This window comes from Hippopotamus amphibius, chromosome 9, assembly GCF_030028045.1.
Source record: "Hippopotamus amphibius kiboko isolate mHipAmp2 chromosome 9, mHipAmp2.hap2, whole genome shotgun sequence".
Classification (NCBI taxonomy): domain Eukaryota; kingdom Metazoa; phylum Chordata; class Mammalia; order Artiodactyla; family Hippopotamidae; genus Hippopotamus; species Hippopotamus amphibius.
Genome location: NC_080194.1, coordinates 26,150,261 through 26,261,964, shown reverse-complemented (window position 1 = coordinate 26,261,964; position 111,704 = coordinate 26,150,261). Strand labels below are relative to the sequence as shown.

Sequence of the window (111,704 nt, the reverse complement as noted above, 5' to 3'; positions counted from 1 at the left end):
CGCTCTCTCGTGACGACCTACCTTACAGCCACACGTCTGCTTCCTCCCTGGCAAGGAAGTTCCCCTTGTCTTTCCCCTATACAGGTCATTTTATCCCTCATCTCCCCGCTCTGGAGGGCCCCTCAGCCCCACTTTCCGAGCGGACGTGTGTGCCAGCTATCAGTGTATTTACTCTGAGCTCCACATCCACCCTTCTTTGCTCTGCTTGTGACACTGGACTGGACCCTGTGAACAGTTCTCCTGTGCCAGCTGGGACCGGTGCTAACCTCTGTCAGCTCAGGGCGCTGGAGGGACGTTGCAGGACACGAACCCTTCCTGGTGGCTGCTTTCCTGCCGCCCAGCTCCTGTGGCGCTCTCCTCCCGCACGGGACACCCAGGGACACGCGCCCCACGAAGGGAAATGAGCTTGTTCCTCATCATATGTGCAATACCTTGCAGCGTCCAGACAGTAACTGCTTTGCCGACAGATCATCACATTGAAAACCCTGACTTCAATGCACATCACTCTTCACTCCTGCACGTGCTCCTCTTCCTCTTTATAGTCAAACTTGTTGAACGTCTGCCCGTCTGCACTGTCTGACTCCTCAACTTCTGACTCACACGACAACCAGCCTGACCTCTGTCCCCACCACTCAGCAAAACAGCTCTGGTTGCCACTGGCGACCGTGTTGCCAAGACAGTTGACGTGTTTCTCTCCTCTATCAGGAGGCCTCGGAGCCACACTCAGCACAGTCGCCCTCTCCCTCCTTGCTGGAAGGTTCTCTCTTGGCTTCATGATAGCACACGCTCCTTTTGCTTCCCTTCAATTTTCCTGTCTCTCCTCAGCTGGGTCTTTTCATCTCCCCAAACTCTAAGTGTCCCTCAGACTTGGTTCTGGGCTCTCACTTTTTGTGTCTCTATCTTCTCCCCAACAAGTGTAGCATATAGTATCTACATGCTGATGGCTCTGAAACTTACGTCTCCCCCTCAGAACCTGGTTTCCCAGCTCCATGCTTGTATCTCTGATTGGCCTCCTGACACCTCTGACGGGAAGGCTTCCAGAAATCTCACACTCTGCGTGTCCCAAAGGGAACCCTCATCTCCCTCTGGAACTCTTCACCCCCAAGCCCCTCCAGGTCGGCAACTCACAGGGCTGTTCCCTCGGCCGCTCAACCCAGACACTGGGAATGTGCCTGATGCTTCCCTTCCCTTCACCCCCACGTCCAATCCACTAGCAAGTCCTGTGAGTCTACTTCCAAAATTCACCTCTCGTCCATCAGCTTGGTCTCACGTGCACCTCCACGCTCCTGGACACACCCCTTCTCACCTGGGATCCTGCCACAGCTGCCTAACTAGTCTCCCCATCGTCATGGCTTCGCCCTCTGCTTAAGTTGACTGTATAATTTATCCTCTAACCAAGTCTCTTTCCAGGATGACAAGGGGCATTAGTAATATTTATGCCAGGATGACAGGAATAAACTGGGGCTTTCATGCGCGATAGGCTCGTCTCTCTAGCATCCATAATCTGATCGTGTGTCCCTTCTGCTTAAAACCCTTTAGCAGATCTGGCCCCTGGTTACCTTCCAGCATCATCTCATGCCACAGCCTCCCAGCTCACTGCTCTCCAGCCACAAGGAGTCCCACCAAAGAGTCAAGCTCTAGTTTACCAGGGGGTCTACACATGATATTGTCTTTGCCTAGAACACACTTGCCATCCGCCCTTCGCATGGCTGCTTCCTTCTTTCCTGTGTCTCTTACTTGAAATTCCTCTTTGGAAAGGCCTTCTCTGACTCTTCTGAGTGGCCTGCCATGACTCCTTCTTTCTTTTTCTTTCTTTCTCTTTCTTTCTTTCTCTTTCTTTCTTTCTTTCTTTCTCTCTTTCTTAGAAATTATCAATATGCGGGACGATTTTATTCATTTCTCGGTTTACTTTTTCTGTTATTTGGGTGGGTTTTTGTTTTGATTGTTTTCTTGGTCTGTCCTCCACCCTAGATTATAACAATTTCTGTCTCATTTATCTAGCACTAAGCAAAGTATCTGGCGCATAATAGGACTTCAACAAACACTTATTGAACAAGGGAATGATTGGGAGAATTTATTTTTTAACTTACTAGTAAAAAAGGAAATTTTTCAAGGTAGGAGAAATGTATTACATTTCTTACAAAATGTATTTCCATTATACACATATACCACATTTTCTTTATCTATTTATCCCATTGATGGACATTTAAGTACTTCAATTGCTTCCACATCTTGGCTGTTGTAAATAATGCTGCAATTAACATAGGGGTGCACGTATCTTTTTTAAAATTTTTTAAGTTGAGGTATAGTTGGTATATAATATTATATAAGTTTAAGGTGTACAACACAGTGACTCACAATTTTAAAGGTTTTACTGCATTTATACTTATTATAAAAATATTAGCTATAAACCCTGTGCGTCCTTGTAGTTTATTTATTTTATACATGGTAGTTTATACTTCTCAACCCCTATCATGCTTCCCTCTCTCTACTGGTAACCACTAATGTGTTCCGTACATCTATGTTTCTTTTTTGTTATACTCAGGTTCGTTTTATTGTTTAGATTCCACATATAAGTATGTAAAAGTTCTCATCATAAGAAAAAAAAAATTTGTCACTGTGTATGGTAATGGATGTTAATTAGACTTATTGGGGTGATCATTTCACAATATATACAAGTATCAAATCATTATGTCGTATACCTGAAACTAACTTAACGTGTTAATTATATCTCAATTAAAATAATAATAATCGCCATCCCAATCAGCACCCAACAAGCACTGGAAGAGAGGAATCAGAGAGCCTGAGCTTGTGTTTGATTCAGTTGGAATCAAGTTCCCAGACATCCCTCTCAGAAAGTCCTTTCTCCAAAGAAAGTTTATGTAAGCCTAAATAAACCAAGAACAGAACAAGCTGTGAGACTGTCACCTGGGATCCTGCCAGAAATGCAAAATCTCAAGCTCTACCTCAGACCTACTATGGCAGCCAGGACCAGTTACATCGATTGCGGTACCAGTGCCAAATAAAAACGTGGGGACCTTGTTCAGGAATTATTAAAAATTCCAAGATGGTGAAAGCAGGGCATGAACTAAGCACTGGGCCATGCTAAGCATGGGGCTCTGCACGGCTGCACACGCCTCACATCAAAAAAGCTACACAGCCAGGGGATTAAAAACTCTGATACAAAGTCACTAAGCCCAGGCTTTGCCTATTAGTATCTGATAAAATCATGCTTTGATCACTAGAAGAATATATCAACTTGAATATTCAAATTGACTTGGCGTCATCCATCTGGAATAATGTATTATTACCTGGGCAAGATGGGAAAACCACAATCTGGGAAAACATTCTCTGTATTTAGGACACAGCGGTGCCAGTTAGTATTTTTCTGAACCCTCTGGGAGGAGATGCCAAGCAGGAATTTTCCAGGCCTCTTCTGTGGTTTGTATTTGATCCACTAGACCAGGGTTGACTGAAAACTACAGGCTGGTCATCTCTGCACAGCAGCGCTGTGTTGTAATTCTGTACTGTTACTCAGGAAGCGTCATGGTATACAGATTTCTTCTAAATGAAGGGGTGGGAAAAGCTGGGTGTTGCTCTGACCATACTCTGAAGTTACTGTTCCTGACATAAAGGATGATTTCAGCCCTTTCTTGTGCCACAAAATGGTTAAGATGGTAAATTTTATGGTATCTGTATTTTACAGTTTAAAAAAAAAAAAAAAAACCCAACTTGATATGTAGGACCTGAAAAAACAGAACCCTGGTAGAATTTCAGCAGGTGGGCCCTGGGGCAAAGGGCAGGTCAGGGTTGACTGAGCAGAGCCACAACTGGAAGGCAAGTGCAGAGCGTGTCCAAGAACAGAGAGGACAACAGGATGAGAGAGAAACTTGGGCTCTGAAACTGAGAACAAGAGTCCAGGAACAAGTCATAGAGGGCCTTGTCGACAAAAAGATTTTAATCAATAGTCAATCTAAGAAAGAAATAGAGAATTTTATTCAAGCCAACATGAAGATTATAACTCAGGAGAGAGTCTTTCGGAAAGCTCTGAGGGGAATTCCCTGTCGGTCCAGTGGTTCGGACACTGCCCTTTCACTTCCAAGGACACAGGTTCAAGCCCTGGTTGGGGAACTAAGATCCTGAAGCTGTCAGGTGCGGCCATAAATAAATAAATATTTTTTAAGAAAAGTTCCGAGGACTGTTCCACCTGCTAAAGGTCAAAGCAGTTATATAAGTTTTTGAGACAAAGGGTTATACATCAAAGTGACATATTGACAGTTTACATAGTCCAACAAGGCGAACAGTGCGTCCTTGTGACTCCTTATAGGATTATGGAAGGAGATGTTTAACTCCTAAGGAGTCACCTTGCTGGAACCAGGAGGAACTTTTTTTTTTTTGGTTTTTTCTTGTTGGCAAGTAGGCATTCCTATGTCTTTTAAAGGAATCTAGTTACTGTGTAACACAGATGCACAATGTATACACAAAAGGGGAGGGGATGGTGGCTCAAAAAACAGAGAAAATTTTATGTTAAATTTTTTTCTTGTCCTACCTTAAAATTTTGTTTCATCAGCTTTAAATGCCAAGCTCAAGGATTTGTGCTTTGTTTTTTGTTTTATAAATTTATTTTTATTTATTTTATTTATGGGCTGTGTTGAGTCTTCCTTGCTGTGCAAGGGCTTTCTCTAGTTGCCGCAAGTGGGGGCTACTCTTCACTGTGGTGCGCAGGTTTCTCATTGCAGTGGCTTCTCTTGGCACAGAGCATGGGCTCTAGATGCGCGGGCTTCAGTAGTTGTGGCACATGTGCTCAACACTTATGGCTCCTGGGCTCCAGAGCGCAGGCTCAGTAGTTGTGGCACACAGGCTTAGTTGCTCCACAGCATGTGGGATCTTCCCAGCCCAAGGCTCGAACCCGTGTCCCCTGCATTGGCAGGTGGATTCTTAACCACTGCGCCACCAGGGAAGTCCCCTGGGCTTTATTTTGAAAGCAGAGGGGAGCCACCAAAAGTTTCTGATTGGGAAGTGGCTTAAGGCTATGCCTCAGAGGACAAGGATTCTAACAATGTATCTTCAATTAACTTCCCATGAGACCCAGGGAATCACTCTTTCTCAGGGGCCTAGGTTTATGTGTAAACTAGGGTAATTCTGCATCTAAATTTAGGAGCAGCATGGGGGGTAGGAGACAAGTTCAAGGACGTTAAATTAATCCTTAGATCTATAAATTCCAGGTCTGGGGCAGGATCTCAGCAGCTACATTTTTAACAAGCTCCTGTGATGATCCTGAACCATGGCAATTTTGTGAATCACCTGACTAGGTGATAAAAGGTTGGTTCCACTGTGATGTGCTGAGACTCGGTGGTGGTGGTGGGGAAGGCAGTATTTAGAAGTGTTAATGAGAAAATCACAGGCCCAAAATGGTGCCACTTGTGCTAAAGGCCATGACACCAAGCCTGGACTTACGTGACTTAATTGCAGTTTCAACCCTCCCCAGAAATGTAATCTTAACCAGTGAAATTTTCTGGTCAACACCAAAGAGGTAATCTGCACATGGGCCCTCTCCATCCATCCCACTCCCCCAGAAGAGGTAATATGAAGGAGAAAAGTCTTGATGTTTTCCCCGAAAAAGATATCCTGACCTAAAAATAATCTTTTCTTCTCTTTTGTTAATAACTCCCTTGTCCCACCCTTCTTCCTATAAAAGCCCTCTGTTTCGTACACCCACTCAGAGCACTCTTCTAGTTGCTACATGGGATGCTGTTTGACTCATGAGTTGTTAAATAAAGCCAATTAGACCTTCAAATTTACTGCTGAATTTTGTTTTTTAACAGAAGTGAAGAAAGTTCCCTAAAGACTGATGTAATCATCTCAACAAGCAGTAATGAGAATGTGGCCTGCTGGCAACAGAAAATGGAAAAATAAATGACTAAAGGAAAACACCACCAATGTAGAATTGAGGGAATTTACCTAGTAATTGGAAGTGAGGGTTGAGGCAAGGATAACAAGGTTTTGAGCCTTGACCAGGGCAGCAACAAATTAAATACATGCAAGGAAATTATTTCAATTTTGGTCTTCTCACTCTTTCATTCACGAAAATCAATTACATGGGTCTGATCACACCTGGGTGAAACGATGATATTCCAAATCTTTCAAACAACAACTAATATTTATTACCCAGACACTGTGCCACAGGCATTATGCTCTGCATTTTAGTCTCATTTAATTGTCACTAAGAAGTAGCTCCGCTTCACATTCATCATCTCATTTAATCCTCAAACTATCCTAAGTGAGTGCATGAGTGCTATTATCCCCATTTTACAGATGAGGAAACTGAGGTTGTTTAGATAAGAGCAGACATTCAAAGCCAGAAAGTCTGCCTCAGAACTTGCCAACTAAAAATTCGCATTGCCATCTGCCTCTACAAGGATTAAATCATGAGCCATTGCAACCGCTGACCTTTCACACTCCCTGAAAGGAGCTCAGGGTGGAGATCAGGAATGAGGCCCTCTGCGCTCTGGGAAACATTGGCAGAACAGGTCTTCAGATAGATACTTTCAGGAGAAGATTTTATGAGCCCGATTCTTGCATCTCATGTCTAGAAAAGCACTAAAATCATCAAGGGTGACATCTGCTCCTCCGGACCAGCGGCAAGCCCCTGCCCAAACGTGTGCTTGACTGCACGTACCCTTCACTAAAGTCATTTGCAACACTGATCTTCCCCCTACCTCTTCGGAGCAGTTTCTCAGAGCTATCTGTAGTGCTGTCTCCCAGGCTATAATCCTCATTTCGCCCCAAATAAAACTTAACTCAAAATTCTCACACGGTGCATTTATTTTTTCGGTCGACAAACCCAAGCTCTCAGCCACTATGATATCCTGAAGCCCTGTTAAACACCAGTCAAGCCTGGATGCAAAAGTAAAAGTGAGGCAACCATGAACCAATCTGCCTATCATTTTTAGGTAAGTGAAAGATTACAAATTGTATTTGAAAACACTGCCTAATATCCAAGCATTGTTCAAATTTAAATGTTTACCTGAAAGGGATTTTTGTTTTCCTTAGAAAAGAAATTCAGATGATGTGGGTTTTGGGGGGGAGTTTTGTTTTATTTTATTTTAATGCTAGAAAATTCTTTGTACCCTTTTGGTAAATGAGGATTACTGTAACATGCCCTAGAAAGATCTGTTGGTAAATGACTGCACAATTGTGCAAGTTCAGGCTGCTTCCTCCTCCTACGGTTTCCTCCAGGCCCTCTTCTGGACAGTCACTGTGTAATAACAAAAGCTAACTGTGACGGGAGCTCACCCTTTACCTTAGTACAGACTCACAGTCAAGGTAATCCAATACAGCCACAATCCAGCTGAAGGTGTGATACTGTGATTTATAAGGAATTTATATTTGGTCTTCATCCCCTCTCCTGGCACAGAGTTCCTAAAAACATTAGAATTTCCAAAGTGATGAGGGAAGAAATGTGTCTTTTGTTATGCTAATGAGGTGAGTTTTAAACAGCACCTAAGGGTGGGGGCTGGCTGCCAATGGAGCCAACCATGTGATTAGAGGGTTGGAACTTTTAGTTCCACTGGCCAATGGCAATTAACTCCACCTCCAGCCCCACCTGCCCTCTCAATCCTGCCACTACTTTATCTAGAGCTTCCAGCTGGCAAACACGTGGAGATTTCTCTAGAGTGGCACTGGGAGAGGGCATGGAAGCTCCTTGCCCCTTCCCCATATCTTACCCTTCCATCCAGATGTTCCTGAGCCTTTTATAATAAACTGATAATCTAAGTAAGTAAAATGTTTCTCTGAGACCTGCGAGCCACTCTAGCAAATTAACTGAACCCAAGGAGTGGGTCACAGGAACCTCTGATTTACAGCCAGTTGGTCAGAAGTACAGGCATACCTTGGAGATACTGTGGGTTCAGTTCCCAGACCACAGCAATAAAGCAAGTCAGGTGAATTTTTTGGTTTCCTGGTGCATATAAAAGTTATGCTTACACTCTACTATAGTCTATTAAACGTGCAATAGCATTGTCTTAAAAAACAATGTCTATACCTTAATTTTAAAATGCTTTATTGCCAAAAGGATGCTAACCATCTTCTGAGCCTTCAGCATGTTGTAATCTTGTTGCCGGTGGAGGGTCTCGCCTCCATGTTGATGGTACCTCACTAATCAGGGTAGTTTGCTGAAGTTGGGGCAGCGGTGGCAATTTCCTAAATAAGACAAGAAGGTTTGTCACATCACTGACTCTTCCTTCTCTTCCTTTCACAAACGATTTCTCTGTAGCATGCAATGCTATTTGATGGCGTTTTACCCACAGAACTTTCTCAAAATTAGAGTCAATTTTCTCTCAACCCTGCCACTGCTTTATCAACTAAGCTTATGAAACATTTTAAATCATTTGTTGTCATTTCAACAATCTTCACAGCATCTTCACCAAGAGTAGATTCCACCTCAAGAAACCACTTTCCTTGCTCATCCATAAGAAGCAACCCCTCATCTGTTACAGTTCCACCATGAGATGGCAGCAATTCAGTCACATCATCAGACTCCACTTCTAATTCTAGTTCTCTTGCTATTTCCACCACGTGTGCAGTTCCTCCACTGAAGTCTTGAACCCCTCAGAGTCATCCATGAGAGTTAGAATCAAATTCTTCCGAACTTCTGTTAACATGTTGACCTCTTCCCATGAATCATGAATTTTCCTAATGGCGTCTAGAATGGTGAAACCTTTCCAGAAGATTTACAATTTACTTTGCCCAAATCATCAGAACCAGTATCTATGGCAGCTATAGTCTTACAAAATGTATTTCTTAAGAAATAAGACCTGAAAGTTGAAATTACTCCTTGAGCCCTGAGCTGCAGAGGAATGTTGTTGGCAGGCATGACAACATGAGTCTCCTTGCACGTCTCCATCACAGCTCTTGGGGAATCAGGTGCATTGTCAGTGAGCAGTGATATTTTGAAAGGAATCTTCTTTTCTGAGCAGTAGATCTCAACAGTGCGCTTAAAATATTCATTAAACCATGTTGTAAACACTTGTGCTGCCATCCAGGCTTTGTTGTTCCACTTATAAAACACAGGCAGAGTAGACTTAGCATAAGCCTTAAGGGCCCTGGGATTTTCACCATGCTAAATAAGCATTTGCCTCAACTTAGTCACTACCTGCATTCGCCCCTAACAGGAGCGCAAGCCTGTCCTTTGAAGCTTTGAAGCCAGGCATTGACTGCTCCTCTCTAGCTACGAAAAGTACTAGACGGCATCCTTTTCCAATATAAGGCTGTTTTGTCTAAACTGAGAATCTGTTGTTATCGCAGCCACCCTCACTAATGAACTTAGCTAGATCTTTTGGATAACTTGCTGCAACTTCTACATCAGCTCTTGCTGCTTCACTTTTACATTATGAAGACAGCTTCTTAAACCTCACCAACCAACCTCTGCTAGCTTCAAACTTTTCTTCTGCAGCTTCCTCACCTCTTTCAGCCTTCATGGAATTGAAGAGTTAGAGCCTTGCTCTGGATTAGGCTCTGGCTTGAGGGAATGTTATGGCTGGTTTGATCGTCTATCCAGACCAGTAAAACTTTCTCCATATTAGCAATAAGGCTGTTTCACTTTTTTCTCATTCTTGTATTCCTTGGAGTAGCACTTCTAATTTCCTTCACGTATTTTTCCTTTACATTCACAATTTGGCTATATGATGCAAGAGGCCTAGCTTTCAGCCTATCTCAGCTTTCAACATGCCTTCCTCACTTAGCTTAATCATTTCTAGCTTTTGATTTAAAGTGAAAGATATGTAACTCTTCCTTTCACTTAAACACTTGAGGCCATTATAGGATTACTAATTGGCCTAATTCCAATACTGTTGTGTGTCAGGGAATAGGGGGGCCTGAGGAGAGAGAGAGACATAGGGAATAGCCAGTTGGAGCAGTCAGAACATGTATTTCTTTTTTTTTTTAAATAAATTTATTTATTATTTATTGGCTGCATTGAGTCTTCGTTGCTGCACATGGGCTTTCTCTAGTTGCAGCGAGTGGGGACTACTCATCCCTACGATCCGTGGGTTTCTCATTACTATGGCTTCTCTTGTTGCGGAGCACGGGCTCTAGATGCACGAGCTTCAGCAGTTGTGGCACATGGGCTTAGTTGCTCCGTGGCATGAGGGATCTTCCCAGCCCAAGGATCAAACCCACGTCCCCTGCATTGGCAAGCAGATTCTTAACCACTGTGCTACCAGGGAAGCCCAGAATTTTCAACTGAGTTGAATTGTAGGACACCCAGCTGGTGTTGGAAAATTGCTCAGCATGGGGAAACACCATACCCACAACCTGCCACACACTGGTGACCAAAATTGTTAGGTTTTCCACACTTCCCAAAATTCTAAGAAGCTTTGTGAAGCCTCCCTTCTCTGACAATCTCTTCAACTAATCCGGTTATGTCACATTCAAATGTCATATGGAAATATGACAGCAATTTGTGCCTATAGTTCTCTGGCTGTGTTATAAATGAAAAAAAAAAAGAAAGAAAGAAATGAATCATTCAATGTACCCAACACTTGGCTTATTCCACACCACACCTTCCTGCAAATTGCTCACAATAAACCTCATATCTACACTCTACTTAAAATAAAAATTTTAATCAGATTTTACATTTACTATTAATAAATGCTGTGTAAGTATATAAGAGCCTGAAAACGGCAACCTAGTACTTGGCTTAAATAATACAAGCACTTGCTGCAGTCCTCATCAGTACTCAGCCTTCCTTTAATATGGCTTTTAAAAAACAAATTTTAAAAGTGCATGATTCCTTTGTTTAGGAAAGACTGGAGTAAAACATTTCCAGTAATGAATTAGTTGTATACAGGTTCAAATTAGAAAATGTCAAGCACTGGAAAAAATATATATTTTAAATTAGCTCAATTTAAATATGGGGCCATTTCATTTAAACATCTGATTTGAACCTTCAGTGTTTCACTTATTTTATGTATTAATTCCATTATACCAGGTCTTACTTTGGTAATTTCTGAACTGTCCCAGAGAAGACAAAAAAGGAATTCAATTTCTGTCAATTATATTTTATGTCTTCATGTGACCAGGATGAGAAATTCCTGCTCCCTACATGGCAGTCATGATAGGCAAAGAATTCCCCCAGTCCATCAGCAAGGAACAAATAATTCTGTTGTTCAGAACAAGGGCAGTACAGCTGCGGATATTCACATTCTGATTCCTTCCAGAGTACTTCATTTCAGCAAACAAGGACTGATTCCTTTCAGAATTCAACTCTGGTTGAAAAACACTGAGGTCAGATACAGCCACAAATGCAGAGGTTACAGACATGGACAAAGGTGCTCCCAGGAAGGTGGCAGGGATCTCGGGTGGGGCCTTTCCTTCAATGACAAATGCATTCAGAAGGTTCAGAAGCACGATTCAGTTTTTCTCAAAACGTCATGACACCCTGCCAAATCTTCTTCACCTAGGCCTGCTGAGACCAGAGAAACCGATCACATTTTTCAAGCATGCTTTGTATCAAGGCTCTGAAATCCCAAAGAAAAGAAACAAGCAAATTTAGTTGTCATTGTTCATCCTTCTCAGAAGTAAAGGATTCAAAAAGTTGACTGACTCTGTGCATCAAAAACACAATCAACAGAATGAAAAGGCATCCTATGAATATGGCATCCTGTCCTATACAGTAGGAGAGATATTTGCAAATCATATATCTGAGAGGTTAACATCGAGAATATATAAAGAACTCATATGACAAAAAACAAATAATGTAGTTTAAAAATGGGCAAAAGACTTGAACAGGTATTTCTCCAAAGATGACATTCAAATGGGCAACAAGCATATGAAAAGATGTTCAACATCACTAATCACTAGGGAAACGCAAATAAAACCCACAATGAGATAGCACCTCATGCCCATTAGGATAGCTACTACAAAACAAAACAAAACAAACCACAACAGCAAAAACAGGAAATAGCTAGTGTTGGTGGGGATGTGGATTAACTGGAACCCTTCTACACCATCAGTGGGAATGTAAAATGGTGCAGGCTCTATGGAAAATAGTACGGAGGTTCCTCAAAAAATTAAAAATAGAAGTACCATCTGATCCAGCAATCCCACACCTGGGTATACACCCAAAAGAACTGAAAGCAGGGTCTCAAAGAGATGTCTGTACACTCATGTGCACAGCAGCATTACTCACAATAGCCAAGAGGTGGAAGCAACCCAAGTGTCTATCGACAGATGAGTGAATAAACAAAATGTGGTTATATACATACAATGAAATATTATTCAGCCTTGGAAAGGACGGAAACGCTGACAAATGCTATAACATGGATGAACCTTAAGGACATTATGCTAAGTGAAAGAAGCCAGTCACAAGAAGACAAACACTGTATGATCCCATTTATATGAGGTACTTACAGTAGTCAAAACCAGAGACAGAAAGTAGAATGGTGGTTGCTAGGGGCTAGGTGGAGGGGGAAACGGGGAGTTGTTGATTAATGGGTACAGAGTTTCAGTTTTGTAAGATGAAGAAGTTCTGGAAATTGACTGCACAATGATATGAATATACTTAACACTACTGAACCAAGTACTTAAAAATGGTGGACAATAAATTCTATGTTATCTGTATTTTACCACAATTTAAAAAAACAAAAAAACATCTGACTGAGACGATTAGGTATGTGGTACCCAATAACATTTTAAAGAATTGATTACACATCAGATTTGGGTATTCACGTTAATCTAAACAGTGTCTTGATCATGACTGTGAATAAAATATTACTTTAGCCTCTCCCCTTAATCACCTTAGTCAACAGAGGAGTCTCTGTCCCCTCATCTGTTAGTGAGGGCTTGGGACTATGTGATCTTTACAGTCCTATCCACTTCTGAAAATCTGTGGGATTCTACATTCCCCAAGAGCCTATGAACAGGGCAATGACAAGGGCAGGACAGACAGACATTACCTCTGCCTTTTCTCGGCAATCCGCAGGATATCGCAGGTTCTGGTAAACCTCTCTGACAGCTCAAGAGTCAAACCACACTCCTGCAGCAGTGACCAGGCCCGGTCTGGGCCCATGGCCTTCGCTAACAGGAGTGCCACATTCTCCACATTGATAGGGGAAGGCCCATCGCTGAAGTTCCCATTTGGTGACTTCTGGGGGGCTGGCTTTGTGCTCTTGTTCTGTACCAGATGTAGGAGAAGCTTCCATTCCTCCACAGTCTCTGGGATCCAACCTACTCAAACACACAGAAACAATGCAGGCTCTGACCACTCTTAGCACCCTGCCTGCACACAGGAGAAACTATTCGTGAAAATGTTTCATAGCAAAACATAAAAATATGAAAGAACATAATTTCATCACCCCCCAACACAAAGTTGAATGTTCACTGAATAAACAGCTCATGATAAGGAGAAGCCAAAAATAAGCTTCAACATTCTTTCATTTGCTCACGCAGTAAGTACTTATCCAGGGCACACTCTATGCTAGGCCCTGAATATGAATGAGGAACAAAACAGACATGATGAGCCCTGTACTCCTGTGGAGCTCATAGTCTAGTAAAGGAGACAGAAGTTAGACAAACCCATAAATAAATCTATGCTTATAAACTGTGCTAAGTGCTTACTATAAAGGAAAAGATCAAAAAGCCACCACAGAGATTGGCAGGTTTAGGGGAGTTCTTTTTGAGGATCAGAGAAGGGCTCTATGAGAAGTGACATTGAAGCAGAGAAGTGAAAGATGAGACCAGTTTAGCGAGCATGTGCTTGCGGCCCATATGTGTGCAGGGAGGTGTCAGGAATGGAAGGTGGAAGGGCCTGCATTTCTGACAAAGGGAACATGGAAGAAGATGACTCAACACAGGAAGGAATTAGGTGAGTTCAAGGAACTCAAAAAGGCCTACAATGCACAAAGGTGGTGGTGAGGAGTGAGAATGAGATGATAGGGCCAGGCCATAACACGACAGCTCAAGAATCTGGGTTTTATTTTCAGTCCAATGTAAGGGGTTTCAAGGAGAGCCACATAATCCAATTTTTGTTTAAAAGAACCATTCTGAGAGTCAGCAACATGGTGGAGTGAAAAGCTACCTTTGTCTCCCCGCTTCAATCCACAACCAGTAAAACATCCACAACGCAACAAAGGTTCTTGTGCCCGACACACCAAGACACCAGAGAACTGGGGTTTGCAGTCCCAGCCCTCCAGCCCCAGAGAAACTGACAGTAGCAGGGGAAGCAGTGCACATGACCCCAGCCACCCATCCCCCCACGTGAAGTGGCAGACCCCATGAATCTTACAACACTGGACATGGCAGAGGCGCCTAAGCAATCCTGGCTATTCCCCCTGTGCCTTCCTCCCCAGTAGCAGTGGAACCTGCCACTCAAGGGATCCTGGACAGGAGGGAAGAACCCACCATCCTGGTACACCAGGCAGCAATGCTAGCAACACTGGCAGAAGTAAGGCAACCTGCAGGTACAAGAAGTGATAATGAAGGCATCAGGCCACACCACAGATGGAGGTGGTAGAGGTCACAAAGTGCAGACTCTCAAATATCCCCAGACACAGCTGAGGAAAGAGAAACCCAAAACTTGTGCTATAGCGCCACCTACTGGAAAACAAAAGAAAGGCCTCTAATTTCTAACCTGTACAGAATCAAGCAGAAAGGTGCCTGCTACTTTAAATGTGCCGGCAGAGGAACAGTTCCATCAAACATGCTGAAGAACCACAGTAACACTGTACCACAAAGGGAAAATGACAGTTCTCCATAAACCAAACTTAAAGTCACAGAATACTGTGATCTGATAGAGAATTCAAAACAGCTGTCATGAACAAAGTCAAGGAGCTACAGGAAAACTCAGAAACGCAGTTCAATGAACTCGGGAATAAAATTAATGAACAGAGGACTGCTTTACAAAAGAGATTAAAACTCTAAAAAAGAAAAATTCTAGAACTAAAGATTCAATAAATAAGATGAAGAACACATTAGAAAGCACTGAAAACAGCAGATCACATGGCAAAGAGAATTAGTGAGCTTGAAGATAGGACTCTAGAAATGATACAAGAAGAAAAAAGAAATAAGATATTTAATAAATGAAAAAATTCTACAAGAACTATCCAACTCCTTATGAAAGACAACATCAGGGTAATGGATATCCCAGAAGGAGGAGAAAGGGAGAGGGGATCAGAGAGTTTATTTAAAGAAATAATAGCTGAGAACCTCCCAAACCCAGAGAAGGAACTAGATATACAAGTCCATGAAGCTAAGAGGACACCTAATTACCTCAATACAAAAAGACCTTCTTCAAGATACATTATATTAAAACTGTTAAAAGTCAATAACAAAGAATTAAGGCAGCCAGGGAAAAAAAGAAGGGGAACCTACAAAGGAACCTCCATGAGGCTATTAACAGATTTTCTCAGCAGAAACTCTATAATCTGGAAGAAAGTGGAATGACATTCTCAACATACCGAAAGATTAAAAACCATCACCCAAGTGCTTGCCGCGCCGCTCCCCGCTCGCTGCCGCGCGCCTTGCTCCTCTCCGACATGGCAAAATTATCCAGCCCTACAGAGACTGAACGGTGCATCAAGTCTCTTATTGCTGTTTTCCAAAAGCATGCTGGAAGGGACGGTAACAACAGCAAACTCTCCAAGGCCGAGTTCCTAATCTTCATGAATACGGAGCTGGGTGCCTTCACAAAGAACCAGAAGGACCCTGGTGTCCTTGACCGCATGATGAAGAAACTGGACTTCAACTCTGATGGGCAGCTAGATTTCCAAGAATTTCTTAATCTTATTGGTGGTCTGGCCATAGCTTGCCATGAATCCTTTATGAAGTCTGCCTCTTCCCGGAAGTAGATCTGAGGAGCCTTTGGGCCTGGCCTCCAGCCCCACTCCCCTTCCTTCCAGCCTCCCAGTTATCATCTACTCCTCACAGCCCACACATAACCCTGAGCCCGGGCACCTGCCACCCTGTGCAGGCCACTCCTGTGGTAGTAATAAAACAGTATTGTTTTTTAAAGCAAAAAAAAAAAAAAAAAAAAAACCCATCACCCAAGAATACTCTATCCAGCGAAGTTATCATTCAGATATGAATGATAAAGACTTTCCCAGACAAAAAAAAGCTGAGGGAGTTCATTAACACTAGACCTGCATCACAAGAAATGTTGAAAGGAGCTCTTTTACCAGAAACAAACAAACAAAAGCAAAGTACACAAAACTTTGAGTAAGGTGATAAGCAGACAGAATCATAAAACTGCAACTCTTTATCAGAATAGATTTTTAAACACTTTAACTAGATCTTAAAGGTTAAAGGGCAAAGAGGAGTAGAGAAAGTAACTATAGCTACTTCAATTTGGTAACAAACACAACATAAAAAAGGATAGTCTGAAGCAAGAAAAACACAAAAGGGGGAGAGAAAAAGGATGGAACTCATATAAGTACATAAAGATGCTATCAGCAGAAAAAGGACTATTCTATCTATGACACGTTTTATACAAATCCTATGGTAACCACAAAAAATAAATCTAGAGCAATGACACTAAACACTAAAAAAGAGGAAACTGAGAAAAAGATCATAAAAAACCACCAAAGCAAAATGGCAGATAGAAATACAAGGAAAAAGAAATAATGAAGATATGGAGCAACCAGAAAACAAAAGATAAAACAGCAGTACCAAATCCTCATTTGTCAATCACCCTAAATGTAAATAGACTGAATTCACCAATCAAAAGACACAGAAAGGCTGGGTGGATTACAAAACAAGACCCAACTGTACGCTGCCTCCAGGAGACTCATCTCAGATTTTAAGACAAATACAGGCTCAAAGTGAAGAGATGGAAGATGATACTCCAAGCAAATCGCAGCCAAAAGAAAGTGGGTATATCAGACAAAAAAGACTTCAAGCCAAAAAAGATAACAAGAGACAAAAGTGGACAGTATATAATGATAAAATGGATAATTCATCAAGAAAACATAACACTATTAATATATATGCACCTAACACAGAGCACCAAAATATATAACAATTACTAACATTAAAGACTTAAAAGGAGAAACTGACAGTAACACAATAATAGCAGGGGACTTTAGCAGCCCACTGACATCAATGGATAGATAATCCAGACAGAAAGTCAACAAGGGAACAGCAGCCTTAAACGAAACATCAGACCAGTTGGATTTGATAAATTTGTACAGAACATTTCATTCAACTGCACCAGAATACACATTCTTCTCAAGGAGACAGGGAACTTTCTCAAGGATGAACCATATGTTGGGACAGAAAACAAATTTCAGTGAATTCAAGAAGACTGAAATCATATCAAGCATCTTTCCCAATTTCTATGAAACTAGAACTCAACTACAAGAAAGCTGGAAAAATTACAAATATGTGGAGACTGAACAACATGCTACTGAACAATTACTAAGTCAATGAAAAATTAAAGGAGATATCAAAAGTTACCCAAAGACAAATGAAAATATGACATACCAAAATCTATGGGATGCAGCAAAAGTGAAGTTTAAAAGGGAAGTTTAAGCAATACAAGCCTATCTCAAGAAACAAGAAAAATCTAAAATAAACAATCTAACCTTATACTTAAAGGAACTTAGAAAAAGAACAAATGAAGCCCCACATCAGCAGAACGTAGGAAATAATTAAGATCAGAGCAGAAATAAATGAAATAAAGACTAAAAAGACAATACAAAAGATCAATAAAACTAAGAGCTGGCTCTTGAAAAGATAAAACTGACCAATCTTTAGCTAGACTCATTAATCTTAGAGAAAGCTCTGATAAATAAAATCAGAAATGCAAGAAGATAAATAACAATGGATATCACAGAAATAGAAAGGCTCATAAAAGAATATTATGAACAGCTACATACCAACAAATTGGACAACCTAGAAGAAATGGACAAATTCTTAGAATCATACAACCTTCCAAGACTGAATCATGAAGAAATAAAAAATCTAAACAGACCAATCACTACTAAAGAGATTGAAATAATAATCAAAAACTCCCCAAAAACATGAGTCTAGGACCAGATGTCTTCATAGGTGAATTCTACCAAGCATTCAAAGATTTAATACCTATCCTTCTCAAACTCTTGAAGAGGAGGGAATGCTTTCTAACTCATTTTACAAAGCTGACATCACCTTGATACTGAAACTAGATAAAGACTCAAAAAAAGAAAAAATTACAGGTCAGTATCTCTGATGACCATAGATGCAAAAATTCTGAACAAAACATTAGCAAACCGAATACAACAATACATAAAAAACATCATACACCATGATCAAGTGGGATTTATTTCAGGGATGCAAGGATGGCTGTATCCACAAATCAATTCACATGATACACCACATTAAGAAAGTGAAGGATAAAAACCATATGTTCATCTCAACAGATGCAAAAAAAAAAAAAAAAGCATTTGACAAGATTCAACACCCATTTATGATAAAAAAAAAAACTTTCAATAAAGTGGGTACAGAAAGAACATACCTCAACATAATAAGGCCATATATGACAAACTCACAACTAATATCATTCTCAATATTGAAAAACTAAAAGCTAGCCCTCTAAAATCAGGAACAAGACAAGAATGCCCACTCTCACCACCCTTATTCAACACAGTACTGGAAGTCCCAGCCACAGCAATCAGGCAAGAAAAAGAAACAAAAGGCATCCAGGTTGGAAAGGAAAAAGTGAAACTGTCACCATTTGTGGACAACATGATTCATATATAGAAAACCCTAAAGACTCCACCAAAGAACTATTAGAAATAACAAACGAATACAGTTGCAGGGTACAAATCAACATTCAAAAATCTGTTGCTTTTCTATATACTAACAATGAGCTAGCAGAAAAAGAAATTAAGAAAACAATTCCATTTACAATCACAACAAAAAGAATAAAATACCCAGAAATAGATTTAACCAAGGAGGTGAAAGACCTGTACACTACTGAAAGAAACTGAAGAGGACACAAAAAAATGGAAAGATATTCCCTGCTCATGGACTGGAAGAATTAATATTGTTAAAAATGTCCATATTGCCAATGACCTATAGATTCAATGCAATCCTTATCAAAATCCCAAGAACATCTTTCACAGATATAAAACAAAACATTCTAAAATTTACATGGAACCACAAAAGAACCCAAATAGCCAAAACAATACTGAGTGAAAAGAACAAAGCTGGAGGTATCACATGCCATGATTTTAAACTATATTACAAAGCCATAGCAATCAAAACAGCATGACAGTGGCAGAAAAACAGATACACAGATCAATGGAACAGAATTGAGAGCCCAGAAATAAACCCATACATATATGAACAATTAATATACAACAAAAGAATAAGGAATATCCAATGGAGAAAGGATAGTCTCTTCAATAAATGGTGTGGGGGACACTGGACAGCCTCATGCAAAAAAATGAAAGTAGACCACACCTCACACCACACACAAAAATCAACTCACAGTGGATTAAAGACTTAAATGTAAGACCCAAAACTACAAATTCGTATTAGAAAATATAAGCATGACACTCTCCGACACCAGTGTTAGCAATATCTTTCTAGATAGGTCTCCTCAGGCAAGGGAAACAAAAGCAAAGATAAACAAATAGGACTACATCAAACTAAAAAGCTCTGCACAGCAAAGGAAAGCATCCACAAAATGAAAAGATGACCTATCAAATGGGAGAAGATATTTGTAAATAATATATCCAATAAGGGGTTAATAACCAAAAATACATAAACAACTGGATGAAAAAATGGGCAGAGGAGCTGAACATTTTCCCAAAGAGGACATACAGATGGCCAACAAGCACGTGAAAAGATGTTCCACATCACTAATTATTAGGAAAATGCAAATCAAAATCACATGAGCGAAGACAGCCAGGAGGTAGAGAAAAGATAGAGAGACGTGGAGTGCATCCCTCCCCACAGATGCATTGGGAATGCACGGAAGGACGCAGTCATTCCCACAGAGAACCAGCTGAACACCAGCAGACGGCCTCGGACACCAGAAAGGGCTGCGGGGAGCCCGACATAGCCGGTAGGGAGGCATCTATGACGGCTCAAAGAGGGTGAAGCGGCGGAGCTGTGGCAGACGGGAGGGAGTGAGAAACATACGGAGGGTCCGCAGCGCTGCTCAGCGTTCCCGGACCGAGACATCGATCCGCGGCTGAACGGAGGGTCCAGGAGCGGGAGCGTGGGAACCGGAGAGCTGGTTCAGGGTGAGAAATATTGTTGCCGGTAGGGTGACGGACCGAGAGGACAGGAGGGAGGAGGTCCGCGGAGAGGAGGGCCCGTCCCTGAGAGCTGCCTGGCCATGATGGCGGCTGGAGGCTGCAGGCTCACGGGCGGGGGGGAGGAGCCGCGCGCGTAGCCTCTCCCTCTCTTTCGGCGCCTCTGCAACAGGCAGTGGAGAGACGCCCGTGGGCCACCTAAGGCGCTCAGGGATAACAAGCACCCTCAGGCACTCAGGCCGGGCTAGATTAAAACCCCTTGAAACACAGGCAGCAGGGAGGCTGCCGAGAGAAAAAAAAAAAAAGAAAAAAACCCGAGAGAGGCCCAATTCTAAGACTTTCTGTTTACGCCTGAGCCACCAGCGCCCTCTACAATAGGCACCTCCAAGCCTGACGGAAACAACAGTGCGCCACTGCTCACTCACTCCAAGGAGAAGGAGCCACTATTGTACCCTCTCCCTCCCCACACACCGACGCTTACAGACGAACAATAAAGGAACCTCTGCTGGTCACAAAATAACGCAAAAAAACCCAAGGCAAGGAGAAGGACACTTACAGCTGAGACGCTAAGGAAACAGAAATAGTAGTATCAATACCTATTGAACTGGTCCATTCTGGGATCAGTTCTGGAATTTTTTTTTTCTTTTCTTTTTCTCTCTCTCTCTCTTTTTTTTCCTCTTTATTAAATACGATCTTAGCCCTAAGGGATCTACAAGTTTTATAACATAATTTTTTAATGATATTTTTTATTCTTTTTTTTTTTGCCTTTTTATATACTTCTATATCTAGCTAAGTTTTTGGTAGTACGGACAGTATATCTCATACTTTCCTTTCATACCTATCTTTTATACATTTCGATTCCTTTCTTCTTATTTGCATATTTCCAACCACATTACGCTCTTCTGTTCCCCTTTCTTCCAGCCATTTTAAGTTTATTTTATCTTAACATACTTATAAGCAACACTATTGGTCTGCTCAGAGTCCTTGCTCTATTCTCCAGATGACGCACTGCCTTGGTATTTAATATTAGGCTTTTGTCTTTATCTTAGTTCTTAGTACAGTTGTCTAATTACATTCTGAGAATCTCCATTCTCTCTGGTGGTACTCTGGCTCTTTTCTATATTTGATCCTAGCTTACAAAATCTCCCTGGATTGATGTTTGTATGTGTAAGGTGTTATTTGTTTGTTTGTTTGCTTTTGCTTTTGTCTCTGATTTGTTCTGTTTCAGTTGTCAATTTCTGTTGGGTTTCTCTCTGAATATCTGATAGCACACTGGGGTTCTGTCAGGTCTTTCTAGAGCCTTATGTCCTAATGGATTCAGTAATTGTGTGTCTTATACATGTATGTGTTTCCTAGACTTAATATTCGTTTAATCCAATACTTGGACATTAGTCTGAGGCTTGGACAGTCTTCTATAAACACCTCTATCGCCAGGACAAGCAACCCCAAAAGTTTGGACAACCATGAGGAAACAAAGAAACACCATGCAGGCAAAGGAGCAGGAAAAAAACCCACAAGACCAAATAAATGAGGAGGAAATAGGAAAAATGCTTGAAAAAGAATTTAGAGTAATGATAGTAAAAATGATACAAAATCTCGATAACAAAATAGAGAAAGTACAAGAAACAGTTCATAAGAACTCAGAAAAACAAACAGCAATGGATAACAAAATAACTGAAATTAAAAATACTCTAGATGCTATAACCAGCAGAATGACTGAGGCAGAAGAACGAATAAGTGAGTTGGAAGATAGAATGGGGGAAATAAACGCCACAGAGCAGGAAAAAGAGAAAAGAATAAAAAGATTAGAAGACAGTCTCAGAGACCTCAGTGATAACATTAAGCGTACCAACATTCGAATTATAGGCATCCCAGAAGAAGAAGAAAACAAGAAAGGGTCTGAGAAAATATTTGAAGAGGTTCTAGTGGAAAACTTCCCCAACATGGGAAAGGAAATAATTCACCAAGTCCAAGAAGCACAGAGAGTCCCATACAGAATAAACCCAAGGAGAAATACACCGAGACACATATTAATCAAACTAACGACAATTAAACACAAAGAAAAAATATTAAAAGCAGCAAGAGAAAAGCAACAAACAACATATAAGGGAAAATCCATAAGGATAACAGCTGACCTTTCTACAGAAGCTCTGCAGGCCAGAAGGGAATGGCAGGATATCCTGAAAGTCCTGAAAGAGAGAAACCTACAGCCAAGAATACCTCTACCAGCAAGAATCTCATTCAGATTTGAGGGAGAAATCAAAAGCTTTCCAGACAAGCAAAAGTGAAGAGAATTCAGCACCACCAAACCAGCCTTACAACAAGTGCTAAAGGAACTTCTCTAAGTGGGAAACACAAGAAAAGGAAAAGACCTACAAATACAAACCCAAAACAATTAAGAAAATGGTAATTGGAACACACATGTCAATAATCACCTTAAATGTAAATGGATTAAATGCTCCAAACAAAAGACACAGACTAGCTCAATGGATACAAAAACAAGACCCTTCTATATGCTGCCTACAAGAAACCCACTTCAGACCAAGGGATACATATAGACTGAAAGGAAAGGGATGGAAAAAGATATTCCATGCAGATGGAAGTCAAAAGAAAGCTGGAGTAGCAATCCTCATATCAGAGAAATTAGACTTGAAAGTAAAGACTATTACAAGAGACGAGGAAGGACACTCCATAATGATCAAGGGATCCATTCAAGAAGAACATATCACAATGGTAAATATCTATGCCCCCAATATAGGAGCACCTCAATACATAAGGCAAATGCTAACAGCTATAAAAGGGGACATCGACAGGAACACAATAATAGTGGGAGACTTCAACACCCCACTTACATCAATGGACAGATCATCCAAACAGAAAATAAATAAAGACACACAAGCTTTAAATGATACATTAGACCATCTCGACTTCATTGATATTTAGAGGACATTCCATCCAAAAACGACAGACTACACTTTCTTCTCAAGTGCACACGGAACATTTTCCAGGATGGATCACATCTTGGGTCACAAATCAAACCTCAGCAAATTCAAGAAAACTGAAATCATATCAAGCATCTTCTCAGACCACAACGCCATGAGACTAGATATCAATTACAGGAAAAATACTGCAAAAAATACAAACACCGGGAGGCTAAACAATTCACTCTTAAACAACCAAGGAATAACTAAAGAAATCAAAGAGGAAATCAAAAAATATCTAGAAACAAATGACAACGAAAACACAACAACCCAAAACCTATGGGATGCAGCAAAAGCAGTTCTAAGAGGGAAGTTTATAGCAATACAGTCCTACCTTAAGAAACAAGAAAATGATCGAATAAACAACCTAACCTTACACCTCAAACAACTAGAGAAAGAAGAACAAAGAAACCCCAAAGTGAGCAGAAGGAAAGAAATCATAAAGATCAGAGCAGAAATAAATGAAAAAGAAAGGAAAGAAACCATAAGAAAAATAAATAAAACTAAAAGCTGGTTCTTTGAGAAGATTAAAAAAATTGATAAACCATTAGCCAGACTCATCAAGAAAAAAAGGGAGAAGATGCAAATCAACAGAATTAGAAATGAAAAAGGAGAAGTAACAACGGACACCTCAGAAATACAAAACATCATGAGAGACTACTACAAGCAACTATATGCCAATCAACTGGATAACCTGGAAGAAATGGATACATTCTTAGAAAAATACAATCTTCCAAGACTGAACCAGGAAGAAATAGAAACCATGAACAGACCAATCACAAGTACAGAAATTGAGGGAGTGATTAAAAATCTCCCAACACACAAAAGCCCAGGACCAGATGGGTCCACGGGCGAATTCTATCAAACATTTAGAGAACAGTTAACACCTATCCTTCTCAAACTCTTCCAAAATATTGCAGAAGGCGGAGCACTCCCAAACTCATTCTACGAGGCCACCATCACCCTGATACCAAAACCAGGCAAAGATGTCACAAAAAAAGAAAACTACAGACCAATATCACTGATGAATATAGATGCAAAAATTCTCAACAAAATACTAGCTAAGAGACTGCAACAGCACATTAAAAAAATCATACACCATGATCAAGTGGGGTTTATCCCTGGGATGCAAGGATTCTTCAATATACGCAAATCAATCAATGTGATACATCATATCAACAAATTGAAGAATAAAAACCATATGATCATTTCAATAGATGCAGAAAAAGCTTTTGACAAAGTTCAACATCCATTTATGATAAAAGTTCTCCAGAAAATGGGCATAGAAGGAAATTACCTCAACATAATAAAAGCCATATATGAAAAACCAAAAGCCAACATCGTTCTCAATGGGGAAAAACTGGAAGAATTCCCTCTAAGAACAGGAACAAGACAAGGGTGTCCACTCTCACCACTATTATTCAACATAGTTTTGGAAGTTTTAGCCACAGCAATCAGAGAAGAAAAAGAAATAAAAGGAATCCAAATTGGAAAAGAAGAAGTAAAATTGTCACTCTTTGCAGATGACATGATATTATATATAGAAAACCCAAAAGACACTACCAGAAAACTGCTAGCACTAATTGATGAGTTTAGTAAAGTAGCAGGATACAAAATTAATGCACAGAAATCTCTTGCATTCCTATACACTAACAACGGAAGAGCAGAAAGAGAAATTAAGGAAACTCTCCCATTCACCATTGAATCAAAAAGAATAAAATACCTAGGAATAAACCTGCCTAAGGAGGCAAAAGATCTGTATGCAGAAAACTTTAAGACACTGATGAAAGAAATCAAAGACGACACAAACAGATGGAGAGACATTCCATGTTCCTGGATTGGAAGAATCAACATCGTGAAAATGTCTGTACTACCCAAAGCAATTTACAGATTCAATGCAATCCCGATCAAATTACCAATGGCATTTTTCACAGAACTAGAGCAAGAAATCTTACGATTTGTATGGAAACGCAAAAGACCCCGAATAGCCAAAGCAATCTTGAGAAGGAAAAATGGCGTTGGTGGAATCAGGCTTCCTGACTTCAAACTATACTACAAGACCATAGTGATCAAGACAGTATGGTACTGGCACAAGAATAGAAAGGAAGATCAATGGAATAGAATAGAGAACTCAGAAGTAAGCCCAAACACATATGGGCACCTTGTCTTTGACAAAGGTGGCAAGAATATACAATGGAAAAAAGACAGCCTCTTCCATAAGTGGTGCTGGGAGAACTGGACAGCAACATGCAAAAGAATGAAATTAGAACACTTCCTAACACCATACACAAACATAAACTCCAAATGGATTAAAGACCTACATGTAAGGCCAGACACTAGAAAACTCCTAGAGGAAAACATAGGCAGAACACTCTATGACATCCATCAAAGCAACATCCTTTTTGACCCACCTCCTAGAATCATGGAAATAAAATCAAGAATAAACGAATGGGACCTCATGAAACTTAAAAGCTTTTGCACAGCAAAAGAAACCATAAACAAGACTAAAAGGCAACCCTCAGAATGGGAAAAAATAATTGCCTATGAAACAACGGACAAAGGATTAACCTCCAAAATATACAAGCACCTCATGCAGCTTCATACCAAAAAAGCAAATAACCCAATCCACAAATGGGCAGAAGACCTAAATAGACATTTCTCCAAAGAAGACATACAGATGGCCAACAAACACATGAAAAGATGCTCAACATCACTCATCATCAGAGAAATGCAAGTCAAAGCCACAATGAGGTATCACCTCACACCCATCAGAATGGCCATCATCACAAAGTCTGGAAACCACAAATGTTGGAGAGGGTGTGGAGAAAAAGGAACTCTCCTGCACTGTTGGTGGGACTGTAAGTTGGTACAGCCACTATGGAAAACAATTTGGAGGTTCCTTAAAAAACTACAAATAGAACTACCATATGATCCAGTAATCCCACTCCTGGGCATATATCCAAAGAAAACCATAATCCCAAAAGAAACTTGTACCATAATGTTTATTGCAGCACTCTTTACAATAGCCAGGACATGGAAGCAACCTAAATGCCCATCAACAAATGAATGGATACAGAAGATGTGGCATATATATACAATGGAATATTACTCAGCTATAAAAAGGGATGAGATGGAGCTATATGTCATGAGGTGGATAGAACTACAATCTGTCATACAGAGTGAAGTAAGTCAGAAAGAGAAGGACAAATATTGTATGCTAACTCACATATGCGGAATCTAAAAATGGTACTGATGAACTCAGTGACAAGAACATGGATGCAGATACAGAGAATGGACTGGAGAACTCGAGGTATGGGAGGAGGCGGGGGGTGAAGGGGAAGCTGAGACGAAGCGAGAGAGTAGCACAGACATATATATATTACCAACTGTAAAACAGTCAGTGGGAAGTTGTTGTATAACAAAGGGAGTCCAACTCGAGGATGGAAGATGCCTTTGAGGACTGGGGCGGGGAGGGTGGGGGGGACTTGGCGGGGGGGAGTCAAGGAAGGGAGGGAAGATGGGAATATGTGTATAAAAACAGATGATTGAACCTGGTGTACCCCCCAAAAAAAATTTAAAAAATTAAAAAAAAAAAAAAAAAAACCACATGAGATATCACCTCTCACCTGTCAGAATGGCTATCATCAAAAAGTCTACAAATAACAAATGTTGGTAAGGATATGGAGAAAAGGGAACCCTGTACACTACTGTTGGGAATGTAAATTGGTACAGCCACAATGGAAAACACTATGGTGGTTCCCCAAAAAACTGAAAATAGAACTACCCTATATCCAGCAAACCCACTTCTGAGTATTTATCCAAAGAATATGAAAACACTACCTGGAAAAGACACATGCACCCCTATGTTCACTGAAGCATTATTTATAATAGCCAAGGTATGGAAGCAACCTGAACGTGCATCAATAGATGAATGGATAAAGAAGACGTGATACACACAGAGAGAGAGGGAGAGAGAGAGAGAGAGAGAGAGAGAGAGAGAGAGAGAGAGAATGGAATACTTCTCATCCATAAAAGAAATCTTGCCATTTGTGACAACATGGATGGACCTTGGGGATATTATGCCAAGTGAAATAAGTCAGACAGAGAAAGACAAACATCCTATGATTTCACTCATATGTGGAATACAAAAAACAAACAAAAACAAAATAAATGAACAAAACAAAAACAAACATGTAGATGCAAAGAACACAGTAGTGGTGACTAGAGGGGACAGAGCGGGGGCAGGGTGAAAAGGGTAAAGGGGAACAAACATGGTGATGGATGGAAACAAAATTTTTAGTGGTGAGTACACTGTAGGGTATACAAAAGTGGAAATATAATGTTGTACATATAAAACTTATATAATGTTATAAACCAATGTTACCTCAATTTAAAAAAAATCTTGGGACTTTCTAGGTGGCGCAGTCGGTAAGAATCCGCCTGCCAATGCAGGGGACATGGGTTTGATCTTGCCCAGGAAAACAGCACATGCTGCGGAGCAACTAAGCCCGTGTGCCACAGCTATTGAGCCTGTGCTCTGGAGCCCATGAGCCACAACTATTGAGCCTGTGCTCTACAGCCCGTAAACCACAATTATTGAGCCCATGTGCCGCAACTACTGAAGCCCACATGCCCAGAGCCCATGCTCTGCAACGAGAAGTCACCACAAGGAGAAGCCCACGCACCACAGCAAAGAGTAGCCCCTGCTCACCGCAACTAGAGAAAGCCCGTGTGCAGCAACGAAGACTCAACACAGCCAATTAAATAAACAAATAAATAAATAAATTTATTTTTAAAAAAAATCTTAAAAAAAAAACTATTCAGGCTGCTGTAAGGAAAATGGGTTAGAGGGAAGAAAGATGGCAGCAAAGTAGAAGAACGTGGAATGCATCCCTCTCCACAGATGCATCAGGAATACACCAAAAGACACAATAATTCCCACAGAGAACCAGCTGAACACCAGCAAATGACCTCGGACACCAGAAAGGACTGCAAAGATCCAGACATAACTGGGTAGGACAGAGGGAAAAAAAAAAGAAAAAGAAAGAGGAGGAGAAGAAAGGAAAGGGACATTTCCCACACCCTAGGGTGGGGGGATCTGAAACAGAGAGGAGATTGCTGAATTTGGGGAAATATCTCTTATCTGAAGGGGAAACGCCTTCTCCAACGGGGAATTTCCCTGGGTCAGAAGGGAGGCATTTGGGACTGTCCAAAGAGGGTGAAGTGGCTGAGCTGTGGCAGATGGGAAAGAGTGAGAAACACACGGAGGGTCCCCACGGCGGCTCAGCAGGCCCAGACTGAGACGTCAATTCACAGCTGAACAGGGGGTCTGGGAGCTGGAACGTGGGAACCAGAGAACTGGTTCAGGGTGAGAAACATTGTTGGCAGTGGGGAGATAGACTGAGAGGACAGGAGGGAAGAAATCCGCATCAGAGAGTGCCTACCATGGAAAGCTGTGGGGCCATGGTGGTGGCTGGATACTGCTGACTCACAAGCAGAGGGCAGGAGCCACGGATGTAGCCTCTTTCTCCCTCAGCACCTGCAACGGACAAAGGAAGGACCCTTGTGGGCCTAGCTAACACACTCAGGGATAACAAAGGCCCCCGGCGGGGGCTAGCCTAGAGTGCCTGCAGCCAAGAGCCAAAAGCCCACAGAGTGGCCCAGCTCTGAAGACATTCTGTTTACACCTGAGCTGCCAGCATCCCTCTGTAACAGACACCACCATGGTCAACTGAGCCACCAAGACCCAGGGAGGGTGCCCCTGCAGAGTCGTAGCAGCGGAGAGGAGCTGTGGGTGGAGTCGCGCTCTCGGCCTGAGCCGCCCAAGCCGCTGTGACCCAGGCCACTGCTCACTCACTCTCAGGGGAAGGAGCCACTATTGTACCCTCTCTCTCCCCACACACCAGCACTTGCAGACAAACAATAAAGGAAGCTCTGCTAGTTGCAGAATAATACAGAAAGCCCAAGGCAGGTAGAAGGACACTTACAGCTGAGACCCCAAGGAAACAGAAATATTATTATTAATTCTATTGCTCTGGTCCATTCTGGGGTCAGATCTAGTTTTGCTTTTTTGTTTTGTTTTGTTTTGATTAATTATGATCCAAAGTCCTAAGAGATCTACACGTTTTATAACATATTTTTTTATTCTATTTTTATTTTTAGCCTTTTTATATATTTCTATTTCTAGCTAAGTTTTTTGTAGTGCTGACTGTATCTCTCCTACCTTCTTTTCACCTCTATCTTTTATACGTTTCTATTTCTTTCTTTTTCTTTTCATATTTCCAGTCACACTTCGCTCTTCTGTTGCCCTGTCTTCTATCCTTTTTTAGTTTATTGTATCTTAATATACTTATAAGCAATATTATCAGTCAGCTCTGTTTCCTTGCTTTATTCTCCAGATGACACATTGCTTTGGTATTTATTATTAGTTTTTCATCTTTATCTTAGTTCTAAGTATAATTGTCTGATTGCATGCTGAGAATCTTCAGTCTGTCTGGTGATACTCCTGCTTTTTATTATATTTGATCCTAGCTTTCAATATCTTCCTGGATTTGTGTTTGTGTGTGTGTGGTGTTTTTCTTTGTTTGTTTTTGTTTTTGTTTTGTTCTGTTTTGGTTTTGAATTTCTGTTGGTTTTCTCTTTGATTGTCTGATAGCATACTGGTGTTCTTCTGTCAGGTCTTCCTAGTGCCTTATGTTCTATTGGATTCAGTATTTGTGTGTCTTATACATGTATGTGTTTCCCTGACTTAGAATTTGTTTGACTCAGAACTCTGTCATTAGTCTGGGGCTTGGACAGTCTTCTCTAAACCCTTTTATTGCTGGGACAAGCAACCTCTGAAGTTTGGACTACTATGAGAAAACAAAGAAACACCATGAAGGCAAAGGAGAAGGGAAAAAACCCACAGGACCAAATACATGAAGAGGAAATAGGAGAAGTGCCTGAAAAAGAATTCAGAGTAATGATAGTAAAGATGATACAAAATCTCAATAACAAAATACAGAAATACAAGAAACAGTTAATAAGGACTCAGAAGAACTAAAGAGCAAACAAACAGTAATGGACAACAAAATAACTGAAATTAAAAATACTCTAGATGGTATAAACAGCAGAATAACTGAGGTAGAAGAACGAATAAGTGAGTTGGAAGATAGAATGGGGGAAATAACTGCCACAGAGCAGGAAAGAGAAAAAAAGAATAAAAAGAATGGAAGACAGTCTCAGAGACCTTGGTGACAACATTAAGCACACCAACATTCGAATCATAGGCATCCCAGAAGAAGAAGAAAAAAAGAAAGGGTCTGAGAAAATATCTGAAGAGGTTATAGTGGAAATCTTCCCCAACATGCAATAGGAAATAATTAACAAGTCCAAGAAGCACAGAGAGTCCCATATAGAATAAACCCAAGAAGAAACACACCAAGGCACATATTAATCAAACGAACGAAAATTAAACACAAAGAAAAAATAATAAAAGCAGCAAGAGAAAAGCAACAAATAACATATAAAGGAAAACTCATAAGGATAACAGCTGATCTTTCTGCAGAAATTCTGCAGGCCAGAAGGGAACGGCAGGATACACTGAAAGTCTTGAAAGAGAAAAACCTACAGCCAAGAATACCTCTACCCAGCAAAAATCACATTCAGATTTGACAGAGAAATCAAAAGCTTTCCAGACAAGCAAAAGTTAAGAGAATTCAGCACCACCAAACTAGCCTTACAATTGCTAAAGGAACTTTTCTAAGTAGGAAACACAAGAGAAGGAAAAGACCTATAAAAACAAACCCAAAACGATTAAGAAAATGGTAATAGGAACACACATGTCAATAATCACCTTAAATGTAAATGGATTAAATGCTCCAACCAAAAGACACAGACTGGCTCAATGGATACAAAAACAAGACCCTTCTATGTGTTACCTACAAGAAACTCACTTCAGACCAAGGGATACATATAGACTGAAAGTAAAGGGATGGAAAAAGATATTCCATGCAAATGGAAGTCAAAAGAAAGCTGGAGTAGCAATACTCATATCAGACACATTAGACTCTAAAGACTTTTACAAGAGACAAGGAAGGACACTACATAATGATCAAGGGATCCATCCAAGAAGAACATATCACAATTGTAAATATCTATGCACCCAACATAAGAGCACCTCAATACATAAGGCAAATGCTAATAGCCATAAAAGGGGACATTGACAGTAACACAATAATAGTAGGAGACTTGAACACCCCACTTACATCAATGGACAGATCATCCAAACAGAAAATAAATAAGGATGCACAAGCTTTAAATGGCACATTAGACCATCTTGACTTAATTGATATTTATATGACATTCCATCCAAAAACGACAGACTACACTTTCTTCTCAAGTGCACACGGAACATTCTCCAGGATAGATAACATCTTGGGTCACAAATTAAGCCTTGGTAAATTCAAGAAAATTGAAATCATATCAAGCATCTTCTCTGACCACAACGCCATGAGACTAGATTTCAATTACAGGAAAAAAACTGTAAAAAATACAAACACATGGAGGCTAAACAATTCACTATTAAACAACCAAGAAATCACTAAAGAAATCAAAGAGGAAATAAAAAAAATATCTAGAAACAAAGGACAATGAAAACACAACAACCCAAAACCTATGGGACCCAACAAAAGCAGTTCTAAGAGGGAAGTTTATAGCAATACAGTCCTACCTCAAGAAACAAGAAAAATATCAAATAAACAACCTAACCTTACACCTAAAACAATTAGAGAAAGAAGAACAAAGAAACCCCAAAGTGAGCAGAAGGAAAGACATCATAAAGATCAGATCACAAATAAATGGAAAAGAAAGGAAAGAAACAGTAGCAAAGATTAGTGAAACTAAAAGCTGGTTCTCTGAGAAGATAAACAAAAATTGATAAACCATTAGCCAGACTCATCAGGAAAAAAAGGGAGAAGACGCAAATCAACAGAATTAGAAATGAAAAAGCAGAAGTAACAACGGACACCACAGAAATACAAAAGATCATGAGAGACTACAAGCAACTATATGCCAATAAATTGGATAACCTAGAAGAAATGGATAAATTCTTAGAAAAATACAATCTTCCAAGACTGAGCCAGGAAGAAAGAGAAAATATGAACAAACCAATCACAAGTACGGAAATTGAGGCTGTGATTAAAAATCTCCCAACAAACAAAAGCCCAGGGCCAGATGGCTTCACAGGCGAATTCTATCAAACATTTAGAGAAGACCTAACACCTATTCTTCTCAAACTCTTCCAAAATATAGCAGAAGGAGGATCACTCCCAAACTCATTCTACAAGGCCAACATCACCCTGATACCAAAACCAGGCAAAGATGTCACAAAAAAAGAAAATTACAGGCCAATATCACTGGTGAATACAGATGCAGAAGCCCTCAACAAAATACTAGCTAACAGAATCCAACAGCACATTAAAAAAATCATACACTATGATCAAGTGGGGTTTATCCCTGGGATGCAAGGATTCTTCAATATACACAAATCAACCAATGTGATAAACTCTCCAGAAAATGGGCATAGAAGGAAATCACCTCAATATAATAAAAGCCATATATGAGAAACCAAAAGCCAACATCGTTCTAAATGGGGAAAAACTGAAATAATTCCTGCTAAGAACAGGAACAAGACAAGGGTGTCCACTCTCACCATTATCAGTCAACATAGTTTTGGAAGTTTTAGCCACAGCAATCAGAGAAGAAAAAGAAATAAAAGGAATCCAAATTGGAAAAGACGTAAAATTGTCACTCTTTGCAGATGACATGATAGTATACATAGAAAACCCTAAAGACTCTACCAGAAAACTGCTAGCACTAATTGAAGAATTTAGTAAAGTAGCAGGATACAAAATTAATGCACAGAAATCTCTTGCATTCCTATACACTAACAATGAAAAAGCAGAAAGAGAAATTAAGGAAACTCTCCCTTTTACCATTGCATCAAAAAGAATAAAATACCTAGGAATAAACCTGCCTAAGGAGGCAAAAGATCTGTATGCAGAAAACTATAAGACACTGATGAAAGAAATCAAAGACGACACAAACAGATGGAGGGACATACCATGTTCCTGGACTGGAAGAATCAACATCATGAAAATGACTGTACTACCCAAAGCAATTTACAGATTCAATGCAATCCTGATCGAATTACCAACGGCATTTTTCAAAGAACTAGAACAAGAAATCTTATGATTTGTATGGAAACACAAAAGACCCCGAATAGCCAAAGCAATCTTGAGAAGGAAAGATGGAGTTGGTGGAATTAGCCCTCCTGACTTTAAACTATACTACAAGGCCACAGTGATCAAGACAGTATGGTGCTGGCACAAAAATAGAAAGGAAGATCAATGGAACAGAATAGAGAACTCAGAGGTAAGCCCAAACACATATGGGCACCTTATCTTTGACAAAGGAGGCACGAATATACACTGGAGAAAAGACAGCGTCTTCAATAAGTGGTGCTGGGAAAACTGGACAGCAACATGTAAAAGAATGAAATGAGAACACTTCCTAACACCATACACAAAAATAAACTCCAAATGGATTCAAGACCTAAATGTAAGGCCAGACCCTATAAAACTCCTCGAGGAAAACATAGGCAGAACACTCTATGACATACATCAAAGCAAGATCCTTTGTGACCCACCTCTTAGAATACTGGAAATAAAATCAAGAATAAACAAATGGGACCTCATGAAACTTAAAAGCTTTTGCACAGTGAAAGAAACCATAAACAAGACAAGAAGGCAACCATCAGAATGGGAGAAAATACTTGCCAATGAAGCAACAGACGAAAGATTAATCTCCAAAATATACAAGCAGCTCATGCAGCTTCATACCAAAAAAGCAAATAACCCAGTCCACAAATGGGCAGAAGACCTAAACCGACATTTCTCCAAAGAAGATACACAAATGGCCAACAAACACATGAAAAGATGCTCAACATCACTAATCATTATAGAAATGCAAGTCAAAGACACAATGAGGTATCACCTCACACCGGTCAGAATGGCCATCATCAAAACATCTAGAAACAACAAATGTTGGAGAGGCTGTGGAGAAAAGGGAACTCTCCTGCACTGTTGGTGGGAATGTAAGTTGGTACAGCCCCTATGGAAAACAGTTTGGAGGTTCCTTAAAAAACTACAAATAGAACTACCATATGATCCAGTAATCCACTACTGGGCATATACCCAGAGAAAACCATAATCCAAAAAGAAACATGTACCATAATGTTCATTGCAGCACTATTTACAATAGCCAGGACATTTGAAGCAACCTAAATGCCCATCAACAGACGAATGGATAAAGAAGACGTGGCACATAGATACAATGGAATATTACTCAGCCATAAAATGGAATGAAATGGAGCTACATGTAATGAGGTGGATAGACCTAGAGTCTGTCATAAAGAGTGAAGTAAGCCAGAGAGAGAAAAACAAATACTGTATGCTAACTCATATATATGGAATCAAAAAAAAATGGTACTGATGAACCCAGGGACAGGACAAGAATAAGGATACAGATGCAGAGAATGGACTGGAGGACATGGGGTTGGGGGGGCAGGGGGCGAAAGGGAAGCTGGGACGAAGTGAGAGTAGCATAGACATATATATACTACCAACTGTAAAATAGCCAGCCAGTGGGAAGTTGCTGTATAACAAAGGGAGATCAACTCAATGATGAGTGATGCCTTAGAGGGCCGGAACAGGGAGGGTGGGGGGGAGTCACGGGAGGGAGGGAATATGGGGATATGTGTATAAATACAGCTGATTGACTTTGATGTACCTCATAAGCTGGTACAAGAGTGTAAAGCGATTATATTCCAATAAAGAGCTTAAAAAAATAAAAAAGGAAAATGGGTTAAAGATGGACAAGAATGGAAACCAGATGGCCAATTATAAAGTTACTGCAATATCTCGGCAAGCAGCTGGGATCAGAATGATGGTGGTGGAGCAAAAAGAAAATAGATATGAGATATATATATTTGGCAGTAAAATCAACATAAGAATGTTGAAGTGATAAATATGAGTTAGGAGAAGACTCCCATTTAATACACCAAAGGTAAGAATAGCTACTATTATTATATTTACAAAATATTAAGAGTAGTTTTATCTAGGTGGGAAGAATTTTAGGTGATATTTTCTTCATTCTTAACAGATTTTCAATTTTTTTTCTATAGCAAACATCATGTTATAACTTTAAAAGCATAAACCATTTATATCCTAACTTTTCTGGTTATTTTCCAGAAGTGAAGGCATGTCTATAGTTCTAGTCCTACAAAACCATCTGACCCTCTTGTTTTATTTTTGAAACAAAGATGATTCAGTTATTATCGCTATAGTTGTGACATCTGAAGCTAACCCTTGCCAGTCATCTGGTTTCTTTGCTCGGTCTAACTTTCCTTCTTCTACACCAATAGGGCTGAAAAAGTTGTAGGTCACACTGCTAGATGAAGGATCCTGATGACATGCTGTTGGCATCTCTGCAATGAGATGAATAAAACACAACAAAACAGACCAAGACCACCTCTCTGAGTGCAGGATGAACTCTCATACTTCAGATATCAGTATGTCAAAGTCCTGGCCTCCTGAGTGCCATTTTATCTGTATTGAATTGATGAAAATTAAAAAAAAAAAAAAAAAAGAAAAAAAAGGACCTAAATACCTGTAAGGGCTTAGGAAAATCTGACTGCTATTCTACTTCAAGTTCATCTTAAGGCTCTCTAACTTTGGGCTGTGTAAAAAGGCAACATGGTGCAAAGGAAAAAAACCCAAGCACATGCTTTTAGACATGGTCAGACCTGGTCTGAATACCAGCTCCAGCATTTAACTAGCTATATGATTGTGGGGAAACTAACTGTCCTTTTTCTGGGCCTCAAACATAATTTCTGTAAAATAGAAACAATAGTAACTATCCCCCAGGTTTAATATCTCACTTAAATAGCATATGGAAAAGCATCTAGTATAATGCCTCACATGGTAGGGACTCATGAAACAGAAAAGTTGCCTGTAGTTTATTTCTAGTTATGATTTCATGGAATACCAAGCAGTACAGATTAACAAACAAACAAACAAAAAAACTCCAAAAATTTGACAGCTACCTAGAATAACATAAATGATCACTGAAGTATGTCTCAAATTCCTTTACTGAATAGTCTGTAGTGACTTCTAAAATACTATCACCGAGAGTAAATGACTGGATTTACATACCATTGTCCCCTTCCATCAGGCTCATATCATTTAGATACACAATGTTGGTGAAGGCCTCTCTTCTTCTCCCCAGCTCCAAACAGAGAATAAGATATCCAGGCCAGAAACTTTAAAGAGACCGAAGTTGGAGAAACAAACAAAAAGCAGTGAATTTATCTGGAGCTGTGCCGTCCAATTCTGTAAATATTAGGTACATGTGGCTATTTACATTTAAATTAAATGAAATTTAAAAGTTGGTTCTTCAGTTCACCAGTACATATTTCAAGCACTTAATGGCCACATGTGACTACCGGTTACCATATTGGACAGTGCGATAGAATATTTTCACTGCCTCAGAAAAATTCTATTAGCACTGATTTAGAGCATTTAAGAAAAAAAAAATTAAAGTTAGTGATAAATACTGACATTTAAGACCAAGGCCCAATTCTGAGATATTTAAGCTTATACACTCTTTAAACTTTAAGCTTCAATACAAAACTAGCTTATTTCTTCCTCAAATATGCAAATTTTGGAAGTTCTCCCTGACTCTTCCCCTTCATCTGCTATACCCAGTATTTACAGGTCTGCTGCATTTTCCTCTGAAATGTGCCATTGGATATGCCCCTTCTGCTGCCCTAGAATCAGTTCGGTCACACCTGAATTACTGTACCAGCTTCCTAGTTGGCCTTCCTTTCTTGTCACCAATGTTTCTCGTGTATGAAATCAGAAATGACCTCCAGAAACCTCCATTTTTATCATGCCATTTTTGTACTAAAACGGCTAAAAGGGTCTCTGCTGATAACTAAATTCTTCCAACCACCTTTCAAGGTCCTATATGATCTCATGACCCACCACCTGGCCAGTCACATTCCTCATTATCAATGAATAAATACGTATCAAGTGCCTACCATCTTATGAACTATGCATAGGAGGGAAAAGGAGGATATGTGTTCCTATCTCCAAAAGACTGTAATCCAGGTGAAGCCGTAAGATACATCTTCAGGCCATAAATAACTGACTAATATGTGGTACAGACAAAAAGCAACGTCAGTTTTTCATGGCCTTGCTCTTGCTGTTTCTTTCACCTGACCTGCCCTCCTCCTGGCTTCTTTTTAAATAGAAATCCTACCCAGCCCTAGGGCTTACCTCAAGTCTCACCTCCTCCCTGAGTCCTTCACCAGCGATTCTATTGAGCCCATTCTGATCTCTCCCTTCTTGGAAACGATATCAATTATAACTCCTATCACACAATTTGGTGGTAAATTAAATACACCTGAGAACTGGGGCTAACAACTAAGCAGAGGGAGAGAGGAATGGGCAAGGACCCGTCTCTTCCATAAAATAAAATATGCTCAAAATTTAAAACAAAAAAAAGATGTTTATTATCACTTAAAACAAGAACGCACTTTTATGTACCAAAAAAAAAAAAAATCCCAAATGACAAAGTGTATCCATTTAGACTCTTAACTACAAAGTTATTCACTAAAATGACTCTAAACCTCAGCTTCTAAGAAAATTCTCACTTACCCATGAGACCTACAGATGTCAGTCATTTTCTCTTTTGTCGTAAAATCCGCAGGAAGTTTAATTAGATGAAGGATTAGCTGATTGTAACCCCAGGAAAACAAGTGGGAATGAGGCCTGAGAAATTTTAAAAATATCAGTAAATTAGATAGGAAATAAACTCCACAAAAACTATTCATCAGCTAATAGGTAAGAGTAAAGTTTAATTATATTTTTTCCATTACCGTATTTTTCAAACATTTCCACTTGAAATGTTTGAAAAATTAAAATAGCTATTTTTCCTATGACAAATACCTGTTTATTTTTTTAAATTATATATTTTAGTAATCAAAAGCAAAAGAAAGAAGCTCATAATTCCATCACTCACAGATAGCCATTTTATATCCTTCCAGACCTTTTTTCTAGGCATGTAAGATTTCAGGAGCTTTTAAAAAGTTTCTCCTGAAGGAAAACACAGGAACATTTCTGATACATTACAAGCATCAGAGTGTATTTTTTATGAATTCTGTTTTTTAAAAATCCTAAATCGGTTTATGTCTAGAAATCCCTTGGCAAATTTCTAGGAACACACACACACACACACACAATTTTCTTTTAACACAGGTTTAACCATCAAGGGCTCTTAATGTTGGCCCATGGAAGAGTTTCAGTGGCTCAGTTTAGTTCTCCGCATCCATGTTCAAAATTTTGCAAAAATGTACATTTTTCTGAGAGGAATCACCAGGTTCCTAGAGGATCTGATTCAAAAAGTGTTCAGAACCACTAAGCAGTACACTCAATCTGATTACTACCATGACTTGGGTTAGTCTCTCAAGCTGTTCCTGAAGTAAGCCCAGAATGCTATATGTGAATATACTGTTTTCATTCCAAAGGAGCAGTAGAGCTTGGAAACAGGACTCCTTCTATACCTGGGGTCTCCTGCATCGTCCATAGTGCTGGTGTTTGGGGGAGCATTGTGGGACACTGCCAACAGCAGCCAATCCAATCTTAAAGACTCTGGTTGTAGGAGGGACTCCAGGAAGGATGGCCTAAGAGAAAGTTGGGGGGAAAAAAATCAACAATCTTCATGCTGAGAAAGGAAAGATAAAATATGCAGATATGAAGAAAATGTAATTAAGGGGTCAATATAGTGGATGAAATAACCTGACCTTTCTGCTATAAAACGTATAGAAATGCTGGTGGAAATCTAATAGCTTTTTTTTTTGAATTTTTATTAATTTTATTTATTTATTTGCTATGTTGGGTCTTCACTGCTGCGCAGGCTTTCTCTAGTTGTAGCGAGTAGGGGCCACTCTTTATTGCGGTGCACAGGCTTCTCATTGTGGTGGTCTCTCTTGTTGCAGAGCACAGGCTCTAGGTGTGTAGGCTTCAGTAGTTGTGGCACATGGGCGCAATAGTTGTGGCTTGCAGGCTCCAGAGCACAGGCTCAGTAGTTGTGGCACATGGACGCAATAGTTGTGGCTTGCAGGCTCCAGAGCGCAGGCTCAGTAGTTATGGTACATGGGCTTAGTTTGCTCCACGGCATATGGGATCTTCCCAGCCCAGGGATCAAACCTGCGTCCTCTGCATTGGCAGGCAGATTCCTAACCACTGCGCCACCTGGGAAGCCCAGAAATCTAATAGCCTTTTAAATGAACAGCTGAACCTCAAGATAATAAGGAAAATACCAAAGGGCCAAAAAATAAGGAGAAATAAATACCAGTATAGCAAATGCGAACCAATCAGAAGAAGTAACAGAGGGGGGAAGTTGCCATTCTCAACAACCAAGGGACATGTGTGTTTACTGCCATGTGGAGACAGGAAATGAGGCCTCAGCCCAAAGAGGCTAAGAGCTGGAAAGGAGATCCACCCACAAAAAGCTGGGATATCATCAACAAAAAAGGTGGCAGAAAATCCACTCACTGGCAGAGATAACAAGGAAGCTTAACTGTCTTAGCCTAGGCCCTGAAGCAGGAGTTTAATTTTACACTGTTGATCTGAGAATCTCTGAGAGGGAGAGAGGGAGGAAAAAGAACTGTGGTTATGTGCACATTTGTGCCGTGTGCTGTGAACTGTGAAAGAATGGTACATGACTGCCAAAATCCTCCTCTGCTGTTGCAGGTGCCTCAACCCTGTGGCAGTTAATAGCAAAGATGTTCCAACCGCTTATATGAGAAAACCAACGCTCTATCAAAAGAAAAGAGAGTCAAAAAAAAAAAAAGGAGAGTCTGCAAATATTCTCTCCTTCTCACCGCTGATCTTCAGGCCTTGATTTCACCAGACTGTCTAAATAGGCCAAAAACTGAGCAGGATGACGATGACAAAGTTGCATGACATCTGAAGGCAAAATGGATGGGTAAAACCTGATTAAGGATCGAAGCGCAGATTCTCCAAATTTCTCATACAATCTGCATTTAAAAACAAAACACGTTAGTCTCTAACTACAGTAAGATAATATTACTTGGTTATATTATCTACTCATTTATTAGAAGTGACAATAAACACACTAACAAGAAGCTTCTCAACATGTAATAGAGTAAAACTTTAGAGACTAAGACCAAGAAAATGCCTGTGCTTTAGTTCATATGAACAACATATAGGACCACTCACCGGGTAGCATAAGCAATCAACAAAGGACTGTCAAAAGGGACCGAGTCATCCAATAACTTCAATCTTGTTGGAAGGTCTCCTTCTTCCATCTTTATATATGTAGGATTGGAACTTGCCATTTCTAAAAGAAAAAGCACACCCTTTTCCCTTCATCTTATAGCTGTAAATATTTAATTCATGAACACACTAATCAACAATCATTAGTCATGCATCTACTCTGTGCAAGTCCCAACATTTGTAAAGCATCATAGATAGGAGAGACAAAAATAGAATAAGAGAATCTCTGCTTTTAAGGACCTTAAAATCAACTTGGGAGGCAAAGCATACTGGAAGTTTTAAACAAGACAAAGGAACAGATAACCAATATGTAAGTGACTATTACCACTGAAAAAGTCTCCTTTATATATGTAATACACATATTACATATATAAACTATTATATACACAAGCTAATACATATATAAACTATATATCCTCCATCAATGCCAAATTCCTCAGTTTTTTTCTAGAACTGGTATCCCTAATTCATCTTTTGGAACAAAATTAATTCATTAAGTTTAATTAAATTAAAAATATTTGACCTATTTTTTAAAAACATCAGTTTTAGCAAATCTTCCTCCAAAGGAAGATTTGACTTTGGGTAATAACCAAGTCACTTAAAGCCAAGTGTGTAAATAGAGTGAGTGAAAATCTAGTTATAACTTTGTAGTTAAAAAATATATATATGTTTACATATGTATGAATCTAAAGTAAAATCAGTTTTTTCAAGTAGTTTTCAACTGGCTCTGAATATAAATCCCAAAGAACAGTTCCAAAGCTGTTTTCATAATTATAACATCATTAGAAGAGTGGCACCTGTTCAATAGACCATTTCTAAAGAGCCACACCTTCAATTTCTCATATATTTGTTTAAAAACATATATCAGTTTTTCCCAGTTTCATTATTTCCAATTTGATTGGGTCAGAAAGTAAGTATATAAAGGAATTCAGAGGAGAAGACCATCATTTAGAGCATAAGAAGGGAGGGAAAGCTTTATGATTGAGTGGGTGCTAAGCCAAACTTATCCCCTTAAATTCAAGGAAGCAGCTGCAGCATCTCAAATACCCACACTTGCTCCAGCCAGCTCGGGCAATAAGTTAACCACTCAGGTTGATGGAGTGGTTATTTTTATTTTTTGGCTATTTTCCTGTAACCAAAGTTGGGTATAGTCACATAATAGAGACAGACATAGCAAGTTTCTAAGTAACATAAAACATTTGAACTTATTTCTTACTGCAACATAAAAGACAGTCTACCTCAATTCAGAAAAAGAAGCTGAAATCATTTCTTACGTTTTTAAGTGCTGAATGTGAATTGAAGCAGAACTATAACCATAGATCCCTGTTTCTTGAAACCTTAATGATCTTTAAGTCTGATAATATAAAAATATATCTCTACTGTGACTATTCACTTACGGTAATGAATGAAAAGTTTGCTTAAAGTCTACATCAATTATTAGAAACATGACATCTATTATTCAGTTTTGAGTTAAGGATATCCACCTATTCAAAAACATGGGACTAGGTAGTAGAAACTGTATGCATGGCCCCTGGGGTATAAAAGCTGGCTTCTACATGAGGGTGACCAACAATGTGACCTTCCGTCAAATGTGAAGTAGAGACTGCTAACTGCCCACCAAAATCTCTAAGGCAGACATGCAAGCTCTTCACCCATATCCATCCTCTTCCTTCTAGACACCTAGAGAGGTCATTTCCCAGACTCCTTTGCAGTTAGGTTGGGCCATGAGATAGAATTCTCACCAAAAGAAGAGATGTAAGCCACTACCAGGCCACATCTACCTATAAGAGCCTGTCTGCCTCTTCCACATGCCTCCCCCTGGACATAGCAACCCAATCTCAATCATCAGCCCTAAGGGAGGATGGAGCTCAAAAAAATGGAAGGAACTTGGAACCCTGAGTTACCACATGCAAGAGAGGTGCCCACTGACCTGGAACATCTGTCCTGGGCTGATACACGAGCAAAAAATAAACTGTTATATCTGAGTTATTATGAGATATTACAGCAGTTTAGCCTACTCAACTATTATAATCTCTCTGTGCCTCAGTTTCCTCACCTATTAAACAGAATAACCATTTGCTCCAGTGTTACCCAACTTCTCCAACATTGCTATATCATTTTCTGAACATGATTGTGAGAGAAATAAAACTAATTTCTTATAGTAGTTGCAAGAACTATTAAAAACTGAGTTGTAAATCAACTACACTTCAATTTAAAAAAGGGAGCAACCTCAACAGAAAAAAAAAATTAAATTGAGTGGAAAACTGAATGGGTGGTTGACAAGAACAGAGGTGATTTCCTACTTGAATCTTTTTCTTTAAAATCAAAAAATGTCAAGATGCTATTGTCCTCTACAGAAATTTCTATCTTTGGTAAGGGAATCTGATAATTACCTTTCAATCCTTCAATAAAAGTATCCCAAACACAAGGACTGTTATTATAACTCAGCTTGATGCTCTCCTTTGCCCTTTTCAAGTCCAAAAGAAAAAAGTACTTCTTTAGGAACTGACAAGCCAGAATTTCAGGAGAGCACTGTTGCAAAGTGTGGTCCACTTGTCCACTTGCACTTTTGATCTCAGAATTCAATACATTCAGCTCCAAACACAATGTTGTCAATTCAGCCAGGTCCTTCTGAAGACTGTCTGCTATACTGCATGGAGAACATATTTGAAAAAGGTCATCATCCATCATCCTCAAACTATTCACAGATTCACATGCTGTTTGATCAACAGTTTCTTCATTGCCTAAAGAGTCCCTTTTTTCTTTTTCATCTTCTTCAGTTAATATTCCCTTTTCTGACTCATCAAACAATAGCATATCCTGGTTTGATTCCACGGATGAGTTGCCAGTATCTGAAACACCTGAAAAGTCCTTCATGGCAAATGTTTTTTCTAACTGTGAAAGCCACTCCTGTAAAACCATTTCCAGAGACTTCGGTTCAAACAAAACCAGTGGGTCCTGCAGCTTGCTCCTATATAAGACAGACAAGTATGAAATTTATGTTTTATGTGGTTTTTCAAAAACAAATTGTTTCATGTTAAGCCAAACAGATACAACATTATCTATCCAGAAAAAAATGTTACTTTTCAACTCTTTAAAAAACAATTATCTCAGTAGTAAGATGACAATAAGAGAACATTAACTTTGTACCAATTTCTGAATTTCAATTCCAAATAAAACTACCTCTGCCCCACACTATCTCAGGACCACCGCTGACGACCTCAAAAAGTCATTCGCATTCATTATAAAACTTTCTCATTCATAAATACTCACATTGTTTCTGCTGTTGCCATTTTGAGCTCTTGGAACTTGTCCTCTTCTGGAGGTTGACTAGTTACTTCTTCTTTTCCCCTAGAAAAGTGTGTGAAGACTTAGAGGAGATTAAAGCTTCCTTGGGCAAATACTAGGGTGAGTAAAAAATTATCTGCATTCTGGCTGTAGAATTTATTTTAACTAACTTTTAGAAAAGACAAATACATCATTTTTCAACATAATCTCCTTGCTTTTTAATACACTTTGTCCATCTGTCAACAAGCTTTCATTCCCTCATTGAAAAATGTTTTAGACTGAGCTGCAAGCCACAAATACACCACTGTCTTCATCAGAAGTGAATCTTTGTTTAAAAAAAAAAAATGTGAATCTTTGTGCAGATGTAGAGAACTGACTTGAGGACACAGGGTTGGTGGGGGGAGGGGAAGCTGGGACGAAGCAAGAGAGTAGCACTGACATATATACAGTACCAAATGTAAAATAGCTAGTGGGAAGCTGCTACATAATACAGGGAGATCAACTCGATGACTGGTGATGACCTAGGGATAGGGAGTGTGGGAGGGAGGCTCAAGAAGGAGGGGATATGGGTATATATGTATAAATACAGCTGATTCACTTAGTTGTACAGCAGAAACTGGCACAACAGTGTAAAGCAATTATACTCCAATAAAGATTTGGAAAAAAAAAGTGAATATTCGTCCTTGTAGGGCTGCTTTCAGGGGACCAAACAGGTGCAAGTTTGGTGGAGCAAGATCAGGACTACAGGGAGGATGCTTTAACACCTCAAAATGAGGTTTTTGCAGATGTCGACAGTATGGGCAGAAGTGTGCGGACGTGCATTGTCATGCAAGGTCACAATGCCCTTGGATAGCAGTCCTCTGCATTTAATCCGAAGTTTAGGCTTCAGCTCTTCAATAAGCATCTCTATCCATTCATACACACTTCTTCATGACAAAACACTTTCTTCATACTGCACACAAAGTCTTCAATAAATAATGACACCAGGTATCCCCTCAGACCACAAAAAACGAATCACTGCACGCTCTCCTTCTTTCGTGCAAATCAGAAGCAGGGCATCTATTTTTGCTCTCACCACAGCTGCAAATGAACGTAACACGTTCACACCTGCACAGCAGTGACTGGGGAGACAGTAACCTTGAACGGAAAGCGCTGATAAGACACTGTGGCCAACGGAAGTTTTAATATAACTGGAGTGCGGATAATTTTTGACTCACCCTCGTATTTCTAAATGCTCACTAAGTGGTAGGTACTGTATTTAATGTTACATGAAGCAAACAGATGAGTATAAAAAATGTTCCATGGCTTCAAGATGAGTAAGTTCACGTCAGAGTAAGCGCTAGTCAGAAAGAAAGGCAAGAAAACAACCATAATATAAAATAGAACAAATGCTAAAGAGCAGCACAAGCACTGCGCTCTGAAAACCTGCAGAGAAACAGGAAGAATTATTCTGACTAGGCGATCAAGAGAAGCTTTCCTGAGGAGGTGGTATTTGTTAGGAAAAATGGGGGTAAAATACTGCAGGTGGGAGAAGTAGCATGAAGAAAAGTAGTGCAGTGTACACACTCTGACAGGACTAGAATTTAGAGTGCTTTGATGTGGTTGGAAATGAGGCTGGAAAGGGGGGCTAAGGTCAGACGGAGGGCTGCCTTAAATGCCACAGCACTATCTATACTTCTTTCCGATATACATATGGATTCATAACTAACTTACTCTAAAGGTAACACAGCTTCTATCTCATCTGACTGTCCAATATACACTGGCCCTGTGGGTCTACCTCAGTTCCTGGGTGAGTGCTGAGCTTGCCTGCCTCCAATGTCCAGATCCCCTGAATTACCAGAAAAGGCAGAGGCCAGGTGGACAAGATACTCCACACTGTGCCAGACCAAGGGCTCTGCTACAGCTCCACTACATAAGGACTATGCCCCCAGCACATCCTAGGAAGGTACATGACGACATCATTGCCAATGCTCTCATCTTACAGGCCAGAGAGCATGAGTCACCAACGTCACATGCTAGTCAGAAGCAGAACCAGAACAAGGTGTAGGTCCTTGGTCAGCCTACTCTTACTCTAATACTCCTCTAACATCCCAGAAGTTTGAAGAGATTTGGAGGTGAGGGAAGTTGTTCAGGGGAAAGATGGAAGAGGTGCTAAACTAAAATTCTGTCTCAACAGACGTGCTATGGGTTGATGTAATTTTCTAACACTCACTATGTGGTATTCACAATTTTTATAAGCCACACAAATAATCTACAATGAACAGAGTCATACATGTGCCTTCTTCAAGAGGACATGGTTTAAGGCTCTCTTCAAGCTGACAACTGTGTCCTCTAGAATTTACACAGATCTCTCTGCAACAGCTTACTCAGTGTCTTCCTCCTTTGGGCAAGTGACTGGACCCACATCCTCTTCACATGACTGCTCATCACCTTTGGGTTCTGGTCTCACTTTCAGATCAGGGCTTGTATGAAGGGTGCCAATCTTCTCAGTAGTTTTACGCACAAAGCTAGAAACGCTGGAAGTCAAATACCAATAAACTAATATGAAAAAAATCTCATTACTGTCAAGAATAAAAATTTCAGTACCTGAGCTCTCTATGTTCCTGTTAGTCCCTGAAGGCAACCTGGACTTTCTAAAAAGAAAGACTCTTCATAGCAATTACAAATTTCACATAAAGCCCATGTAAAAATTTTAATATAATAAGGATTCACTTCATTTACTAAATTACTTTGATTCAATCCTAAACAAAAGGTCTTTAACTCCAGCTGTGCTTGCAGTGTTTTTGTCTACTTAGGCAGAGAAGCCCATGTGAACAGGTGCCCCATCCTAGCCAAAGAATTTCTTCATGAAACTCAGCTGCTGATTTGTTACAATATATTTTTCTAAAAAGCAAAATTTGTATCCAGTAAAACTCAGATTAGCAATGAAGTAGCTGCAGAAAGTCTTCTGTTTCAAACTCAGATGTCAATTCTGGGCCCATGCAGTTAGCTAGAAAGACTTCTGAGGAGTTTCCAATTCTGAGCCCAAACTGAGACATGACAAAGAAATGACTAATGATATATGGAAACTGTTCCTATCAGTGATGAGGGGAAAACAGATTCTTAAACTTTTGCTCAGTCTGAGGGAAGAAAAAAAAAACACATTTTTAACAACTCAAATATCCAGCTACCCAAACAAAGAGGGAAGCTAAATTCCCCAAGATTGAAATGAGAAATAAACAGCTTCATTAGGTTGGACAGAAATACACCACCATGTGTAAAACAGGTAGCTAGCGGAAACCTGCTGTACAACACAGGGAGCTCAGCTCGGTGCTCTGTGATGACCTAAATGGGTGGAATGGGGGTGGGGGGAGAAAGGTCTGAGAGAGAGGGGATATATGCATATACAGAGCTGATTCACTTCACAGTACAGCAGAAACTAACACAACATTGTAAAGCAATTATACACCAATAAAAAAAAATTTTAAAAAGAAGTAAACAGCTTCATATAACAGGCTATATATGGAATAATCTAGACTTTCTTTTTCCTCATTTAAAATGTCTTTTCATTCTCAGCGCAAAAGTGCTTAATATGACAACTGAAGTAAAACCAGAAGTGGGATTAAATGACAAGACTAATGAGTTTACCTTTCCTTGACAGCCTGAAGAGACACAAGAGGAGATGGAGAACGAAATGATAGTGCAATGCCGAAGGGGAGAAAAGTTTCATTCTTATCTGTCTCAGACGTCACTGAAGCATGAGAAACACTGTCTGATGAATGGAATTTGGGAGAAGAAACAAAATCTAATCACATGAAGAGTTTTTTAATCTTTAAAGAAATTCTGAAATGAATAAATCAAAGAAAATGAAGGATTCAATACCAAAATCACAACTGACCCAAATACAAATGAGTGGAACACAAGTTTACAAGATGCACGGGATGGTCCACATATAAAACACTAAGACAGGTACCTTCATTTTTCCTACTAACCCTGAATCCCCATAAGTCAAAAAGGAAGTTTAGAGTCTCTATTAATCTCTTCTCAACAGTTCGGTCACAGGAATACGTGAACATCGAAAAGTGAAGGCAATGACCCCCAAAACTGTAGTAATTTTTCATTCCTAATGGAAAATAATTGGGTTAGTGAGGATAAAATCATTCCACTCTTTCGGTTAACGACCTCCTTCCTTAACCTTTCCAGCACTTTGATGCATGATCAAAATTAGGTACTTTACCAATGTTAGCCTAAACATGAGGGGAAAAAAACCCCAACTAAACATAAACCCATGCTTCTAATGGTGAATAGATCAATAAGTCTGGATGGAAAGTCTATCAACTTAATAAAAATTATTAACACCTTGCTCTTTGCATGAGATAATCCTGGCAAACAGAAGTCACAGAAAATAACTGCTTCACAACAGCAACCAATAAAAGACACATTCCTCACCTTCATTTCCGTGTGAGCTGCAACACTGATCTGGTTGGTCCTCTTCTTGATGTGAGGTGAATTCTTTAAGTCTCTCATCTTCTGAGAGGGTTTGGCTGTGAAGGGAACAAGAGTCTTCATCTGACTGACTGCCTCTTCTACTATTAATGATACGGTAAATACCAGAGTCCAAGATGCTGAAACTTTCCTAAAAAGAAAAGGAATTAAAGAAAAGTTAAACTTTTATAATACGATATAGCTTTTTAAGAGAAAAATCAACACTAAAAGAAGCAAGTCATTAACTACAATTATGGCTTATTAGAACAAAATGGTGAGCAAGGTCTAGGCTCCTGGCAGCCAGGTCCCTGTCACGTGCTCAGGGCATCATGCTGCCATATTTCTCTAGCTGGTCTCCATGAAGTCTGGCAGTGAAAATGTGAGAATGAGGATTAAATGAGACAATCCTGAGCTGCACTGAGACTCAAGCTAGCATGAAGCATCTGAAATCACATATTAGGGGCAACTTAACTTGTTCTGGAGGTTCGATGAGGTATATTTTCGAACAGAATATAATAAACAATGACAAAACAAAATGCGGCTCTAAGACACACCTAAATGAAGGCTTCGTGGGGCTGTCCAACAGCTGAAAGCAAGCCCCTGCTTGAGCCCCCTTCCACCAATATACAACACGGAAAGGAAGCTAAGTTTTGGGATCCTAAAGGTAAGTGAGTACAGCCTAATGCAGAACAATCTTACTGCAGCGCGAAACCCTTTTAAGAGTGAGAATACCTACGTGTGATGAAATGGAGCTTCTTCTACTGCTACAAGCTGAATCCAAAGGTTCAAATTTTAAGATCAATTCTTCCAGTTGGGAAATTAGATCACCATATGTTGTTAGGTCCAGCTGAGATTTCAAATGTTCCAATTTATCTACAGTCAAAGTTTTTCTTCCCTAATAAAAGGATAAGTAGAACCAATAGGAGAGCTTTCTGTTTGTATCTAAACCTATATTCAAATGGCCAATACACTGAAAGAGGTCTAACATAGAACATAAAATCTCAAACGGTGCTTTAAAAGCTAGTAAAAGACTTAATGAGAATTCTCTTAGGAATTAAGAATTTAATTAAGAGTTACTACACACATAATAATTTCACTTAAAACAAGGCCTGAAATTCAGATAAATTTGCAGGTAAATTTGATTTTTTTTCAATGGAACGTATAGTTTTTCTCACCCCCATCCCCACTAGCTGTATCTGTTATGCTTCCTTTGGGGATTTATTGCTGCTTAGTCTGCAAGCTAATAAAGACAAGCAACTGTGTACCACAATCCTGCAAGCTAGAATGATTTTAATAACCCAGATGAACGTGTAAGCTTTCTGACTCACTCTGCTGGCAATGATAGAATTTTGGAAAAGACAGCAAGTTTGAGCAGCCAGGTTCCACAGGTTTCTCCTTAGCAGGCGTTCCACACAGCGCTCCACAGATAACAGGGAAAGATGTGAGACCTTCCCATTTAGGTGCAAACAGAACAGCTCATTCTTACAGACAGCCACATCCTGAATATCTACAAAAACCATGGAGGTGAACATGCAGGATGTTAACCAAATACGCCTTTTCCATTTTCGCGATGGCTGAAATTATTCTAATAAATTCATTTTTTACATAAGGTTTGGGTTGATTGAATTTAACCTCTATTTTTATACCTGCATTTCAATGAAGAAATCATATTTTAGACACTATTCTAAAAAGATCAAGAATAAAAGATACAGAGAAAGAAACACCTCTCTGATCTAAAATCCTGTCTTTAAAAATGCTATCTTTTGTGAAAAGAAATTGGAACTTTAAAAGAGGGCACTTTAGAGGCCAGACTATCACATTTCTGAGTTATAAATTTGATGTCAATGAACAGATTTCAATGCAGTACGTAAATCAACAAACTGTTCATGAAAAAATACCTGTCTTGGCAGAACATCATGAAAGGACCTTAAAAAATTAGTTTTCACAGGACACTCTTAGGAAACTTAATTCACAAGAAATCGGTGTTGATCAGATCACTAGGTAATGGTTCCTTTATCTTTTTTATGTTTTTACAAAGTAGAAAATGACTCAAAAGTCAAGATACACTCTCTGAACAGTCATGCTAAAAATGGTAGGTTTATTTCCTGGTTTAAACCACAATAATACAGAGATTGATTTTCTCTGCCTTAGCCACATAAAATGGCTTTCGTTCCCACAAGACTTTTCAACTTCAAATTATTGAGACACAAAACAGGAGTTACAGCGAGACTTCTAATAGGGATAAAGATCCAGGGTAAGTATTGGGAAAAAAATTAACCCACTGAATCCTTAGCAATGGTTGCTAATATTTAAGAATAAATGAAAATTGTATTTAAAATAACCAAGTAACTATACATAAATTCACAAATGTATACTTGGGAAGTACCTTATAATGGGATACATCTATGACGTTAATCTTTAAAAGAAATGTCAATTCCTTCTATTTTCTACTTCTTACACTGCAATAGAATCCTCCTACAATAATTAAATCTTTCACAAGCATGAGATTAAAAATTACATAAGGAAGAAAAACATAATTACCTTTGACTTCACTCCAAAGAAGAACTTGAACATTCTGAGGAATGAAAATATAAATTCCTCTTTCTGTCCAAGTCAGCACACAATGCTCACTGCAAGAGAAAATGGAAGAGGTCAAGAGAATTCTAGTGTGCTCGGGATCATAAGTTTATGATACAATTCCCTGAATTCAGACCCTCACATTAGCTATTAAAGCCAAATCACCCTGTACAAAGAAAACACCACAGCTGATCCAGTAATCACATCCTACCACCTCTTTTCTGTCTGTAACAACAGCCCATTAAAAGATAGCATAATATAATGACGAAGTGGGAAAAATTCAGATACACTGAATATCTTCTAGGAAAATAAAAGGCTGGTATCTTACCTGACGTTTGTTAAAGTAGCTAAACTTCCCATATCTGGTATGACAGGGGCCCATTTAAAACAAAGACTAAACATAATCTCTTGTCACCAATGACTGCTCTAGTGAGCCACTTTTAGGGAGGGTAATATTTTGATGTCCTTAGTTTTACGTGGGCAATAAAAGGCTGAAAATTCCCAGTGAACTATGAGAGCTTTTTTTTTTTTAAAGGCTATACCTATATTATCTAACCTCGCAGCACCTCATCAAGATAGAAGTGTTATTCCCTATTTTATAAAAAAAAAAAAACTGAAGCCCAGAGAGATAAATAGTATGTTGAAGGCCATTCAGCATGAATGTAGAAGAGTCAGAATTTTTACCACGGACTGCCTGGCTCCAAAATCTGGACTTTTTTCTCCATGCCTTACAAAATCTACTTCTACTCTCCTTTATCCTCACTAACCCACCCACTGTCATCTGGAGCCCTGATCATTCCACTTAACTATGTTCTTGGAAAGTCACAGATTTCCTAACTGCCAAACCCAACAACCTACTTTCTCATTTTCCTTCTTGATCCCCAAGCAGGGGCCAACCCCGCAGACTGTTCCTTTCTTCCTGAATGTTGCCTTCCTAGACTCTGGATACTGCTTCTTGGTCCACCTTCCTTTCCAGTCCTCTGGTGCTCTCCATTTCTGCTCATCTCCTTCTATACTCCTTTGCTCATATATCTCACTTATTCTCTCGAGGCTGCTATTATGTTTTTATACACCACTGGTAATCCCTGCTTCTTGCCCCCAGTCAGAGCATTCCCCATATATAACATTTCACTCTTGCCACCTCTTAAGGATCAGCAGCGGTTCTACTGCCCTTTGAAATCCTCCCCGACAGCCCACAGCACTCTTCCTCCAGCATTCAACCTACTTCTTGCCAACTCCGTTCAAATAGCACTTAACCATGTATTGCATGATGTAACACAACTCTTACTTTTTATTGTTGTTAAACATTTTCTGGAAATAAACTACATCTCTCCAACAAACTATAATCTTGAGAACAAGGACTATTTTTTTTTTTTTAGTTTATGCTTCCAAGAGTACTAAAAATGGTACCATGTGGCAATGAAACTAAGAGCGCTATTTAACGGGAATTCGGTCCTCACACAAATATTAAAACATTTTGCCAATATAAGATCAGATCACTGTCCCTATAGGGAAGTAATCTCTGTCACAAAGAAGGAAGAAATGGTCAGAATCCTAGTCCAAAGTAAGTAAAATTGGAAGGCTGCCTCTAGGAGTCAGAGGGAAAAAAAACCCAGAGGCCAGAAGATCCCTGAATAAAGAGATACACGATCATGATTTTGATACTGAACTTGATACTCAGCTTGGAAAGATTCTTTAAGAATAGGTGGGAGATGGAGGAGACTAATATAAGAGCTGAGACTTTGTAATTTATACACCCCTCAGCCCCTTACCCCTTCACTGATAATAAACAGATAGGGACATAAGCCTAACAATATTGTTTAAAAAGTTAAGGGAGAGAAAGTGACACCAGTGTACCCCAAAGAAAACAAAGTATACAAACTTGCTTCCACATGGAACTTGTGGGTGTAACAGTGAAGGCTGCCATAACACAAGTGTATACATGAACGTGGGAAAAAAAGTAACAAAAAGCTCTCTTACTCATGTTTTCTCAAAAAAAAAAAATCTTTGTGAAACTCTTTAATTTAGCCATTATTTGAGAAAATTCTATGTGCTTAGCACTGTGCCCATAGTAAAGGAGCTGATAATCTGGTGCTGGAACGGATATTCACAGTACAGTGAAACAGGGTGGTGATGGAGGAATGCACAAAATGTGACGACAGTGCAAGGGAGTAAGGGTCTAATGTAAGCCACTGGAGGAGTCAGCAAAAGCTTCAAAGTGGCATTAATTATTGCTTAAGCTGAGGAGTAGGCAGAACCACATCATGCAGGGCTTTGTTTGCTATGGCAGGAACTCTAACAGGAGCTTTAAATAGCCCAACTCAAAGGAATAACACTATCAGGAGAACCAAGCCGACTGTGCCCTTGCCACTAGAAAACATACTCTTGAGGACTTCCCTGGTTGTGCAGTGGTTAAGAATCCACCTGCCAATGCAGGGGACATGGGTTTGAGCCCTGGTCTGGGAAGATTCCACGTGCCACAGAGCAACTAAGCCTGTGCACAACTACTGAGCCTGAGTGCTACAACTACTGAAGCCCATGTGCCTAGAGCCTGTGCTCCGCAACAAGAGAAGCCACCGCAATGAGAAACTCGTGCTCCGCAACGAAGAGTAGCCCCCACTCGCCGCAACCAGAGAAAGCCTGTGCACAGCAAGGAAGACCCAACGCAGCCAAGAAAATAAAAAATAAATAAAATTTTTTAAAAAAAGAAAGAAAACGTACTCTTGGGTAAGGGACTTCCCCCGACCCCACACATCACACGACAGTCAACAAATGTTTAAGTGTCTATGACGTGCCAGGCATTATGCCAAACACTGAGAATAACACAGCAAATGAAACAGACACCAAGCCCTCATGGACCTTACTGTCTAGAAGCAAAAGAGGCATAAATACTGCTTGAGTATGTAATTATAAACTGTGACAAGTGCCATAAAGAAAGAGTTTTTAATATGTTTTATCTAACCATGGACAAATAAATAGCTGTCTTTCTCCAGTAACTTTCAGGATGAATTATGGACTTGTGAAAGAGTTTTACTATTTACAATTTACATTCAAATATTGCAGTATAGGTAGTGTGACATATACATACATTAGTTAGGGGTGGTTAGTTAACATTTCAAGTTTGTTTTTCTTTAAGCTTATTTATTTATTTTACTTATTTATTTATTGGGTGAGTTGGGTCTTCGTTACTGCACAGGCTTTCTCTAGTTGCGGAGAGTGGGAGCTACTCTTCATTGTAGTGCGTGGGCTCCTCATTGCAGTGGCTTCTCTTGTTGTGGAGCATGGGCGCTAGGCATGCAGGCTTCAATAGTTGAGTCAGATGGGTTCAATAGTTGTGGCACATGGGCTTAGCTGCTCCATGGCATGTGGGATCTTCCTGGAGCAGGGATCGAACCCACGTCCCCTGCATTGGCAGGTGGATTCTTAACCACTGCGCCACCTAGGAAGTCCAAGTTTGTTTGTTTTTTAATTACATTCAAAGTGCAGTTAGTTAGCCTTTGAAAGAACTTGATCAGGAGCCAAACTCCAGCATACTCTATAACAGCTCTGAATAACATTCCCTGAATCTGCATTAGAAATCTTATTAACTAGCCTAAGGGATATTAGAAATAATATTTTGTTGTTGAAATAAGAGGAGCTCAAGACACACAGATTGACTGGAAACCATACACTGGCACTCCGATGCCTGCAGAACAAGTTGTAAGAATTGGCAAGCCCAGCAGTTGACAGATCTAAGTGGCACTCTGTGCTGCCACTTAGCAGTGGACTTTTTTGTACCTAATCCAACTAGAAGGCTAGCTGAACTGTGATGTTAGAATATGGCTGGCTGGATCCACCTCGAGCCGATCTTTCATGCAAAGTACCTAAAGAACAGACAGCTGAAATTTCACCCAGCTTACAAGAACAAGTCCTACAACTAACTACTTTTGTGACTGCCTGCTAAGCAACATACATATGCAGCAGACTTCAGTCTGAGACCTACTTTCATTGTGATGTCCCACCAGTGGGGAGAGGTTATGAAAGAATGTGTACCTATAGCTCTGAGCTCTAATTGTCAGAAGTTACTGACAACTATAAAGAGCCCAACTGGTTTAGGCCAGTTCAAAACAGGAAGGGAGGCATATTTCTATGCTTTTTTTTCATTCCTTTTATATACAGAACACATAACAGTCATTTCCTAATTTTCTAAAAATGATTTAGTACAAAAACAAACTTAAAAAGCTAACTGCCTCTGAACAAGAAACAAAGAGGAACAGTTAGGTGTTCCTTTTTTTTTTTTAAGGATCAAAGGGAGAAACTTACCTAATATGTAAGAGTTTGGGGAAAGACAAAGACTGGGAGGATCCAATGGTATGATCATACTGAGGTTCTGATCTAGGAAGCAAACATGATTAATGATTTAATCACAATATAAAAGTACCTTTTTCCCTATGTAGGAAACTTTCTGCCTCCAAAACAAATTCGAGTCTAACTGCATTTGCCCTTATTCAATTTGCTTTAATCATATGAAAGATAATTGATTAAAGATTTTTGGGTTCCTCTAAGCCTTTTAATAAAAATTCTACTTCACTCTTAAAGGCATGATAAAATCTTTAGCGAATATAGAATATCACAGGTTTCAACCCAATCCCTCCATGTAAGTTCCTCAAATACTCCCTACTGGCCATACAAATCATTACCTTAGATTAATCACGGGAAGAGGTGGTGACGAGAGGAGTTTCTTAAACTGATGAGTACTTATAACTTCTCCATCAAAATTCACTTCCCACATTCTGGAGCCAGGGCGAGCACAGTATATCAGGGGCTGCTGGCCGGCAGAACATCTTCCAGGGAAGAAACAAGCTCCATATTCTCCATCTCTTTCCTTGTTTCCAATTTTCCAAAACTTTTCTCTAATATCCACCCCCACCCCCCAAAAAAAGAGAAAGCATGTTTACTCACAAAAAAGTCAAAAGAAATGACACTACAAATCAGCACTGCCACAACAACCCCACCCACAATGTCCTCTCTCTTCATATTAGCAATGTACTGGAAAGAATAACAGAATGGAAAGGTCAAAATAGGGTCCTAGCTCTGATATGCCATTAACTGTTCCTGTTACAGGAAGCAAATGACTTCAAGTTAGTACTCAGTTTATTATCCACAGAATGAGGGGTCAGAATTAATATGAAGGCTCTTTCCAAAACTAAAAAATGAATGCTACCAAACCATTTCCTACATCCTTAAATCCTACCGAATGTTTCCCAGATTACCTTGTCCTTCAGCCACTCCATGGCGGGTACTGATCTACCCCGTCTCCAGGCCACTCCTCTGTGACAAATACCCAATAAATGCCTCACTCTCTCCTCAAAATGCTAAGTCCTTCTGAAAGTCTGCACCTTGGAATATTCTGTTCCCTTAGCATTACACGAGCTAGATACATAAAAGAACTGCACACACACAACTGCCTGAGGACATGGAAGGTGACAATGAGGATCTCTCTTCCCAAACACTCTAATTATTCTTCACAAGTTAACGCCACCATTCCTCCTCTGCCAGACTTCCCTGACCCCTAGAGCAGAATTATATGCTTCCCATGCTATGTTTTCAAAGATTTACAACATTATATATGGTAGTTGTGTCTACCGGAACAGTAGTTTATAACTTTCTTCAGGACAAAGGTCATTTCTTTTTCCTCTTTAGTTGAATTCCCAGTGTACAGCACAGCTCCTGGCCCACAGAAAGCACTCAGTGCCTTGCAATGCTCCATATACTCCAACCCTTTTCTTGGACAATGGCCTGATATGCTCTCCAGCATGTACTATGTGACCTTCGGCAATTCAATAAATATCCCTGTACTTATTTGCTTCGTGAATAAAATATAACATCAGCTTTACTAGAAGAATACGGATGTGAAACTGCTCTGAAATATACACAGAGCAATAGGAGAAGTTATGGTTTTATTACTTATGTTCCTTATTTGGGAAATAAAATATATTCTTGCTTATTTCACATCCTCCCTGGTGCTTAACAACAGTGCTACTAATTCAGAGCAGTGCACTACGTATTTCCTGAGTAAACCAATACAGCCAACTCAATTCTCACTTGTATTCTCGTTAATCTTGCTTTCCACATTTTCAAATGACAAGTGACAGGCACAAGGCTAAGTATTTCCTGTACAGTATCTCAGTTAATCCTTAAAACTATCTCTACATTCTGGATGGGGAAACTGACATTGGGCAAGGTTTAAAAAGTGGCAGAACTAGACTTGAAACCATACTGTCAGACCCCCTTACCCAGTGTTCTCTCTACTATAATATAATTCTTTGTTTCTGTTTGCTGCATTTCCTCCTGGGATCTACCTTGTTCATTAACAATACTGACAGAAAGTAGCAGGAAAAGCAAACTCATATCTCACTTTGGTTGGTTATTAGGAGCCTTTGTTTAAAAAAGAAAAATGCTTCTTTGTTTGCAAGGGAATATAGCTTGAAACAAACAACACTTAAACAGATGTAATTTTTAAATTATTGTACTATCCATGTCCCCCCAAATTGAATTCTAACAAAGCAGGCCTTTCTAAAACATGTTATTTTTGCAGTTCATTATTCTCATAACCACTCTAGCCATAATCCTGTAAAATGGGAATATAAATGATTAGCAACTATACTACAGAGAGGGAAAAATAAGCCTCCACTTATATAGCTCTTTATACCATTTCACTAGATTCTCAAAATAACCCCAATAAGGTGTTTCGTGAACACTGAACAATTAGGTTCAGTGTTCTGACCACCTGTCAGAATTTCAGCCAGATTTCTGAATTGGGCTGTTTGGTAAACTCGAAAACCTAGAGATGAAGAATATTTAAGAAATTGGTGAAACTAACAAATATTTTACCAAAATCTCAAGGGTGGATTTAATGGCCAAAGGTTCAATGTCAAAGGATGTACTAGGGGTAACTGAGGTAACAGGAAAGGCACAAAACCAAGACAGAAAGATTCTAGTCTGCCTCCTCCCAGCTGTGTGACGTGAGGCAAGCTCTATCACTCACCAGACTTTCTGATCTGCAAAAATGAAAGAGTGACACTGCATGATCTCCAGTTCTGTAAGTCTAACCTCATCACGGATCTACAGTCTGAAATAAGCCAGAACCAGGTATACCATCCTCCCTACTAATTCCATGTAAACTGATCCTTTGCATCTCAAAGCCTTGCTCCTCTGCGGTACAGCTAGGTTCTCTGATAGCAGACACCTGCAATCTACTATTACTGGACTCCTTCCCACATACCTTCCTCATCCCAAGAAAATAAAAACAAAGTACTTCTCTCCTCATCCTTCCCTCTACTATCCCTGACAATCAGCATACATTCCTTCAAAACTTCTGGAATCAAGAGTCTCCTGCTTTCTAGAATAGCAGTCTTCTAACTGAGATACAAGAACCCCTGGAAAAACATAAAAAGTTTCCAATCCTGGATAGTTCTAAAGGAATCAATTTCCAAACCCTGATTTTCTACATGTACACTTTCTTAAAATGATCTGAGAACCCACGTACTTAATTAGCGTGACATTTAAGGCTGTCACTCTCCCTGTCGTGCTAATTTACCAACATGATCTCCCACAACTTCCCTCCTCAAGCCAGAGGGCACATTTTAGAATATGCCTAATTCTTTCTCACTTCTCCCCAAGGGCCTGTTCCTTCCTACTAGAATATCCTATCCCCTCTTACCTCTCTTCCTTCAAACTTCACCTATTAAATACCCTCAACAAATTACGGAAGCTGGCTAGTAGGCTCACAGGGGTTTATTATGCAATTCTCTCTTCTTTTGCGTGAGCTCAAAATTCTCTACAATAAATTTTTAAAAGAGGGGATGGACACTGAGCTCGCGCCCGGGCCGTAGCCTACGCGGCGCCCACAACCTCCCACCGCCTCGGGACCATGGACCCTCAGGACGACGGACCTCTGCAAAGTGAACAAGCTTCGAGCCTTCATGAAAATGTGCAAGCAGGACCCGAGCGTTCTGCACACGGAGGAAACCTGCTTCCTGAGGGAGTGGGTGGGGAGCATGGGGGGTAAAATACCACCCACTACTTATAAAACTAAATTGGAAGAAAATACCAAGGCAGAAAAAACAGACAGTAAGAAGGTGGAGGAAAAAACATAAAGACAGACAAACCATCAAGTGAGTAAAGTGATCTAGAAATTGACAATGAAGGTGTGATTGAACCAGACAGTGACGCCTCTCAAGAAATGGGAGATGAAAATGTAGAGGTAACTGAGAAGATGACGGATCAGGCAAATGATAAAAAAAAGTGGCTGCCACTGACGCCCTAAATGATGGTGAACTCCAGAAAGTCACTGACTTGTTCACAGATGCCATCAAGCTAAAGCCTTGTTTGGCCATTCTGTGGGCCAAGAGGGCCAGTGTCTTCATCAAATTACAGAAGCCAAAGGCTGATATTTGAGACTGTGACAGAGCTACTGAAATAAATCCTGATTCAGCTCAGCCATACAAGTGGCGAGGGAAAGCACACAGACTGCTGGGCCATTGGGAAGAAGCTGCCTGTGACCTTGCCCTTGCCTATAAGCTGGATTATGATGAAGATGCTAGTGCGATGCTGCAAGAAGCTCAGCCCAAGGGCCCAGAAAACTGCTGGACACTGGAGAAAGTATGAGCAAAAACGTGAAGAGTGAGAGATCAAAGAAAGACTAGAAAAGGTTAAGAAGGCTCGGGCTGAACAGGAGAGAGCCCCGAGGGAGGAAGAAGCCAGAGGACAATCTGGAGCTCAGTATGGCTCTTTTCCAAGCGGCTTTCCTGGAGGAATGCCTGGAATGGGAGGGGGCATGGCTGGAATGGCAGGAATGCCTGGGCTCAATGAAATGCTTAGTGATCCAGAGGTTCTTGCAGCCATGCAGGATCCAGGCCTTCCAGCATGTGGCCCAGAACCTGACAAGTAAGTCAAAATATCAGAGCAACCCAAAGGTTATGAATCTCATCAGTAAATTGTCGGCCACATTTGGAGGTCAAGCATAAAGCCCTTCTGACAAATAAAGCCCCTGCTGAAGGAAAAGCAACTTAGATCACCTAATGGATGTCGCAGTAATACAAACCAGTGTAGCTCTGACCTTCTCATGAAGAAAGCTGGGGTGCTTTGAAGATGAGCCCTACCCCTCCGCCCCAAATGCAGCTGAAACATTTTACAGTGATTTGCCATTAGGGTATTCATTCAGATAATGTTTTCCTAGTAGAAATTAAAAACTTTAAACAATTTTTAAACCTTAAAAATATTTAAAACAAATTAAAAGGGTGTGTTAATCCCTGCATTTCTCTTCACTAATCCTTTTGGTTTTTTCCTTTGAATTAATTAGGCAAGGAAGATACTTCAATACGGAAGATTTATCGTTCAAGTCTGAATGAAATAAAGATTTATTAGTGGGAGGAAAATACAACATTTAAATAGATAAAGTTTGAGTTGGGTATATGATCACTGAGGCATTTTGGTTTCTCTTTTTAATTGCTTTATTATTATTATTTTTAATGATTTGCTTCCATAAGACTCTTGGGACCACCAGTATTGCAGTAGGACCTGGGTAGGGACTGCAATTACTTGGCAGGGCAGCAGCAATCTTACTACATTTTATATAATATGTACCCTTGTGCAGATGCATTTAAATCTTACACTGTGATGAAGAGACGATTTTTATAATGCTGCAGTAAAACTGGATTACTTAGCTCTGTTCTTGTCTGATATCTGAAATAAATGTTTCATATTTCCACATAGGGGAAATAAGGGGCGGGGGGAGAGGGGATGGGTCCTGAGGAATTTGGTAGCTGGCCAGGGCCAATGGAGTGGGAAAAAAATGCCCAGTGAATATTTTCCTGTGGTGAGAATGGCTGAGGAACTTAAACACAGAGATACACAATATTCATTTCAAGCCACTTCCTATTCTGTTCTGGTATTTCACAGCTACCGCCAATACACTCCTTTGCCATTCACCAGACCTTTGGATCCACCCTTGAGATTTCATTAAATATCTGTCAGCTTCATAAAGCTCTTATTCTTCATTCAATTTTACCCTGTAGTAAAATTCTATTAAATACACAACAAATTTCAACAACAACAACAACAAACTCAATCAAGGAAGACTTCCTGATTCCCCATATAGAAACAGGCCTTTGTTCGGCCTTCCCTCGTGACACTTAGACCAGGCTTCTTGGTAGAGTGAAGTGAATGTTTGTCTCAGTTACCCACTGGATGTGTCACTCTCTTCTATCTGCTTACTCAATAACATCAGCTTACACACAGCTGGTTCCTTATTAATATATGTATAACTGAATTGAGGGGTTTGGCTGAGACGACTTGTAAGTCCCTTCGAATTCTAAAATTCTGTATTTCCACTGACTCATGGTTAGTCAATATACCTCTCAGTGTCACACAAGAAGGATCGAGTAAGTGAAGATATAAGTAGTCTTCCATCCAAATAATCTAACTGGACAACACAGGAGTCAACTGTTGTTATTGTCTGAACAGGAAACATCACAAAGGTAGCAGCTGCCTAAAGGGGATGTAACAAGGAAATAAAGTTTACTTATCTTTACATATATGCATAATCCCTTTCTCTTTACCTTTTTAATGAAAATAGCTTAGACAGCAAAATAAAAATTTTAAATGGGCCAAAATTAATTTCCTTGTTAGAATATCAAGTTTCAGACTTCCCTGGTGGTGCAGTGGTTAAGAATCTGCCTGCCAATGCAGGGGACACAGGTTCAATCCCTGCTCCAGGAAGCTCCCACATGCCACGGAGCAACAAAGCCCATGTGCCACAACTACTGAGCCCGTGTGCTGCAACTATTGAAGCCTGGGTCCCTACACCCTGTACTCCGCAACAAGAGAAGCCACCGCACTGAGAGGCCCGAGCACGACAACAAAGAGTAGCCCCCTTCACTGCAACTAGAGAAACCCGGCACACAGCAATGAAGACCCAACGCAGCCAAAATAAATTAATTAATTAAATTAAATTTTTAAGAAAAGAATGTCGTTTCACTCCTTTAAGTTTTGTGAAATAATGTGCTACCTAACTGAAGAAGAGAATTCTTAAGGCTCTGTTTGTGATTATCTGTTCTTAGAAGTTGGGATGGAAAAGATGAAGGACGTTTAGAATATGTGAGAGAATGTTTCACCTGTAGACAGTACTTCTCCCTTTGGGAAAAAAGACAAATTAGGGCTATCCTAAGTGTAGAATTCCAACTGTATTTCAGATCAAAAATATGTCAGGAATCAAGTGGTAACTTTGATGGGTCATCATGAATATTTAATTAATACATCAAGAATATCCTGATGTGTTAATTAAAATAATTTGGCCAATAGTAGTTAGATCTCTTCTTTTCTACCAGGATCCTACATGGAAATAACCCAGTGAGAGACAAGTTCCCCACTTCTGATATAGCAGCTCTGGAGGAGAGGGACAGTGTACCCTAATGACAGACTGGAGCATTCTGTTAAGGTACTTGAGACTCAACTCCTCTGCTACACCAACTGTGGCAGGAAGCCTGGGGACCCGCACTGCTTAGCACAATCCAGGAGGTGTCCATTCACAACAAGTGACATCCATCCTGAGAGAAAATTTACCTAGACCGATGAGTTTCTTCTAAACGGGGACCAGAAGAATAGGAGCCTGGGCAATTGGTACCATTTCTATGTTCGCCATTTTATTCACACAACTAATAAACAGGCATCTTTTCTTTCTTTTCTTTTTTTTTTTTTGGCCGCGCCATGAGATATGCAGGATCTTAGTTCCCCGACCAGGGATCGAACCTGTGCCCCCTGCATTGGGAGCACACAGTCTTAACCACTGGATTGCCAGGGAACTCCACACGTTTTCTTTCTTAACAGCCTAGTGTTAAAAAATGCTTTACTTAAGCGAGCCATGCAGGTGAATTACTGAGTGATATAACAGACAACTGTAAATTACTGAAGTTAACTCACAGAAGCCATTCTGCAACATGGTACCATATGTACTACAGGCAAACAAGTCTTCTCAAAATTAATAGTCTGAGCTCTAGATCAGTCCTCCAAAAGATATAGTAGGTCAAACTGTGTCCTTTAACTGAACTTCTGTAAAACTTCTGTATGTCACCCACATACACAAACAACTGGACTGGTTCTCACCTTTGCTTGTTTAGAAGTGTTGATTTTGATGGCAGAAACTTTCCCCATATGGTCACCTACAAAAACTCTAAGAATAGCTGTATCCCAACACAGAGCTGTAACTTTTCGGCCTTTGTGTTCTGAAGACACATAAATTTGTTCCGGTTTCCCGCGACGCTCCTGATTTAATTCCCAAACGACTACAAGACCTTGACTGCAAGAATTGAGACACAGAAGCAAATTTTTGGCAACGGTGAAAAAGGTACAATTTCATTGCATCACAATATCAACTATATTAAATATATAAGCAAATTCTTATTTTTCATAATAGAGAAAGTCGAAAGCCAAGGTATTAATTTCCTTGTTTTAGTCTACCAATCCAATATAATAGGAAAACGTAGATGTTCTCAATTAGCTCTGTTACCTTTGTCTTCAGAGCTCACAGAAATGTTGTTGCCTCATGTTAGTGTTTTCCACGGACCCTAGGGTGACCAACCACCCGCCCTGGTTTGCTTGGATCTAAGAGGTTGCCCAGGACACGGGACTTTCAGTGCTAAAACAGGGTCAGGCCCAGGCGCACCAGGATAGCTGGTCACCCTAACAAACACACAACTACATTTGTCAACTTAAAATGCATTTGGAAAAGATCAGGTTGTTTTAAAACAGTTTCTCACCTGGTAGCCACAGCAACATAATCATCATCATGTAAACAACAGGCAATCTGAGAAATTGCACCTTCCTAGAGCACAAAAGGAAAAATATTGGGCAGCTTCTCAAAAACGGGTAATTTTTTACTTTTAAATCTCAAGTTTTATCTTCTTCTTTTGCTCCAAATGATCATTTATAACGGAGAAATTCAAATTTATGAAAGACACCCCAGATGGTACATGGCAGGGCCACCCTTAATCTTACCCTGTGTGAAAGAAAAAGCCTTTGCTTCCATCCTTCTTTCTGAATGAGATTGAGTCCTCCTCCCGAACTGCCCAAAGCCAACCATTTTCGAGACACAGCTATGCTCGTACACTAAAGACAAGGAAACAGACAAGTGTGAGACTGTCACAGTAACTCAACAAATAAACTATCTACTGGAAATAAACACGGAGGATCTGTATCAGGTTCCTCCCCCCACCCCACCCACCCAGTTAGACACCGCATAAGGGCACTCAAGCTCTTATTCTAGATAGTGAAAGATACAGAAGAAAGAACATTTTGGTTTTAAATTTTTAATTGAATCTCAAAATGGCTGAATAGGCTGAACTGTATAAATGAGTAATTTTCCCTTGGCAAAAGCCAGTTACTAGCCCATTCATCTTCTGTGCAATTCAGCTAGGTCATTCCAAAACTGACCACAATGATGGAAGATCAAGTCTCTAGGGGATAAAGCAACCACTTTAATCATCTGCTCATGTACATCATTTCTAGTCTGTATAATCAGCACAAAATGTCCACAGCTTTGAGAGCAAGTGAGACTGCAGAGGACACAAATGCAAGTCACTGTACTATTACATCTCCCCACACCTTTAGCCTGCTGATTCTTCTCCTTATTCACCAGAGAAAGCAGTGGCCACGTTGTGCCCAATACCCTGTGACAAAAATTACTGGTTGGTGAACGAAGAGACATTCCCAATCCTCTTCAGCCTTACAGCTTTCCACCACAGAAGAGGGAAAACCTAAATCTTCACTTATCCAGTTTCTTTTGCAGCTAGAGGGAGCCCTGTGACTCAAACCCAGCTAATAAGACTGAGCCCTGCCGGGGCTTCCCGGAAAGCTTTGCCCTCCCAGATAAATGGTAGAATCTGAAGAAGAAAAAAAGCCTTTGTCCTTGGCCACCTCCTTCTTGCTTGAGATGCTAATGGAGAAATCAAGACTGGAGCCAGCACACTTAACCTTGCAACTGTGACCAACAGTATACACAGATGATGGTAGAAGAGGAAAGATGGACAGCCTGGGTCCTGAGGAATATAAAAGGCCAAACCCAGAAACAATAATCTCCTAACAGATTATAAACACCTTTAATTCTTAAGCTATTATTGAGAAGGTTTTCTGTAACTTGTAGCTAAAAAGAAAGTCTGATATCAACCCTCATAATTGTTGCCCATAATACTTTGCCTATTCCTATTCTCCTTTTGCTCAGAGGTGCTTTGGGGTGGCAGCAAAAGTATAAGAATGACATTACACTGGAATTGGTTATGAGACTGTTCTTTACCATGTCATTCCTGAGTTCATCAAACTCATTCCCACAGAGCTAACTCTCAGCTCATTTTGTAAAGCTAATTTTTAGCTCTGTTCCCTAAAACAAAGGGGGTACATCAAACTCCCCGTTTTGGAATGAGCTTAGTATAATTGCAATGGTTTGTGTTGCGCAGAGTAAATGGGGTATACTCATTTATACTATTTTATTTTCAACTAAATACATTACTTTCTGAGAGAAGACAGCAAGATTAGAGGGGAAAATTCAGTAATTAATATCATGGTTTCCAAGGATGGGAAAGAAGAATTCAAATGATTGCTACAAAAATAAATCAAGAAAGCGCTATGAACATTTTACTTGTATGTGAGGTATTACTAGCACGGGTAGGAACACCCAAGATTCTATAAAACATAAAGAACGGGGGGGGGGGGGGCAAGTAACAGAGAGTGCACAAAAATATGAATGTGAAAATAAAACTGATAAAAGGATCAAGAAAATCACCTTCAGACGAGTGGAGTCCAGCCTCAGGGCTGAAAGTAATGGATCCAGAGACTCAAACTCTGCAAGAACATGGCTGTAGGACTCTGGTATCACTGGCACAAAAGTCATTTATCCAGAAAGATGAAACTATGTTGAGTGACAGGCACAGTATTCCTGAATAAAACCTGCAAAAATATAATTTAAGAAGCTCACCACTCTTCCAGCAAAGCATTTAATGAACAGGTGGAGAAAACAGGGCAACATGAGAAAGGGACAAGGATCCCTACTCTGGACCTGCTTAGCATCCAGGTGGAAAGAAAACACAAACAGGTAACATTATACGTGATCATCAGCTTGTATTGATCATTCCCTGACTCCTAAAACTCCCAGAGAATGAAATCCAGATTCTCAAGGCCCTCCACAATCCTAGCCCACTCTATTTATCTAACAGTGTGAACAGGTAGAATAGACACTGCAGGATACAAGGGGAAATTTTGTCAAGTTTCTCTGCGGTAAAATAGCAACTCCAGCTGCAATTCTTTGAGCTGTAAATTTTCTGTCTTTAAGTCTCTCATTAAATTCAATGGTTATCAGCTCACAGTTTAACAGTGCTTAATAGGAAAGGGGCTCTGGATGGCTTTCTCCAGCCTGTAAGTGAGAAGTCAGGTGCGGGGAATCAGTGCACAAAGAAGAAATAAGAGCTTCAATGAGAGGCCTGATAGGAAATAATAGGAATAAGAATACAAGGCAGCATACGCCAACTACCCAGTGTGGACTTTGTAAACTAACACAAGAGTTCTTATCTGTTGAACAACTCTCAAGAGTACATTCTTGTCAAATTATACCAGTTTCCAGAAAAAAGGAGAACGTAAGAAAATTCTACCCATTAACTTTAACTTTTCCTCAATCCTTTGCTTACCTACCAAATTGAGAATAAAGAGCACATACTACAAAAAAATGCAGAAACAATTGTTTATACTTGTTTTAATTTATACTTGTGTTTTTAATTTTTTTTTCAGAAATACACGTATTCACTCATTTATTCAACAAATATGTACTTAGGACCAACTATGTGCCAGGCATTGTTCTAGGTCCCAGAGATACAACAGAGGACAAAAGAAAGTCCTAACATTCATGGAGCACACTTTCCAGGGGCAAAACACATATAAGCTTACAATACTTTTTGTTGCATACCCATAATACAGTCTTATTTTCTGCTAGTAATACTGTTCTTAATACAGCTGATTTCTTCAAGGAGAACAATGTTCTAAAAACTCAAAAATCTTTAGTAGTCCTCCTATACTCAAATATTTGAGAATTCCTAATCTAAGAAAACTCTTTCCTCATCCTTTTCACTCATTCATTTTATTAAGCACTGTAGATACAGAAAAATCTGGATTGCTAAGACAGCTAGCGTTGCCCACCATCCAGTTCTACAAGGGTTAAGTCGTAACCCACTACAGTTGCTGACCACGTGCGCTCTGACAGGAAATTAAGACAACAGGATGAGGCCCTCTGCTTTGGATAAAGCAGGCCCCTTAGATAGCAGATGTGTATGTCAGGAAGAAATTTTAATCATCCCAGATTTTTGCACCCTCCCCTACATAGAAAAGCACCAAAATCATTAACTTGAGATACCTGTTCTTTGTGATTAGCGGTAATCTTTTACCAAGATGTAGGCTTAACTGCACTTATTTCCTAGCCAAAAATCATACATGAACTGTCTTCTCTATATACACTATGATATTATGTATAAAATAGGTAACTAATGAGAACCTACGTAGAGCACAGAGAACTCTATTCATTGCCCTGTGGTGACCTAATTGGGAGGGAAATCCAAAAAAGAGGGGATATATGTATATGTATAGCTGATTCACTTTGTTGTACAGTAGAAACTAATACAACACCATAAAGCAACTATACTCCAATAAAAATTAAAAGATAAAAATTTTTTAAAAATTAAAAATAAACTGTCTTCTCCCATACCTCTCAGAACAGTTTCCTCAGGGCTGCGTGGCTGTCAGTCAGGCTACAGTCCTCAGCAAGACTCTAAATAAAACAAACTCACAATTCTTATTTTCTTTGTCTTTCTCTAAGTCAACAGTCTCTAGTAAAATATGAGTCACAGTGATGCAAACAAGACAAATAAAATAATTCCAGAAATCAGTCCCTTTATAATCAACTAGGGATAAAAAGACAAATCATACACACACACACACACACACACACACACACACACACACACATCCCATAAGGGAAACATAAGCAAGGTACTATGTTGGAATTTGGAGGACAGAGGGATCATATTGAGTTGAAAGTAACCATAGACAGCTTCCTAAGGGAAGTAGCACTGGAGCTGAGTAGGTCTTAATCACGAGGGAAAAAGAAAGGGTAGCAGGTAGGGAAGCAATAAGCAAAGATATAGAGGATATATTTGGAGAATACAAGTTTAGTCTTTGGTTGAAACAGGATACAAGCAATGAAAAATAAAGCTGGAACAGTAACTTAGGCGTAAGTTGCAAAGCACTGTGAATCTCAAACTAAGGACCCTGAACAAATTTTAATCTGGTAGGTAAGAGAAAGACATTGAAGGATTTAATGCTGGGAGTTCACGTAATTTCTGTGAAGCTGTGACGCGCTGTGGGCAGATACTGGAAAACCAAGACTTGAGAAAAGGGGGAGGGGGTGGTGGGCAACTAAAGAAAAGGCCTTTTAATGACTCAAAAAATCTGGTAGAGAAGGAGAAAACCTCTGTTGACCTTGTGAGCAGGGGAGACTCAAACAGATCTGTAGGTAACAGCTAAAAAAAAAAGGCTTTAGAATGAAAGGGACTGAAGGGACTTCCCTGGTGGGCCAATGGTCAAGACTCCACGCTCCCAGCAGGAGGCCTGGATTCAATGCCTGGTCAGGGAACAGATTCCCACATGACCCAACCAAGACCTAGCACAGACAAATTAATTAATTAATTATTTTTAAAACAGGAATGAAAGGGAGTGAAGATACAAAAAAAAGAAGATAAAATCACTGTACAAGATCCTAAGTAAGATAAAAAGGAGTGACATCAGGACCACAGTGACCATCTCCTCCACTGTGATCTTAAAACAAACTCTTAGACGGATAGACCATTTGGCCATTCTCTCAGTAAAGAGAGAATGACCTGGAAATTATTACCTAACGGTAAAAAACCTAGTAAGTTTCTATTTTTCTGAAAAAGACTTAATGGAGATGAGGATGAAAATGGAATAGCATAAACAATGTCAGTTCTCCAGAGAAGCTGTTGGTGACAGTGTTAAGCCAACTCCAAAATTATACTTTTCTTTGTGCTTACTCTCTATGAAATGACTCCTTTCCCTCCACATCTACTTATCAAAACCTGCCCAGCCTTTCAGGCCCAGCATAAGTCCCACTTCCCAGAATTCTCAAGGTGGAAGACGCACAGGTAATTCAGTGCACCCATCCACTTAATTCAGCAATTAGTCTTGCCCTGGATCCCTGCACACTTTCAGCAAAGGAAAGGAAGTGCTCCCTCTCATGAAGCTGCCCATTCCACTCCTCCACAGCTCTCACTGTTATAAGGTACCTTTTTTATTACTAGGCTAAAACCTGATGACTTGGAGACTTTATTTCCAACTATGGCTTCTACAGTTTAAGGAAATAAGTTTACTCCTTTCAAAACAGTCCTTCAGTATTTGAAAAGTGTTGTGAGGTCTTCTAAAAATTTAACAACCCCAGTTCTTCCTGACCTGACAATTTCCAAATTCCTCTCTGTTCTGATCAGCCTTCCATAAAGGAGCTTTAGTTTGCCTGAAAAATGTGGTGTCCAGAACTGAACATAAAATTCTTTAGCCGGATGCAAAGAATAGATTACACTAACTTCCTTGACCTGGACACTAAGTTTCTGTATTACACCCTAAAATAGTATCAGACGCGTTTTTCCCCCCAGATATGTTTTTAAAGTAGCCATGTCACACTTCTGATTCAACAGAGCAAGCAGTTAACTAAAATCCAAAGAAATTTTCAAATAAAATGAATATAATCTTCCTAGTCAGTACCTAGATACAGTAGAATCAAGCTCAAACTGAAAGCTGCTATTAATCAACTGTGACAGTGGATATAAAAAGTACCTAGAAAATTTGATAATTGTTAAAGTTTAGTTAGGTATAAACAAGGCTTCATTATATTTATCCCGTCTACTTTTGCCTATGTTTTAAATATTCTTGAACAAGATTTTTTTTAAGTATAGTTAATTTACAATGTTGTTAGTTTCAAGAGTACAACAAAGATTTAGTCATACACATATATTCAAGATTTTGTTAAGTATGTACTTAACAAAAAGCTCTGTACAAACCTTTCATCCTATAAACTTTCTGTGCCTCCATAATTCATATGCTGTTTCTTGAATCTTCCTCCATCTAACAAAACCCTATCTTCCTGCAAAACTGAGTTTAACTACTACTTCTGTTTAGTCTGTCACACCGTTAGCCTAGCAAAAAACTAAGCAAATAGAAGGTGGCCATAAATGCTTTCAGTCAATGAAAAAACTTTTTGAAAGGCTAGCTTGCCCAAGATCACAGAGTTCACAGGTAGAGCTGAGACCAGAATCCACTAATCCTGAGTCCAAATCTAATTACCTTTTCCATTTCCCCGCACTGCTTGATGGTAACTAAAAGAGCAGTAGGATCAAGAAAACGCTTTTTTCTCTTCGCCCTAGTACTCATTTTACTCATTTTAATGGACTAGTGCTTGCCGCGCGAACAACCAATGCAAATCACAGCGTTCTCTTTTCCGCACTAGATGCGCGGATGGAAGAGGAGGCAGAATAGAAAAGAAAAGAAGCAAAAATTAAAGATATTGCACGGAAATATCTTTGTAGGGGATGTAGGAGGGGATGTGGGAGATTCCCTCTTTTCCATAATGGGGACCTTTTATACCCAAGTAATAGAGAACTCGCCACCCCAGACCAAGAAATGGCGACTCACTCACTCATGCACTCAACATGCCCAGCACGCACCACTGCAGACAGTTCCGGACCACAAGCTCCCTGACTAGCGGAACGCCTAACTTTTTAACAGCAGTAACTTTAATATTATATTCAGATCTCCCGAAAGGAGTCTCGGTAATCAAGTTTTCAAAGCCAGGCTCCCAGCCTGTAAGTCTCAGCCCCTCTCCACCACCTGCAGGCCGGTAGCCCCCAATTTCCGATGGGTCACACCCTCTCTCCCAGCCGGGCGCCGGGACACTCACCGCGCACTAAGAGACGCACCTGAGCTTCAGTTTGCTCTCCTGCCCCTCCCCTCCGCGGCTTACATCATTCCGGAGCGCCGGGGACGCCGGGACAAAGCTGTTAACAGTGCTTCCTCGTCACGTGACAGGTTACGCCCCTGCTTGCGCGTGGTCCCTCCCCCTCAGGCCGCGGTCGCGATTACGCTCTCTGCGGCCTGCAGCAGGCAGGCCGCTGCCGGCCGAAGACGCAGCGCCGGTCGGGATCGGAGAAGCTCTAGGGCAAAGGGGTGAGCCAACCAGGATCCCGGGACCCTTCACCGCTTAAAGCTGGCGAGGGGAAATGAAAGAGGCGGGCACCGGCGGGGCAGGGAGGGAACAAGCGGAAGGTGTCATGGCGGCCGCGCTCTGGAGTCACGTGCCTCGCAGGCCCGCCTTGGCACTTCCGGTCACGTGCCCTCAGAGTTCTCGCAGCCAGCGATGGAGGCGAGACCCCCCGGTAACAGAGGCGGTGGCGACGGCGGCAGCTACTGGCTTTCAGCCTCTTCCCGGCAGCGTCTCTAAGAAGCGCGGCGGAACTCGACCCGACCCAGCCCAGTAACTTACTCTTTGCCCAGGGCCGTAGCTCCTACCTGGTAAGTTTAGAGCGAAGGATGGGGGTGGGCGGGTGAGTGAGGAACTGACAGGCCTGGGGGCCGCAGGACGGCGCGGAATCTGCCCCTTTTTCCTGTGTCCCTGTCGCCGTTGCCACAACTCCCAAGGCTACGGTCTCGGTAGCCCTTTATCATTCTGAACTGAGGAAGAGGCGACCCCTCACCTACTTGTCTGTAGGAAGTCTATACCCATCCACTGACAGCAGGGGCTCGAAGATTTACTCAGAGCCGGGATCAGACTTGGCTCATGAGGATGAAGGACGTGGAGGCCTCTCTCTGGGCTGAGGAGCCCTTACCGTTGGAAAATATGCTGTTGAGTCTTTAGGTTTCTGTAAGGGAAAAGCTTTCACCTTAGTGCCCGCACACCTTTTGCTTCACCTGTCAATCTTGCCACTCTTAAAATCTTCTTAACACGTGTGCCTGTCCAACCCCCTCCTCCCCCCACACACACACCAAGTTTTGGTCTATGCCCAATTTGATCGTCTTGAAGCACCAACACAGAAATAAATAGGTATTTTAGAAATACCGGAATGTTCTCAGAGGCTGCATTGTCTAAGGAGGTGTATTCGGTTGACTCTTAAATCCCCGTTTTAGGGTCTGTAAAATGGGAGGTGGGAGGAGAGAGAAAGATTTAACTTTTTGTCCATTAAAAGACCCAGTTTTAAAGACATACAAAAACTAAGTGGTTTAAAAAGACACCTTGCAGAAGGTACTGACCCCGTAAAGGAGTGGAACGATTTTTCCCCATAAATTCTTACCAGAAACACCAGCATGTAAAGCAGCATGCCATGGTAGAATTGAGTTAGGGAGTGTCCCGCCTACCCATTCAGCCTCCCTTCTTGAAACACAGCGTGAAAATCATGAACTGGGCTTTGGTAACTAAGCCAGAGTTGCCAACTGTAAGATAGATTTTTAAAAATCAAAACTAGAACAGATGAGATGGAGAGGTCACAACAGAGGGGAACATAACCTGTAGGGTCAGGTTCATGACTTACAAAAGGACTAGGCTCTGGAAAGAACTTTGTACCTTTTAGCAGAGCTAAATTCCTCGTTTGAAAAGGAGGGAGAGATAATTTGGAGCCATTAAACCTGTTCTGCTACTCTCACTCAGCCAACACTTAGCAGTGCAGTAGATTGATAGGTTTGAGTCTCTCCTAGGTGATATTAAATACATATGGTAGTGCTAATGTTAAAAAAAGAAAAATCCACACAAATGCAGAGAGGGCTCTTTAAAAATACTAGGAAGGTTGGTGTAAAAAGAGAGGAACTGGTTAAAAATGCACCAAATGATCGGCTTCAGTCAGTTGTGGCTGCGTCCTGTATGTACTGCCCTCAAGGCTCGTATCTTATACCTACTGGTCTGACTTTACATCTTTTAGTCCTGCTTTTCTGTGCTGCTGGTTTTTCCCTTACCATCAGAACGTTGTCAGGTGTACCTTGAGCTTTCCTAGCATTTATTCATGGCTTCTGCTGCTGGAAGGACTTTGGAGACTTCTCTGGTGGTCCAGTGGTTAAGACTCTGCGCTTCCATTGCAGGGGACATGGGTTCGATCCCTGGTTGGGGTACTAAGATCCTGCATGCTGCACAGCGTGACTAAAAAAAAAATTCAGTTCAAAAAAAATTTTTAAAAGAAAAAAAAAAGAAGCATCTTTGTCCCTTCCTCCTTTCTCTCTTTCCTGCCTTCAGTGTGGTAGTGTCAGGCACCCATCTAATAGTCCCTCCTTTCTCCACTTACGATTACTGATTGCGCCTCTCTCAGTTTTGGTATCCTACTCTTGTCAGCATGCAGTATTTATTAGTGAATATGAGCATACACTTTCCTCTATCTTGCATCTCTTGCATTTTCCTTCTCCTGCCTCTCCTATCACTGCTGTAGAATGAAAAAGTGCTTGGTCTTAAAATTGCTACTTCTGTTATTCCCTTTAATATCTTCTTTCTGTGTGTAACTATCCTTAAAACAGTACGTTTTGGTCACTCTTTGAATACTTCCAAGGTCTTATTCCCTGTAGTGCTGAATTGTTAACATTTTTTAGGATTGCCTGATGGCAAGCAGCATTCCAAATCTCCATTTTGTCTGCTGGCAGACACAGAAGCGCTTTCTCTAATAATAATGCTCCTTTTAGAGAGTGATAAGGAGTTTATGTTTCACTTGTTGCCTTTTTTTCTTCTGCACCATTTATCTCTGCACATTGGAAAAGGGGATGTAGGTAATGGAAATGCAGAGATACAGGATGTAGGAAATGGAAATGTAAAGATTTCTGCTGAATAGTTTCAAATTTTTCCTATCTGTGTTTACGTATAAGCCAGTTTTTGGAATCTGTGAAGAATGGTACTCTGATCTGTGAGTTGAGAGCTTTAGTGCTTCCTGGAGTTTAGCCAAGGATGTATGCTACAAAGGTTTCTTGTTATGTCTTAACGAAGATTGTGTTCTTTTTAACAACAGAGATCTTAAATTGATATCACAGGTATTATTGGACTTCCTGTGGGCTAAAATATGCTGCTGGGCTTTGTATTGGCACGAACACAATGTATGCAGCCCCTGCCCTTCTTTATGAAGCTTGCCGTCTTTTGGGAAGACACATTAAAAGAATTACTTTAAAAATTAATTGCAGTAATGATAAGTGCTGTAAAGAGAGGAATAGGAGACCTAGCCAGCTGATGAAAAGGGAGGAGAATGTGCAGAGGCTCAGCACAAGGCAGGGATGATCCTTTAGCCTCAAGCAAGTAAATATTTAACTGCAAATGAATTAACGCCTTTACTGGAGGATTTTGCTATTTAAAGAAGTCTTGCGGCAGATTATTTCATAAAGTAAATAATCTTTTAAGTAAAGCTAGATCTTCATCAAGCCACTTGATTTAAATGTAACTGCACCGATATTTTTCATAAACAAAATATTCTGTGGCTCTTACAGAGTTCTGCTGAAGGAAGTTTTTGCCACCCAAGGAGCCACCTTCAAGAAAAATCTAGAAATCATAGAAGCCATTGTAGGATGGTCCCAGTGTTTCTATTAAACTTCCTAAAACTGATCCTTGTACAATTAACTGAGGTGCTACAGATGATCAGGGAAATTTGCCAAGCAAGTTAGCTATTACACAATTGACTAGTTATTCTCAGTGTTGAGTAACTTATCTTTGATTTATTTTTAAAGCTCCCTCTAAGTGAATTTTAATATGAATGGTTTTATATGCAATACATAAGAGACGTATATGTTTTTCCCAATTGATTTAAAGTAGCCAACTCTAATAGTTCTGTTAATCTAATTTATTCTCAGCTTAACAGTTTCTCTGTCTTCGTTCATCTTTCTTCCTTACCTTCCCATCTCAGAAAAGTGTTTCTGTTCTTTTCCAAAGCTAACACTGTTTATTTGTGCCCATAAGCTTAGTTAATTGGGGACTTGCTCTGTCAGCTATCCTTGCTTTTCCTCCATATATGGACATATTTCAAATTATCCTGTAATTATCTGCTTACCCCCCTCCACACACCCTCTCCCCCATCTTTCTCAGATTTCCTAAAGTGTGGTTCATATGTTATGCAGTGTGATTTTACATGGTATAGACAGGTTTTAAAAATGTTTTTAATAGTTGTGTGTTCATTATAATGAATATTATAAAATTGATATGAAAATATATAATGGTTCCGTAGATGTTATAAAAGTTATTATAAAGTTTTAATACTAAATAAAAATAATACACATATTACAGAAATTGAAAATAACAGTTGTTTTAATTCTTACCCACCCTGACTTTTCCTGTGTTACTTTATAGATGTGATTTGATAGGGAATAAACTCTTGGAAAGACATTTTTAATAACTACTTTTCTAATTACAAAATACGTGTTTATTGTAGATTGTCCAGAAAGCAAAAAGAACGTTCAAATCATCTGTAGTCCTGTCACCATAGGTAACCACTATTAAATTGGGTGTATGTCTCTCCAGTCATATATATTTGCAGAATAGCATACATAATGGAACTCCAAGGTCATACTGACCCAGATTCAAACCCAGTTCTACTTCTCGATGCTTTGGGAAAGCATCTTGATCTCTCAGACCCAGTTTCCTTTATCTGCAGAATGGAACTAATAATAGAACCTACCTCAGGATTGTTAACTAGGGACTGAGTGAGATAATGCCAGTAAAGAACTTAGCCCAGTGCCTGGCACATATTACAAGCAGTCAATTAATTTTAGATAGGTTTTGTTTTCAATTTAAGAATATGGAATCAAATACATGCCTTTTTTGCTTGCTTTGATCACCTAACAGTGTATCTTTTCATGTCATTAAATAGTCCTTTAGGGAATTCCCTGGCAGTCCATTGGTTAGGACTGTGCGCTTTCACTGCTGAGGGCCCAGGTTCAGTCCCTGGTTGGGGAACTTAAATCTTACAAGCTTCGGCACAGCTGGAAAAAAAAAGTCATTTAAAACAGTGGTTTTCAAACTTTTTAAGCAACAGTAATTCTCTAATCAGAATCTTAGGAGGACATCAAATAAGTAAATCAGTTAAAAGATAGATATATTAAGAGTTTTGACCTCTCTCATATGTGATGTATGGATATTAAAACTGTAGAGATTATAAAGTAATGTGGGAAAATGTTTTCAGTGGCAAATTAGCAAGATAATTAACCTGGCTGTACTTTGTGATTACATTTGGGTACAGATAAGCACAGTTTAAAATTAAGAAAATTGATGTTACAGTTGTGAGATTGTGGCATTTTTAAAATCCCTTTTTGTTACTGAACTTACTAGGGCTTTGCCCCAACATTTATAAATGCCCACATAATATAGACTATCTGTACCTGCATGACTCAGCAGCACCTCACACTCATTTCAGAGCTGAATTCCTTGCCTTCACTTTCAAACCTTTTTCCCTTCTTATTGTTTCTGTAAATGACATCACCGTACTCCTGTCAGTAAGGCTTAGAAGTAGGGTATGAGCAAGCATCTGTGACACCTCTTTCAGCACAATGTCTATTCATCCTGCTTCCTTAGTACTTCTTGTCGCTTCCTCTCCATTCTTCTGCCACCAACCTGGTTCAGACCCTTTTTGGTCCCTCTCTTCAGTGTCTCTCATATTGACTCACATTAATTTTCTAAAATACAAATCACTCCCTTATTCAGATCTTTAGAAGTTTTCTGTTGTCTACCACATAGGAGAGTGTTCTCCACTATCTGCCTCCATCTTAACTGTCCAGCTTCATACCCCACTGATCCCCATCATGACCTTTGTGCTGCATCCATAGTGGATTACTGACCATTCACTGAGAGTCTCGAGCCTTTGCCCCAAGCCATTCCCTTTGCCTGTAATGCTTATTTCCTTTTCTCTGTCAAAACCCTCATTCAAGACCCAATTCATAACTAACGTATGTCTAAAGAAGAATAAACTACTGATGCAAGTAGTAGTAGCGGTGAATTTCAAAAACATGTTAAGCAAAAAGCCAGAGACAGAAGCATACATACTGCATGATTCCATTTATATGAAATCCTAGAACAGACAAAAACTAATCTGTGGTGATAGAAGTCAGAAAACAGTTGCTGGAGGGTGGGAGGAGGAGAATTGACTAGAAAGGGACCTGAGAGAACTTAGGGGGTGATGAAAATATTCTGTCTTGTTTTTGGTAATGGTACATGGGTGTATACAGTTTCCAGAGCACATCAAGCGGAACACCTAAGAACTATGCATTTAGTGATTTGCATTTTGTTTGTTCAGTTAATTATAACTGAATTTTTCTATTGCCCTAAGATATCTGTGCCAGATATTTGACAAAGCATCTCATGTGAAGAAGTTAATTGCCTCTCAGTCTTAATTCAGAACGGTTTTTTGTCTCCCTTTTGGGACTTTACACATTCTAATTGGTGTACCCACACACACACCCATCTTGCTCACTAGATTGGAAGCTTTCTGAAGCAGAAATCACTACTGGCAGATATTCGTCTTTGGATAATCCTTAGACTCCTTGGCTCAGTACAGAACTATTGAATAAATGTATCCACACTGACTCTTTTCCTTTCCATTTTTGAGGTGGAGCAGCCTGTAAGGAAACTTACGAAAGGGAAGCTCTGGCTATTCAAAATTCAGGTAGTTGACTTAAGAGAACTTAAATTTCACTCTTTTTTTTTAAACTTGTATTTTTTATTTTTAAATCACTGTTTCAGTGATAAGAAATATTACAGCAAAGCTTCACTTGTTTGCTCAGATTGAATTCTTATGACACTTAGATATGCTAACTTCTCTGAAATTATAATTTATACCTGAAGAAGTAAATATTTTTAAGTTATATTTTAAATCATTCCTTTGGGAATGAAAACTAAAGTCATAACTTTACCAGAAATGGCATATATGTGCCATTTGTGCTACCACTTTCCCCATCCCAGCCCATGGCAGACTTCATCAATCATGGCATCTTTCCTGTTGACCCCAGACAGCCTCAAAGTCCTTTTCAGCCTCATGTTCCAGACAGCTACACTCAGGACTCTAGGACTTGGGTTGGGTGGCTAAGATTCCCAGGGTTGGGGAGAAGTTGGGGGAAGCTCCAGGCTGTTTTCTAGGTAACAAATTAGCCATTACAAATGAATCTTTGGCCTAGACTGGAGAGTAGTTAAAGACATTTGATTGTTAAAAGATGGGGAAGATAGTTAAGGGGAAGTGTTAAGTGTTAAATTCTTTCAGTTTTATATTTAAGCACATGGGAACAATCTTAGACCAGGTTTTAGATCTCAAAGTGGTTTCCGGGAGGTCACACAAATTCCTTGGCCCTTAGTTTTTTCAGTTGAAACAAATTTGAACTAAATATCCAGTAGAGTGCTGTGTAATTCTAAAGTTCTGCAATTCTAAATATAGGCCATAGATCACATATTTGTAGTCAAATCATATGTTTAAGATTTAAGAATATAACTGAGAAGAATAAAAATAAATTGAAAATACTCTGATTAGTATACATGGAAATGGTTTGAAAACTGCCAGGTGTTGTCCACTTTAAGTGTTGTGTAAATTCACACCTGTGGTATGAGCAAAGTGAAGTTTGATTTTAAAAGAATAACACCGTACAGCTTTGTCTTCAACTTTGAATGAGGGAAAAGACTTTTTTTAAGACTTTTTCCCTCCTAATTATTCATTTTAGATTTGGAAGGAACTCAAGTCAACAAATCCAACCCTAATTGAGATGTGAAATATTTTTGTCTTTTTTAGCACCTTCTAGCCATCATGGCAACTTCATCTGAAGAAGTTTTGCTGATTGTAAAGAAGGTACGACAGAAGAAGCAGGATGGAGCTCTGTACCTCATGGCAGAAAGAATTGCTTGGGCACCTGAAGGCAAAGATAGATTTACCATCAGCCATATGTATGCAGATATTAAATGTAAGTCAGCTATGCTAAATCTGATGTATGTCGTATTTGTTAATAACTTTATAAGAAGACTGCTTATACAGTCTTTGTGGGGTTTTTATTATAATGTCAAAAAGTCAACTGTATAGAAATAGTTATGGAGTGGGATGACTGAATATATATTATTCTATAACCTGCCTTTTCTACAATAATAGAGTTTGTACAGCTTTACATGTGTAAATCTACCTCATGTGAAGATATTCACACATACCTTCTTTTAAGAGTTGCATGATAGTCCACCGGATGGATTTATTGTCATGTATTTAACCAGTCCTCTATTGAAGGATATTTAGGAAGTTTCCAGAATTATGTTATTGAAAACAGTGTTGCAGTGTTGATCTTTGCACTAATATCTTTTTGAGGTTGTGTATATGGGATACATCCCTGCAATGCGCTTACTGGTTCAAGTAATTCATGCATTTAAAATCTTGATAGATGATGCCAGATTGCCCTTAATAAAATTGTATCATTTAAGTAAAGTGTAATTAATCTTTGGTTATGTGGCCATCATCTGTTGAGAAAATAGACTCAATTTTATCCATTCATCTGTTGATGGACATTTAGGTTGCTTCCACGTCCTGGCTATTGTAAATAGTGCTGCAGTGGACATTGGAGTGCATGTGTCTTTTTGAATTATGGTTTTCTCTGGGTATATGCCCAGCAGTGGGACTGCTGGGTCATATGGTAAGGACTCAATTTTATACTAACTGTAGATGGGAGAAATACAGAGCATGATATTTTTATATCCTTTTTCTTTTTATGATTTTCAAGTATGAAGGCTAACATCAAAACCGCTTCTCTTTTCAAATTTGCAAAATTAACTTTGAACTTATTACACAAAGGTATGGTACTTTGTGGCTCAATAATAATTAGATTTAAAGGCACCAAGTGAATCCTGGGATTTAGAACCTTTACTCTGAAAGGGATTATGCAATTCACCTAACTAAAAGATCTTGAATAGGAGGGACCCGGGGGGAGCTGGGCAGCAAAGCCCTTGACAAATTGTGGTATCTCGATTGTGACCATTAATATGGATTGATTTATTTTCCTGGATATGAGATTCTTCTCCTAGATAAAATGCTGAACAGATTGCAAGGAACATGACACCTCAAAACATAGACAGTCCTCAACTTGCAAGTGGTCGGTTTACAAACATCCTTTGTGTATGAACAGTTGCCCTAAGGACTTACCTCTAATTTGCTGCTGGAAATGACCAAGATCCTCATATTTCTCCACTGAAATAACTTAGAATCTTAATTTTCAAAAGGAAGTACTGTTTAAAATTCATAATAATTCAGTACTGCCTGAGCTATCTGGTCTTTGTCAACTCTCCTGGGAACACTACTTCCTTTTTTTTTTTTTTTTTTTTTGACACACGGGCTTAGGTGCTCCACGGCATGTGGGATCTTCCTGGAGCTGGGATCGAACCCGTGACCTCTGCATTGGCAGGCGGATTCTTAACCACTGCGCCACCTAGGAATCCACTACTTCCTTTTAAAACTTTCTTTCTGTGGAGAACTGCCTCACCAAGTTTCTAATAATAGTTTTACAAACTAACATTTGTTCTACAATAGACTCAAATTAGGAAATGCCTGTATTAGCATTTCTCTTAAATGGGAAGCTAGCCCTATACCTTTGCAAAACACATACTCACTGTGATACTCACAGCGTGCAATAAAGAATATGTCTATCTCCTATATTTCAACAATTCTTCTCAGCTGTTGAGGGGGAGAGCACATACCCAAATCTAGATCTGCACCAGATCAGTTTTCATTTTAGTTGAATATTTGAAAGAATGCTCATTTCTGAAAGAAGCCATTGAAAGTTGTCCATAATAAATTACTAAGGTGAAAATCAGCAAAGTCAGTTAAAAAAACTTCAGAAGTAGACCTCTCAGGGACACGAGCTAAGATAGAGCAAGAATAAAGCAGTGGCTGAGAAAAGATACCTGGAAAGGAGTGATAGTTTGTTTTGGAGGTATGGAATAATGGAACAGGCTTGCTAACAGTGTAAATCACTTCATATTGCTATTTTTGGCAGTAAGGTATTTCATCTAAACTGTTGGTTTGGAAGCAGTATCTTCATTAAAAAATTTCTGTTTATTTAAGTGTTAGTAGGTTACTTAGTGCAGAGAGCTCTAGGTAATGTGTTCATACTACCATGAGTCACCCATTTAGTGAGACAAAGCCCCTTCATCTCTGTTTGCCTTACAAAGAAGACAAGCCATGAGGCTCACTTTTTAAGAATACAAGATCTCTGTTATGTAGGTATATTTTGACATTTCCAGCCCCAACTTATGAAAATCTTCAGTTACAGAAAAGTTTAAAGAATAGTATGATGTATACCTGTATATTGTATCCCCTAAATATTGGTTATTATTTTGCTGTGTTTGCTTTTTTATGTGACTGTACACTTTGCTTATAACATTATGACACCAGGAAAATTTTAATAAATATCCAGACCATTGTTGCATTTTCCCACTTCTCCAAACAACGCTTTTATAGCTGTGATTTTTTTTTTAACCGATATCTAGTCTAGGTTCATGTATGTAGTTGTAGTCTCTTTAGTCTGTTCTTAAAGAGTACAGGCTTGTAGAATATCACACATTCTGATTATGTCTGATTGTCTCTTCAAGGTTTTGTTTAATTTTTTTCCTGTATTACCTGTAGTTCTTATAAACTAAAAGTCAGGTCTACAGGCTTGATTATATTCAAGTTAAACATTTTCAGCAAGAACAACACATAAGTGGTGGTGCTTATTCCAATTCTGTCACCTCAGAAAGCCCACAGTGTCAGGTTGTTCCATTTTTAATGAGGCTAAGTTTGATCACTTGGTTAAAGTGCTGACACCTGGTCTCTCAAATGTAAAATTATGTATTTTCCTTTGCAATTAGCAAGTAAGCCATGGGATATGGAGTTTTTTGAATCGTGACAGATCATTTTTATTAATGATAATGTCACTTGGAAGCAGCTGTTCGGGGTGGATTCAGGACTCCAAGTTGGCTGTTTAGAAAGCTTTAAAAAACCTGCCCAGTTGAGTGGAAACAAAAGCCCTTTAGTATCCATAGGTGGAAGCAGTGGGTGAGAAGTGCCACACAAAAAGGATACTGAAGAAGGAAGCCAAGTGTTAGCTGTGAATTTGTTGAACTGTGCTCTGGGTATGTGGGATTATTTGAGAAGAGTGCATTTCTGATAAAGCATTAAGATTGTAATAGGACAACTAAAGCCCAAAGGAAGCCTGAGTCTTCTTGGAAGGAGAAGTATCTTATTATGTGACTGTTTCCACAGTGCAGGTATCCTCATCTAACTAGCCTCGTGTTTCTTTTTAGGCCAGAAAATCAGTCCAGAAGGAAAAGCTAAAATTCAACTTCAGCTGGTCCTGTATGCAGGGGACACAACTAACTTCCATTTTTCCAATGAAAGCACAGCAGTGAAAGAGCGAGATGCAGTGAAAGACCTTCTTCAGCAGCTGCTGCCCAAATTCAAGAGGAAAGCAAATAAAGAACTGGAAGAGAAAAACAGGTGAAGGAGGAAAAGAACAGCCTTTTAAAGAGACATTAGTTTCTCACTAGTCGAGTAATAGTTTACTTCTCACCCCTTGTGCTTTGATAGTATAGTATGGGAAAAGATGGGCTTTGTTATCTTTACCTTTATGTTTGGTTCTTAACTTTAGCATCTTACTAGCTTTGGCTTTTGGCAAATGAGATAAACTCCGAAGTTAAACTAACTGCCTCAAGCCTAACCTCTGATTAGGAACAGAACTGTGGTTCAAAGGTGCTAAGGTCCCTTAATTCTCTGTCAGTTTTCTGTCACCGAGAAGATACTAAACCATTAGAAGTGTGTTTGTGAATAAGAAACCTGAAAGAAGTCATAATCTAAAAAGGTTGAGAAAGCATCTAAAATAATGAGAACTTCTAAGATGAATTATCTTTCTATGCTTATGTCTCCAAGTGCTTATCACCATGAAAAACTAGTTGCTAGAAAAATCTTTTCCCCATTCACCTTTTTGTGAAGGAGAATACAGTACAGCACAAATACAGTCTGTGTATCACTCGGATATAGGGATGAATAAGACCAAATCCATGCCCTCAAAGAATTTAGCCGTTGCTTCTTCAGACTGACTTCCGTTTATCTGCACTTACATTTATTCCTCCAAATTTTTTTTTCTTTTAATTACTAGCAAATGAACTAAATGACCTCTGCCGCTCAGTCATCACAGAATGAAAGTTGGGTGTTTCATGTGGCTAAAGTCTTTTGAATGTTACCTAAATGGTGTTTTATTCTGAAAGTTCAATATGTTCGATATATTCTATCACCAGAATGCTGCAAGAAGATCCTGTTTTGTTTCAGCTTTATAAAGACCTTGTTGTGAGTCAAGTGATCAGTGCTGAGGAATTCTGGGCCAATCGTTTAAATGTGACTGCAACAGAGAGTTCTTCCACATCTAACCATAAGCAGGATGTTGGCATTTCTGCAGCATTTCTGGTATGTGACCCTTCGAGATTTCTAAAGGGAAAAAAAAAAAACCCTGGTATATCTGTTAACGATGTCATTTCTTTTGTAAAATTTAGCATTTTCTTAAAGTAAATTAACAGATACTTCAGTATTCATGGTATTCTAAAATATTTTTAAAATACATACAGTATTTTTTTTTAATTTGTATATTTTTTTGCCAGTTATGTTTTCTTAGTTTTTTGGACTTGACCCCAGCATACTGGAAATCAAATGGACTTTTGAAAAAGAATCTTTTAGCAATTGCATTAATGCTAATTTCCCCTAATACTTTTAAATTTAGGACTTTCAGATATCTTTTTTTAATGATCGCAGTGCTTTACTTACAATGCAAAGTTTAAATGTATAGTGACCATCATGTTATAAAAAAGTAAGATTTGTAAAATGTATCTTAAGAGGAAAATTGGGAATACCTTAGGTGTGGAATTAGAAAGTGAGATTCAGTCTGCACTCTGGTAAGACCAAAGCAGTATTTATACATTTAACAAAAATTTGAGTACCAGTTACATGTTTGGCATCTTTCTGGGTGCTTAGCAGTAAATTGAATTAACAAGGCCTTCTTAGAGAAACCAATCAGATAATATTTACTTATTAACCAAATAGTTAGGTATTTGATAACTGTATATGTTTTATGTTAAAGCTCCACTAGATATCCGCCTTTGGTCACACTTAAATGTGCCTTTCTGACCATGTTGTATTTTCAAAAAGCAGATTTTATAGGTCACTAAAATTATATGAAACCAGGTCAGACTTCTGTAAGCCCTCTCTCTATGCCAAAAGTAAAGGTGAGGGACTTATCTCTATCTCTGTATTTCATTCAGGGAGTCTGTTTTTTCACCTTTGTCCAGTGTCCATTGGGTTCTTAGACATCTTCCCCCAATATTCTAACAAATACAGATATATATGTGGTCTTTATTTTAGGCTGATGTCCGGCCCCAAACAGATGGATGTAATGGTCTGAGATACAATTTAACCTCTGATATCATTGAGTCCATATTTAGGACCTATCCAGCAGGTAAGAAGAATCAGTTCTTTCAGATAATTAAAATATTTGTTTGGATTAATTCAGTAATGTATCATTGAAAAACAAAAGGCTTTACCTTTATTCCTGGTAAAGTGCAGTAAAATATTAAAGTGCTTTATCCAGTGCCTGACATGGTAGATACTAAGGGCTTAGCACATAATGTGCTGTCATCAATCCATTGGTATGATGACTATCCCATTCTTTCCACCGGTGATTCTTAAACTTTATTTACCCTTTAACATACCTGAGTAAGATGACATGCTCCAGAGGCATCAATAAATGAGTCTCTAACTAAACAAAGCTCTGAAGCCATACACTGTTCTCTCTCCCTACTTCCTCACTCCTGCCCCTTTAATCCTTAGGAAGCACCTCTCTCCCACAGGACTCCGCTCAAGCATCACTTAATTTCCTCTTCTATAAAATCCTGACTTCCTTAGGCAGATGTAAGCCCCCTCCACATTCTTTCCATAGGGCCATGTGTCTTACCACATTATAATGTAGTTATTTTCTTATCTTTCTAGTAGTAACATAATTATGTAGTGTTTACTATGTGCCAGACACCATTCTAAGGCCTTTATGTATGTTAACTCATTTAATCATCACAAATAGTATCTATGAAGTAGGTACTGTCATTACCCCCATATTACAGATGAGGAAGCCAAGTTAAAGAAAGATGAAGTAATTTGTCCAGCATCGCACAGATAGTGACAGGTCTAGAATTTTAAACTTAGGTTCTCCAGCTTGAGCCCTTAACCTCTTGATCTCTTTGTTTATTGGACACTGTAAGCTTCTGGAGTACTGAACTGATAGTCCCGTGGGTTATGGAGATCTTTATTTCCCTAGCACTTAACATGGTGCTTTGGATTAAAAGTGTCCATATATAAATGATCAAACAAACAAACTCAGCTCTTACTCCAGGAATCTTGGAAGTTTTCCACTAAAACTTTTAAACTTGTTAATTTTCTTGGTGCAAAATAAGGTTTTGTGGGACTTCCCTGGCAGTCCAGTGGTTAAGACTTCATGCTTCCAGTGCAGGGGATCCAGGTTCAATCCCTGGTCAGGTAACTAGATCCCACATGCCACAACTAAGGATCCCACATGCTGCAACTAAAGATTCCTCGTGCCACAACAAAGACACCGCATGCCGCAACTAAGACCTGGCACAGCCAAATAAATAAACACATGAATAAATAAATAAATAAATAAATATTCAAAGTAAAGTTTTGTCTGTAATTTATTAAGATTCGTAAAGGTAGTGCCTCACCTAATCTCTGAAGTTATATTTTATATTTACATTTAAATTATTATATTGTTTTTGAAGTTGAATACTTTTGTAATCTAATTTTGCTGTGTTTATTTTTAAACTAATTTGAGAGGTTTTAAGAATTGGAAATTCAGTATGTAACTATCATGATTTTTTCCCACAGTAAAAATGAAATATGCAGAAAATGTTCCCCACAACATGACAGAAAAGGAATTCTGGACACGTTTCTTTCAGTCCCATTATTTTCACAGGGACCGACTGAATACAGGGTCAAAGGACCTCTTTGCAGAATGTGCCAAAATAGATGAAAAAGGTAACTGTTTATCCCTGACACACTCTGGCCTTTAATTTGTTGCTCTGTAATCGTTAATGCTGTTAGTGAATTTTTTATTTCTGAGAAAGGGAAAAATTGGTCAGCTTTTTATTTCATTGATTTTCTAGGGTTAAAAACAATGGTTTCATTAGGAGTGAAAAACCCACTACTTGATTTGACAGCTTTGGAAGATAAACCATTAGATGAGGTAAGTAATAGTAAAAGGATTTACAAGAGAAAACAGTCTTTTCCTAGTCTTCAGTGTTTGTATAGTTTTAAAATTGCCTTTTTAAGATTGCCTTGGAGAACTGAAATTCCCGTATGAGTTGATAAAACATTTTTTAAAAGAATTTTCTAGCTCCACCATCAACAGTTGTCTAGGTATTAATGAAGGTTTAACATGATGTTTTATGCTGTATCTATCATTAATCTAAAGAAATGTGAACAAATGTTAGTAGACAGGGAAAAGATAACATTGTTAGTTGCCCACTCTTTGCCAAATCTTGAGCACAGATATGAGCCTTACCTCACATTAACCCAAGTATGTTTCAACAGCTAGACGATCAAGTATGAGCTACCTACCTTGCATCGTGACTCCAGACTTACAAATTTATCCAGTCACAGAGAAATAGGTGATCCCTTCTGATCAAGGCTAATTCTATCCCTGCATCTATCTTCTAGGCTAGGAAGGAACCTGCCTTCCTCAGTTATTCTCTTGACACTGTTACCTTTTAATTTTCTTGCCCTTCCTTTGACTCCTTTTCTGTTGGCCATGTACACATGCTCATTCCTTCCTATCTTTTTTTTTCCCCCTTTTTCCTCTTAGTATATGCTTGCACCAGGTGAGAAAACCAATGTTAGAATTTTGTCCTGTAGTCTGAATTATTAAATTAACAGAAAGTAATCCTTAGTGTCCCAGTGAGTTGTTTCCCTAATGAAATTCAGTTGTTTTCTTGAAAATTCTCAGCACTCAGTCACTTCCTTGGTGAATCTCAACACATTACAAACATGGCCCTCTTTAATCACCCTGAGAAAATGAAGCTTAAGATACAGCTTAAGGAACTTCCCTGGCGGTCCAGTGGTTAAGACTCTGTGCTTCCAATGCAGGTGGCGTGGGTTCAGTCCCTGGTCAGGGAACTAAGATCCCACATGCCACACAGCACAGCCAAAAATAAAATAAGAATAAAAATATTTTTTAAAAAAAGATACAGTTTAATATGATGGGGGGGTGGTATTTAGTGTTTGTTGTGGTTTGTTTGTTTTTTAATAAAAATGGTGGTATGTTATGCATGCCTTTCTTTACTGTGCCTGTCATCACTATCAGTCAGAGCTAAATAAACCTCACAGTTGTTAAGTACATAGACTTACCTGGCGTAAACTGTATTTTTTTTTTAACATTTCTAAACTCGGTTTTCTTGTAAAATGATGTTAATAGTTCTGACCTTGGGGAGGGGTTGGAAAATTGGAAAGATGTTGTTTAAGGGTACAAACTTGCAACTAGTAGATAAATAATTTCTGGATATCTGATGCACAGCATGGCCAACAGTACATAAACCTCAAAGTTGCTAAGAGACTAGATTTTAGTTCTCACCGAAGGAAATGATAATTGTGTGACATGATAGAGGTATTAGCTACACTGGTAATCATGTTGCAATCTGAAGTCAACACATTGTACACCTTAAACTTACACAGTACTATTATTTATGGTTTTTTTAGTGCCTGCATAGTGTTCCCTTATATGGATATATAAAAATTCATATAACAAGTCCTGTTAATAAAAATGTTGGTTGATTCAATTTTTCCTTTAATGCTTCTTCTTCCCTATCATCCTCTAGTAGTTCTGTCCCAGGATGTGGGTTTGGGCTTTCCATTCCATTGCTTCAAGTATTGATTATGTGATGATGACTCCCAGTTAGTCCTAGTTAGTCTATCTAACCCCAGAAACTCCAAAGTCATATATCCAACTACCTACTTGATATCTTCACTTAGGTAGTTCACAGACACCCCTCAACATGAAATGTATAAAATGGAACCTTTGATTCCCATTCTCAAAAACCTATCTCTTCCTGGGTCTTCCCTATGTCAGTTAAAAAAAAAAAGAAAAAGAAAAATTACCATAGACTCAGCTACTCAAGCCAAAACCTAGGAGTCTCCTTGATTCCTCCCCTTTCTTCACCTCCACCATTCAGTTGATCAGCAAGTCTTCTACAATACATCTCTGATCTATCTACATCTCCTCTGTCCCCACAGACACTTACACCCTCTTGCTTTTAGGGTACCTTTGCTTCATTGCTTGCCTTAACCTTCTAATTGATCTTCTTATTTCTATTTTTGTTGCATATAGTTTATTCTTCCCTAGCAGTAAGTTATAAATCAGATCATAATGCTCTCCTATGTAAAACTAATCAGTGGTTTCTCATTGAACTTAGAGTAAAATCAAAACTCCTACCATGCTCTTCTTGATTTGGCCTCTGCCTTCTTCTCTGTCTTTCCACTCAGTTCATGCTCCAAACATAATTGCCTTCTTTAAGGTCCATCCGAAGCTTTTTCTGCCTCAGGGCCTTTGCACTTGCTGTTCCTTCTTCCTGCTCTTCTACCTAACTAGCTTCTACCCATGTGTTGGACATCTGTTCTAATGTTACTTCTTCAGAGAGACCTTCCCTAACCTCCCTATCTAAAGTATCTCCTCCCATTCCAGTCACTACACCATGTCTTTGTTTTCTCCATTTATTTTCTTCATAGCATCTGTCACTTTCAAAAGTGGTCTTATTTTTACCTTGTTTTGCTTATCAGTTGCCAGTCTTCTCTCAGTAGACTATAAGTTCCATGAGGCTGACTATTCCTGTTACCGGCCTGTCCCCATCACATGGCAGGTATTAGGCACTCGGTAATTATTTGATAAATGAATGAATTCGTATGATTCTCTATGATCGATCTCTTACCTCTTTAACCTTATGTCTCATCAGTCCCTGGCCTACCCTTCATTCCGGGTATGCTGAACTCCATACAAACCCATGACACAATATGTATTACATTATTTCTGTACCTTTGTTTAAGCAGTTTCCTCTTCCTGAAACGTTGTCTCCATGTTTGCCTTGCAAGCATCTATTTATCTTATGGTGCGCCATGATGCTGTTTTGAACCTACGCTGCCCTCCCTGCACCCCGCTCTGGTGGAATTGACCACTTCTTCCTTCATAGCACCTATGAGTTTTAACAAAGTGTACTGGCTTACAACCCAGCATCCCACTAACTGGTATTTTAATATTTTGCTAACTAGATCCAAAATTGCCCTTTAGGGAGAAAAATGCAGCACTTAACAGGTAAGGTGTTTTTGTGATACTAAAAGCAGCTAGTGATATTTCTTCATTTTTTGTGTGTGTAATGTCACTTATTATTAAATGTTTACCTATAAATATTTGATAATGCTCAGAATTAATAAGGTCCTGTCATCCAGAAAATTTTGTCAACTCAACATCTCATAATAGACAAGAAAACCAGAAGTTTATTTTAATTTCTAATCTACTAAATTGTTTCTCACAGGGCTATGGCATTTCCTCTGTGCCATCTACATCTAATTCTAAATCCATAAGAGAGAATAGTAATGCTGCCATCATCAAGAGATTTAACCATCACAGTGCCATGGTCCTGGCAGCAGGTCTCAGGAAACAGTTAAGTACACATGCAAAGGTGCAGTAAGTGGGTTTTCCATGATAGCCAGGTGGAGTTTTGTTGTTATTCTGCCTGTGGTTTTTTAACATTTTTTTCCCTTGGTTTTCAGAGAAGCACAAAATGAGCAAAATGGTGAGCCCAGCAGCATTGATGGAAATTCTGGAGATGTAGATTGCTTTCAGCCAGCAGTAAAAAGGGTATGCGTAAAAAGTCTGGAACGTTTACAGCTCAGATTCCTCCAGATACCTTATGTAACTGCTAGTACCTTATGTTGACTCTTGATCAGTTTGGATGACTCAGTTTTTCTGACCAAGATGTTAAACATTTGGCTTGAATTGTAGAACATTTTAAAGAGTTCTTCCTTAGTTTTGGCTTGCCAGCCTACTTTCCATGGACTTAAGTCTGTTAACTGTTTTTACTATTTTGTTTTCTTTTTTTCCTTCACCTATAGACACACACATATATTAACGTACAGTTTTAATTTCTGGGAAAGAGTATTCAACAGAGGCAGTATAACAGAAAGAAAAAATGAAAGGTTTTGTGTATGTGATTTTAAAAGATAAGATTTGGCCCTCATGTTAAACCTAGCATTTCAGAACTGGAAATATCTTTCATTAAGTAATGAAGGTGTGCTGTGGGGGAGTATGAACGGTTACCTACTTGTGTATTTCCTCTCTCCCTGCAACTTTGCCAAGCTTCTCTAACTCTCAATTTTCTTAAGTTCCTCCCTCTGTAGTTATAAAAATAAAGATAAAGCTTTCTTAGAGGGCAATCAGGCAGTATGTATTAAATTTTTAAATGTTTATGCCCTTAATTCCACTTCTGGACAGTATTCCACTTTGGACATTTATTTTTAAAAAAAAAAGATATGTGCAAAGATTTAGATACAAATACTCATAGCAGTATTATAATTGAGAAAATAGCAAATACCCTAATATCTGTGACATATCCATACAATGGAGATTGATGCATGTAGCAATTAATGACTTTGGAAAGAACGGGGACTTCCCTGGTGGCGCAGTGGTTAAGAATCTGCCTGCCAATGCAGGGGACACAGGATCGATCCCTGGTCCCAGAAGATCCCACATGCCACAGAGCAATTAAGTCCATGTGCCACAACTACTGAGCCTGTGCTCTGGAGCCTGCGAGCCACAAGTACTGACCCGGCGTTCTGCAACTACTGAAGCCCATGCACCTACAGCCCACGCTCCACAACAAGAGAAGCCACCTCACTGAGAAGCCTGCGCACCGCAACAAAGAGTAGCCCCAGCTCCCCACAACTAGAGAGAAAGCCTGCATGCAGCAGTGAAGACCCATTGCAGTCAAAAATAAATAAATAAACAAATGGGGGAGAGACTTTCCTGGTGGTCCAGTGGTTAAGAATCCACCGTCCAATGCAGGGGACGTGGGTTTAATCCCTGGTTGGGAAACAGAGATCCACATGCCACAGGGCAGCTAACCTCATGCACCACAACTAGAGAGCCTGTTTGCTGCAACTGAGACCCAAGCAGCCAAAAATAAATAAATAAAAAAAATTTTTTTTAATTAATGATATGTTGAATTAAAAAGTTCATGGGACTTCCCTGGTGGCGTAGTGGTTAAGAATCTGCCTGCCAATACAGGGGACATGGGTTCGAGCCCTGGTCCGGGAAGATCCCACATGCAGCAGAACAGCTAAGCCCGTGTACCACAGCTACTAAGCCTGTGCTCTAGAGCCCACAGCCACAACTACTGAAGCCTGTGCACCTAGAGCCTGTGCTCCGTGACAAGAGAAGGCACCACAATGAGAAGCCCTCGCACCACAACAAAGAGTAGACCCCACTTGCCACGACTAGAGAAAGGCTACTCACTGCAACAAAGACCCAACGCAGCCCCCAAAATAATTAATTAAAAAAAAAAAAAAGAGTTCATGTATACCATAACAATAGTTGAGTTCATTAAAATTAAATTCAAGAGGGCTTCCTAGGTGGCGCAGTGGTTAAGAATCCGCCTGCCAATGCAGAGGTCACGGGTTCGATCCCAGCTCCAGGAAGATCCCACATGCCGCGGAGCAACTAAGCCCGTGTGCCACAAAAAAAAAAAAAAAAATTAAATTCAAGAAACCATTTTTGAGTTACTTTACATGCTGTATTAGGGTGGTGGGAAACAAAAATGAGTAAGATTGGGTTTTTGTCCTCAAAGAATTTCGTGTCTATAGGTAAGACAAAATCAAAAGAATAATTATAAAACAGAATTTAAAGTATAGTAATTGTGTTATTTACAGTAGGAGCCCAAGAGTGAGTAAAGTTCACAGAACAGACTATAATTAAGTTTGTGAACTTCAAAAGGGAATTATGGGTGAGCCTTTTATATATTTCAGTCACTTAATGTGTTTCCACAGGGATGTACACCTTTAAAATTAAAGTCAGTAAGATATTTCTTTTCTGAACCAAGCAAAGTAAATCTAAAATGTAAGTTAGAGATGCTAAAGAAGAAATCTAGGAAGTGATGCTTTTCTTTGCAGTATTGCACTGTGTACCGTTGATTCTTGGTAGTGAAAGAATTGTCAAAAATTGTGCAGATTTTCACAATATTCAGTGATAAACTGGATATTCTTTCAAGTCAATAGTTGTCTGCTGTGTGTGCTACAGGGATTTATAGAATGAGAGATCCAGAAGTAATAATAGAGTCTTTATATTTATGGAGCTTTCAGTTAAGTATGAAAGTTAGGTGAATAATCCTTGACAGAAGTTTAGGATTTGGATTTATATAAGAGGTTAGGTTGGGACATGACTTAGGTACAGCAACAGTAGGTGTAAAAATGAGCTTGACATGGGAAAGGTAATGAAGACGTCAGTATGCCTTGAAGTTGGCTTAAGGTGTAGAGCTGAGAAAGTAATAAAAGCTTAGGCTGAGTATAGGTAAGGTGGGACTGATTGATATGTTACTCTGAATAGCATGCTGACGTCAGATTTGTTCCTATACTACAAGGGGACTGTTCAGACTGTTAAAATAGGAGCAATTTAAAATAACTGTCTTCAGATCTATTTTGAGATACATTTAATATCTTAAACGTTTTGATCCTAGTCTGGGAAGCTACAGATGAGAGCTGACCAGATGAATTTCATAGATATGTAGGGATGAAATATTATAAAATTGTTTTCCCAAATGTTTACATAGATTGTCATCATGTCTTATAATTAATGTGTTTTTATTATAAGGCTATAGAAATACAGCAGTTTGTTACTAGTCCAGGAGAAAACACATTAGTAAAACCAAAATAAAGAATCCAGAAGTAAATCTAAATATTTACATGGAGGGATTAAATACATAGATGATAAACATGGCATTTCAGAATCACTGAGGAAAGCCATTATTCTACAAATGGTCTTAGGGGGACTGATTAATAATTTAATATTTAAAAAACCCGCAGATTCCTACCTTACTCCTTATTTCAAAATAAGTTCTAAGTGGATCAAAGATTTAAGCAGAAAATTAATCCATAGAAGAATAAGCATAAAGGAAATAATTAAAACTGAAAAACACCAAGTTGGAAGAAAAGTATTTGCAACACGTAATAAAAGTAATTTTTTTTAACTTATTTGGGGGGAAAAATAGTAGAATACACGTTTTTACCTACCAAATTTTCAAATATTAAAGGTTCAGTAATGCTTAGTATGGTCAGAGTATAGGAAAACAGGTACTCTGTGTAAGTGGTCGGTGAAAAAATGGGTTCAGCTATTTGTGGGGCAGTCATATCTAGGAAGTGAGGCTCCTGGTGGGAAGACTTCATATTTTACCCTCAGTACAGAACAGTTTTACGTCTTCAGTGATGTTCATTACTTTTGTAAGGGAACTTTATAATAAAAAGTGTTGTGTTGATAATTATAGGCGAAGTTACAAGAGTCCATTGAATATGAAGACTTGGGAAAAAATAATTCCATAAAAACAATTGCACTAAACCTCAAGAAGTCAGATAGGTAAGTTTGGTGACTAATATTAAATTAACTTGAGGCAGAATAGTTTTATAGCACACATCATTGCAGAATATATTATGTTAAGTGTAGAACTCAGGTTTAATCAGTTTGTTACCATAAAATACAGTATCTTATTTCCTTAAAAATTTACTTTGTGCATCTCAGGAAAGGATCCTAAATGATTAGTGCCAAGAAAATGAATTTTGGCACTCTGTGCTGTCTTCTTCCTGTTGCCCTTATAGGAATTAAATTATTTTATTGAAGTATCTTTAACTCTTTACTTTGGGGAGAATGTTGTGTTGAGACTGCTAAAATATTTGAAAGACAAACATTGAGTACCTTTATTCTGTGTGATTAGTAATTTCTTCTTTGCTGACCTTCAGGTATTATCATGGTCCAACTCCAATCCAGTCGCTACAGTATGCGACAAGTCAGGACATTATTAATTCTTTTCAAAGTATTAGACAAGAAATGGAAGCTTATACACCCAAATTAACTCAGGTAAGGTGACTTGTACTGTTTGAAAAACAGAATTCTTATATGAGCACATTCAAATTGAACTGTAAAACTAATACTTTAATTGGGTTTAAAAACATATTTCCACTTAATAAATTGAAAAAGTCAAGAGGTAGAAAGAAGAGATATTTGGCATACCTGAAGATAAGATGATAATGAAAAGTGAGATAATGAGTTTTGTGATTGCTAATTTTTTCCTTCCATATATACAGTTTTATTGGAAAAGTCTCCCCGGTTCCAAAAAAATTTCTGGACATCACTCTCTAGATAACTCTTTTTTTCCCCCTGCCTTTATACATACTTCAGTTGATCAGCAAGTTCTGTCAGTTCAATATTTCTTGATTCCTTCACTTTGGTTTAGGCAAATCTGACTGGTTTTCTGCACTGCCACTGCAAGTTATCTTGCTAAAAACAGGATCCCGATCACATCACTCTGCAGCTTAAAAGCCTTTACTGTCTCCCTCTTTTCCCACAGTAATTTTCTGGATGTCCTCATCTGACATGCCAAGCTCTCTAATCTGGCCGTAACCCACATCTCCCGTCCGAACTCCTGCCATGTCTCCACCATTCCCTTCCCCACGTAACCAAGAGTCCTATACTCCAAGCTAACACATTATAAACTACCCAGAGTTTTTTAATTGTTATCACCCACGTGCTTCCTGTACTTTCGCTCATGCTTTCTCTCTTAGAATGTCCTTTGCCTGTTTCTGTGTCTGGGGAACTAATAGTAATAACTCAAGACAGCTCAAATTTCATTGCCTCTGGGAAGCAATCCTCGACATGCCCAGTAGTGAGTTATTTTTTTCCCTTTTCTCTGTTTTCATAAACACTGAGACACTGAATTTATACCTGTATTGTAGTACTTATCACATATTGGGACTTTTTTACTTTTTATTTTGAAATAATCTCAGATTTACAAAAAGTTGCACAAGTTTCCCAACCCATTTTGAGGGTAGATCCCTTTACACCTAAATATTTCAGTCCATATTTCCTAAAACAAGACATTCTAATAAATAACACAGTATGGTTATGAAAGCATTAAGTTAACATTGATAAAGTATTATTGTCTAACCTGTAGGTCTTACAAAAATCTCACCAGTTGTACCATTAACGTCCCTATAGCAAAAGAAAGTCTTTCTTCTTGGTGCATCATCCAAGTCAGGTTTATGAATTGCATTCAGTTCTCGTGTCTTTTTAATCTCCTTTAAAATGGAATAGGTTTTCAATCTTTGTCTTTCATGACCTTCATGTTTGAAGAGTACAGGCAAGTTTTTTGTAGAATGCCCTCAATTTCAGTTTCTCTAAGATTGTCTTATGATTAGATTTTATGTTAAGCCTTTTTGGCAAGAATACCGCTGGAGCAATGTGTAAGTGATACGTCAGCTTCTGTGCGTCGTATCAGGAAGCATGTATTTATTTGTCCTAACTTGCAATATTAACGTCTGATCACTTGGTTAAGGCACTGTCTACCTGGTTTCTCTGCCAAAAACTTACTATTTTTCCCTTCGTAATTAATAAGTATCTTGTGGAGAGATACTATGTAAATATTTTATTTCCCATCAGACTTTTACCCACTAGTATTTTAGAATCTGTTGATGATTCTTGCAGAAAACAGTTATTCATGGTGGTAGTTAAATAGTGATTTTCTAATTCTGTCCTCCCATCAGTTGACCTTCTGAGCTTCCCTTCCCATCTCCTGTATTTATTTATTTACATTTATTTAGTTAGTTTATCTATAAGCATGGATTCTTATATTATTCTATGGGTTAGAAATTGTAGCTACCATTTTTTTCTTTTTTCAAACTAAAGTATAACTTACCTACAGTAAAATTTTACCTTTTCAGGCTATTCTTTGAGTTTCAGTGTGCATATGCAGTTGTGCAATCACCAACATGATCAAGATAAAAAACAGTTTTGTCACCCCCAAAAAAATGTACCCTTGCACCTTTGTAGTCAGACCCTTTACTTTGGCTCCTGTATCTTTCTGACAATATCTTCCTCAGTTTTTGAGCACCTCCTTACCTTATGGCACAATGAGATAGATGTTCCAAATTCATCTTATCCTTTCCCTGCCCAGCCACACAGTCTTCCTTTAAGTGTTGAGTAGATTTAGAAACCAAGTTCTGAGTACTCCGTGTACTCATTACTGTTGGGATGTCATTTGCTACTGGTCTCATTGTCCCCTCAGCATACAAAGCAAGGAAATATGTGTTGTACATATTTACGCTCACATAACAAATATGGGATTGTTTGACTACATCTTTCCTTCTAGACTATAATTGTCCAACATCTGGCCTTTGGGCCAAAGTAGGTCCACCTAACTTTTTTAAGCTGTAGTTAGTCTTAAATACTTAGATTCTTCCCCACAACCCCAAAAAAGTGATTTCATTATCTGAGATGCATGAAAAGATTATCGCCCTCGGGTGTGTATACCTGAATGTAGCCAGTGACTAGTTGGCAAGTTCAGCAGTCACTGAAACTTCTGGTTATGGTACATTATAACATTCTGACAGAAGGAAATGGGAATAAAGTGAACTTTCATGTCCCCTCATCTCATGGTTACCCTGTATTGTACTCATTACCCCAAGTTAAAAATTTTTTCATCCAGCCCATACACACATGGATTTCTACTTGTAAAAACTCCATTAAGACACACTAACCCTGCGCTTGAGCTATTCAGCAAATGATTTGTTCCTCTTCATGGCTAGCCCTTGATACTTGTTAGGAGCTCATTGAAGAGATAGTTATGTCCCTAAATGTTGATATGGATACTGTGGGGAATGTGGGGTTTTTTTTCCCTTTTGGCTAGGTGTATTCACTTCCTTGAAAAATGACAAATGGTATATTTCTGTTCTGCTGGATATTTATGTCAGCTGCCAGCAAGGATTTAACATTTGTTTTATTGACTTTTTTTGTTTCCTTTAACTCAATTTTACCTTCAGTGCTAAGAGTTCATAAGTTAAGTTGTTACTTAAGTAAGGGATTGGCTAAGACAGAGAAAGACAAATATTATACAATATCATTTATATGTGGAATCTAAAAAATAGTACAAATGAATTTGTTTACAAAACAAAAACAGACTCACAAACATAGAAAACAAACTGGTTACCAAAGGAGAAGGGGGCGTGGTGGGCAGGGATAAACTGGGAGTATGGGATTAACAGATATACATTACCGTATAGAAAATAAACAACAAGAATTTACTGCACAGGGAACTATATTCAGTATCGCATGATAAACTATAATGGAAAAGAATCAGAAAAAGAATATATACATATATATGTATAACTGAATCACTTTTCTGTACACCTTAAACTAGCACAATATTGTAAATCAACTATACTTTAAATAAGGTGGGGGGTCAGGGGCTTGACTAGACAGAAGTGTGTGTATGTTGAGGTACCTATGGACTTGCCTGGTATTCCTGGAAGATTGGTAGGTATTCTGTCTCTGCATATGCTATGTTTCTAGCCTCATGGAAAGTAATTCACTCTGGTTGCCAAAAATAATGTATTTCTACAGGAATGAAGATTTATTGGACAGTTTGCTATAGAACTGAAATGTTAAGTAAAACAGGTGGCCAAAAAAGAGAGAAACCACTTTTTGTGTCTTAATTTCTTTCAGGTCCTCTCAAGTAGCGCTGCCAGTAGCACCATCACAGCACTATCACCTGGAGGAGCACTGATGCAGGGAGGGACACAGCAAGCCATAAACCGTATGTGCTGGACCTTCTGTTGCTATCCCTTCACCCAGATAACCTTGAAAGAGCAATTTGAGAAGAGTGCTCAAGTTTTATTGTTTTTTCTTTGGGACATTTCTGGGATTTTTGTTTTGTTTTCATGCATCCTGATCCTGAAGCATATCTAGAGAAGAGCTTATGTTTCAGTGTTGTTTTAATATTAGAAACAGTGGCACGTTGCTATGTCACACTAAAAGATTTTTTTTCCTCCCCTACCTCTTTAAAATAAAGCAAAACCTGAAAATTCCTTCAAAACCCCAAGAAAATTTAAATTCTGTGATCTGTCAGCCACAAAATCAGTAACTTAGAATAGCACATCCTGGTTTAGCGTTGGCAATAAGTGTGCATTCAAATTTATTCTCTGAGTGGTCATTCTTTCAGAGACTACACATATGGGAAAGTAGCTTTTATGCTGTGGACTTCTTTTTCTTTTGCAGAGATGGTGCCAAATGATATTCAGTCTGAATTGAAACACCTGTATGTGGCTGTTGGGGAACTCCTACGGCACTTCTGGTCCTGCTTTCCCGTTAATACGCCATTCCTAGAAGAAAAGGTCAGAACTGGTTCCAAACACAGCCAGCTGTTGTGGTAGTGGGACTTAGCGAAGTATTATCTTGAAGTTGGAAAATTGTATTGAACGTTTACCATATGCCAAAGAGTACTTTGCCTATATTGTTTCATTTAAGCCTCACAGCATCCTGATGGGGTAGGTATTGACATCCATTTTGTAGATGAAGAAACTTGAGACCAGTTCCATAACTTATAATCGTACATCTTAAAACTTAACTGAATTACTTTGCTATACACCAGAAACTAACACAACATTGTAAATCAACTATACTTCTATTAAAAACAAAATACTAATAGCTTTACTATATAGCTTGCTCTTACAAACAATCTTTAAGAGAGATAAATACCCCATTTAAAATAATAGGCAGAAAACTTTTAACAGGCAATTCACTAAAGGACGCAAGTGGCCCAGTAAACCTAAGAGGGAATTTTTATACTCACTAGTATTCAAATAAATTATTTTTAAAGCTTCAGAAAAAGTGCATTTTTCATCTATAATTTGCAAAAGAATAAAAAACTTAGAATGATCGTGTTGGGCAAGCTGCTAAGAAAAGAGTGCTTTCTTCCACTGCAAGTACTACCTTTTTAAAAAATGCTTTGACCTGGAAATTCAACATTTAGTAATTTAGCCTAAGGAAATAATTAAGAATGAATGTATGCAAATATTGAGCCATAGAGATGTTTCTCTGCCACTGTCTGTGTAGAATTAGTCTAAATATCTACCAGAAGGAGATTGGTTAAAGATACATCCATTTTAAATGATGAGTTAGTATTTAATGACTTAAAGTTGTTCCCATTAAACCAAGTGAAATTTTAAAACAGTATGTACTTCATATTTTCTACATGTGCATTTATACATGCACGAAAAATATCAGGAAAGATATGAATTATGAACAAAAAAAATCTGAATATATTAGATATTGCTACTCTGCCTGGTAGAGCCAGTTAATCTTAAAAAAAAAAAAAAAGAAAGAAAGAAACCTTATGTGTACTTTTCTCTTGATCCTTGTAGGTTCTTTAAGAGTCTCTTCATTCATTATTTCTCTCATCTTTTTTAGGTAGTGAAAATGAAAAGTAATTTGGAACGATTCCAAGTTACAAAGCTCTGCCCATTCCAAGAAAAAATTCGGAGACAGTATTTAAGCACAAATGTAAGGCAACAATCTAATTTTGGCCTGATTTTTTTTCTCTGTGTAGCAAAAAGATGAAGTTAACTTTGTTTTCCTGTAAGTGAGTATATATGTTGTTTTTTCCTGTTTCTGGGAATATTGTTTTTTAATTGTAAGATGTATCATACATTCAGAAGTGTATAAAATACGTTTGCTTTTTTAAATAATAAAACAAGTATCTGTGTACCCACCAATCATGGTAAGAAATAGAACCAGTACCCTAAGTGCCCCTATCCAGTTGCCTACACCTTCTTCACACTGTCTCAAGGCCATGACTAACCAGGCATTTGTAAGAATCATCTCCATGCTTTTTCTTTATAGATTTACAACCTATATGCATGTTCCTAAAAGTATTTATTTTGAAAACCTAAGTAGCAAGTACAAATCTAGCAATACAAAGAAAGGCAGAATTGCCATTCTGTGAAAGAAAGCTGAACAGTTCCTGGGTTATGGTCGGCCTTCAGCTTCCCTGGTTGAGGGCAGGGCAGTGAGTAAGGTAGTGATTGAGAAGTGTCACCTTGTACCCAGGATTTTTAGTGTTGTTTTTAATGCAAGACTAGAGCAGCCACACAAGATTGTTTGTCTATGTGTTAACGCAAGTCTTCTCAGAGATGACTAGGAAAACATAGTATATACAAACTTAGAGGTCCGTGTTTCAGTAAGTAGGATAATCAAAACGGTTTTACAGTTGAAAGCTGAAAAATCTTCATCAGTAATATTTTTGGTTTTTCTTCCCTAACATTCTAAATGTTTCTTCTCAAAATATAATAATGTTATCTATAATCAGAAAAGAAGCTTGGAATGTCTTCCCACAGCAGAGCAAGGGTGACAAATAGGTTCCAGTTTACGTGCTTTCTCAGTTGATTGTAACTGCCTGGAGCACTATAGTAAAAAGGATTCTGAGGCCATGTGCAGCCTTTCATGAGGCTGTGGTGTTCATCTCTTCTATTGGTACTGTGCAGTCACTGTGGCCTATCAAGCAGCGTAGTTCCCAGACAGAAGTAAATAACATAACCCTCCCCCCCCCAACCCCACCCCCCTCACACACACACAGTGATAACAGGTGTGGTAAATAAGGGTTTGTTTTGTTTTTAACTCTACCTCAGATTGAATCTAAGTTATTGGCATGCTGCAAGGATTTAGGACTGCCTGGTCTCTGTCCCCATACTGCCAAAATTGACTTGTAGACCTTATAAGACTTTTACTTCCAACCACGTAAATTACACTGTCAACTTCCAAGGAAACAGATGATCCAAAGATGTTCTGCCTTAGGAGTTTTTATCAGCTTAGTTCAGTGTGTTCCTGTTGACTTCTGGTTACCTCTGTGATGAGGGTAAAATTTTTTTCTATTCAATGTACATAGTCCTGACCTTAGGTGTGACATACTTCATACTTATGTGAAGCTTTGAGACCATTTAGATTTTTCTGTAATCTGCTGAATTATATTGAAATCCTGAAGTGTTAGACCTGGAAAAGACCCTAGAGAGCATAGACAGGTGCTTCACAAGGTTGGCTATGCAGCAGAATTAAGTGCAGGAGCATTTGAAAATTAGAAGATTCCTGGGTCTCATCCCATACCTGCTGCCTCAGTATCTTCAGGGGAATAGGGCATTTTTCAGATTTTCTCTAAGTTAATGTTGATGCTACCCTCTTGATCTTAGTCAAGACACTAATGTTTAAATCTAGAAATCGCCAGTTTACTTCACCTCTCTCATTAGACAAAAGAAACTGAGGCCTAGAACACAGGCTTTCATGTTGTCCTATGGCTGGTTAATGACAGGGCAGACATACAGCCCAGGCAGAGCTGGTGAATTTCCAAACCTCTGCTGTACCCCACCTTCCCTCTTACCTTTCTATACAAAATGCATCTGATAACACCTTCACAGAGGGCTTGCATGTTGCCCCATTGGGAAAATAAAAAGGAGCTTGGACACTACACTCGGAAGTATGCACCAGATCTGGACCAGAAGCATCGACTGCCACAGCCTTTACCCCGCTGTTGCCTAAGTGTCTTGCTTTTGTTTTTCAGTTGGTAAGTCACATAGAGGAGATGCTTCAGACAGCCTACAACAAGCTCCACACGTGGCAGTCACGGCGTCTGATGAAGAAAACGTGAAGTGTCTGTGGCTTTCACAGGTTTTGTGAGACTGAGAGAACTGTGACCTGCAGTGACTCTGGAAACCTGGCCTGATAGACCTGCAGGTGATCACACAGAAGTGACAAGAAACATCTGCCCCACGCCGACTCTCGGAGCTGATGTTACTGTACTTGCACATTGAGAACTGAAAGGAAAGGAACTGTGATTAAACTAAAATCTGGGGAGGTAAATTAAGGCAGAACCAAAATGAGCTAAGTTGCAAATATATATATATATATATTTTAAAAAGACACTGTTTACTGCAGTTACTCAGGAACTGCTTTTGATTCACATTAAGCTGCTTTCAGAAATTTAAAAAAAAAACAAACACTTTTTAAAAGGGTGCATTGATAAAATCTGAGGTTTTTTGGTTTTGTTTTTTTTTTCTGTGTAAATTTTTTTCCTAAGTTTATGGCACAGGGTACACCTTAAGTATTTCTCCTCCATCTTCCACTTGGATCCTCAAGTTTTGCTGAATTCTAGTTGTACCTTACATCAGCAAGTTAAAGAGAGTACTTTAAAATAAAGCAGAGGGAGACTGTTGCTCAGCCATCCGAAAACAGTTGTAGTCAGAAGACAGCATTGGTCCTGTGTTTCCTACGGAAATAAGAAACAATAAATATTGCACTGAATGTTTGTGGTTTGGAGTCCCTAAATGGTAAAGAGGGGACATACTTGCAGAGAGTTGTGTGGAGTTTTTATGCAGAATTTTGTCAGAGGACAATGTGCTGCATGTTTTTCTTTGAGTGCAAATGTATATTGCTAAGATTTTTTTTTTAAGATGGCATGTGCTTTGAAAAGAAGAAATTGCATTTTTAAGAGTTTAAAAATCTTATGAGTGAGAAATATAAGAAATCTTACTTATTTTCACCTCTTTAGAAAAAAATAAAAGATGTTTCTCATATCTCTCTTTCTCCAGTATCTGACTGTTACTTGGCGAAGTGATCATCATTGCATAGTGACTGCAAAGCCTAAATGCAAAGAAAAAAAAAGATATTTCTTGTTTTTGGAATTCATGCCATATTTTGTTCCTAATGGGATCAAGTCACCATTTAGCTAAGACTTTAGATATCTTGTATTAAAAGTTACAGAAAAAAGTAAAACTTTTTATAGACAACTCTTTTAACTGTAACATCTTGTGGCTTCTCATGTGTGGTGCTTACTTGGGTGGGCTGCTTGAGGGCTACTCGTTATTTTTTTAAGCCATGATACAAGCTGGTTATCTTTCATAAAATGGCTACAACAGGTCAGAAACCTATTCAGACTTTGAACCAGTAAAAGGAAAGCAGCAACACCACTCTTCTGCTTCAGTCCTCCCATTTCTCCTTCAGATCAGTTTAGTAGTGGTGCAAAACATTACAGTTTTACAAAGTGCCTTTCAAATGTGTTATTGCCACGACTACTCTATAAGCAATAGCAGTTGAGCAGGTAGAAAAATGTTTGAAATAGAAAAAGTATGTCTGTTGGGAAAGGCAGACATAAAGAAATCAGATGCTCTGTTGAGTGCTCTGTTAAAGATTAAGTGATCAGTATGATGAAACCTGAAGGAAGAAACCATTGGGGGAATAAGGGTAGGCTTCACTAAAGAGATAACATTTTAGTTAAGCCTTAAAGGTTGAGCAGGGAATAGTATGATGAAGGTGTGAAGACTTTTTGAAAGACCCCAGCATGTTGGGGCAACAGTGTTTGTTGGATTGGAGAGTTGGAAGTGACAGGAGGCTGGGAAAGTCAGTTTAATTCAGGTTGCAAATGGCTTGGTATGCCAAAGAAACAAATTCAGACCTTACTCATTAGGCATGGGGGACCTTGGAGACAATTTTAAGCAAATAAGTTGTTTTTGTGAGGGTATTTTGGTGGTTTTGTTGGGTTTGTTAGATAAAAATCTGGCAGCTAGGAATGCCAAAACCTAGAAGGCTTTGGAACAATCTGGACTGGAAACTAGGTCCAAATTAAAGTGAAATTCTGGTAATCGGGAGGGAACTGAATCTGTTGAGGCCTGCTATGGCCCCCTCTTCCCATTGTGGAAAGTGATAGCAGCCGCTGGTGATTGAGAGCTGTGATATACCAGCACTGTGCCTGCCACCTTTAGAAATGGTTTTGATGTTAAGTAATTTACCCCAGTAAGTAGCAGAGCTTACTCTAAACTGCTTGTGACGTTGGAAGCCTTTATTCCCCAGCCCAGGCTTCCAGTGCCTAGTTTTCGCTTTGACTGCCCTGTCAGTCATTCCTGCCTCCAGTTCTATTCTGTGCTTCTTTTAGGGCAAATCACGTTATGGGCTTACTCTGCCTAGTGGGTCCCATGAGTCCAGAGGGCTGCAAAATATAATAGTCTAGTGAAAGCATGTCGTGCCTTAGGTGAATTAGTTTCTCCTGGAAAAAAGGCATAAAGTCGGTGGTGTAGTCTACTTTGGACCTACATCGCAGAATGAGTAGCATACTTTGTGATATCTGCTTCAGTCTGGAAAACAAAAGATTGCTTAAACATCTGTAACTTAGAAAGGAAACCCACTCATCCAGGCTGAGGGTTTAATTCAGAAAGTGATTTCCTATTGGTGTATATATCATCTGGAGCCAACAGTGGCCTTGGTATGGAAAGCTGCCCATTTTAAACTTAGATTTGCTCTTTCCAGTGTCAGGACTTGCATGAAATTCCTCAGTGCATTACCTCTGCCCTTTCCCAGTTTAGCTCTTTCAAGACTCAGCTGTTCTCCCAGTTCCTGAGGCCAGGGAAGTCAGTTATTTTCAGCTCTTAAATTGTCCAGAGCTGGAGCATTGCCTAGAACCTGGTTCAGGGATGATCACCCTTAGCTTGTAGTCCATAACCTCGATTGGGTGTGTATTTAAGTCACAGAAAAGACCTTGGAATTCAAACTTTGTAACCACAGAGCCCTGTTTTCACAGTCCTGTAGAATCCCTAATATTTATGACAGACATGGAATTGTACCTGTTGAGGTTGAGCCAAAGGTCCAGCTCTTCCCACTTCCAGTAACAATACAGCATGAAAAACCTACACCCTCTCTGGCCACCTGGTAACTTGCTGTGTTTGTTGGGATGAATGATAACAGAAATAAGCTGAAGGGAGTTCCCTGGCTGTCCAATAGTTAAGACTGGGTGCTTTCACTGCTGTGGGCCCAAGTTTGATCCCTAGTCAGGGAACTAAGATCCCGCAAGCTGTGTGCACAGTCAAAAAAATAAATTAATTAAAAAAAATAAATTCTCTTAGAAAAGTAGGTTGAAGTTAAAGCATAAAATAAACGGGCTGAAATTTTTTTTTTTTTTTGCCTCACAGTGCAGCGTGCCGGATCTTAGTTCCCCAGCCGGGGATCAAACCCATGCTCCCTGCAGTGGGGGCATGGAGTCTTCAACCACTGGACTGCCAGGGAAGTCCCTAAACTGGCTTAAATTTTAAATTTTACTCAATCTGTAGTCATAGAAATAAATAGGAAGATGGTAGACTTAAACCCAACCTACTAGCAATAAAAACAGACTGAACACTCTGAAAAAACAAAGGTTGTCAGATTGGATTGAAAAACAAGACTCAGCTATAGGCTACTTAAAATCACAGAAGTGTCTATACTTACCTTACTGGATTTGTCCTCCCCTCATATGTTAAATTCAGGTTCACTAGGTGTTAAAATTCAAAGCCTTTATTACTCAAATTTATATCCTTTTGGTTCAGGTAGCTAAGTGTCTGGTTAACAGAGCAGTGAAAAGGGAATGACATATACAAGATCACTGACCATTAATGTCCGTTTTTAAAATTATTACAGAAATACATTTTTTTCAGGTTTGAATAGTACTGACATATATAAAATAATAGAAAGTGTTTCTGTATCCTTACTCCCAAATCTCATTCTCTTGAGATAATGCTTAGTGCATTTTCTCCTAGACATTTTTCTATGCGCTTAAAATTATTTTTCTAACCTACAATCTGAGATTTTTCTAGCGCAGAAACACCTATGCACACATTTATACCCTTTAAGATAAACCCTGACAATAGGGCTTATCTCCCTAGAGAATCCATTCATGTTCCCATTTCTGTAAGCAAAATTTTTGTGAATTTTGGGCTTATCCATTAGTGTGCTACTTCTGACACCTGATTATCCATAACAACAGACTCTGGCCTGAATATAAAAATTCCTTGGAATTTTACTTGTACAATCAGATTCTCATCACCCAAGAACATTTAGACCAACGACATAAAAAGCAGAGAAAATAGTGTTATAATAGGTCCTCCCAGGATTGATTGCAGCCTCAGCAGCAGTAGAGACAAGAGGTAGCAGAGCCATTAGAGCACAGACTTTGGACCTACACTGTTTGGGTTCACATCCCAGCTGTGTAGCTCACTAGCTGCGTGACTTTATCTGTGCCTTGGTTTGTTCTTCATCTATAAAGTGATTGTTATAGTAGTACTTAACTGATAGGGTTACTGTGAGGGTAACAGTATATGGGGCACTTGGGGCAGAGTCCAACACATGGCATGTACTGGGTGAGTGTTTGCTGTCCTTAATGCTGATACAGGTTTTCACTGAGCCACACACAATGTGAGGCAGCATCTTCTTGATTTCATTGTTTGGAAACCTAAATGGAAGAAAATTCCCTCAAGAACAGTAAAGATGATTACTTTTGTACTTCTACCGCCACAAAACTGCCCAAATCTAATTTTCATGGCTTATCTTTAATAGATTTACTAATATCCCTTTTTTTGTGGTGCCCTGCATTCTCCAGATTACTTTAAAAATATATAAAATTGCTTTTATAACTGATTTCATACTTTAGTTGCAGTATTTATGAAATAAATTCTCTCCACTCTTGAGAACGGAGAAAGGACGTTTCTGTGTTCTTCCCTGGGATGTAAAATGTAAAATATACATCAAAGGATGACTGTAAGTTAAAACTGTAAGTTAAAAGATACTATAAATTAGAATCCAAAATTTGTTTGAAATTAATGTTTCATATCTTATGTTTGATATTTAGGGAAAAAAGCTACCCTTTTTCTCTTTTTTTTTTTTTTTTGGTGGGATTGGGAAGAGAAGCACATCCTGTTATCTTTTAACTACTTGCTAAAATTTTATTCTTAAAAATAGAGGTTGGGATCTATGTAGAAAACAAACTTATGGTTACCGGGGGTAAGCAGAGGAGAGGGATAAATTGGGAGACTGGGATACACATTGCTATATATAAAATAGATAACTATTAAGGACCTACTGTATAGCACAGGGAACTCAATATTCTGTAATGGCCTATATGGAAAAAGAATCTAAAAAAGAGTGGATATATGTATAACTGATTCACTTTGCTGAAACTAACACGACATTGTAAATCAGCTATACTCCAATAAAATTTTTTTTTTAAAAAATAGAGATTGGGATCAAAGAAAAAGAGGTTGAAAATATGCTGAGTTAGCAGGAGAGCAACCTTGAAACTTGATAAAATAGGTGAATGGGTTTTTCTTCAAGGTCACTAAGAGGCTTCAATGAGCACATCCCCAGACCTAAACATGGTGATTTGTCATCTGGACAGTTGCATATCACAAGTACAGCTTAGTTAGGCAAGAAGGAATTTCTTTCAGTTTTTTTTTTTTTTTGGCACACGGGCTTAGTTGCTCCGTGGCATGTGGGATCTTCCTGGAGCAACGATCGAACCTGTGTCCCCTGCATTGGCAAGCGGATTCTTAACCACTGCGCCACCTAGGAAGCCCAAGAAGGAATTTCTTTAAAAACGTAATAGTGATCCATTTTCTGTTACATGAATAGGTTAGTAAAAATCTAATGAGTAAGCACTCAAGCTGTACAGCTGAGCTGCCTGGGTTCAACTCCCAGCCCTGCCACTTTATAGTTGTGCGATTACTTCATCACTCCATGCCTCAGTTTCCTCACTTGTAAAATGGGCGTAATAAGAGGACTTACAGATTTATTGTGAAGATTAAAGAAGCTAATAAATGTAAGTGCTTAGAATACTGCATGGCACAAATTAAGCGCTCAATAATTGTTCTTCGTACCGTTAATTATTATTTACCTTTACCAGACTTCAGCTCAAAGCTTATTGACTCAGGCTGGCATACAGTATCCACATTGATAGGGAACTAAGGCAGAGAGTAAAGGGAAAAAACTAATATTTATTAGATCCCTTTGCCAGATATTTGCCATGCTGTATGTACATTTTTTTTTAATTTTATTTATTTATTATTTTTGGGGGGGTACACCAAGTTCAATCATGTTTTTATACACATATCCCTGTATTCCCTCCCTTCCTTGACTCCCCCCCTCCTCGAGTCCCCCCCACCCTCCCCGCCCCAGTCCTCTAAGGCATCTTCATGTATGTACATTCTTAATTAATCCTTAGGATTCACTCAACAGTTATTTATCAAGCTCCCACTATGTATCAGTCTCCCGACCCCACTGTATAAAATCTCCGGTCAGGGAAAGGCACTGTCCGAGATGATGGGTAGAATAAACTATGCCCTCACAGAACTTAATAAACTAAGGCTCGGAGAGGTGAAATAACTTGCCAAAAGACGCTGACTCCAGTTTGAGAGTGGAGAGCTAAGATTCAGGCTCAGCTCTTCAGATCTGTGCAAGCTATTGACCTCTCTCTCCCTAATCGCCTTACTGTCTCCCCACCCTGCTCAGGCAGGCTAGAACTTTCTCTTCTCCCTGCTATAAATAATGGAAAGAGGGAGAGCTATGCTATCAGGCCACACACTGACAAGCACAGATGGCTCTGAGACTGGGAGACTGCTTCATTCTCCTGAAGTGCAGTGACGGACACATTCTTGGATCTGAAGCCTTAAGGGAGGAGCTCCCGGGCCCCAAATCTGCTGTTGGTATCTAAGCCTCCATTATGCGCTGGGTCCTCGGAAGAATTCAAAGGGCCTTCACTGTCCTGTTTTCTCCTGACATTATATTTTTTAAAAATTAATTTTGTTTTTTTAGCAAAGTTATTCATGCTTACAATTTAAAGAATCAAAAGCACTAGAGGGTGCATACCAAAACATCACATCCGCCAACTTCCCTCATCACAGAATTAATCACTTTCAACTCCTTTAGCTTATGTTATACAATTCTCAATTTATTAATTTTGTTTTTCTCCACTATTATGGTCGTTAAGGATTTAATGATCTTATTATTCCCATTTCCTTCTCTCCAGCTTCCCAATATAGTTATTTCAAGTTTTTTGATGATCAACAGTGTTCACATTTTGATAATGTAAATCTTGTTTGATGCTTCATTCAGGGTCCTGGCAGGATATAAATGGTACCCTCAATTTGGGTAATTTAAGGAGATTAATGAAGGGACAGTTTCCCAAGATGTAGTCAGAGAGAAACCATAAGTTACAGTGCGGTATCCTAGTTACCAGGGCCTAGGCCTGATGAGGCGATGGAAAGAAGTGGTTACCAGGAGAGAAGAGACCCTGACAGGAGTTAAGGGACACAGCCCGCTGATGGTCCCACAAGGAGGGCTCCATCTCACTTTTCCTCTCCCCCAGTCTCTGCCAGGGAAAGCAGAGGGCATAGGGACACCATTGCTGTGTGGTTCCTTCAGGTCAGCCCCTCAGAGCCCAGAGCAGGGTGGAGAAGAGGAGGGTGGACCTGCAGGGCAAATAGAAGATGTCCAGCATCACAGCCGAGCAGGGTACTAAGGTTCCCTTAATTTTCTTGACCAACATTTCTGTCTTTCACCACAGTTTCTGGTTGGCTTGATCTTCTAACACTTCTATGGCTACTTCACTCCAAACTCTGAATGGACTGTAAAACTCCTCAGCTGGCCCTTATATTTGAGCAGGTTACTTTAAAGTGAATTAGAAGCTCAATGTGCACAGACAGGTCTGTCAAGCAGAGGGCTTCCATGGGGGTAACTGAGGGGAAGCTGCTTTGCCACCCACGTCTCTCAAGTGTCAGTATTTGAGGAACTTTTCTCTGATGCCATTCAGTCTCTCCAGAGAAGGGAGCCTCCATGTCTCTACCTGGAATATGAGGCTGGATGCTAGCTTTCTGGGAATTGCCTCAGGAAGGGGGTTCTCTGTATGCAGTCATTCTCTTATGCCCCCATTTTTAGCCAGTGCCTCTCACCACTGCACTTGCATCCTGATTGCATTTCCCCAAAGAATAAACCCCCTATTTTCAGTGAGAGTGGAAGCAGGAGGCAGTCATTTTGTTACACAGGTGGGGATAGGAATCCGGGAGTCTCCAGTCCCTTATACCCCTTGTTTCAGCCCCACACTGTACTCCTACCTTCCATAGAACCTACTCCCTCCAGTTCCTGAGGCCGTCTGGTGTTTTTCAGGGCAAATCAGCTTTCATCTCTTCACCACCTCCCTCTGTGGGCACTTGGATTTCACTCTCGTGTTAGTCACAGTGATTTCAAATTTCTAAAATGTTGTTCACAGACCTCATCTGCCGTTGTCTCCTCTTCCGGTCTCTTGGTCTTTGTGTGATTATACTTTTTGTATGTTCTTTTCCCATTATTTTTTAGTGGGATTTGGGGAAGGAACTAAGATAAACATATGAGTTTAACCTGCCGTGTTTAACCAGAGATCCACTAGTATTGAATTTTGGTGAATAGTGTCGAGGTGAATGCTCACCATTTCATGACTAGTGGCCCCGTAAGATGACTGCTCTAAACCAACTGAAGAAAAGGCACAACCTAAAAGCTAAGAATTACGTTGTATTCAACAGACATACTGAAGACTTAAGCCTGGGAGACAGCCGCTCAGATAGCTCTGAAGGATTGTTCTGAAGAGGAAAGAGAGGAGGCAGTATACATAAGAGTTTTGCAAAAACAAACCAGGTAGCTGAACATCAAAATATTTCCGCTAATTGAAAAACAGACATCTCAAGTTAATGAATTTAGCACTTTTCTCTGTATGGGAAGATGCAAGAGTCTGGGCTCACTGAATCATTCCTTTGATATGCAAGTCAACTATCCAGGGCTAGCATACTGTTCTTTTCCATCCTGAGTCCACTCAGGGTGCACCGTTGGGGGAGACTGCAGTGGCTGATGACTTGATGGCCACAACATCCTTTGTTTACTGATTTGGCCAGCGGTATTCTTTGTCCACACCCCAAACCCCCAGTAGCTATCCTCAGTTCCTTGTGATAGAGCAAGCCAAAGTTACTGAGCGCGTGCTTTTCCCCCTGGTGTGTGTGTGTGAGAGCATGTTACATGATCCCGCTGCTAAGTTGTTCACTAGCCCAGTGTTTTCTAAAGTGTAGCTAGCACACCTCCGGGGGTTGAGCAAGCATCAGATGATTGAACATTTCGAAATTCTAATTGTGTAGTTATATATTTTAATGTAACTGGCGTATCAGACACATATTTGCTAAGGATGAAGCTACGTAAAATAGGGAGTCAATTTAAAGAAGCGTGTTGAATAGAGTAGCGTAAGTGCTATTCAGGAATGGCAAACATCGTGACATGACTGATATTTGCTCAACACCAACGCTGCTGAGTTGCAGCTAGCTAGTGCTACTTGATCCAGAAAGGAGACTTAAGAAGCACATTTCTTTCCAAAAAAGCCCTCAGGCCTGTGCTCTTCCCCCAGCTGAAATGGAAACTAAGGATTGTCCAGTGTGGGCATCTCACTGTTTGTTTTTGGGGAACGGATGTAGAAATCCTGCCGGCCTGGTTGGAGTTCGCTGGTTGTGATTTTCAAGAGGCTGTCTGCCAAGTGTGGCAACTAGAAGAGCAAAGTAGGCCTTTAGAAACTGCATCCTTCTCAGAACTGTATTTCTGCCCCCAGAGACCTCCCTTCCTTTGCACCTTTGCTCCTGCAGCTCTGAGATGCAGGCTGAGCACATGGGGGGGGTTGGTAACTGACAGTTAGCTGAAGTGTTCTG

The 111,704-nt window shown here is 39.4% G+C and overlaps 3 protein-coding genes across 11 annotated transcripts; 2 read left to right on the top strand and 1 right to left on the bottom strand.

Moving 5' to 3' along the window:
• Window positions 1-11,039: 11,039 nt before the first annotated feature.
• Window positions 11,040-71,181, bottom strand: HPS5 (HPS5 biogenesis of lysosomal organelles complex 2 subunit 2). Of its 8 annotated transcripts, XR_009047517.1 has the most exons (25): window positions 70,988-71,181; window positions 67,730-67,792; window positions 65,765-65,928; window positions 63,985-64,095; window positions 63,747-63,811; window positions 63,094-63,286; window positions 61,347-61,480; window positions 55,629-55,841; window positions 55,252-55,323; window positions 50,914-51,002; window positions 49,701-49,879; window positions 49,109-49,267; window positions 48,337-48,523; window positions 47,536-47,659; window positions 46,275-46,424; window positions 43,894-43,971; window positions 43,014-43,591; window positions 40,564-40,684; window positions 40,206-40,361; window positions 38,883-39,002; window positions 37,978-38,091; window positions 36,472-36,578; window positions 28,663-28,757; window positions 12,957-13,227; window positions 11,040-11,519 (listed from the first exon to the last, which is right to left on the bottom strand). XR_009047517.1 is itself a non-coding variant. In XM_057695902.1 (24 exons), the coding sequence occupies exons 3-24, from the start codon at window positions 65,870-65,872 to the stop codon at window positions 11,459-11,461; spliced, it is 3,390 nt and encodes a 1,129-aa protein (XP_057551885.1). In that variant the 5' UTR covers window positions 65,873-65,928; window positions 67,730-67,792; window positions 70,988-71,181; the 3' UTR covers window positions 11,040-11,458. The 8 variants fall into 8 exon arrangements, 7 of the variants coding, with proteins under 7 accessions (XP_057551885.1, XP_057551892.1, XP_057551891.1 ...); XM_057695902.1 differs by lacking the exon at window positions 28,663-28,757; XM_057695909.1 differs by lacking the exon at window positions 28,663-28,757 and having other exon boundaries at window positions 11,040-11,467.
• LOC130829403 (protein S100-A11-like) lies at window positions 15,486-16,032 on the top strand. The gene has a single exon (XM_057695912.1). The coding sequence runs from the start codon at window positions 15,534-15,536 to the stop codon at window positions 15,843-15,845; it is 312 nt and encodes a 103-aa protein (XP_057551895.1). The 5' UTR covers window positions 15,486-15,533; the 3' UTR covers window positions 15,846-16,032.
• Window positions 71,182-71,252: 71 nt separating the features above from the next.
• Window positions 71,253-102,768, top strand: GTF2H1 (general transcription factor IIH subunit 1). 2 transcript variants are annotated; one of them, XM_057695910.1, is made up of 15 exons: window positions 71,253-71,598; window positions 78,801-78,969; window positions 82,325-82,517; window positions 83,315-83,480; window positions 84,429-84,522; window positions 85,959-86,108; window positions 86,237-86,316; window positions 89,651-89,778; window positions 89,889-89,976; window positions 93,650-93,738; window positions 94,119-94,236; window positions 97,876-97,966; window positions 98,428-98,543; window positions 99,619-99,711; window positions 101,759-102,768. In XM_057695910.1, the coding sequence occupies exons 2-15, from the start codon at window positions 78,816-78,818 to the stop codon at window positions 101,843-101,845; spliced, it is 1,647 nt and encodes a 548-aa protein (XP_057551893.1). In that variant the 5' UTR covers window positions 71,253-71,598; window positions 78,801-78,815; the 3' UTR covers window positions 101,846-102,768. The 2 variants fall into 2 exon arrangements, with proteins under 2 accessions (XP_057551893.1, XP_057551894.1); XM_057695911.1 differs by lacking the exons at window positions 93,650-93,738; window positions 94,119-94,236 and having other exon boundaries at window positions 71,255-71,598.
• Window positions 102,769-111,704: the final 8,936 nt, after the last annotated feature.

Excerpts from the sequence above, each read along its gene's own strand:
- HPS5 (XM_057695902.1), bottom strand. The coding sequence starts at position 65,872 with ATGACTTTTGTGCCAGTGATACCAGAGTCCTACAGCCATGTTCTTGCA. Across the intron at positions 55,324-55,628 it reads CTTCCCGTGATTAATCTAAG|ATCAGAACCTCAGTATGATC; the intron begins GTAATGATTTGT and ends TTTGCTTCCTAG. Across the intron at positions 40,685-43,013 it reads TTTTATTGAAGGATTGAAAG|AAATGGCAAGTTCCAATCCT; the intron begins GTAATTATCAGA and ends TTTTTCTTTTAG.
- LOC130829403 (XM_057695912.1), top strand. The coding sequence starts at position 15,534 with ATGGCAAAATTATCCAGCCCTACAGAGACTGAACGGTGCATCAAGTCT.
- GTF2H1 (XM_057695910.1), top strand. The coding sequence starts at position 78,816 with ATGGCAACTTCATCTGAAGAAGTTTTGCTGATTGTAAAGAAGGTACGA. Across the intron at positions 89,977-93,649 it reads TTCAGCCAGCAGTAAAAAGG|GCGAAGTTACAAGAGTCCAT; the intron begins GTATGCGTAAAA and ends TGATAATTATAG. Across the intron at positions 93,739-94,118 it reads AACCTCAAGAAGTCAGATAG|GTATTATCATGGTCCAACTC; the intron begins GTAAGTTTGGTG and ends GCTGACCTTCAG.